Genomic DNA, 144,179 nt, shown 5'->3' on the forward strand with positions numbered 1-144,179 from the left:
GGGGAGCGGGAGACTCAAGCTGAAAGCAACACTGATCCTCTCAGAAAATCTGATGTCTTTTCAGAGCTCCCATTTTTTTTTGGTGTTGCCATTGCATTGGCCTCCTGCTTATTGCAGCTATAGTTAAGGACTCTCATATGAAGTGCGCACAGAACTGCTTGAAATAGGATTCTTTTTTGAGCACCTCTGTTGCAGCCCTTGGTATCTCAGACATCCTGCAATACAAGTCTAGCAACTTACTATCAGGCACTCGGGACTGAGAAGGAATAAGGTACTACAGTTTTGTCACAGAATAGAGAGATGAAAATAGCAATGGGACCATCTGCTTAACACCGCCCCTCAGCATCATGACTGCTTTATCTGTGGTGAAGAAGACTGGCTAACATAGCAATTCATTTCAAAAAATAATCAAATCCAAATATGATCTTCATGCACAGAAGCATTTTCTAGAAAGCTCAGTTAAGCTCAGTGGGCAGATATGCTCCAAGGATGGGAGTAAGGGAGACACTATCATGGTATTTTGAGCTTCTTTTAAGAAGGTAACAAACTCCACATTTAGCTCTAGAAAGCATTGTAAGAGAAAGGCATTAGCATTGAGAAAGAACTGTCCTGTTACCATCACCAACACTCTAAATATAGGGCTACCTCACTCGTCAACCCTCCAGATTGCCAGCTCTTTGAGTGGAAAACCCAACGAATGTGCTTGCAACACGATTCTCAGGTGGGGCCAGTGTCGCCTCTGGTGTCCATTCGGCTTCTCTTAAACTACTAAAATCTTCAATTACCACATTCTTAGCCACTCATTTGATATAAAAGTAACGACTGAATCTATATTTATTTAACTGTTTAAATATCATGAAAAGAAGAGATACACAACAAAATAGCAGCCTTTTTTTGCTTTGAAAGCAAGATACCTGAAGGAATTTGGACACAGCATTTAGAAACAATAACTTTGCAGCTTCCAACTTTTACTGCAAATGAGTATCATAATCATAATTGTAATTTCTTCCCAGTATACTCCAGATTTACACTCTCCCAACCATGGGGATGACAAGGGAAAATTTTTACAAGGAGTAGACTTATGTCTCTACCTTCCTCAGCACAATACTGCTTAATAGCATCATTACTTGGAAAAAATGTACAGTTCTGATTGTCTTATTTTAACATATACTACAATGGGAGGGAAAAAAGTAACCAGTGAGAGGCCCACTGCACAGAAAGTTCTCCTACCTCCTGCAATTAAGTCAGGAAACCAGAGTGAGGAAATTACTTTTTTTATATATATATATATAATTCTTTTGATCATACTATGTCTATGTCTATGTCACGGATAAGGATGCCAAAGGACAAAACAGAAAGTTTTTCTGAGTTCAGAACTCTGTCCATTGTTTTAAGAAGAATTGAAAACTATTTGTTACAAAAAACCTACTTTAAGGTATGCTTGAATAAACAACTGCAAATGAAGATTTTTTGGCAGGGGGGCAGGAGGTTAAAATCCTGATTATTTGACTAAACCAATACATCACTTTTTGCCTGTAACTGATTTAGTTTTTCAGTTGCCTGTTTTGAAAAACGGTACTGAAAGAATCACCAGCCAAAGAAGACCAATATAGTCTTTTTCTCCTTGCTGTATTGTGTTTAAAGCTATTTAATTCAGTCTTTAAATTAAGCGTAAAAAGAAGTAAATGCAACCTGCATTTGCTACAAGGCTAATCCAATGCGATTAAACCCAGCAAATAATTTAATAAAACTCTAAAAGAAAAATGACTTAACCATTAAGGACAACCCAGCACTAATGTGTTTCATAACCAGTGCCTTACCGGCTGTGAGAGGGTCGGCGCACACATCACTTCTGCTCTCCTTCCACGCCAGCAGGTACCTCATGCTGACGAGATCTGCAGCTTCTGTGTGGCTGTTAACTGCCACCATCATTTTATGAGCCCTTGCAATGCCATAGTACGTCTTGGTTTCAGCCACTAAGGGCAAACTACTTAAAGTGTTTGCTGCCTCAAATGCTCGACTGAAATATTCAAAAGCTTCATTATAGCGCCCCTGGTAGAGAGAGGAAAAAAAAGAAAAAGAGAATTGATGCAATTAGTGAGATGACCACAGCAAATCAGGCTAACATACTCAAGAAAAGTGAATTGAGAATTAACAGAGTTTTTCACAGTAACTCAATCAGAGTTTGCATATTAAAATAAGGAACTCGGTTAACAAACTGAGAGAAATTAGAACTATATCTGTGCACAACATGAAAACAGGCATTTTAGGAATCAAGAAGCCTATGGATAGACAGTCATGACTAGAAAGCAGGAACTGTAAACTCTATCATTGTAGGAAGTATAGAGTGGAATAGAAACACCCTACTAATGGCTTAATTTAGGTAATACTGAATATGAATGCTGCACCAAGCAGGCAGTGATCCATATGAGGAAAGGTTAATGTACAGTCAGATTTGGTAAACATGGCTCACCTACCAGAATAATTTTTTTTTCTTTAAAAGAAATAGTTATATATACTTGACTGAGCTATTTTACACAAGTTTCTAGGATTAAGTCACTACATTTCTTCCCTTCTGCACTATCCCAGGTCAAGACAGTAAATTCTGAAGGAAGAAACAATATTCAGAGAACAACCCAAAAGAGGCCAATTCTTAAAATACCACTACTAATGTAACTGATTATCAATACTGGAAGCAAGAAACAGTGAAATATAACAACAGTTAAAAAGAAGAGTGAAGTATTTTCAAAATTGGAATAGGATATTTAAGCACTGTGTCACACCATCCAACTCTATTCTAAGTCCCATATACAGTTTAAGGTTACTTCAGCAAATTTTTGGACTTTCAAACTTAAGTTTTCAGTGGAAAATCCAGAATTTTCTGCTAGGGAATACATAAACTCAAAGATCCCAGGCTAATTTGGAGAATACAGCATCAATGATTTTTCTACTGCTCATGCAACAAAAAAAGGCCAGTAACTTTGGCCCTGGGAGTTCCATGTAGAATGAATTCTGAAGATGAAGAGGTATTTGGACATTGCATAACCAGAAGAGGATGACTTGCCTATTTAATATATTACACACAGAAAATTTGATAAAATGATTTAGATAACAAAATCTAGCACTTAGAAATTAGAAAATGTGATATTCACTGTTGCTTGTTGCCAGTATGCAAAAACAAACATTGATAACTGGCATTTTTCAAATAACATGAAAAATCCAACTTGGAAATACTGATCATGATTTAGAAAATATATTTCTATCTTCTTACTTTTTATTCACAGCTAAGGTATTTCCTAGTTCCCAAATTTTCCAGGCTGAAGTCCTAAATAATTTCATGCAGCATTTAACTCTAAAACAGCTGTTGAAGATAAAGGGCTCAACATATATCTTTTGCATTTGCAGTAATGTTTTTCACACTCCTGATTTGATTCGAGCACCAACTGTAACTGCTGCATGCCTGGACATGCGTGTGAGCAGCATGGAGTACAAGACCTGTTACCCAGCAAGGCAGCCAACAGAACTGTGACCTTTGCACGTTTCTCCCCAGAAGGACAAGTCAGAGAGTGATGCACAGGACAGAAAGTACTTCAAAAGATCTTAGGGACTATGAAAAGGGGAATTTCTTGGGTACTCCTAGCTGTGACTCTCTGTCATTGTCTATCTTCTGATTTAACAGCCCAATTGAAGCCAAGAAGTTGGATGGAGGAGCAAAGGAAAGTAAGCCCTTGTGCTACTGACAGACCTTTGCCAAACTATTTGCTATTTGCATCTACTTATAAATTTGGCTGACTGAATGCAGAGAAGAAAACTATAATTTAGTATGCAGTATAGCATATATCCATTCTAAAAAAAAGCGCTGGTTTCAACATACGCTGTAATACACTATAAATAGTTGTGTTAAACTCTTTATGGGCACAGATGTGAATTGGACCCACATATTTCACAACACTGAAACTTTCATTTATGACCTGAATTTGAGGTTTTCACTTGACCCCTTCTAGAACAAAACCCTTAGGATGAAATCTGGCTTGATATTTTCACCCTATCCAAAAACGTAAGGCACATTTCATAAATTTAATTTAGAAATGTCCGAGTGTTTTCTCCTTTGGTAACTCTTGTAAAATCCGATCCCTATATCAAATTCACCTCATATGCAAACACAGATTTTTACCATGAAGGAAGCCCAATTGCTGGGCATTATTACTGTAACCAGTACTCACTCTTTCATTGCAAAGATTCCCAAGTAACACACACGCATCCACCAGGCTTCGGCTGAGATGAGCATTCTCAGCAACCTTCACAAACTCTTCCAAGTGTGTAACAGTTTCAGCCACTTTTCCTTGACTGAAACAAATGACAAAGGATAAAATTATATATTCAGACGGTTTCTCCGAAATGCCAAAAATCTGACAACTTATTCCATATAGCTTTACTTTGTGATGACTAATCTGTTTTGTGATGAAATTTGGACTACTTCTAATATAGCTGTCTAAGCAGTCCCTCTTCAGTTCAGTGCCTGAAGCCATTGCACAGTTCAATTCCTGAGCCATAATCCCCAAGGGCAGAATTGGATCCTTTGAGTGAAATAAAACAAAACTCTTCTTCAAAATATTGTGCTGTATTTTAGGGCCAAAAAATGAAAATGCAGATGATGAATTTACAGAGTTTTTGGAGTTTCTATTATTTTAGTATTTTTCCTAATGAGTAGCTGTTAACTTTCTCAATACAACTGGACTTTACTTCCTGAGAAAACGAAGAGAAAGAAGCAAGAATGCTAGTCTGGCAGCAAGACTGTCGCTGCACGTATCATTTAGAGGTGTCGTTTCTTGCTCCAGATTCTGGGTGGTGCAGCAACGGCTGTACAATGGTGCTGCCTCTGAAGTCTAAGGATCACAGGCTGCTCCTGGATGCAACACTGCATTTTGGCTGGACAAATCACAGGTTGCTGGAGTCACACTGGCAAACCTATAATCTCTGGTTTGCAAGTGTCACCTCCAAATCCCACTGAGACTGGAGCAACCTCAGGTCACATCTAGTCTAAGTTAAAAATTGGCTAATGTATTTTGACAGTAACATTTGCACATACCCTTTTTTTAATAAAGCTGGTCATTTTAGCAATATGAGGACTCTGCAGTATAGTTGGAAGATACAGGATAGACATTTGGATTTGCTTGTGAGTGAGGCACTACACTTTTTTCTTTTAGGCTGAAGTGTAACTGCAGCTGACCTCGATATTAGCCATGAACTTGAGTCTCTAAGGCAGGAGAGCAGAACGCTACATGTCAAACCATCAAACAAAACAGAAAATCCAGTCTTAATGAAGAAACTCACAGAAATAGAAGTTCACAAGTGATAAAGAGTTGTGATTTATTCTCTTGCTATTTTAAAACACCTTCAAGCAAATGATTGATGTGTTTGTTTAAATTACAGTTCTTACTGTAAACTATATTAGAGGTCCATGTTTTTAAACTTTGGCAAGATTGTCTGCTGTGGTAATTGTCTTGTGGAATCAGAGTAATCATAACAGTAAAGAGCCTGCCACAGAAAAGCAAACACAGTAAAGCATCCCTGCAAATTCACAATACTGCAGTGATTATGTGACTGAAGTGAGCTAGATTACTACAAAAAGGATGCCAAAACACCGGAAAATTAACATGCCTTAAATGTTCAAGTATGTCTTGCTTTAAAGCTTGTTAACAAACAGAGTTGGAGTTAGTAACATTTCCTAATACAAATACTTCAATGTCATGAGAATATGAAATATACTGTATTGTAAACATTGGCCAGCTGTTAAAAGAATTCTACATTTCAAAATTAGAAAACACATTTTTTTTAAACCTGGTTTTTCCTAAGGAGAGAAAATCAAATGTTTCCCCACAGAAATACAGCATATGATTTATATAAGTTAAGGGACAAGGTTAAAGTGTTAGACAAATATTAATTCCAGTTTTTCTAGTTTTCTATATGCAGTGCACAGGTGCAACTTGAAGAGCGTATTATATCGTATAATCATTAAATCCATTCAACCAGACCTCAGAGAGTTAAAAACATATATTCTGAGGAAAAGGACTCCTCGGTCCAAGGAATGAGAATGAAACAGTGCAGAATATTTGTGTATCAAGGTGATTCCAGTTTCCAATTGGGAAAACAGGACTGTTAACACCCACATCCCCTGACAACTGTCCAATTATGTATATCACACTTGGCCTACTGTTTGCAGTAGAAGTAATCAATAAAGGACGTGGTTGAGTGAACATAGATTTTGGTTGAACCAATGCATGAAAACTTAATCATTTACTCAGAGTGGAGAAATCAAATAGAGGAGAGATGAAACAGCCACTAAGGGGTTTGTTGATTGTGCCACCAAGTTTGTGGGCTAGAGGCTGAAAGTAATAAAGCAAATGGAATCAGCGATAGAAGAAAATGTAAAAGGTTTTCCTCATTTCATGAATTAATAGAAATGTTTTGATGTATTTTGGCCATTTTTTATATTTTACATAAAAACCTTACAGAAAACATGAAAATTGCTAGGGCATATAATGTCTCCCAAGCAAAAAGAAACCAATTTGACATGTATTAGAAAGATAATTCTCAGTATTAGAACTTCCCTTATGCCAACTAGAAATCAGCTGCTAAAGTACAATTTTTCAAAAGAAATACTAGAAAGCACTACAGCTTGAGATATTTAAAGTATACTAGAAAGATTACTGGCATACTTTATCCTGCACAAATCCTGATACCTTGAAAACAGGTCTTTCCTACTCAAAGAACTAGTATTGTACAATTCCTCCAAAATCTACATGTTATTTTATGCAGTGAAGCACTTTCTATCGTTAGATAACATCTTCCTAGGTATGTAAAATGAAATTTCCTAAAGATACAGTCATCCATGATCCCACAGACCAGTTATGATGGCTTCTGCAGAAGAGATTTCAAATCTAAAGCAGCTCATTTTCCAGATTCAGGATAAAATGAACTCATTTCCTGTATCTTTAGGAGCTCATTTCCTGTATCTTTAGGAAATTTCATTTTACCCTTATTAGACGCTTATTATATGAAAATATGCACTTTTTATAGGATTGCTCATGTGCTTGAATTGGATGTATAAATCATGTGTCCACAAGAAGTCATTGACATGGCGGACATTGCCAGAATATGTCAAGAACATGGTGTTTCTATGTCAGATTTTTCCCTAGAAAATGATAGGCCTAAATGCATATGATAAGGATTTTCAGGACCATTTCCCATGGTCTGTGGAAGCAAAGACTTCACAAAAAATTGCAAATCTATAGACAGGTTCTGAACCATCATTTAAGGGTTCAACCACTTCCTCAAACATGTTACCAGACAATCAGTACAGATTCTCAAGACATTAGGGTTATAATGTGCTATTTTAGTAACCAGGGAACAAAGTAATCTTTTCTTTTCTTTTTTTTTTTTTCCGTAAAGGCACCAACCATCAAATTTAAAATGATTTGCACTAGTTGAATGATCAAAAAGTGATTAAACTGAGAATGGAGACTGTGTCACAAAAGGTAAACATTCATGCATTCATCCAGTATTTTCTAAATGGGCTTGACAGAAACTGACCTGTTTGCTATACGTCAGCAAGGAGAGCACCCCAAAGTTTGGCATGAGAGTAAATAAAAATTTGCAGTATTCTTTTTTTACATAGACATTTCACACTTTTTCTTTGCTATACCTTTTCTATGCCCTACCTCAGTGCTGAAGAAGAACCAAAGAAAGTGGACCAGCACAGTCTTACTTAAGGAAAAAAAAAAAAAAAAAGAACTTTGAAAAGTAAATCTGTCTGAAATAAATGCCCAGGGGGTTACAGAAAACGTTCTGTTAGGGAGCATTACAGGTCAGAAGGGAATTTATCTGCTTAAGGCAAAGATCACAGAACAGTTAAGGTTGAAAGGGACCTCTGGAGATCATCTGGACACTCCTGCTCAAACAAGGCCAACTAGAGCAGAACCATGAGGTTTTGAATAGCTTTTGAAAGATCAGATTCCACAACCTCTCTAGGCAACCTGTTCCGGTGTTTAGTCAACATCACAACAACAAAAAAAGTTTTCTTATGTTTAAATGGAATTTGCTGTGTTTCAGTTTGTGTCCACTGTAGCTTGTCCTCTCACTGGGCATCTTTTGGAAGAGTCTGGCTCCTTCTTTAGTCTCTTGCAAATGTTTATTTATGTGCATTGCCAACACGTTCCCTGAACTTTCTCTTCTCCACGTTGAACAGTCCCAGCTCTTTCAGCCTTCCCTTACACAGTAAAAGGTCCAGTTTCTCCACCATCTTCATGTCTTTTCGCTGGTCTCACTCCAGTATGTCCATGCCTGTCTTGTGCTGGACAGCCCAGACCTGGATCCAGCTCTCCAGATATGTCTCACCAGGACTGTGTTGAGAGGAAGGATCATCTCCCTCAACCTGCGGGCACCGCTCTGTCTAATGCATTGCTGGAAGCTCTTGGCCTTTGCTACAAGGGCACATTTCTAGGTCATGGTCAACTTCTTGTTCACTGCTGTCATTCTCCAGACTGTTCTAGTGTGTGCAGTTTTTCCTCCCCACCTGCAGGACTTTGCACTTCCCTTTCCTCAACTTCAGGAAATTCCTCTTGGCTCATTACTCCACTCTGTCAAGGTCCATACGAATAGTAGCACAACCATGTGATGTACCAGCCACTCCCCCTGTTTTGTATTGTCTGCAAACTTGCTGAGGGTGCACTCTGCGCAATCATTCAAGTAATGATGAACGATTAAACAGAACTGACCCCAGTATCAATCCATGTGACACACAGTGACTGGCATCAGCTAGACTTCATGTCACTGATCACAAACCTTTGAGTGTGGCAGCTCAATCAGTTTTTGGGCTCCTTTACTGTTTGCTTATCTAGCCTGTACTTCTTCAGTTTTTCTATGAGGATGTTATGAGAGACAGTAACAGAAGCCTTGCTAAAGTGAACATCCGCTGTTCTACCCTCACCCACCAAGCTCATATTTGCACTGTAGAAGGCTATCACGTTGGTGAAGCAGGATATCCCTTTTACAAGTCTTAACATTCTTAATTCTTAATATTTGGAAATTGCTTCTAGGTTTATTTGTTCTATCACCTTCCCAGGACATTAGGTGAGGTTGCCTGGTCTGTAGTTCCCCAGATACTCCTTGTCGAATACTGGAGAGACATTTGCTTCTTTCCAGTCCTCAGGAATCTTCCCTTGCCCTGACTTGTCAAGGGTAACTGAGAGTGGCCTCATTATGACATCGGACAGCTTGATCAGGACCCGTATATGGCCAGATGTAAACCATATTCATGACTATTTTAAATGATGCTCATGAATCCTAAGCTTTTTTTCTGATGTCAAAGATACTTTAAGGCCTACTTAGCTGCTTTTGGTGCTTGGATAGTGAAAACAATTGTCAAATTTACCTTAAAAGAATCAATAGATGGATTTTACAAACTGGCACCTCCCCATCCACGAGACCTCCTTACACAGGAGACCCGTGAAGACAATGGATGAAAGTTTCATGAGTGTCTATGACCACTGATCATACTAAACTTCAAGAAGACATAAAGCTCGCATGCACAAACGTGAGACAGTCATTAACATTTTGGAACATAAATGCAGAATTATGGAAGTTGATCTTTTTGCTTAACTGAATGTAAGAATAAAGACGCCCTAAGGTGCATAGGCTTTTCTACATAAAAGTTTCTCAAATGGTTGAAACATGCTGAAAATCGCCTGATGTTTTATAGGGCTGAGCAATTTATATTTATCTGAAAGTATTTCAAGGCAGACAAATATGTAAGGTTAATAAATATGTAAGGTTAACATTTGGTTAATGTTCTCAGGGCGGTTCTCTACCAGATTAGTTTCACAACCTGCATTTTACAGAGGAAAAGTTTATGGCTGTCTCTTTACCTCTGCGAGAGATCAGTAGGTAAAACCCTCATTCAGGATGTGAGAGACTCTCCTTCACTTGAGTCAGTCAGAATGCCCAACTCCTGGAGAAGGCATTATATACTAAACTAAAGAGTCCCTTACATACTAGACTCCCAACTCCTGCTTTTCCTGTTTTTCAGACTGCAACAAACTGAAAGCAGTGAGCGAGACTGTCTGACCTCAGGGAGCTAGAGAAAGCTCCTAGATGGTGTGACATACAGATTTGATGCAGAAAAAAACTCACCACCCATTCCTTTATAGCTGTGCTTTTAAGGAAAGAATTTGCACTTGCATGATCTTTCAGATAAAGGCATTAGAAATCTGGCTTTAGAAGGTTCTGAGTAGAGGAGAGAATATTACCTCAGAATGCCTAAATCCCATTGTGGGGCAATTAAGATATGCCGTTTTCTAGATTTTCCTTCTGGTTATCTTAAGTCACCCTCTACCCAGAGTGCAGCTTTTGAAAAACTGCAAGGAATCTATTAATGCTACTGAGATTCAGGTACCTTACTTCTAGGGTGTGATTGTATCATGGGAGCCAACTATGAAATTTCAAAAGCTGATGTCCCAGCAACTAAATCTTTCTTAGGACCTTAAACCTAATCCATTTTTGAAAATGGGACCTGGTGTTCTATTTCTCTTTTGTGGCTTTGGAACTTTTTATGCTGTGTGCTTGTTCAGAAAGGACAGAATACGAATAGCAATTAATTACATATCAACCAGCTAAAGAGAACTGTGATTGTTCCTATATGATAGGAGAGGCAACATGACAAGTCACCTGACAAGATTATTTGTGTAAGAAACTGAAGTAATTCACCTGGAATAAGACTTTAAAGTCAATTGGTTAAATGAAAATGAAGACAAACACGTTATTTGACCAAATGATTTACCTGCACAGGCACAAAACACAAACGAATCCCTAGAAGCAGTGAGGTAGAACAATAAATGGAAACTTCTCTTATGGATGAATTCTACAAAGGTTACACTAAGGCACCTACCGAAGCATGCTATAGTTTTCAAAGCTGTTCTCTTTTTATTTATTTATTTATTTATTTATTTATTTATTTATTTATTTAACCTGGAAAATATGACTGGATATCTGTTTTTCAGAAAGGTCCCTTCCAAAGTTTTGGAAAAAAAAAATATATATATATATATATCAACAAAAGGAACATGTTACGGCTTACTGGTAAAGAAAACATTGGATCATACAGTTTTAAAAAATGCTATTTGTTTAAAACAACTTTGGATGAAAGGGTCACTTACTGCAAGAAGGGCACTGCTTAAAATTTAAGCAGTAAGTAATGGGAAGCGACAGACCTCTAACAATTTCAGTCTTTCACAGTTGAATGAATGTGCACTGACAGCAAGACAAGGATGTGCTAACCTACCTTACCAGAATCTTGGTTATAGCTTCATATGCTCTGCCTAGGCCAGTTGAATCACACAGTGCTGTGAAGATTTTCACAGAGGTATTCAAAATCTGAGAGACAGGAAAGAAAATCAGTATATGTATGAAACATTTCGATTTTTGATTTGCGATTTCCGTGTCCATATCAAATACAAAATTAAGGTTTTCCAACCTGCATATTTCTTTCTTAATTAGTAGTAATAGGAGCAAGTTTTTGATCACTACTTATAGTTGTCTGAAACTCCTCAATAATCACAAATTAAAAAGAAAGATAACATGTATTAAAATCCCTATGTTTTGGCAGCTCACAAAAAATAAAGAGATACTACTTGATTCAAAATATAAATTTTGTTAGTGATTATTTAAGATGGATGTGATTTTACAAAAATCTATTAATAGCTTAAGATTTTATCTCTTTTATTCATAGCATTTAGGTATGATACACTGAAATGCACTGTAATGTTGTTTTCTTTGGTCACTAAGAAAACTCTTAGTACAATTTGGATGCACGAATAAGTGAATAAATAAAATAAATAAATAATAAATAAATAAATAAAATAAGTGAATAAGTAAATAAATAAGCCACAGTTGGCTTAAAATATTGTAAATAATGTTGTTGTATGCACTACTAATTATTCATGAACACAAGCAATTTGTTAATACTTGTTTGGAATGTACTCTATTATCATGATCTCTTCCTTAACTGAAAGATTACAATTGCTGCATAAAAACATATCTTAATTTAATTTAACAGTGACATCACCTGTATTGCATAATTTCTCTTCTCATTCATCTTTTTCCAATGGCAGTGAAGGGACAATGCATGTAAAATTAAATCTTATTCTTTCCTCTCTACCTCTTTGTTGCTTGACCCAACCTATTACACACATGAGAACACAGGAAATCTCCAAAGACTATCTATAGAAATCCTTTTTGCACATTTCCAAGAAAGGAGTAGCGAATGTCGCTTACCAGCTTTGAAGGGGGATGGGGAATGCGTAGGGACAGTTGACAGTACCCTGCAGGCCGCAGGACGCCTGCTTATCCTGAGGCAAAGGGTAGGGCATTTTGGATTAAGACTGCATCCCCCGTCACTGGCAAAGCACATGGTTCTAAAGGAGACAAACTGTGCCTGCTAATGCTACCAAGACCACCCTTCCTACTACTGTTCCCACAACTCAGATTTCTCAGCTTCTGAAAGACTCTGACTGCACACATGAGCATCTCTGGACAATGATCTTATTTTTGAGTTATTTTATCTCTGTGAGCATAAAAGCAAGTGATTACTGTACACACAGCAGTGTTTACCTTCTCTCAAGTATTTCCTTGACAGAATTTTGTTTTCATGTACATCGGTATTGAATCCTATATTTGAAGGTCATTGGCAATTGAGTTATCGACGCATGTGATATGACAAAAAGAGAACGCGGACACTACTGTTAAGAACTTGTCACATCAGTTCAGAACTCTCCCTAAACTGAATGCCTATGCAAAGTTGTCAAGGCCTGCAGTATGTCCTTCTAATAATCCAGATTGGTAACAGTCACACACAGGAGACATTTCTGGGTTTTCCATTTAGTTCTTGCTTTTCTGGTTAGCTCAAACCACCTACAGTGCTTTTCGTAGTATTTGTGCCCTTATTAGAAAGCTTGCCATGACAGCATCAAAAGGTTCTAAAAATTATATGCACCAGACTGACAATCACTCCTACTTTAAACCAGCCTCTGCAATATTAAATTAGGAAACAAGGCCTCTAGTGGCTACCGTCTAGCACAGAACAGTTACTTGGATGCCTAAGGCTTAAGCTGCTGTAGTTTTCCTCACAAAGCCTAAAAAGCACAGACGAAAACGAAGCCAGAGAAACTGACTGTTGGTCCCTACATCCCTGCTACAACCACTCATCCATTTTGGTCAACAGCTCTCATTTTGGTCCCACGTTACTACGGTACTACACAAAGTGGGCACTCTGTTCTAAGCAATAGTGAAACCAAAAATAATTAAATCACATATATGAAAAGAAGAAAAGTTTGATAAATTAAAATAGAAATTATACTCTTCATGTCTGCATCTCGAGTTTCAGGTGCCATGTACAGGCCAATGAAAGGGGCAGGTTTGTCATGGAAAGGAGCCATGTACATACTACAACTGCCTAGTACCCCTTTATGTGAAAACGGGTCTCCTCTCCTACTCCTCACCTTCAACATTCAGCATGGCAAAACAGCCAGAGGTAGTGCAGGGTAAAAAGCTAGTTTAACATGTCAGCATTACAGGAATCAACCCACTTCTTCCAATTATAGCACAACTGCGCTTTCCACTTAATATGAAAAATTATATTGCTTTTATGTTTGTAAATCAAGTGAAATTAATGCAGCGATCTCTGCCAGAATCTTCAAGCAGCCTGAAAACGACAGATAGAGATGAAAACAATGCATTTCCATGAGATATTAGCAACCAAGCTATCTTTCTGGGTTTCTGTGAATATCATATAAGAAATGACACGTGTGAGAGAATACAACCTGAGTGGGCATGGCTGGGCCAGTGATCTATAGGACATCTAACAAATGCAAAAGTATTGGGAGCACCCAATCTGGTCAGATCAAATGAATTTGGAAGTTGCTCTCCCTTTAGCACCTCAGAAACAGGTCTTTAATATATTTTCGGAGCAATATATGCAGAGTACAGGGATACACAGTAAAGAGGTGAAATGTCAATCATTAATGGTGAAGACTCCTACACAACAGGCACAGTGAATGTGCAGTTTTTTCTGCATTTATGGTCTTAAAGAATACAGGTATCATAAATAAAAGAGTGGAAAAAATCATTTAGAACACAGGAAGAAACCTACTTATTAGAAGAACGTGTTTCTGTTCCAGCATTTCACAGTAAATATTGTACATTAAAATGTGATCTGGGTGAAAGATCTTCCTCATGTGAAAGAAATCTAAACAGTATTATAAAACATTGTGCAAGGAGATAATGAATAGTAATATATAAGATACTCTGCGCTGGCAATGTTCATTAAAGAGCAGGTTTCAGATTTATATGAATTTAATTAAACTTCATTTTCAAAAAAAACAGAGATTTAAAATTTTTAGAGTTACAGAAAGTTCAACGTGTGTGTGTTTTTTTTTAATTTTATTATATCCCCAAAGTTCTGAGGAGCAAATGGATATATCAAATTTATCCTGTACCAAATTTCCATACTGTCTCAAAGAGAGTTTGATACTCCTAGAAACTAGTGGAAAAAAGATCATAGCACATGCAGTTGAACAAATTAAAATCATGGTCATACTGTTCTATCTCTACAAATAAAATGTGTGGTAAGATTAAAGAAAAACATAAACGCTGCACTGAATTGGGTCACAAATTACTTTTTGGCCCTACATGACCAAATACACTGACTGTCTGAAACTTCTTATTTTTTGCAGGTCCACAGTAGAAATACTAGCTAAAAACCAGTAAATTGATTAGTGGGTTTTGATCACTTGTTCTTATTCCTGTAGGAAGGATGGTGGGGTGAAGATTTCAACTTTGTCTTCCACATTACAGATAATTTTCCTAAACAATAACCAATTTTGTTTTGGTGCATGGGAAAAGAAGTGGAAGCTTTTTATTGATCTGGAATGGGAATACAAAACTTGAAAAGGCATTGTAAAGATTTAAAGACTCCTTCCCCCCCCCGCCCTTTTTTTTTTTAGCACTACAAGCTGGATGCGGTTGCATCTGGAAGAAGGATTGCTACTGTGGGAACACCATACTTGTTTACAAAACATGCTGTATCTCTCCCTGTCCTTGCAAGTCTGCTGTGGCTACAATTTGTTAAAGTGTGAAAAACATAGCAAATAACTACCACTGCCTAAATCCTTAAACTAGAGCATATTTGGTACACAGCTCTTGGAATAATTCTTTAGGTAGGGGTGAATGTCATGTTTACCTTCTTTGCCACGAAAAATGTTAGTCGGATCTCGGTCCTGGATTTGCTTCTCAGTTATCTAAGTATTATGCCATTCCAAACCTCCTGGGTTTATCTTATATTTATATAAAACACATATATTGACCCCCTCCACCATCCCAAAACTCACATTTTGTTTTTTATTGTTATTACATCTGTATTCCTTTTAAACATATACATCTCATTGGCACATACTGAGCACACAAACAAAAGAAAGTAGTCTATGCTAAACCTTTATATGAACATATGGGGATAATGGACAAAAGTGTAAAAATTTATAGTATGAATTTATGAGGAATAAAGAATGTCTGCCCAAGTCAGCAGAAGATTTAGGCTACTACCCATATTTTATCATTTTGCTAAAATATATTACTCTGCCAAAAATGTGACAGGCTGATGCTGGTGTAGAGTACTGTAACTTTAAAAAACACAAAAACATAGTTTTGCTCTCAGCTTGCACTTGATACTGTCATCAAACTTTATTAGAAATATATTTTGATTTCTGAAAATCTAACTGTGTTTACTCATTTCACAGCTGGTGGGCAGTGAAGATGCCTCTGTCTCATTTACAGAACTTGACCATAAATCAGACAATCAACTGCAACATTAGTCAAAGAGATCAGTAGCTAATGATTTCTGACGGGCACTGCAGCAAGAGGCTAAGGGCCCAGGCTGGGTAGCAGCATCTTAGAATATTTTTCTGGAGCCAACAAGAGGTGCTTGTAGATAGAATATGCAATCAAGTGAGATTGTTGCTCTCATATCACTTAGTACCTCTTACGTACTTTCAGAGAAACCACATAGCTCTGATAATAATGGAATAATCTTTTACATGCAATACAGTGGAGAAAAAAAAAGACATTAAAGCTGTCATGCACAGATTTAGCTTGCAGTTTGGAGAACTCTATCTCCTCAAGAAATGTATATTTAAATACACAGTGAAAACTTTTAAACCACTCAGGCTGTACCTGTCTAGCTACATTAGCTTAGATCACTGTAAAGAATAAATAGTCACAGATTCTGTCATAGAGCTGTCTTTCATTCATCTTCCATCTGGTGCTGAGTTTGAATTCACCACAGAAGAAGGGGCCAAGCTGCAAAGCTTTGGAGCCTGAAGACCCGTGTGGCAGAGAGAGGAACTGAGGCACTGCTGCTTTTACTGACCCCTGTGAGAGGGGGCTCCACAAGACGCAGAAGGGCTCCACAGGAAAGCTGTGGCAGCCTGAATTTCTTCCTCACATTCTCTTTGGGGTCACGAGTGCCTATTTTCTCATGAACCTACCAGTGTTCTTTGCCATGCAGGAGACATCCTTTCCACGTGAAGCTACACGGCATTTTATTTACGAAAGAAAACTCCTGTATTTTTCCCCTCAAAATTTACTGCAGCCAAGTAGTTTGATTTTTCGTCAGTGTTTACCCACTCATGGGTGCCATGCTGAGGAGGGAAGTGGTCCCTGTTTTTTTTTTCCCACAACCCAAACTTACCAACTTAGATTAATGTGAAAGCTAACTCCTTGTCCTTAGACACACCCAATTACACTGGACTCCACTGTTCTGATAAAAACAGAAAAAAAAAAAGAGGCAGAATCATACAAACTTTGCTCCTGTTGCTACATCTTAAACAAAACAAAACAAAAAAACCTGTTTGGCCTACTCAGGAGCTGTTACTTCAGGGAGTTTGATATGGGTATTTGGATTTCCCATAGCATAAAAGCATGCATCTGGCAGTAAGGGGCCAGACACCATGGGAAAGGGAGGCACAAACTGCCCAGAACGCTGCCCAGGACAAGACAAACAGCCAAGTGGAGCCCACTTGTTCACGACCTTTAGCTGAGTCTTGCTGGGAAACGCCTATTGTGACCGTGTTGCCTGGAAGACACTCCCCAGGAAAGACAACCACTCCATCTAGTCCCCTTCCAGTCTTCCTTGTTATACTTTGCTATCAGGTGCAATTCTTAGCTTGATGCTCTTTAAATATGCACAGTAGTATGTGCTTCAAGTTACTCAGGTCGATATTCACTTGTAGGATTAGACCACAGGAAGACAAATTTTTCACTCCCTAATAGTCTATCAAGATAAGATTTAGGGCTCTTTGATTGCCTACATCAAGTGTTATTTGTATAACTTTGCATAATATTCACTCTATGCATACTTTACTTTGAATTGAAAGGATACACAAAAACAAGCAACTCAGTAACAAACATCACTGAGGCTTTCCAAACTTTTACTAGTTTCTGTGAGGTCAGTATTTTACACTGCATGCTCCATTTTGCTGGACAGGAAATATGAAATGTAGAGATGATCGAATAAGTCTTAACTTTTGTTCTCACACTTCTTATTTCTTCAGTATTACTATTCTTATCAGTAGCCTCTGTGCTACCAACAACAATATTAATTCTGATACTCTCTAACTATAACTTTGTAGGGATGCAGCTATCATTGTATTATTGTACTTTATCTCATACAGCAGTTTATTAAAATAAAACAAAAAAAAGAGCTAGTTCCTTTAGTGCAGAAAAACATGCAAACCTCAAACCCAGATATTTTAGTACATTATTATTGTGCAATCTAAAATCTTTATTGCAAGAGACATTCCTCTAGCAAAGGTTGTTGCAATCTTTATTTAGAATCAGAATGTAATGTTTTAGAAAACAGCCATTCTGGACATATTTCTTCAAAATAAAGCATGGAATAACAGTCTAGAGTGAAGAAGCTTCATCTGTTACCCTTTAACAGCAATATAAGAGGGAAAAACAGTTTATGTATCCTTTCCATCCTGACAGATGTGACAATAGCTGGAAACACTATGCCTGCCAAGAGCTTTTATCAAGTATGCTATAACAACTAGTAATAAGTGTAAATAATAAATGGCTACGATCTTATGGGAAACGGTGGCAATACTAAACAATTTTTGGTGCTTGCTGATGGGAGTCTGCTAGTCTTGGAATTCCCTGGCTTCCCAGTAGAGTTTTGGCCTGACAATAAACAACAGTTTAATACTTTATCTAATCCCAGCCAGGAGGTAAGTTCAGCAGCAAGCTTTTGCAGATGTTCACATCCAATAATCTATCCATAATTGATGAAACAGGGAGGTCAGATGTAATGGTTGCTACTATTCCAGCAACAAATAAATGGTTATTGACAAAACAAGCCAGTGTGGCGCTGAGTGCTGAGCAGTGACAAGCATGAAACAGTGCCGAGGCAGAAGTAGTGATGTGAATACAGCCCTTCATCTTGAGAACTCCTCAATATGATGTGTGGCATAAGGGCCACTCTGACACATAAGCAGATGGAGGTGACTTGAAAAGGAAAAATGAGATTCCTCGAGTACATAAAAGACAAAGGCAGAGGCGGAGAAAGAAACAATGAGAAAGGGGTGGATGAGCCTGGAAATTTGGGTAAGTACAACTATCTGAATTGTTCAGAAATGTTTTGTACAGCAGCACTGTGATCCAGATGTCTGCACTGCTTTTATCATGCTACGCGAAGGCACCTGACTGTCAGATTGCTAGAGCTGCCTAAGAGCCTGACATCAGATCATATGCATGTGCATGCTTCGGTGTCCCTTCCTTCTTAGACAAAGCGCCTATCAATATTCTCTTTCAAGCTTATTAATATCTTTAGTTTATCCATGAACTGGTGTTTTTACCAGAAAAAAAAAATCTTAGCTAAAAGCAAAAATACAAACCTTTGAATTTGCATAACACAATGGTAAAAAATTCAGAGAGAAACTAGGAAGGTATCCAAAAAAGGGAATAATCTAAAAATATATTTTTTTCTGTATGCATGTATGAAAGCTAAGGAAAAGTTCTCATTTGACTGAAAATCTGACATTTTGCAAGTTGTAGACCATCTTAGAAATGTAGTAGAAGGATTAATAGACTGTTTTTATTGACTGAATAAAACTTGAGTCATTTATATGCAAATAGACATTTGAAATCTCATGCATCCATTCCAATGCTAAAAGATAGTATTTTCACAATGTTTACTATGTAATACTCTAATATGAAAAACAGCAGAATGAAATGGTGGCCATTATTGCTATATGTAGTCATAAAAAGATTTCAGACAGAAATATTTTAAATATTAATATTACTAAAATCATTTAAAGCACCGAGGAATGTTAAATCGATTTATTTAGAAGTACAATTTATTTCACACTTTGCTACCAATTCTTTTGATCAGCTCTGAAATAATACATAAGCTGAAAGCAAAGCAGCAAAACAAATTGCTTCTAGCAACGAAGCCAGCAAGCTCTAGGTTTTATGCTATAGAACTGGTACACTTCAGTATTTTAACTTCTTAGATTATTAATCTATCAAATGAAAAGTTTTAAATTACTTAAGATTCGATGCCTGAATCAAGACCTCTCCCATCTACCTACTGAGGGTTTGGATCCAGCAAAGATGTTAAGCATTTGCTGAATATAAGAGTTATTCTTTTGTAGTCAATGGGAATAACTATAGTGAAATTTAAACACATTAAATAAGTGAATTGCTGTGGCTTGAGCTATACCAATTTGAGAAATCAATCTAATTAAAAAGGAAGTACTTCATTTTTTTTTCTTAAAAGTCTATTCATTTGAACTGAAGTATATAAAGGAAAACAAAACACCTCAAATTATGAGTATACTCGCATTTCAGTACAGAAAGTCCCAAGCTTGTACAGTGTGAGAACAAACACTCCACTTTTTAAAACATGTAAAAAGCTTGACTTCTGTAAGCATATTATTTAAATGAACTTCAAAATTCTTATAAAACCTTGCAGTCCTTTCCTGTAGGTCCGAGTGTAAGTATAACGTATGTGTATAATTTCTTTAACGGACTTAGCACCGATAGTTCTGAAGACTTTTTCACGCTCTTCTCTCAGATAACAGAAGCATTGGTGCTCTGCGTCTTTTGCCTTCCCTTGAATAAATATATACAGCATTTGGCTACAAGGTTTGGTACAGCTACGTTGGAAACCCAAGATAGCCTAAAGCAGGTGAAGTAAATAACCTCTCTAACATATGGTTATACAGCTTTGTCTCTGCTGTTCCTAGTCCACAGGAAAGAAAGAAATTGAAAACTGTATATCAGCAGTTATTTAAAACAATTCTTACTAGCTGCTCTAGAAAAAAGTTTCAACACAAACAGCATAAAATGCCTGTCTAAATCACATCTTTTAACTCACAAAAGACAGCATTTAGATTCCAAAACCTCCACCAGGGCAGAAGAACTGATCATAACCTTGTATTCCATAGAGCTCATTCTCAGCCTGGGGATGCACCGGGCCGATCCATGCCGGCCGCACAGTGAGCACAGCGCCCGGCTCCATGCAGCCTGCTGCCCCGAAAGGGCAAGCCCTGCCCGCTGCCTGCTGCCTGCTCCGCTCCACACCTCGGTGGGAGCGCGTGCGAGTACATCCCTCCCTTACACAGCAGGCTGAGGACTTTCCAACGGCTTTGTCCTCGATTGCTCAACATGCTTAGTGCCAAGCAAACCTCCGAAAAGTTACATTTCTTCTGCTTCTTTTGAGTTCAAAAGTAACAGCTAGCTAAAATTTTGTGGAAATGATTTAGAGCTTTAAAAATACTTCTCTCGATTTTTGCATAATGTCTATTATTCCTATTATTGGTGAAGTATGTAATAATTATTAATGTTGCAGTGTAGCTGCCTCCATACATGGAAACCCATGCATGCTCTGTGTGTGTATGCACATGGTCATGTCTATAAGTTAGTTACACGACTTGTGGTTTCATAACACATTTCCTGGGTCGAAGTCTTATGAAAAGCAAACAGACACAGATTTGGGAAACCCCATTCGATATGTTATATATAATTACATTCTGATCTCCATATTCAGGATGTTTAATATATATTATTGAAATAAAGCTACGTAAACCTTATAAATATACATAAACCCAGCAATTGTCATACTGCTTTGGAATTAAAAGCAAAACCACAAACAAACCCTGTTTTCTACTCCATATGCCCAAATTGGTGTTATAAACTTACTGTCATCAACTCATATACAGATTTCTAAGAAAGCTGTAGTCAGATAGCCCTAAAATCTTGAAAAGGTGTTTTAAAGTTTAATGGAATGTGCAGACAAAATTGCAGTTCACTGACTTTTTACTCTTTTGGGTATATGTATCATTAAATCTGAAATCACAACAGCTGAGATGAATGTTTGCGTGTTTATAGGATTTTGATAACTGGTCTTACAGAACATAAGGCTCCTGGAGAGTAAGGATTGACATCAACAAGTCCTATTACATTTATCTTTATTGTTGTTACAGCAAAACATTGAAATAATTTGAAAATATTCTGATTTGCTCGTTAGCAATAGATATTTTATCTATTTTGTTTCTAATTTCTTATGCTCTATGTTTTCTGCATAAGTTGATTATTCTAATTCTTAAGCAGTGTTTCTTGTAAGAGGGTTTCCTCACACATTTCTAGTACACTACTTCTGACAAAAGAACCAGAGAGGAGGGTTATTCTACTCTGATGCTGTTAACAAAGCAAAATGTGATTTTAACCACAGACTCAAAAGAAAGATAATACCTTGTTCCAAGGCAAATGGACACCAGGGTGCAAAGTTGCAGGGTATATGGAAAAATACTGAAGAAAACCAAGCCCATTACGTCTCAGAGCTATTCTGTACTTTTCATCTGTTTTCATTCAGGTTTTTGTGAAACTGCCAAGACAGAAAAATGACTATCTATCTCTAAAATAAAACAACAGAAGAAATGATTCCTTCACTGAGGGACGGCTAGCTTTTTATATCCAAATTAGCAAACAAACTTTAAGTCTTAAGTGCCAAATTAACAACAGCAAAATTAACCGAATGAACAGACTTTCACCTCTTTCCTGAAGTTAGAGGTCTTCTTTAAGGTTCTCACTCAAATAAGAGTTTCTTAATTCTGTCAGTATTAGAGTTAGTCCATTTTGTCAGGACAAAGGTATATCCAGACGTCATTTGCACAAACATGTCTTTAAGTTCAATCTTCTGTTCAAGAACAGTATGCAAATCTTAAGGCACTAAAGCTCTCTCTGCTTGACTACCTTTCAAAACATATGGGAGAACAGAGCATAAAATTCAGTCTACCTTTTGGAGTTTTTTTAGTTGGTAAGATCCTCTTTGACCTGTCAAACTGATGCATACAAATTGATACATCATCTATGTGATTAGATATAATAAATAAAGCATATTGTATATACTAATGATAGAGTGACAGCATCCCAGATATATCTATTTATATTCTCTTTAGTTGTAGGAACTGAAAGTCAAATTTTCACTTGTTTTGATTTAAACTTTTTTTGGAAATTAACCTTATAGCTATAAATCACCACTGATTATTTAAATAGGGTCATTTGGGATGTGAAAATGTCTCTATAAGTTCATAAATTTTCTTGATAATTTTATGACTGTAGCTTTTATATTGTAATTCTGCCAATTCATGCATGTGGCATTATGTCATAAATTATCACATTTATTTTGGCATGACTTGGAGTATTCAACTCCAAGGAACACTGCCTCTACTGCTTAGATATGTACCCTACTGAAATACAGGATTTAAAATCCAAAATAAAGGAACACTCAGAAATAAATAAATGGTAGGTGATAAGGTCAATAACGAGGGTTGGGATTTTCCAGATGATTTGGGATATAACTCTAACTGAAAGACAAAAAAAACCCTAAATGCTCAGATGTTTGAAGGATTCTTCAAAGTTCAGCTTAGAGGAAAATTCTAGTGACAAGTTCTCCACCTCCCACGAAGACTTCTACTGACACAGATGTATAAAAAGCTAAGTATTAAGTGAAACACAAGCCTGAGAAAAATGAAGCAGTAACTCCTACTGTAATATTAACCTGGATAGATATCTTTCCCTGATAGAATCTACAATGTTTAAGATAAAATCTATAATATGTAAGCTATTAATATTTTGTGTCATATATGGGGGAAAAGTTGTTAGGCTTGATTATAAACCAGATGATATAAAAAATATTATGAACATGCCACACTGATATCGAACATAATTAGTTCTGAGGCTTTCAGACTTGCACATATTTATGTTTTTACATCTGAGCACGTCCACTGAAATCAATCATATGTATCAAATAAAATTAAATCAATTTATACAGATTACACACCAAATCAAATTATGTCAGATTATTCACCAAGTGCCTAGGAAATAAAAACACCTTCTCCAACAAAAATGGTCCATTCAATACGAAATGACTGCGTATTTTTGGTATAATAGTCTGCAGCTTAATCATTTCAACCTTTAATTACTGGATCAGATAATGAATATTTTGCACATATGCTTCTCTGCTTGGCTTGAAGACATGAATGAAAGAGTTATCTGCATGCTCGTGCATGTGCATGTTGGGGGAGGGAGTCACGCGCGAAGCCATAAAAGGAACCAAGTGGCAACAATTGGAGGAAATGGTATCTGTGGCAGCTGCTCTGTTCAGATTCCCCTAGAAGGAGACTGCCTGAGGTGGCCCACAGCACAAAAGGATAAAGAAGATGAAAACTCTGATGCAAAGCAGGAAAATAACCACTGAGACCCCTGAGTCCGCACCCGAATGGGCCCAAGCTGTGTGGCAAGACCTCTTTAGCACGCTGCAGGAGCTGGTGATGAACTGCACATTAGCATGAGGCAAGCGGCTCCTGGCAGCAGCGTCTGCATGGTGTGTGTAATGATAACCAGCAGTCCCCCGGGAGCCGCATGCAATGATTTCATCTCCGTAAGCATCTGAGCTCCCCTTGGATGCAGACACCATTAAACTGAGAACAGAAGGGTAAATTTTACGCAATGATTTCTAATTGGAGAGTGAAGACAACTTGTGCTCAACAGCACTGTCAACCACTGATATTTTACTGCTGTCTATATTGATCACTATTAAGGATAAAAGGAAATGTACAATACATTTTCTGTATGAAAACACTTCACAGGTTTCCTAGGTAATGTTATATGAAATGTCATTATTCTAGGAATCCCTATTTATACTTCAAACTATTACTATTTTCTTTAATAAAATATTTTACACTCTAACATAAAGTAGATCATTTATGTTTTGTACTATAGAGACTTTCTTTCCTTCTTCATAAAAATACTCTTTGCTTTCCAAACCCACCATGTCTTCTTGTAAGATTAAAGAAATAGGCACAAACTCTTACAGATATATTTTAAATTAGTAGAATTACTTTACAAAACTAAAGATTCCAGATTCTTCCTTAAAAAAAAATTCATGTGATAAAAAGCAGATGAACTTCTAAATGATCACTGCTACTTTTTTTTTTCTTTCTGAAGAGGTGGGGGTGCAGAGAGGGGAGGAGAGGAAAAGGAGTAAAAATTAAAATCAAGCAAAATGAACCCTTAAGAAACAACATCAGGACACCTAATATTTTTGGCAGGGGCAAAGCTGGTTTGATCCTTTGTTTATCATACAGACTACACAGTGTTCTTGGTTTACAAATTTCTACTGTGATGCAGAGATCAATGGGCCAGCAGACACTTTATTTAGCTCATTATTTACTTTGCTGCTCTTCATTGTCCACACAGCTTATTGACTCTCAAAAACTTACTAGGAGAGGTTGATACAGTAGTTGAAATGCTTTCAACTTGTCAGTCAAAAAAACAAATGAAGATGTAGATGAATTTCAGCACAGGAAATTCTAGTCTAATCTGTCAAACTATTTTTGGAAGGGAGCAAATATCCTCTCTTTCACTGCTGCTTCAACCATCAGATAGAGTTTTATAAAATTATATGTGGCTTCTCATTTTGAAATACCTTCACATTAAGCTGCAGACTCTGACTGAAACTGATATGAGAGCAGGTTCTTTGGCTTTGCTGATACTAGAAGTACAGTCAAGAACTTCTGGAAAAAACTGCATCACCAATCATTAATAGCATGCAACAGCGTATTTGAGGAGAGATGTGCAGCATCCATCCTATATTACAGAACACAAGTAAGCCATGGCGAAATCTTCATGCTCAATCCACTCTACGACTTCTAGTGTATGCCCAAATATATTCAAACAACTATTTTTCCAAAAACATTTCTAAACTGCTTCTGGAAGATCGTTACCTTTCTGGTGACCAGTACAGACAAATCAAATTGATACTAAGCTTCCCTCTCACACTGACCTATGATGGACTAGAGCAACGCTCTTCTGCACTTATCGCATGTAGAATTCTCACCTTCCTTAACTGTCATCTATGGGAAGCTCAAGGGAAGCGTGACAAGAAGAGCATGAATACAAGCATCCACAAGAGCTTGTTGACACCCATAGCAAATCACATTTCTTCCACATTCCTGATGTTTTGAAAAACATCACATGATAAAAAACAATAGCAAACGCACAACACACAGACTGACATACTTGTAGCTCTTTCTCACAAAGATCTCATATCAAACTAGTTTTCATACTTCCAAAAATTATGCCGTTGTTTACATTATGTATGAATATGTGTACACACTTATATATATTTATATAATGTGTGTTTGTATGTATGTATACAGGAAAAGAATGTTAGCCATGTGTAACTTAAGTTTCTACTTTATTTTATTTCTACAGATTCAAGGCTGGAAGCATGGACTCAGGGGACTTGGGGAAATTTCCCTAAATTCTGGAACTTTTAAAAACCATAATTTCTTAAACCACATGGATCTCTGTCGATGGAACTAGATAGAAGGTCTGTAAGCCAAATCTCTCTATACATTTTCCATTATCCGAAACTTCTAAGTAGAAGACACCAAGGAGCTAGAGGAAGACAAAGGAACTTTAAAATAAACTTACTGGTATTGCTGTCTGTTCTTCTCCAGCAAAATGATATGCTAAACCTAAGCAATAGGCAGCTTCTCCTTCCATCTGCATATCACCCCCTACAGAAAGGATTATAGTTACCAGTGTAGTCTGAACAAAATCACATTACTATGGATGGGTCTAGCAGGTATTTAAATAACATGCAGATATTTAAGTGTTATATAAGTTTTTCCTTTTTCTTATTCCTGCCATTTATTTATTTCCATAAATACTTGTTTTCTAAAAACAGAGGAAACTACAAAAAAGGTTATGAATTTAAAGTTCAACCAGAAAGTTAAACAAAGTTAGAAAAAATGTTTGGCTGTGATGCAGCACAGTCAATTTAATATGCTGTAAGGTTCTCTATTATGAATCGTTTAATAACACTGTCTTCACGTTTAAAAAGTCAAAATTCACATTAGAAAAGTCAGAGTAGAATCTCTTAATATAAGAAAGCTAAAAAGTACAATAATATTCTAATGTATATAAAATGATGATAAAGCACTATAATGTATGAACACAAAATATGTTGACCCAGATACTTTCCTAACCTGGGCAGAATCTTAGCAAGATCCTTACTAAGAGATAAGTACTAGCGGATTGGGCTCGAATAGCTAAGAGCTCAGGTAAATTACACTTGCAAGTAGCCCGTGCAAGTAGTCACAGAAAATTCCACACCAGCAGCTGCTAAGTGATCCTACATTTTTCAATGCAAAACTTTATTTCATTAACAACTGTTTTAACAAATACTGCTTACTGGTCTTTTTATATTGCTCCTTTAATAGAAAAACATCCATTCAATAGTGAAATATATACAAATTAATTTTAGAAATGCTTAATGTATCTCAGTATGTCAAAAATATCCTTGCAGAATGTGAGCATCAATAAAAAAGTAATTTGTAAGTAAAATTAAAGAATTGCAAAAAACCTCATATTTCCATTGCTCAATATCCATATGTTCAAAAACAAAGCAGAAAAGGAACTTGAAACATTACTATCAAGAAACTTTACTGAATATCAAGGTATCAAGTTTTCAAGCTCTTTGAGTAATAAAATCCCTGATGCCACTGAAATTCTCCATGTTGCATAAATCCTCCATGTGTTATATAAACACATGTGACTCAAAACCCTGATGTTTTTTTTCCACTATTTAAAATACCTCAAAAGGCTTAAGGAGGCAAAAGAATAGAGAAATACGGTTTCACTAAAGAAAAATATGAAAAAAGTTGCTGGGGATATATAAAAGCAAAAAATCCTTTTCCCTCCCCCAAGAATGGTCACGGTAAAGACTGAAGAATAGGTAATATCTAATCCTAATGCAGGGAATACTTAGACACAGATGCAGGTCCAGAAGGACATAATAGCTACTAAAGATGGTCAGGCAGAGCCTGTATGGGCTTAAAGATGCTTCTGAGACAGAGGCTGAAGGTCTTAAATTGGGACTATGAAAGGAGATCTGCAAAGCTTAAATGGCAACTGTGCTGTGCTTTGTTGTTTTACCTAACGCCTCAAGAAGCTATAGAAAATGATTTGAAGTAAAGGCACTGGGATATCTGCCTGGTCAAAGTAAGTTTTGGGAAGGCATCAGATTCATTTTGAAAATTTCATAAAATTTTCCCTCACTAGCAATAGGCAGAACTTGAAGGGAAGCTTCATGAGGGACGATGAAGCGGATGAAGGGGCTGGAGCACAGACCTTATGAGGAGTTGCTGAGGGAGCTGGGGTTATTTAGACTGGAGAAGAGGAGGCTCAGGGGAGACCTTATCACTCTCTACAACTACCTGAAAGGAGTTTGTAGTGAGGTGGGGGTCAATCTCTTCTCCAGAATAACTATCAATAGAACAAGAGGAAATGGCCTCAAGTTGTGCCAGGGGAGGTTCAGGTTAGATATTAGGAAGAATTTCTACAAGAAAAGAGTGGTGAAGTGTTGGAACAGGCTCCACCAGGAAAAGGTGGAGTCCCGGTCCCTGGCAGTGTTAAGAAACATGGAGATGAGGCACTTAGGGACATGGTTTAGCAGGCAGGGTGGTGATGGGTTTATGGTTGGACTCAAGGATCTTGAAGGTCTTTTCCAACTATAAGGATTCTATGGGTGGTACATGCTCACAATTCTTCTAGGTATGTAAAGTCTAATAGCAGTAGTTTTACTGTATCCATGATTTAAGCAAGATAGACAGCAGTTGTTGGAATAGCTAGAATAACTTGTATTTGATCAACAGATACAGCAGGAGAAATGGAGAAGCTTTGGGGTACACATGTCCTTCTTCAGATAATTAACTGTATTGGCCTTCTGGGTATTCAGATACATACTCCTAGGAGAAAAGTTCTAAACAGGTAACACTCAAAATAGATCTAATTGCATAAACTGTGGATAGCACTGTAATAGGTTATTTAGTGGTTAAATTAAAAGAATTAGCCACTCAACCAGACAAACTCTAAAATGAATCATTTAGTATGGAAAGAACCAAAACCTTTCCCCCAAAGCATTGTTTGTTTTGCTCCTTAAAATCACCATATAAAGGTATTTAGACTTTAAATCATGGCATTTAATCTTTGAATCATCTTTAAAAACCTAATCCTTCATGGAGTAAGGCAACGTGAATAATGTTCATTTTTTAAAATAAGCATAATCGAAGATACAATATAATCAGAACCTGAAACATAAAATTTCACTATTTTACTATTTCAAGTAATTCAAGTATTACTTGACATTATTTCAAGTAATAAATGACAAAGTTAACATAAGCTTGGATGTCCAAGAGCTTATCTGCTGGTCTAATAGAGTTTTTTTTTTTTTTTTTGTAAGAACTTGCCTGGGATTACACATTTTACACGGTTATATATACTGCTCTGCTATACTCTCTATTTGTACAACCATATATTTGTGTTAAATTTCATTTTAAAAATAAAATATTTTCAAATTTTTGATAGTTCAAATCTATCCCACTTACCACTTGAAAACTGGCTAATTGATTAACATTGGGCATACATCATTAAATTTCATAAATTAATGTATCCATTATTAAATTAATATTATATAGTAATTGTATTTGCAATTTCTATGTCAAATATTCCCCTTTAGGAATATTATGAAAGGATCTTGAATCCTTGATCTAGGAGAAGATGATTATTCAAGATCTTCTATGCTACTTCTCCAAAAAGCTCCAATTATCATTTTACTAGGAAAAGTAAGTTGGTAGAAGCAGACACCTAACAGCATCTTCTGACAAATAAGCAGCACTAAGTTATCTCAAAAATATTGAAAATGATGTATGTTCTGTTAAAATTAACACAATACTCCCAAGCAATACAGTACCGAGAATTTTTTAACAATACAAAATTGTTTTGTTTTCACAATTATTAAACAACTAGCCAATGAAAATTTCAAATTCCACCAGTGATCACACTTTCCTGCTATGGGTTCACTATTTCATATTACTTGCACAAGACTGTGGGGTTTTGTTTGTTTTTCTGTTTTGAGAAAATCTTTGTTGTCAGCAAGAAGACATTTGTGTTTTAGTCAGACTCAGAAGTGCATCGGTAGCATTTGTCTTTGAATTTCATAGAAAATAATCACTTGACAATTTTTGCTTTACCCCTGGGAAAGTCATGGCATGTACATCAAATAAAGGTATGTTAAACTGTTATTTTCAGCCTACCTTCTTTTGCCATTTTAAAAGCTTTTTTTAGCGTTTTGATGACCTGTTGGTGTTGTTTATCTTCTAGCATTTTGTCTGCTAGTACTGTATAAGTTTTCCAGAGATGTTCACACGCCAGCGAATTGTAAGTACGGCCTGTCTCATCTTTCCATGTTGAGCCCAATGTTAGCTCATAAAATGCTTCATAGTGTTCAGCAGCTTTCATGATATCACCTGAAAAGTGACATTCGTAATTACAACTAGGAATCCACAAAACCTTTAAAAAGCTATTAGTGTATAATCATTTTCTCATTAAAGTACGTTGTATTCTAATCATTTCACAAATTTTTCAAGAACCTTCAATAAATAACTTAGAGATCACAGGAAAATAATGTCAAATTTTACAGCTATCACTAATATCCTACTTCAAACTCATGACAAAAAGTACAAATCAATTAGCTTTAAGCATAAGAAGGTTTTGAAATCAGCTTTCTTTTGTAGTTCACACTGTGCTGAGAGATGCAGAGAACAGAGATACCAAAACTGCAAAAAAAAACCCTTTATTGAAATAAAGTTATACATAAAGGAATTTATTCAACAACTACTGCTAGGCAAACTCTGGTGAATTCATATAGTAAATATACTAGAAGAGCATGAACTACTAATGCAGTAAGTAGCTTTGCAGCCCAATTGCAAACACCTCTGAGGCAAAATAAAGTTTGAAAATAAAGTTTAATTCCCTTGAACACGCAAGAAGATCCTTACTTTCCTCTCTCACCCACAGTGAAATTTATCTTTCTATATATGCAGAAGAGGTGAATGGCAGGCTGTCCATCTGGACTGTGGAAATTCAAAGCCAACTTGAAAGAACAGAGAAGGTTTTCCTCACGCATAATGGGTATGGGATAACTGAACGGAAACAGGGAATTTAAGACCATTTACATTGATACAAACACACACACCCTGTTCCAGATGATGTTAAACACACTATAGGAGAATTGCAAAAGTGACACCACTTCTGTTTTTGTCTAGGTGGCAGAGGAATCTGTCATATGGATCATCATTGAAAGACAGCTCAAAGGGCTGGAAAAAAATTCTTTCTGTGACAGTAGCTACCAGATCCTGTAAACAGACAGGACTGCATCTCTAAGGTCTTTCCCAAATATCACGTTCTTGACATAAGAGAGCTGAACCAGAGTACAAGCAGTTTAATGATCCACTGGGAATTAATTTAACCGGAAATAAGACAGAGAAGCAGACTTGCTAACTGGCATCCAAAACTCTTTTCCAGTCTAAAGATTTCTGCCTGTCCATTAACTGCTTATTGACTCAAAAGTCAAGATAATTTCATTTAAACAAGTTGCTAAACAGATTTTAGATATCAGTGAGGAAGCTAGTGTTGGTTTTGTGACAAAGGATGCAAAGCTGAGCTCAAGTTTAACACTAATAACTAGCATTTTATCCACTCCAGCACAGACAGTTTCCCTCTTGGAATTCGCCCCAAATACAGTCATGCATTTATGTGATGCAGCTTCGCTAGAAGTGTAATGAACTCTTCAGAACACAAGAGCTGGATGCTGGATGTGTACTTTGATTCATGAGTAACTCAAAAACTTCTAGTAAAACAGAAAGCAATAAGTGAATGGTACCACTTGGATAAGTAATTTAAAACTAAATACAGTATCTATTTCTATCCATGGCTTTGAAATACAATCTCTTAGAGGGGCAGAACATCCCTGTAAAGAGCATGCACATGCCTGGGAACTCCTGTTTAGATGGGTAGACCTATCTGATATGATAATTCTTACTCATGCTCCCTCACTTGCAGTATCCCCCTGAGAAAGTTTCTGTCAGGCTGGAAATTGAACTCATATATTCCATGTACCCCATAGTTCTTAAGAGTTGACCTAACCATAAGAGCCTTGACCTGACATCCTTTTTGCCAGATCTCTGTGAAACCTCTTTAGAGAACAATCCATCTGCATCGAGCTTCAAAGTACAAAACCAGTTATTCTTTTTGGTAGTATTGAAATGGAACTAAATTGAAACAGGTTTGACCATTGCACTACAAAGAAATAAAGATAGCACAGTGAAAAACAATATAATCTGACAATCTGAACACAGAAAAACAAAGGAGAACATGCTGAGCAAGAAAACAAAAAGTAATTTTAATAATAGCTATTAGTTAAACAAGGGAAAGATGGAATTCCTGACCTGTAAGCCCTTATATGACTGTAAATCTGCTTACTGAAGACTCCTTCAAGTTATACTAACAATTTGCAATCAGCAGACCTCTCAAACTCATGAAAGATAAAACATTTTAGACTTTGGAATTCATTACTCCACCAAAATAAGCTGAAATTCCTCATCCTCATTGGCATCTGATATATCAACCTATTTCCTTAACCCATAATGTTTATATGAAACTCAAATGCTGCTGGGAAAATAATGTCTTCAGGGGGATGGAGAGTTTATTCATGGCGATGAGTTGGCTCAGCTGGAATTGCTTTGGCCAGTGCATTTTAATTTTTAAATATTGAGCTAGAGAGAGAGAGAGATAGGTGGTGCTACCTTGAAAAGCATCGAGGGAAAGTGTAAACCAAATAGAGCACACGTTAGAATAAGAATATTTTTATGTAATTTGAACAGGGCAAGGTAGCGTTTTTAACAGTTTTTATTAACAACTGAAAGATAAAAAGAAAAAAAAAAAGAAAATGCAAAAAAAAAAAAAGAACATTGAGTAGAAGAATCCCTTAGTTTGCAGGAGGGCATCTTTTACACCACTTCAAGAGTTTCAGGAGGAAATCTAGAAGGTGTTCTAGGAAGTCTATATTTGAAAAAAATATTTGGAAAAATACTACACAAGGAATACAGCTATTTTCAGTTAGGCTAAAATATCCTAATCTAAGAGTTTCAGAATCTCTAATAACTCTTTATTATATATAGAATCAAAAATAGAAATGTAATTCTAACAACACATATAGTACCACTACTAAAATGTTAGTTTAATGGCACTCAGGGTATAACAAAAGAAACCCTATCCACAATTGGAATTGCCTTTAAACAATTATGTGAATATACTTGGCCACTAACAACAATAAATTTTAGGAGTTACTCTTATTTTCATAGCCACTGCATATGTGGGTGCACAAGATTTGTGCTATCGTTTTCACTGAACTGAATTAGTGTTGCTTAACGTCACAAAAGTGAGATCTATTCATTCAAGCAAAAGAACTACATGTAATTTTGTAAATTTGGAGCGAAACATTTTCCTATTGTCTATGACTTCCATTATAATTTTCCTCGATTAAAACACACTCCAGAAGTATACATTTTTGTATCACAATACATACCATGGACAAATCTCAAGTAGAAAGGGTATACATGGCGACTACTATTTGCCTCTTTTTCTTTTTTCTTTTTTTTAAGTAGAAAGATTGACTAGATATTAACACAAATGGGTTTAAATGTGAAGCTGCCATAAAAGCAGGCACATAAATGTAATTCTCCCAGCCGCTATTTTGATGCACATTTTTGATTCCATGAATATTTTATGAAATGGCCCAAACTAAAGCCATATAACATTCCTGCATTACTGATGCTTGCGCCCGTAAGCTACAAACATTAGAGGCATGATTGAGTGCATTAAAATGAACTCATTCAGCAGTGCATTGATTACTTGAAGGAGGGGAAGAAAAAAAAAAGAAGAGTTACTCCCACTTAAGAAAACAGCACACAAATCTGAAGTTTTCAATACAGAAATTAAAGATAGCAAATTTGAATAATGTGGTACTTAATAAATAAATGCAGTGTAAATCTGTCAAGAGTTCTCCATATACAGCCCTGACATTAATTAGGTGGGATGTTAATTAGGTCCATAGACTGCTTCTAGTAGTGTACAGGTAATTTAAAATGTCACAATCTGCAAAATGTGGTGCCCGACCTGTTCTCGCTCCATCGCTCCACACCTCAGCAATAGCGAGAGCACCCCGTGATTTCCTATTATACCAGCTTGTACCTTTACCAATGAAAGTAACGCCACAGAAACAACTGCGCCCAAAGGAAAAAAAAAAAAAAAAAAAGAGTTCCAGGTCTGGTAGGCACATTTCTCTGACAGTACCAGTAAAAGTAGAAAGCACATTTAGTTCTAAACTGTGAACGTTTGTTGAAGGCTTGGGAAAATACTTCACCTTAGAACAGCAACCTAAAGGAACAATAAAGCCTTAAGTATTTTATAGTATTTTTTAATCTCAAACAATGATATCTTTTGTAGTAGCTTATTCAGTGTACAATGCGGACATAAAATCAGCTTGAAACAACAGTTAATGGTAGCAAAACAAAGAAAAATGCTATTGCCATTTTAAAAGATACTGGCTTACATTTCAGTTTAACTGCTTGAACTATTTGTATTATTTTCAGTTTCCAGTATTCCATGATCACAATTATGGTCTCACTATTCATGCTGAAATAGTTAAGGATCTGTCATGGTTTCCGATGCCAGCTAGTATTTACAGAGGTTTTTGTAAGTGGTGCTACCTTGAAAAGCAGAGGGATGTGTTAGAAGGTAGAATAAAAATGCCCCAAAAATTCTAAAACAAGGCTCCTTCAGTAAGCAGTTGTATCACCCTGGACTTCTGAGGTAAAATGAATTGTACAGAAGTCATTAGGATTGATCTTGGACCAGAATCCAAGTCAATGAAGCTATCTGCAAGAGCCAGATGAAAATAGGTGAAAAAGATTTAAGATGAAATTTTGCTTTTCTGTAAATCTATAATGTTCCTCTAAAACACAACTGATTATCAGGGAATAATTAAGGTACTAGACAGAGGCTGATTAACACTGTTTTTTAGGAAGATTCTGCAGGGAGTTTTAGTAAAAATGGCATAGTTGTTTCATAACAATATTGCAAGGAACATGCCAGCTCACCAGGGGATATTCTGATGGCTTCTCCACTCTGACAATACACCACCAGATTTCTCCCTAGAGTGTGAGAAGCTCAAGGTCAGCTGAAAGCTTGCCTGAGAAGCAGGAAGCTGGAGGCTTGGAAGGAAGGGAGGAGATAAAAGGAAAGTTGAGCATCATGCAACCTGAGATAGGAGACTGGTATGCAAAGAAAAGAAGTGGGCATAGTAGGAGGAAGCAGATCACTGGCTTGCAAGGATGGTGATAATTTACGCTTTTATGGTTGGCTCAGGAACTACTGGGCTAATCTTTGGTTTTGCAGTTCAGAGAATATTTAATTTCTGCTGATATTAGTTAAGCAAGCATTTGTTTTCATGCATGTATGTATATAAATATACATATAGGAATGTAATGAGACCAAGATCATATATAATCTAGTTCTCTGAGGACCTAAATCGCTTGTCTCAAAGCTCATATACTCAAAATACTCACCTAAAGGGCAGTGCATGTTACGGGATTCATAGTAAGATTGGTCACAATACATTACGATATATCACACCAGTGTATTACGTTATAAAATATGCCCTAAAAGACGTTGCTTAGAGGGTTAAGGGATACCACACAAACATGGATAATTTGTGAAAATAAGGCTGCAATTTTATTTTGTAACTGTACCAATAACGGAGGTTACACGCAGTCTTTGATGGAAAGGTGGGTAGGTTGTGAACAACCCAGGTTGTTCACATGCAAGTCTGTACTGATCCAAAAAGCAAAATGGGACAGAATGGCTAATACACCGCACACATGAATACGAGCACACAGCCTGGACAAGAAAGGACAAATTGCATTCCCATGCACTCCCAAAGAGTACCACAGCTAAGGTAAAAGGTCCATGCAGTATCTGATGAACCACAGTGACACTGTGACTTCCAGGATTCTGGAATTTTTACCTTTCTCTACCGTCTGAATCCAACCACACAAATACTATTCCATTTTGAACAGATTAGTCATATGCCTGAAGTTGCATCTTTAGGTGTAGGAATACAGTTCTGAAAGAAACCTTGTGGCCAACAAAGCAATACTGTGTCTTAGGAACTAGGACTATTACTGCATATCCTGAGAGAAACACACAATTATTTGCCCATTTCCACCACTACATCCATGATCAAGAGAGAATCTCCTTCAGCATTACAGCCACACAGGCAACTACTTATCTCTTAATGTCACAGGGTAATGGCACTTCCCAGCCGAGCTGAACAGCTTTTTAGAATGATCAGGGGTCACTTAAAGACTTAAAGAGTGATTTCAAATATGACCTTTGAACAATTCCTTAAGTTAGAAATATAACTAAAGTTAGAAAAGTTGGATAATAATTACTATCTTAAGGAATTGCTTTAGTCCTCCATAGAAAATATGCTTCCACTTGTCGCATATACAATGGCCAATGTCATCGGAAATATCACCGATTTTTCCCTTTTGCATTAGACTTAATCGTAGAAATAATGTTCATATTTCAGGCATTTTTGTAGGTTAGGTGAAATCTAGAAGCTTTGAAAACTTTAACACATAAGTGCACAACTGACTTGATTATATATAAGCTAACACTATTTGCTACACATAAAATTCAGTCTAGAGAAGCAAATACAGCACTCAACACCAGCTGAATGACAACATACCCATTTTAAAGAGAATTGAATTTTTGCTTTCTGATAACAGCAAAACCTTCTTTCATGAACAAGGCGTTTCCTGTGTGTGGAGGTTACCTAAAACGCCAAATATACTCAGCAAGCCTACAGCCCCCAGCCTCTGGGTGAGAACAAGTCTGTAGTCCGTGAGACTCCTACTCTTAATATTTTACAAACGTCTCAGTGTTTACAGGCAGATATACAAATATAGAGAAAGGAAAGAGATGAAAATGCAGTGATGTATAACGAGGTACAGCGCATGTATTACAGTTCTATTTTTTAGTTTTTTTTTTTAGCTTAACTATGTGAAAACAAGTTAAATTACTATTTAATTTCAAATGATGTATGATCATTATCTTTCAAACATGGGAAATGTCACTGAAGCACATTAGTTTCATTTTTGCTAACTCATATCCAATTCTTGGATCCATTACATCCATTTTTTTGTGGTGATCACTTTTTATTCCAATTTGACCATCATTCCTAGTCCCTTACTTTCCAGAGCTTTCAAGAATTAGCTTAGCATAAGATGCAATGCCCCAGTGCTGGAGCTATTCTGTGGAGCAGATAATCTACTTCAAAAGGATGCTTTGAGCAGGAGACTAGTCTCCTGAGGTCCTGCTAACCTGAATTATCCTATGATCCTCTGCAAAATAAGATACATTTTTATTAATAATTTCATGGTGTTTGCTTTACATTTGACTTCTAAACACTTCTGATAATGGCTCACATCAATATAATCCCACAGACAAAAGCTTTACTCCCACCAGCTTCTCAGACCCACCAAGAAGGCTCCTCTGTTCAACACCAGTAGGGAAAACACTGCCTCCCAGAAAGTTTATCTAAACAGCGACAGCTGCAAGTTCAGCTGCAGTAGCCTAAGTCCTCGTGAAGCTTTGAAGAAAAAAAAAAATCTGTTAGTGAGTGGGCAGCTTCATCTCAGTCCTACTCATTAAGCAGTAAATAATTAAAATACCCTGAAAAAGACAGGTAAAATACAAGCAGCAATGTCAGTAATAGACATGAAAGAGAAGAGAGGGGAAAAGAATTTAAAAAAGCAAAGAAATAATTCATTTGAAGTTTTAATAAAGTTTCATTTGCAGTCTTGTTTAAAGATATATCAGACTTCAGGGATGTAACCTAATTACATTTTTATTCTGAGTTCTATTCAAAGACCTTGGACTTTGAATCTTTAACACAGATCAAACATGGTATAATTTACTCGTGGCTATCAATACTTTAAAAAGATCTCTTCATTAAACACTATAGTCTTAAAAACATACATACAAAGCAAACAGCAATATTTGACACAAAAAATGTCAAAATATAATTCTTATAGAAGTTTATATATAAGCAAATCACTTAAATACCAAGCAAAGTGATTTTTTTTTTCTAAAAAAAATGTAAATGTAAAAAACAGCAATACTTTTTCAGTAACTTTAGGAATTATTTGAAAATGAACTTCACAATCACCATAAGAAGACAGAAGAATAAGACATAAGAACGGAAACTAAATAAAGATGTCTTCAGGATGGGTCATAAAACTTTCATGGAAAATGCAAATTAGAAAGATTAGAATTAACACTATTGTACAGCTGTGAATATTTTGAAGAGCTTTTCATTACAAAGCAGGGATACAGACTTGTCCCTAGGTGTTGTATTAAAACTGAGAGTTTCTCCATTCTTAGTTTAAGGGAGCAATAGTAATGGTGGAAGGATTAAGGAGGCTTTTGGCAAACCTGCTTACTTCTTTCTAGTGTAAAGGATATTATTACTTTCCTGTGTTCAATAATAAAACATGGTTTAAAGCAACTGCAGGAGAAGCATGAAAGAAGTTTCCATCCCCATAGTACTTATTTTCTGAAATGAAAATTAGAACCCTGCAGAACTCTGAGTTTTCCTGTTCAAAACATTTATATTGTCTACCAGAACTTAAAAAAAATATATGGGAATACTCTTTGATAAATTCAACAAGCCCTTTTTGCCTTCCTGGTGCATATTCAGAAGCTTCTCTCAGACGTTGTTAAGAGTATACTAATTTGAGCTGAAAACACATCTAATTTCTTTAGCATCAATTCAACCCAGTACCTGCCAGTTCCATCCCAGCAACACCACTGCAATAATGAGATGTCATTTATCTGTGAATCACATTCTATATGTGAATCCTCAATTATTTAATAAACCTATTAAACCTGTCCTCTGCAAGAATCTGCCTATCCTTCTGTATTTCTGGTTGATTCTGTCTAGTCACTGACTGACAGAGAAGAGCATCACATTTGAAGAACTTGTCTTCTATAAAATTGCTTTTTAATAGTGCTTTGAATAGTGCTCTCTAATCAAGCTTTTCCTAGCTAGCGCAGGTATTTATTTCTTGAGCAACTAGATAAACAATACGACTTCTTTACCAAATAGTGCAAATGCAGAAAAACAAAAAAGAGTTAGCTTCAGTTTGCACAAGGAAAACCAATGACCGGAAGTGTTTTAAAAGGTCATGCAATACTCCATTTCCTATTAAGGAAAGGCTTCTTTCCGTCTCTGAAGTTCACTGGTGTGGAGACTTTCCACACTTGTGCCTCTACATGTACCTAAAGACACAATTTAGCAATAGCACTATGTAAGCAAGCATTTGGAGACACACAGATTAGGTTTAAACTGTTCTTATGCTTTTTCTGGGGAAAAAAAAAAAAAAAAGTGTAAGAATAGTTTGGAGTAAGTAATCACAACCAGGAACAAACCACAGAAGTTTGGGTTACGGAATATGCAACATGAGAAGGGTAGAGGGGAATATCATGCTGAAACAATGGCAGATGAAGCCAAAAACACCTTGAAAATTATTATCTGGTAATCTTTCAAATTTTATTTCTGAAAAGAGAATTCTCAGGAAAGGGCTACATTTAATATTTCCTTCTTCCATTGTCAAACCTACACTAGTGTATACAACAGTATGGAGACCTCTAGATACTGGCTCTACACCTTATGGTGGAAACATAACAACATTAAATATGCAGGTTGGATGGTTTATAAAATACAACAATATTGTTATCAATACTGGGTCTGTACTCCAGATGTAGTAAGGAAGAATTTCATCACTGCTCACAAAGGTTGCCTCACTGCTTTATTGTATTTACCAGCTGTTTCTAATCTGTTTTGCAATCAGATTGTAAAGCAGCACTCTTATTTCTTTGTTATACAACACAATCAGGATTTGCTGTTTAAGCAGGCTTGGCAGACTTGCAACACAGATAACAAGATAACACTTTGTAAATTAGCTTCTTGTGGGCCATCAAGTGAATTTTATTCTGGATATATTTAGAAATCTCCTAGCAATTTTAAGCCTTTTTGGTACTTCACTTTGCAATATTAACATTCTTTTTATAAAAATCTGAATATCAATTTTCTACCTGAAGGCAAACCAATTGGGGAAATCCTGTTTAAACATGTGCATATTTCCTCTGCATAGATACTCATGAATGTATGCCGAGTTTCTCTCAATTATTTATACAACATAAATACAATCAGAATTTTTAATTGAAAAATGCTAGCCCTAAACAATTCAAAATACAAAACCAACAATTTCTTTAGCAGTGGATTAAATGGGACCTGCTAGGAACAAGAAAACAATTATTTTAGATTTCTATGTTCCAAAGCAAAAAGATTATGCTAGGGACTGACTTAGTTATTTCTCAAATAGATCAGAAGTAATTATGATGAACTGGAAGGGCTGGACAAATGTCCGCTAAAGTCAATAGGAATCTTTCCCATTACTTCTATAAAGCTTTGATTTAAACCTTTAAATTCATTTGAATAGTACAGTTAATGATAGGCAGAACTCCTATCCCTTGGTTTTAATTTGGATTGACAAATCCTATATGAACCCTATTTTTCACAATAAATTAACTTAACTTAGAGGTCCCTATGTTCATTCAGTAGGTCTTAGAAAACTTGTTTTATGCCACCATCTCATGAGATTAGTGGCATAATCTCCACACACCTCAGAATCTCCTATCAAGGGATATGACCTGATTTACATTTGGCATGTTGGGGAAGTTTTATTCATTGGACTCCACTGTTATGCAAGTTTCTTCTAAGCTAGTTATTTAAATGCGTCCAGAGATGTTTCCAAGCACTGCAACCATCTGGTATGGAAGATATATCCATTTCGTAAACACTCTTACCCTTCCAAACAGCATAAACACTCTTACACTTCCACGGGGGCTGCAGGCACAGTGCCTATTAGGCTGGTCCCTGCAACCCTCTAACCACCCAACTGTGCCATAAATAACTGCAGGAAAGCAGAGGGAAAATATAAGCTGGCCTGAGCTAAAAGCATACAAGGGGCTGCTCTAACACCCTGCACTGACCTGTACTCACTGGAGTACATCTTTACAAACATCTCTAGGCACTGCTTCATTTACTAACACAGGGAAGGGACCACAGCCTGCGAATGCTCAACTTTCCTGCTCATCTCCACAAGGGAAGTGCAGAGATCCTTGCATCATTTAGGGGAGATGGTGGATATGTGTTAAGGAAGATCACAATGAGGCCAGATGTTCTCCATGTCACTCTTCATACTCAACTTTCCCAAAGCCCATGTACCACAAGCTATCTTTCTACAAGGGTATGCCGTAAAGGAAGACACATACCTATTAGAATTACAACAGGTAAGTTAACTGGCTACTTTGAAGCTTCTTTAAGAAAAGCAGAATCGTTTGATATTAAGATTGAAATCTTAAATACTGCTTAAATACTGCTTTCTGTGACTCCTGTTGGTTTGGCAACTGCTGCCATGCACATACCTATATATGGCTGTACATTTGTGTGTGCATGTGTGTGAGTGCACACATATCCTCTCCTTTAGCCCTTACTATATTTCAGTGGCCTTGATGGCTGCTTTCAGAATAAGCACACTTTCTGATGTCTGTTTTAATTCTTTATGTTTTTGAATAAAATAGATATCAAAATAGAATATAAAATATTCTATCTAATTTTATTTTAACCTCCTGGAAGGAAATAGCTCTTACTCATTTCCCCTGGGCTGCTTTTGTTACTCATGTAAATTATCTGAAACTTTGAGATACATGTAAGACCTGTATCATTTCATGCATGGTGGGTGTTAACCATTTAATCCACAACAGAAGACACTCAAGTACTACGATGATGAGGACTGGCAGCACAGCCATCTGTATAAACTAGCACTAAATCTGAAGTTCCTAATTCAGCAGAATTTACACTAACAGCAGAACTACAGTGGCTGGTCCTCAGACCATAAAAGAACACTACTACTTATTCTCTGATATACAGAAAAATATATGCATTTATAACACTGATTCTGATTATCATTTTATTACTTCTAAAAACCCATCCAAAGCACAGGAATAAAAATACAGTGTGAAAAGATTTTGCCTTAACTGAGGTTCTGTCACAAAGCCTGGGCTTACTTGGAAGATACATAATACTGGACTTAATGTAAGAAAAGATATAAAAGTATGACATTGCTTTTTCAAAGTGACAATAAAGTGACATCATGTTTAATAGTTACATAAGGAAATAAGTAGTAACCAAACGAATAAAAGCATTCAAGATCATCTCCCTGAGGGAAGTCAAACTATGCAGTGAATGCGGCTCATTGACTAGTATCATAATCCAACACTCTATGTGACCCTCATTCCCATGTATGTAATCATCTCATTTGGGTAACTAACTCATAAGCAGAGATTTTATTTTATAAACAGAGATTCTCAAAGAAGTAAAAATGTATTTCTGCAAAGAACTGCCACTGAAATCATGTTTGCTCCAAGCCCCGTGTTTCATTTGTGTCTGTAGCAGGCTACTCTGTTATTAGTTTTCTTTTCCTTATTTACTGACAGCCATTAACTACTGACTACTAACACTAATCATCTGCATCCCAATACCATGACTGAAGTCTATGCTGGCAACGCTTCAAATATTTAGCTTTAAAAATTAATAAACATCAGATCTATTTCCAGTCTCTAGGACAGGGACCAGGCTGAAAGTCAAAAACTTTAAATTTAATTGCACAATTTGATTAACCCAGCAAATGAACAATTTGCTTCTCAGGTAAACAACAATCTTTGCAACAAACAGGTCCTTAACACTCATAAGTAACCTCTCCTAAGCATATATACTCAGCTTCCATTAAAAAATAAGAAAAAATTAAACTGTTGAGCGAAAGATGTGAGAAGACCTGGCATAATATATTTACATCCAAAGGATGCATGTATGATCTTTCATAAGAATAATACCTGCTCTTGTCTTAGTCCTTGCACTATTATTTCCCAGTCCTATTAAAATAAATATTTTGACTGCAGATTAAATAAATAGAATTAATATAGATATGACAATTTATATCAGATGAAAGTATCATGTAAATATCAGGCATCATTGTTCCCCTGATCATCCTTGTTGCCACAAGGATGATCAGGGGCCTGGAACATCTGCCCTACGAGGAGAGGCTGAGGGAGCTGGGCCTGTTCAGCCTGGAGAAGAGAAGGCTGAGAGGGAATCTAATCAGCGTCTATAAGTACCTCAAGGGAGGGAGTGAGGAGGATGGGGCTGGCCTCTTTTCACTGGTGGCCACTGACAGAACTAGAGGAAATGGCCGGAAACTGAAACACCAAAAGTTCCACAGGAACTTAAGGAAAATTTTTTTAACAGTGATGGTGACAGAGCACTGGAACAGGCTGCCCAGAGAGGTTGTGGAGTCTCCTTCTCTGGAGATCTTCAAAACCCGCTTGGACGCAGTCCTGTGCCACGTGCTCTAGGTGACCCTGTGTGTGCAGGAGGGTTGGACTAGATGATCTCTAGAGGTCCCTTCCAACCTTAAGCATTCTATGATTCTATGATCATTCATGTGTGTACCCACACCCTAATATTTATATAGGCATACATATACATACCTAAATATATATGTACATATGTATACACACATACACTTCTCTATATATGTATATGGCAGCAGGTGCCTGAGTCATTCAGTTCACAACAAAATTACACTATTATGAAGTAACTGAACAAAAAAAGTGAGCACTTAATTTAAAAGCCATATCTATCTGTTCTTTCTAAAATTAAAAAGAGGGTTTATAATTTTACTTATAATTCCATTAATGTAATTTCACACCATCCCAACTCAACCTCATTGCTGCTACTTTTTCTACTATCACATTTAAGTTTTTACCAGCTGAAAATAAAAAATAAATGGAATACATGCATTGTCTTTTTCTTGGTGGTATCTGAAAGCAAATCCTAGGCTTACTTTCCAAGTTCCTTTATTTTTTCACCTCTCTCTATGGAAATAAAATATTTGCAAAAGACAAATCCTACAGATTAATGGAGCTTTACCCTGGGCAGTGAAAATGCACCTTGCTTTTTTTCCCTCCTTACTTATGTTAATAAGAAGTTTCTCATATGGAAATTTCAAATATTTTAGGAAAAGGAAAATTCCCCTCCTCCTCCGAGCATCTCAAAGCATACTTACCTTGGCACTTGCACTGTTTTTGTAGAAGATTTAAGGATATTTAAGTATTCGACAAGTTTTGCTTAATGCATCATAAAAAGAAGTGTTAAAAAGGCTTAAGGCGATGGGTAGATAACACTAGTGAGTCACACTCCGTATAAGCCTTTGAAGCTATATATAGAAATACTTTAATGCACCTTCCTATAACAGCTTTATTTTTCAGTATCTGAAGGACCTGGTGAAAGGTTGAAATACCCAGTAACTTATGCTATTTTATTCTATTGAGGATCACACAGATAACCTAATTAAGCATTTTTTTCACTCAAAAATGAAAATGACTTGGTCATGATTTTAAAGCAAGTAACATCTCATCTACGGGGAAATTGGGTTTAGCTTAGCTTCAATTCCTGAAATAATATTGGTATAAATAATCAAACAAGCTATTCCTAAGCATCTGAAGGAAATATGAAAATGTGTTACAACCAACACCAATATGTTGAGAGCACATCTCATGGAGTCAATCTTTTATTTAGCTTACCTATTTTTAGCTATCTATTTTTAATCAGATATCTCTATTAAATAGAAAGAAGTCTGGCCAAAATTAATTTAAAAAAAGAAAGAAAGAAAAAAAACAAAAAGGAGACAGAAAGGACACATACTGAATGTTTTAAAGACTTTCTCATTGCCTAAAATGAACAGTAGAACATCATGGAAGCACAGTACACTTGTCACTATTGCTAGGTGTCTGCAAATCAGCTCTTGCAGGATGTTCTACATATACACTGGCGGTTCACTGACAGATAAGAAAAACACACTCAGTGTAATTCCAAAGGTGCCTGTCCTAGGTCCAGTATGTTACATAGTATTTTCACCAAGGATTTGCATTATGGAAAGGAAAGATTGTTCATTAGGAAGTGAATGCTTACTAGGAGTTCTAATGATACCAATCTATAAACAAGAGGGATAACTTCATAATTCAAAACTATTATCAGAATTATACTATTTCCACAGAATGTTTCAATTTATCTGAATCTCTTCTAAGAAAAGAAATTCCACCTGAGTCACACAGTAGACTAGGTGAGCTCAAAGTTGGAATGTTTTCAATCCATAAAGCAGAACTTAAAAAAAATAGACCCTGTTATAAAACATGAAGTACCAAGTATGACTGTCTGAATACTGATATAATGCAGCATCTTCATCTCAGTGACTTACCTTGTTCCTCACTGATGAGGCCCATATTTGCATGTGCTTGTGCCTCTTTCTTCCCACCATCAATTTTTATTAGTTGAGCAGTGTTAAAGCATTGCTCATAAAAGTAATTCCTTAACCATTTGTCCTCAGAATCATTGAAACAGTAGGCCAAGTTCAGCTGGTTATTGTAGACTTCCTCATAGTTCCCTTTAAAACAAAATACAGTGAAAACATCAGATAACCATCAGCTTTCACAAGTTTTATCCAGTAATAACCATATAATGAAAAAACAAGGGCTACTTATATATCCACAAATCAAATACCACCAAATACTCCTCAATTTTCAACCAAACAAATAAGGAGAAAAACTAATCTCCTGAATTAAAACAAAAGTGAAAACTTACTCTATCAAAACAAGTAAATTGCTATCAGTTCCATAAAAAAGTGTATATATATATGTGTGTATATATTTCAACACAGCATGGGAAACCTGGGTAAGAAACTGACTTATCAAAAGAGAGAGGCTAGTATGAGCAAAAAGCATAGCCAGCTACTACTAGAGAAGGGTGCACCTGGGCCACTGACACCTCAAGAGGCACGGACAGCTTTCCAAACAGGTCTATGGTAGCAACTGTGATGATGGGGCTAACCAAAAACTACGTTGTTATTTTCCTGCCATTTTAAACATTTAAAATAAGATTTTAGTGAAAAGGTGTGCAGTTTTCATCTACAATCTTATTTTTGCTACCTTATCATTGTTACAAATTAAAGGCAAACCATAATTTTATATCTTGAAGATGTGAAGAGTTCATCAAGGTACTGCTCTCAGAACAGATGTGGAAAGCAGAAGAAACTCAAGTCCCAAATTTACTTTATGACCTGAAGAACACATTTACTTCCCAGTTTTTATCATTTCATCTTAATGAACAACTATGATTTACTTTGCACAGAAATTAGCCATCCCACAGAGTATCCTTTCATAGACTCTAGATCCCTAAAATTAAAAATAAATGCTGTAGATCCCAAATATAAGTAGCATTACAAAATGCATTATTCACAATTTAAAATTACAGAATGAGAGCTTCTATGGAATTACAGATACTTCTCTCAGAAGAGTACATTAAAAAAAAAATCTCAGGAGATGACTTGAAAGCTCTACTGATTTGCAGTAGAGACCTAAAACTTAAAGGTACTTGACAAGTCTTATCAAACTGCCTCTCCCCAAAGAATTTGAAGTATTTGTTCCCTACAAGATGATGAAGAATTTAAAAGATAATAAAGTATAACATATATTGATACAATTCATAGCTGAATTTATTGCTGGCAAAACTACATGAATTTGCTTCCCAAAACTCTGCTCATGCTGGATTTCAGTGTGAACAGCTAATTAAATTCCACTGTAATTTTTGTTGTTCATTTACTGTGTTTGTGGCTGTTAAATGACCGTATCCAAAGAGCATGTTCTTAAAATATTTTTTGAGGTAGTTGGTAAGAGAGGAGCTAAGATCCGCAATTCTTGCAACAGGTAAAAGAATGACATGTGGACAGAGTTGCTTTGCTTTCAGGAGACCTGTAATTTGTAAGCTTTGCTCAACAAGGAAAGAAGGAGAGAAAAAGAAAGAAAAACCCCTACCCCTCAGTGTACAGAAATCAATTGGGATAAAAAACAAACAAAACAAAAAACCTTATTTCAATAAAGGCAAGATTTAATTCAAAGTCCAGATATTTTCTAACCATTTTCAAACTATGGTGCTATGTCAAAGATTTTCATCCAAGGATGGTGTTCAGTTCCTTTGGTTTCTTTATGACAGGAATTGTTAAGGAAAAGCCAACATCACCAACAAAAGGGAATAGAATTTGCAATCAAGAAATTATCTCCTCTGTAAGTTACCAATGTTGTTTGAAACAAAGGACATTAATTCCTCAAAGCAGTATTCCGTTTGCATGTTCTCGTATCTCTTTAGTTTAAACCAAATCAGAGAGCATTTCCCTCAGCCTCATCTCTTGTATGTTTTGTCTCAAAGTTAAAAATTGTGTTGTTTTACTAGGAAGCAATTGAAATCTCTCATGCTGTCTGTGGCCACAGTTAACTTCAAAATGTCTCAATAAAGCTCTTCAGCACATGGCACAGCACAGGAAGAACTTTATTCTGACATTTGAAAGAATTCAATTACCTCTTCACCCTTTCCACAGTATTCAACTGTGGATTATCTAATATTGTTATTTCTCTGTCATTTTTGATCTGAACTTGGATATTTTGAACAAGGTCATCTAATTTTTCTGTGCTTGAAGTCTCCTGAAGCCAAGCTGAAATATTATTTTCCCATTCTTGAACACTCACTGTTTTTGTCCTGTGATTTGTAAACTTATTATTCTCCTCCTTAAACAACAAGGAAATATTGTTTATCTAACTTTTGCTTTTCTAAGTAATATTTTACTCTCCTATTTATTTTCTTGACAGTTTTTTCACCAATGAAATGGCATTTCATCTTTTCCACCCTTTTAATGATTTCTTAACCAACTGCCATTAAAATATGTAAAACTTATTTGAAAACTGGCCATGTTATATACATTCAGACTTCTAGTATTTTAAATAACACTCCTTCCAAGACATTGGAGTGCCTAACAACAGAAATATCCCAGAATACAAAGCAGAAATACCCCAGAAATACTTCTATATGATCATCTCATCTTTTACATCTAAAGCTTGAAATGTTAGTACTAAAATATCAGCTGAAGTTAAAAGTTTTTCCTTAAGAAAAAAATAACAACATGTAAGCTTGATGTTTGCTTAAGCACAGCATTCTTCATGACTATGAATGCCATGTCTTTTGTTCCTCTTGAGGCTGTGTACTATGCAAAACTTATTTATACATTAGAAATAAGCATATCTCTGCATATAATACTGGAAGGGCTTAGGGGTATGTGTGGGGGAGGCTGTTGTATATCTACACATGTATAAGAGATTCTTGAGGTTCATCCAATATAACAGATATAGACTCATGTTACCTAGGATACCTTTAATGAGCGAATAAAGGCTGATAATTCTTGGATGTGTTTTATCTCATCCCAAGTTAAATATATATTGCTCCACAAGACAGTGCTAATATAAAGCTTATTTCAAAAGTGCAAGGCAGAGGTTCCCATGAAAATTTGAACTACATAAATAATCCCATGAACATAAAGAAAAAGATGAAATATAATTGTAGTGATCACTAATATATTGTAAGATAACAATGCACATTATATCCTCTTTACACCTAAGTGAAAATGAATTTAGATACCAGAGGATACATACAAGTGGTTACTTTAAGACAGTAAGGGGAAAGAGAATTGGATGGTTGTTGGGAGAACATAAGATACAGATTTGTTGCCTTTAAAATCTTTGCTACAAGATATCAAGGCACTAATATTACATAAAGTTATGCAAATGACTTCAGGTAGTGCCCTACAAATCTCAAGAGATGGAACTGACCCGAGGCTGACTACTGTTGCTGCCACAGCTTTGATTGAATGAACTTCAATGTGACCCTCTGCTGCCTATCCTGCCAGTGAATAACAATGAGAAGTGCACAAAGACAACCATTTCTCCCTAATTGTCTTGGACAGTGGCTACCCAGATACACTGGTGTCACAACAAAACAACCCCCAAAAGATAGACTTTTAAAAGCAAGATTGTCTTCTAGATTCAATATCTCTTTGATTTATAAATCTAGAAACTCATAAAGATTATTCTGACAGTGGTAAAGTCAGACCATTAGATTTTGTGAAAGTGAACTTTAACTCCCAGGAGAAGAAAAATACCAGAATAGGTAAACACTCTTGTCTGTAAAATCTCCCATAGGTAGTTCAGTTATTAAAGCATTGACCTCTCTGATTTTTGGGAAGTAAATTTTCTCCTTCTGATACAGAATACATGTAGTGGGGAAAAAGCATTTTTATCAACAACAACAAATCCACATTTATATCCACTACTTATAAAAGAGGAAAGGAAAGCACTGGCATGTGATACTGAATGAGGAAAGAGAAATCTGAGTCACACAAGCAGTTACAAAATAGCTCCTGCAAGACAAATTCTGTTTTCAAACAAGAAGCAGTTAAGAAAGCACATGGCTAAACGTTCAAATGCTGTTCTTCAAATGAGTTTCCCAAAATTACATTAGCTACACAAAATATTGGAAACTTAATTGAGATGTTCTGGAATATTAAAGACCCAGAACTGAGAGAAGACACTGCAAGCATGAACGGCAGGATGGATATCCAAAATGCAGCTAAGGAGACCTTGTTGGCGCAGACAGTGAGGCTTGATACTTTCTGGGTTTGGAGATAACTGAAGATATGAAACAGGACTGAGAACAGGCCTCATAGGCAATTACCAATGGAACATTTTTTTTCATTCTAAAATACCAAACTGAAAGCAAAGTATTTCACAAAGATTTTCTCCATTTCAACCACATTTTGTTCAACTGGAAACCAAATTAAAATATCATACTCTGCTGTATTCCCTATAAGACAGCAACATCCTATGATCCAAAAATATCTGGTGGGTATTTTCTGGTGGATATTCCCCTAACAAATGGGAAAGTTATTTATTGACATGGTAAGTGAGAGGAATGGTATATGAACATATTCCTCAGTTGGTGCATTTATGTCTCGATCACGTGAGTCAGAGTTGGCTCTGCTTAGCCATGTGTAATTCTTTTGTGCTTTCCCGATTGCAACCAAGTCCGTAACAGAAGAAAACGCTCAAATCAAATATTAATACTGAAAATTTACGAGTCTTACTCAGAGCACACAGGCTGCAACAAGAAGAAATCTCTCAGGCAAATTTCTGGTTCCAGTTAGTATAAGACTCAAACATACCAGGGTGGCTGGGAGAATATGATACTCTTGAACGCAAGGTAAACCTAGGTGGGTTACATGGCACTATAATAGAGACCTCGATTGTGATATTAGTTCAGCAAAAAAAAAAAAAAAAAACCCCATACAGATAAAGTTTATGAGAAGCAGAAGGATAATATAAACTAAAGAACACAGAGTCCAGACTAGGAAGAATTTAAAGCATCCTACAACAGTAATAAAATACTGCTAGCTATGCCAAGCAACTGCTATTAACGGGGTATTCATGAACAAAAGCATAAGTTTTGCCACAAGAAAGGACAGGTTTCTTTAGTCTTTTATATCCACTCACTTCAAAAATAAGATGATAAAAAGTATGTATCCAATGCATATACTATAGTCCTAAACACTGGAGTGAGTATATACAATATCAGATAATGGAGGATTTGTAAATCTTAGCAAAATAAGATTTTCCTTAATCATACCAGCTTTTTCTTTTTTTGCCAAAATTTCTTATCTCTCCTGAGAGCTTAGCAAAAAGATGTTTATTTGGTTGTGGTCATGGATCTTCAAAGGCACAGTAAGTTAAGCCACTGAAGTAGAAAAGACCTCCTTATTCAACCTCTCCAGGTAAAATAAATTTCATATGGCAATGAAGTTTAAGTCAAAATAGTGGTAATCTGTACGTAAACACCACTTAAAAGCCACCACAATGGATTATATTTATTCCTCTCATTAAAAGAAAATGTAAAAAGCGCAGCTTATAAATTGTATTCCACGGTTTTATACTTGAGATATCTTCTTACCATAAGTATTAGGTCAGACAGCACCCCTGTCTACAGGTAGAGTCTCTTTCTGATTAGCAGTAACAACCATACCATAAAATTCTCAGTTCACAGGCCCAGATACTATTTTTAGCTTTCCAAGCCACTTTCAACTTGAACTGTGATGGCTAAGGAGCAAATGCAGGTCACCTGCTGCCAAGTCTGCTACAGGGTGGTAAGTTTGAGCTGAAGGGTGAACTATAGTGCTGAAAAATTCTTAAATGTTGTCAACTAAAGTTGTCAGGAGATCATAAGGCAGAGCCCCAAGCGATTTGATTAAAAATCATAGAGTTACTGGATTACTACTGAAAATTAGTATTTAATGAACTGTATAATTCATACATTATCCTCACAGCATTACTTGTTCTAACATCAGCAACATGACTTAGCAATCGCCCCTTCACATAGCAGCTGGTAAAACTGGTAAAAAAAAAGCAAACTCAAACCATACTCTGAGCAGGCAGTTCAGTGAAGATGCACTGCTCGTACCCTTGCCAACTCTGCTGGCACCGTCTCATTATTTTATTTTGTTTTAACTAACCTAACAGGCAGCATAGGGAGACACGCTCTCCCAGAGGCAAGATACAACTCGCGGCTGACTGGCAGCACCTCCCCTCAGTGAGAGAGGAAGGGCTCTGGGAGCCCAGCCCAGCCCAATGCTGGACTCGGGGGACACAAGGTCTCTGCCTTTCACACAAGCTGGATCCGGACAGAGAGCGGCACCCTGACTCTCCGAGGGCACATCTGCCAACTCTACTGTCGAACAAACACCAGTTAGCAGCATGGAAAAAAACCTCGCCTCTCCAAAGGCCTGCGAGGAGGGTAAAACACTCAGGCAGCTTCCTCAGACAGCTGCAGGAAGCAGGCCCATCAAGCCAGGCTGCATGTACTGCTTTTGCAATGTCAAACAATGGCAGAGATGCTTACGGCAGGGCAGTCCAAAGGCAAAACCACTCTCCTGCACACCTCTAAGTTACAGGGGACCTACTGAGGTATTAGTTGCAGCCCAGAAAAATTCAAAGATTCTTCTCAGCATGGCCTGGATAAACTTTATGTCTAGATTTACAGTGAATTAAAGACAGACAGCTTTTGGCTCTCATAATGAGCATAAAATACATGTTTTAAATGAGTGATGGTAAAGCTTTTTTTTATGCTTTGTTAAAACAAAGTTTTCCGTTTCCAAAGTTCAGACAAAAAGTTCAGGTCCTAAACTCACAAGCTTAGTTTTAGATTTCCCTCCTTGTTATATCTGAAATATAACACAAAACAAGACACCTATAATGAAATAGGCTCTGCTACAAAATAAGATTGTAGTAAGAGCTTTATCTGCCTCCATTCCTACAATTATTCCAAAAGAGAAAGATAGAGTAAGTTAGGTTACTATTTATAGTGAAAGCAGATGATAAACATGAGAGTTTAGCAACGGATACTCAGTAGAAGAAAACACAGTAATTTGGAGTTATGTCTTCACTAATATCTAGTAATTCACAGGTGGCAAGTTACATCTATGTGCTGCATTTCATTTGACATGTTCACAATCCTTTTAAAGTCAGTCACAAATCCAAACATAGTTAGCAGGCAGGGTATTTAATAAAATCAGATTTATAAAACTATTACTGCATGAAACAACATTTCACCTATTAAATTTTTCTACTCCAAATCAATAGAGAAAGAATGATAATAAATAATGAAACTATAAGACAATAATTGAGATGTTACCAGAACTATAAATATATCAAGCATTTCCAATGATATCATAATGCACTCTGGATATTTCCCCCCTTTTACTTCACAGACCCTCTCCCGGTATCTGCAGCTCCTCATCATTTATCCTATAAATACAGCTTAGCTGACTAAGGCTGAAATGCGCTAGGATGCAGTAATGCTTCCAGTTCATACATGAAACAATTTGGAAGCTTCCCCGAGGCACTGGCGGCTGTGGCTCCCGCTGCTGGGCTACCCACAGCCCCCGCATTTACCTGCTCGCTGCGCGGCCTCGGCCCTGGTCAGGAAGTGGTAAAGCTGATCCAGCTTATCAGGCTGCTCCTCCAGGGACGGCTGCTGCCATATGGCTGACCCAGGCCCTGCAGCCTCCCTCAAGGCATTCCACTTCTGTATCAGAGCGAAGAGCTCCGAGAAGGACTTGTGATAACCCTGTCGCAGCATGTCTATGCAGATGTTCTTCTTGTATGAATTCCTGCAACTGGGAATAAGAAAGGGGGATTTCAATCCTTTCAGCCTGTATTCTGTTCTCCACCTTACTAAATAAGTACAGATACTAAAACAGTTTTCAAGAAGAGACCTCTGCAGCTCACCAGTGGAGAAGGGATATTTTCTCCTCTACTCAAAAAACGTTCTGTTAATATATGATTAAGGAGGTCCCACCCTAGGGAAGTAAATATAGCAACAGTGAGTCAATACCCAAATACATATTGCAAACGTTAAAACAACACCGGTATCATTCAGCTGGTACTGGCCAAAGAGGCTGAGCGACTGGGGAGGTGGAGGGAAACAGGGAAGAGATGTTAACATTAGTTTATGGAAACACAATAAACTCTTAGTTTGCTTTAAAACAGTGTACAGGGAAAAATGAAGCACATTCTGCATGCCAAACAATGTATATGTTAAGTAGTTTTGCTGGAGGTTATGATGGCTTGGTTTAAAACGTCAAACAAATGCTATGCCAGAAACACAATCATTACATATTATTTTGCTTCTGTTTAGCATATAACTTCAGCTGGGATTGGTATCCTGATACAGAAGTTTGATGATTCTCCCCCATTTTAAAATCCAATCATATTTCCATAGAGCTACAATGATAAATTTTTATCAAAGTTCATAAACACTGATGAGATATACATATCAAAAAGATGCATGATTAAATATTTTCAAGAGGTAATTGATCTTTTGAGGCAGTATTTCCGGAAATAATCCAAATATTTCTTCCACGTGGCATGAAGAAATCACTGCATCCCATCCTGGAACAAGCTATGAGCCCAGTGGGACTGCTTGCAACGCACATATGTAAAGGTTTGCAGAATTGGGAAACAATCTAGAAGCTGTATTTTTGGATTTAAATGTATTTAACTGCAAATTCTCGAGTCTTTAAAAGAAAAACAATTTTGAAAACTGAGATTTGCAGCGCATATAATAAATTCAGATGAGCCTCATTCTAAGCAATAGACTAATCTCTAATGAGACTAATGTTTCTAGCTTAAGAAGAGCTACTGCAATTCTTTAACATGGAAACGGTGTAAACGTCTTAGCTAAATGTCCACGGAATAACCAATAATATGAGATTTAATATGTGAATAAGCCATGCTGTTTATTTCACATTTCATGCCATTAAAACAAAATCTATTAATTATTACACAGACGCAGATGAATGCTGCACATGTATTTTTCTTACATTTCAATTGCAGAACTGAACAGAAAAATATTACACAATTCTAAAAGATACATGACATGATTTGGGCTAGACAGCATGGAATTTTTTTTTAGAATATAAATACGTGTTTGTCAAGATTGAAAAACACATATTATACATGCACACAAGGGAAAATGTATAAGCATTTTGTATCAGCAAACATTTGCAACATTTCTTTTCTAAAAGTAAATGAGAAATACATTCAAACATTTAAGATTTAATTTGTCACAATATGCTATAATTGGAATATATCGAATTCACGATATACAGCTTCGAAACACTGTGCAGATATTACGTTAAGCTAGTGCAGTGTACTGCAGTGTATTCTCCACTCCTTTTTTTATATTTCTATTCAACTAAAGGGAAGTTAACGAATAAAGGTGAAAAATTCTACCGTCTTACACAGACCTAAGACTGAAATCTACAGGAAGATAACTCAAAGCAGTGGAATCACAGTCTGTATAGTTTACATACACATTTATTTATTCATATAATGCAATATATATATTTACATGTGTGTGTACATGTATTAGAGGAGCAGATATATTAGAAAAAAAGTATGTTAAAACATCATAAAATTACTTATCAAAGTATCATTTAGTTAAACTTTGACGTTGAATACTAGCTGAGAATTAATTTTTATATAAACAGAAAAACCTGTGTCCATGTAACGTATTTGCTGCAGTTCAGTGTATTTTAGCACATTTTCCCCATAAACAGCACAAATTGACATAATTATGTCAATTATTTACATATGCAGACATTTACATGCAGGAAAATCAGTCAGCTTTTAAAAAGTATTTCATCTTTTTTTTTTTTAAAAAAAGCCAATGTCAATTATCAAAGAAACTGAAGTAATACTGAAATAAGCATATCGCACGGGTCACATCTTTTTCTTAGGCAAGCATAACTGCATTTATAAAAGGTAAATAACTGTGTCTGCTGTAGATATTCATATCTACAAGTAAGTATACATGGTAAGTATAAAGAATAAAGATAAAAAGCTATCTTACCAAGTTTTATCTAAAAACAGAAAAATACTTGAAGAGTAAAATAATACACTTGTATTCTTAAGTTACAGTTATATATAAGCTGTCAGTGACTGATCATACATGAAGGATAAAATAGGGATAGGCTTCAATGATATTACAGGGATGAATGATTATTGGCGTTGCCCATGCGCTCCACATTGCAACAAATTCTGAAATTGCTTCAATTATCAAAGTGCTTCTGGCTGAAACCGGTAGCAATATTTTTCCAACAACAATGTTTTTGGAAAGAGGTGCACTGGGTGACAGAAGTAAACTTTTCATTGTATCTTCAAACAAGCTGTAACTGCTCCGAGCAAGTGCTTGTCTTTGCATATTGTGTCTTTATAATACCATGCAATATGTAAATGGAGAGCTGAAATGGAATGACTTATGTTTTATATAAGTGAAGATTATTTTATTCCTAATATCAATATCAAAAACTGATACCTAATTAAATGCACATATTTTATAAAAACCATTAACTTTCACTCGATGCTTCTACTGCCTTTTGAACCTTACCACACAACAGAGTAATTGAGACATATCGTTAAGCCGGTGTGTTTGTTTTTCTACACTATGTCCACGCCAATTTGAGGTTTCCTTTAAGCAACCCGGTTGCTCGAAGGCAGCAAAGGGGCGCGGAGCGGCCGCGTGCTCGCGGAGGGCGGCCCCGTCGCGGAGGTTGCGCGGTCTCTGGGGGCATCTCCTGGCGACGCGCAGAACTGCAGCGCGCGCGGCCGCGGGCAGGCGCCGAGCCGGGGCTCCCCCGGCGCCCGGACACAGCGCGGGGCTCCCCGCCTGCCGCGCGGGCCGAAGGGATCCCAGAAACGCTTTTGAAAAAGAATTATTTGTTTAGTGAAACGCGGGACATAGATATACATTTAACACTACGCTTAAAACAAAGGGACTGATTCATCTGCTCCTACTTTAATCAACGGATTTAAGGGTTTTTGTTGTTGTTTTTGTTTGTTTGTTTTTTAATCCGTTAATTTCAACATCTGAGGGATATAATTAACACCAACATAGGTGATGCTGCGAGTTATCTGTTCATCTGACTACACACTCACCCCGCGCCTGCTTGACCTAACCAGACGTTTGTGCACACAGGGTGCCTGAAGGAGTGACCACGCCGTCGGCATAGCAGCCAGGACGTCAGAGCACAAGGGGCACTAAAATTCTGCTTGAGTGTGAGAAAGAAATCAGAACATTTTTTCAGTACAAAATAAACAATCACCAAAAGCTGAAGCTATCATTTTAGTGGCAGCATAGAGATGATTTTCATGTAGGTTTTAGCAGCCAGAGAACATGGATCTGGAAGCTCGAGAAAGCACTGCTGCTGTTAACATAGCAGGTACTTCAAATACACCTGGATATTGCTACAGGCATTTTACTTTACTTACACTATACAGCTACTTGTATAATTTTCTTACACATATTTCTTTCATTATTATTATTATTCTAACAACACCTCCAGTCATACTGAGGAATCTGCCTCAGCACAGAAATGTGATTCGAATCCTTCTTCACCAGTATAAAGATGATAAATATTGATCTCTGCATTGTATTATGCAGAATCTTAAGCAAAACCTGGTGATCAGGGCAGTACTGTCCCATCTTCCTTTTAACTTCAAATCCCATGCAACGAGGCTACCCTTGCATTCTACCTTTTACTTTGAAAGGGAGGAAACAAATAAATAAAGCTAAAAGACTTGCACTGCTATTTAGAATAATCAAAATATTCAATATATTATAACAGAACTACTTGTCATGAGCTTAATACAGGCAAAAATCAATGAGTGTATGTTGGAAAAATAAGGCTGTCATTTTCAGCTGAGACTATTTTTACCATACCAGGGTTCCTACTGTTAGACTTTCTAAGATTTAGTTAAGTACTACAGGTTAATGCCAGCTGCTGATTTTTCTACAAGTACATGCAACAATCTCATTTGTAAGGCTTAAAATGGCATGGGCTAAGCAGTGATACAATACAAAATACTGCAGTGTACTTGCAGTGTGAAATAATTACTATTTCATTCCTTTGGGCTTTCCTTTCATTGTTTGCAGGTAAATTGCTGGAAATGAATTATCAAAAATTAGGAAAAAAAAAATTGCCTGTATATTTCCTGTTTACAAAACTACAAGAAAATGAAAATTTTAAACGTAGCCTACATGTAGTAAACTACTTTGCACTTAACCTATGTGAAAACAGACACAGTATAAACAAGGAGACACCAGAACTGCCTCACTAAAATTTGAGTATCTATCTGTATTAAGCAAAAACAAACATACAACACAGAACATTGCAAAGCCAGGCATGCTATAAGGGTTAAAACTTTCAGAGTGCTTCTTCTGAGAATCAAAAGAGGAAAATTATTATTTAGTTATAGCTGGACCTTCCAAACAAATGATTTTGTAACACTTTTAATGACTAACATTAAAATAAAGTTTACATTTTTGCAGGGCATTGCTGAACATGAAAAGCACTTAACACTTTTTTTTTTTTAAACTTAGCTGCAAGGTAAGTATGTAACCATAAAGTAGGACTATTATAGCAATATACAGTCTAATTGCCTAAAGACGTATGGATTTATATATGAAAGCTGAAAGATTTCATCTCTTGGACGTTCAGAGATGCAGTGAGGTTACAGTGCTATAAAAACATGTACTTGCACTATTGCAATCCACACCATCACGTGTAAGGCTACAAACAACCAAAATTAGGGGCACACCTAATTTAAAAACATGTCTGAGTAGTCTAAGTATCCAAGCTCAGTGAATAAACATATATACTTTTGCTTAAGTAGTCTGGAGAGTCAAGCCCTCACCAGGCCAGCGTACTCAGCATATTTTCATCACATACTGCAACTGATACAAAGCTACTTAATTTATTCAGGCCACTGTCCCCTTTAATCCTAGTTTAACGACTCTCTGCTTAAATGCTTTTCTTTTAATAAAATATTTACTGGATAGTAATATATTAAATTGTAGAATATAGTAATCTCATTAAATGAAAGATGTGAAAGTACGGTAAACTCTATTAAGTAGTAATAGCTTACACATCAAATTTTTTTTGTTTCTAAAACTGAGAATTAAGTGATCGGGGGAGAGTGCCTGTGTACTGATTGCAAAATATAAACCTGCAGTGCCTAATCTCCCAATACGAAAAGCATACATTTCCTTCAATGAAACCCCTAAATGTTATAAAAAGAATTCCATACCCTAAGTGATAAAGAAAAAATATTGAAGTTGTACACATAATTAGAAGAACATCTCCCTGGAATTACTTTAGTAAAAATGTAGATAATTGTAAGTATGAGACTGTTTATGAATCTATCTATTCAAAACTATTGATGGAAAGCTGAAAATAAAGTGCATCAGAAAATATACAGGCAGTTTATAGAATATACTTTATCAATATATAGGTACAAAAACTGTGAGCATAAGTAATCACAGTGTACAACTGTAGTCAAAAAACACAATTACCTAAATCATGTAATCAAAAGCAGATGCATAACCTGTCAGTAAGATCCTGCACCGAACACGTATTTCGGTCTCTCTTCCGTTTGTTCAAAGCTACACTGCCACCTCAGTACTACATAAAATGAAAAATTAATCAATTATAAACATCAAAGGATGACACTTAAAGTGAATGTAAGTATTGGAATAATTAAGAATATTCATTAATATAGAATTTTTTTCAGACTATCATTTTCAAAAGCAAAGTATTTCTTAACTTTTCCCCTTGATTTCAGAGCTGATCTAGTGGACTAAGAGCCAGGAACTTCACAGCTTGGAACCCTTTTCCTATGCCTTGCGCAATATTGGACAAGTTTTAAAACTTCTCAGCATGTTCCAATGTGTAAAATTATATTAGAAAATAATAACGATAGTTTTGTCTTACTGTGTCTTCTCAAGCTGAAGCTACGGATTAGCACAAAGCACTGTACAAGGCTATGCCTTTATTATCATGCTATTGCTAGGAACAATTCCGACAGTGGTTTTGCATTTGTTTATGTTATCAGATTCAAGTTCCCACTAAAACTTACTCAATAATCTAACGACAAACACTCCACACAGAGATTAATTTAACAGATTAAAGAGAAGAAAAGAGATTTTGCACAGTTCCAAAGCATTCGCTGTGAGAAGTACAAGGAAGTCATCATTATAGCACGGCAAATGAGACTGCCTTTCTCGATTTCAGACTTGTTCTGTGTGTTGCAGATGCTTCACCTCTGCGGTCTCTTTTAGAAAGAGCAGTCAGTTGTGTACAGCCTGTGCATTATCATCAGTATTAAATATTGTTGAACTATAAAGAAAGCACTCAAAAACTGTAAGACCAAACTTAGTAAAAACAACAAGTTACATAAAAAAGAAAAACTTCAGCTCACTGTGTTCTTCTTTATTAAAGTATGTCATGTATTTTATCTTTGCAAGAGTTTGATGAGTTTTTGCAAGTAAAATTCTGTTTCCTCTATACTTGCTAATAGTCATGAGAATCTGTAGTTTGCACCTTCCCATTAAAAATGTATTGTATTTTTTGAAATTATTCACCCCGCCTTTTATCCAGATCATGTCTTTGAAAGGAGGAAGTAGATAATAAATAGAATAATTCATGATTTCCCATTAAATATGAAACTTTCTTTTGCAGAGTTTAGAAAATGAAGTTCTACATAATGTACAGAAGTTGATTAGAACTTTTTTTAACCTTTTCAAGAAAAACCTTTCACATTACACAAATGCACAGAGAAGTTTCTTCGGGAAAGGCAAACCATTCACTTCCCACACAGTTCTGTTCTTTAGATCACTGCCTAATCCTACTAAATCATATGTTTACCATGCCTGAAATTCACACAGATTATTCATTTGACCAAAAATATGTGCCTCTAAGTACTAAAGTCCCTTTCTGAAAGTTTTTTTTTTTTTTTTTTTAATGAATCCTGATCATGACAAGCTAGATTTTTAGGAATTATTCAGATGGAAAAAATACATATTTAAATAATATTGTAAAAGCAATAGCAAAGAAATTTAAAATTTATCAATCTGTTCAATAAGTAACTTGTGCTATTTCCCTCTACACAAGTATCACATCAGCTGGGAGTTTGGGACAGAGAGCCTTAATTTAATATTTCTTTTATTATGAAAGGATACTTTTTTGGATTTGATTTTCCTTTCTCCATATTTTTTGATATTAAAAACTGAAAAAGTATCTTTGTAAAATGTAAATGAGTTGACACAAATTTCTACCAGTTCTAAACCATGGTAATGTAACGAAAGAGGGTCATAAGGTGTTCATGCTATAGATCACATCCAAAGACCGACATCAGCAAGAAAAGAAAGAACAGCAAAATCTTTGTAGGACCCGAATATGGAAGCCAGGAAGCTGCCAACTTTGTGCTCTCTTTTTTCTTCTTTTTTTGAATATGTCCTTCTTTTGCTCCCTGGAGCTCTCCTATCTCTCTCCATTGTGCATAGAAGTGGAAGCAGCCTGAATCTGTGTATCACTAGAGCCAAGTTCTGTGCCATCAAGGGCTGAAATACCACAAGAAAGCAGAACACTCCCTACACCTCAGCTGCTCTGGATCTCAAACCGCCTTGTGCAAGCATTCTTGTAATAGCAGTTGTGTCTCCTTCTTCTTTGCCTTAACCCCACACAAACAACATAATTTTCCCAGCCCTTATCCTCAGTGGCACCCCTACCCTTTGGGATCTTCACTTTATATAGATCTACCTCCTAATGAATTTTGCGGGGGATGCCCCACATGCAAATGGTCAAAACCCATCTTACAACACAAATTCCCAAACCTAAATGGATATTATTATACGTGTCCAAAGTGGTAAGCCTCCTGTGAAGATCTCAGGTAAAGAAAGCTTACCAGTATAGTAAGTTTGCCGATGAACTGAAAGCCCCAACCTATTTGTTGAGGAAAAGATGCCACAGATCATCTATGAAGTTACATTGATTGATTTTATAGAGGTCATGAAAATCATGAAGTTCAAGTTTAATTCTTTCAAAAGCTCATAATATAGGGGTCACGTTTACTACTTTCCTTCCTTTCAAATTATCATAAAGGTATTTCCTAAAATACGAAGGTGCTGAGGAATGATTCCAAAATTTGAAGGTCCCACCCAGCCTTCTGGAGAATTCCAACATCACAATTCACTGGGAAAAGCAAAGCAGAATGTCTATTACCTTTACCTCTTTGAGTCCCTACTTCTTAGAAATAAACCCTAGAATTTGAAGGATGCTGTTTTCTACAGATGGCCACACTCTGGTCAGACAAAAAAGCTGCAGAACATAGAAATCCTTTCACCTTCCTAAATAAAATGCTGCAGAAACTTGTGAGGGGAGCTGAGACCCACCTTTGCACATGCTGCAAAGTAGTTTAATAACTGATCTTGCTGGCATTATTTGAGCTGGCAGACATTGCTCTGGGGGCACGCTGGAGACTGAAAGTTTTTGCCTCTTTGTGTCCAAGACAACCTTTAAATGCACCAGTCTTCTTGTAAATTCTAAGCAGAACAAGCCCCAAATCTCAAAAACATCTGATTATATATATATATATATATATATATATATATATATACACACACACACACACACAAAATGATGATGATGTCTCCTGCCCAGACAACTCTGATCAGGGCATGTCTTTACTGTCCAATTTATCACCAAAAAGCTTTCCATAACACACTGACCCACCTCCTCACAAGAGGGATAACACAGATACAGTGTGAGAGAAACAGATATTTTAAAAGTATTATTCACCTTATTTTAAAGTAGTTGTTTCTGCATATGCATCTCAGTCATACTTTCTTTATATATTATTTAGATGTCAAGATTACATAACTACAAGTGACTACAGAGAGAGGACACTAGGACGATTCTAAGTCCCTTCTTTGATTCACAGGAATACACCTAGTAAGATCAGCAATGAAATATTTTTACATTGCTACTAACTGAAACTGTTCTCATGAGAAAGACTTCCAAGTCTCTCTTTCTAGTCTTTAGGTCTTCTTTGCATGGTTTTGGGTGTATTGAGGAGAACTTTTGCTTGATCATTCTGACCTTGACAAAAGAAGTTTAGGAAGCAAGAATGACATTATTCAGCTCTGGTAATTAAGAATTCTAAGTGGTACCCTAAATAACATTCTAGACTCCAATCTCATGTGAAGATTCAGTTCTTCAATCAAGCTTTTAATGAAAACTACCTTACTTCACACTTCATCACAAACTTTGTGACTCTGAGATCAGCTATAAGGGTAATTTTCAATTTTCACTGTATCTGATTTTGAGCCATTAATAATTTGATGAATCAGATAGACCAAGAACAGAAACCATAATGGAAAACAAACTGAAAGCCAGTGAAGTCAACCAACTTCCCTGCAAGCTTATACAAGCCTAATTCTGTGGCAAGAATGCTGTCACATTCTGCATTAACAGGAATTGCTTCCACTTGCAACTTTGTGTTCCACACTTTCAATTTCAAGTTGCAGTCTTAGAGAAGGAAAAAAAAATCCAGGATAAATGAAGGGAAGAAAAAACGGACAAAAACAAAAAAAGCAACATCGAGTTTCAATATAAAGTAGTATCTTTCTCTAGTAATTGTCTTCCTCTTCTACCATATCTGACTAGGTCAAAAATTTTTATATAGAAATATCTGCTAAAAATCTCTCTGCATTTTCCAGATAGGGGATATTATAACTCAAATCCACTTAAAGGCATTATTCTCATTTGCTTAAATTTGGAACAGGATACAATACTTAGAATGATAACCGCAACATTTCCATCTTAATTTTTCATAATATTTTTTAGCAAATTATTTTAGGAAATAATTTTAAAGAACACTGCAGTTTCCATAAACATGCTACTAACCATAAGATTCTTTAAAAAACATAGTACAATAATATCTCCCTAATACATACTGAAAAAACAAAGGGTGTTCAATTTTAAGCAGGAGTATTACTATGAGAATTTTTCTTGACAAAATAATGAATTAACGCAATGATTAAATTAATCTCCATATGAGCAAACTGCTTGAAAATGTTTTCCTTTTTAAATGGCACCACAATCAATCTAATCCTAGTAGCTACATTATTGGTACACTAGTCAACTTTTCAACCCAGAAATTCCCCAGATCCCTCCCATCAGCATGATGTACCAATTAGAGTACAGAGGATGTAGGACTCATGACACCAGATTTGAGAACCATGCATCAGTACATTCTAACACCAATGAATATATACCTAAAAATATTGTACCACTTACCTGCATGTGCGTAACTGCTGTCAGCAGCAATGGGAATGAATATTATTTACTTTAGTTCAAAAAAGTAAACTTCTATTAAAAATATTGATAACCTGATTTGTTGACTCAATTCTACAACATTATCACACTTTTAAAACTGTTTGCTTTCTACTCCAATTTCAAAACATTTCAAAACAATTATTTGTCCTGAGGGAAAGAAACCTTGATCGTACATTATTTAAAATTTGTGCAAAATTTATATAGAGAACAAGTTATTTTTGCACCACAAGAGAAATATTGCATTCTCTTATACAAAAAGGCAATAATCTACTTTGGGGAAGGAAAAATTATTTTAAAAACACACAGCAGATTGTAAACCATTTCTCTTACTTTTTAATAAAAATCATCTATTGCATGCTGAGCCATTCAAAGCATAACATTGATTTCAGTGAGATCATTTACAGATATATATTAGTCTTATTTTATAAATTAGTTTAAAATTACATTTGATGCATATAGGGTTTTGCATAGCTATATTAGCCTAATACTAACACAACTGTGTAGCTGCTAGTTTGTTATCATTTTTTGCTACAGAAATTTTGCACCTCCAGAGTTATTATTAACAAACATTCAAAGAATAATTAATTACACAGAACATACATATAACCTTTTAAAAGATGTACTTAAAACATCTGATAAACCAGAACACATATGGTATTTCAGTTTTAATTTCTAAAAAGGCTTGGATAACTTTTAAAATATTATGAAATAATATAGTATTTTGAAAATATTATGAAACATGAAGAAAACTGTTACAATGAAACCCCTCTTTGTCTATATACTGTAGATCAGACAATAAAATTCCCTCTTCATTGCAGATTTCTGTGCTATTTTCCCCTTTACCATCAAACTCTGAAAGAGTGTGGAGTTTGAAGAAAACGAAAATCTTACCAGGGTGTTTTTTCTTTTTCCTAATTAAAAATATACAGTAAAAGGTTGACCTGGTCAAAACAGAGCAGTAAAACGTACCTGGAAGCTCTAAGGCTTTCCTAAAATGGCAGTGACTTCCTGTACAATTACAGAGAAAACACATCTGTCCCTGGCATGGTGAGTACACTGTGAAGATCCACTGGGGCTAAGACAGAAAGAGTTTTTCTTCACTGGTAAGGAAAGTCAACTTGCAACGACTGTAGGCTGCTGGCTCCTGTGGTGCTGTATGGCTGGGACAGAACACGGGTAACCATGAAGGAATGCATGATTCCTGCGCCTGCTCACAACGTGAGCTTGCTCACTGCTGTGGTTTAGTGCTCCTCCCCACTTTGCAGGGAAATGTCGCTACCCCTACTGCGCCCAGGACCCTTTGACAAAAAAATGTGCTGGGGACAGATCTATTGCTCACATCATTCCAGTTCATGGAGACTGACGGAGGTGACAACCCAGTTTCAGCTGCCCTCCCTGTAACCGGGGTCCTCTGAAGCAGCTATTGCAGCCAGCATGATTAGCGTGACAACACCATGAGCACGGCTAAGGGTGCCACCAGAGCCAGACCCTGGCCCATTGGCAATGCAGTGCTTCCCGCCTCTCCTCCGACTCACTTTCCCCCCTGCTCTAAGGCTGCTCTCTCCCACACACTGTGGCCACCAAGACAATCTCTCAAAGAGAAACACTGAACAAAATCCATTTGGCAATCTCCAGGAAGACATATAGAGAGAGTCCTATGCAGGCCAATCGTGAAGCAATCCTTAGTTAGGAACCACTGAACCAATCTTTAGTTCACCACCTAACCCTAATTCAACCTAACCCTAATTCAAATAAGAGAAGTGGGCCACAAGTTAGACAGATTGCTCTGATAGGCCATCAGACCAGATACATTACAAGCCTTGTGCTGACAGCCTAAATTCGCGTTATCTTTATCACTTTACCATTGTGAAAATAAAGATAAATCAGATGTATTCCGGTAAAAGAAAGTCGGTCTGCTGGCTGAGTGTTATAGGTTAGGGTTTTAGGATACTATACAAGTAACAGCTTGTATATGGTATTTCTATAGTAATTCCTATGTTACTTGTATGCAACTTGTATAGTAATGTGTATGTTACTATATGAGTAACAACTTAAATTAGAGAATTTTCTATAATTCAGTTAGAGACTGTTTCACAAATGGTTTGAATGTAGACTCTTAGTTTAAGGAAGGTGAAAAGGAAGCATGTTGTGCAAGAGACCGGCTAGTTGAATTCCTGCCTGATTGACAGGAAGTTTTTATGCTGCAAGGGTGATGTTGCAATATTAATTGTTAATGTGCCTAGAGCCCTTGTATATGCATCTTTTTATTATTTAAATATTGAAATAAATAAACCATCTCACTTAAGCTACCAGCAATTCAGATTTGTTAGATTCTTTCATTAATTTTGATGGTGCTGAACCAAGATCTGTTAAAAGAGTACGGGAAAATAAGTCAGTCGGTAGTCTCTTGTAACTTCCCAATGTAAATACCTTAGTTGTAAGAAATCAAAAGTTATCTAGATTGCTTTCACTCATTGAGTTTTTAAATAACTAATGGTGTACTAAACTTCCCTGCAGAAGTCAGCATTTGGGCTTGGCTAAATAATAATTCAAGATTACAAGAACATGCATTTTTGTACACTAAGCTTCAACCCCAGAGGAGATATACTAGAGACTCAAAAAAAAAAAAAAAAAAAAAGAGAGAGAGAGAAAAAGCAAAAAATAAAAAGCACAATTTCAAAAACAATTACTGATATAGTCTTAACAATAATGTTACAAACGTGATATAATATGTTGGTAAATAAAATAATTAATAAAACCAAGGAGTTAAACGCTTTGATATATTTAAGATCAGGAGAAATGAACCATCATTATTTAATATCGACTTTAATTTTTAAATGCAAAATTCCACTAAAAAGGGTAGGGCCTCGGGAACTTTAAATTTAAATGATTACGATGACTAGAAACAAAGGAAACAATAAACTTAGTGGATGTTAAAATGCCTCAAAAAAGCCAACTTACGCAGCAGCTTCTTGTTTTGACAGCCCTTTGATATTCTTCGCCAAATAATCATCTATGCCATCTTTGTCTTTGATCAAATGAACCCTAAATTTAAATGAAAAAAATTAAAAGAAACACTGTGAGGTGCTGATATAGACTTCTGCAGCATGTATAATATATTAACATTGCCAAGTAGAGTTAAACACTGAAATATTGACAAAGTAATGTATCAGACAGATTCTGTAAACACATACAAGTTTTTTTTTTTAATTTTTTGGTCTGTAGCTATTTTAAATTTTTATTTTTGCAAGAAAGCAGAGTTGATATCAGCTTTTAAAGACCTGATTATCCAAGAATTCTACCCAAACTGCAGGAAATTTTGTATTAGCTAAATCAATGTTAATAGACTAAGCTATCCACATTCAACATTTTCTAAATCACAGCCAGTATATTTTTGCATTTACAGTAAGCAATAGGCAGAGTGGTCTGATCTGTTTCTTATTTAACTCTAAAAATTAATTTTAAAAAATCAAAAAAACCCAAACCCGACTCATACATATTTTCCTTTGTGCAATGCAGCTTTGTTCATCTTTTCACAATGAGCAGCATATTCCAAAAAGTGGCTCATTAATGAAGCAATCTGAAGTGTGCTATATTATTATTACAATAATATTCCTAAAAAACTTCAGGGTCTATGGAGCTAATGTTAAAATTTGAACTGTATGACATTTCAGCTTTAATTTCAACTATCATCTCTTTGCATCTCCACTATGATAACCGAATATATGCCCTGCATTTTAAGAAATAGCATACACTTACTGACATAAAGTAAACTTAAAGAGATTTTGATATCCCAACAGTAGAGAATTCTACTTTTGTAAGTAATATAAATTTATTTTAAAAAAGAGAGAGAGAGAGGAAAGGGATTGTCTGGTTAATCACTCGAAGATAAAAGAAATTCAATATTAGTGTTGCACATAAATCTTTACTGCTCAGAGAATACCAAGGACATTTCATGAAATTCATTTAACTGAAAATTAAACAGCAAAGCAACATTTAAATATTTTGACACTTCTGTACCTAAAACAATTTAATGGTGAAAGCTTCCAGCACAAATTGAGCATTTAAATTTGTTCCCAAATTTATCACAGAGCTGTACCAACTAATGTTCACAACGGCACAAAGGGCACAACATACCTCTATGACTTACTGCTGACTATAAAAATAGCCGTAATAAATGTTGCTATAAAATTTAGGATAATCAATATCAAAATTTCTCACCAAAACAGTCACACTCTAGGAAGATCTACAATGTCATAAGGATAATGAAAAGTTAAGGCAACTATGGTATATCTTAAAACAATGCAAAATACATTCCAAGATGCTGTATACTTTTGTCAGGAAACTGAAAAAAAAATGAAAAAAAAATATAGCAAATCACAGAATCACATAAATATGAACTATTCAGTAGACCAAAAATAGCTGACCTTTGCACCTTAAGACTGCAAAAAGACATTTTCCACATATTAAGAAAACAGAGAACATTTCATAAATAGAGGACAAAAGTTCCAAAGTCCCAAACCGAAGTCACAGAGTCAAATGCAATAAGCAAATTTCTAGGAGCACGACATCTATTTGCAATTTAATCTATACTGCATGTAAAAATATTCTCAAACTGGAATACTGAAAAGCCTGCTGCTGTTTCTCTACCTCCACAGAAATATTTCAATTATAACAATCAGAAAAAAATCCTCCAGAATCACACACACTTAAATAAATAAATAAATAAAATACAACTACTTTCAAGAGGAAAAATACCAAAGATCATCAATTTTCAAATCAATTACAGGTTATGTAATATCTAAAATATCCTGTATTGGACTCATGAAACTGCACAGTCAACCAGCATAAAGAATTTAACAGAAATTATTGAATTACTGAAATAGTAAATACTTATTGCAGGCCCTGGCTGATATTATCAGTGATGTTAATGCACAACAAATTAGGCAGGATAGTTACAGTAGCAATTTCTCTCATGTCAATTATTATTTATAATGGCTTGTTATATGCAATAGGAATTAAAAATAAGAAAATTATTTAATGTGAAAAATAGATACCGTGAGTTAGAATGGACAGTGTTTCATAACAGAAAAACAAGGTAAAGACAACACTGTAAGACACACTATTTTTCTTCTCTCCAGAAGTTGTCGCTTGCTTTTCCTAACTTACCTTGGCCTTACTTCCCCAGTGCTCCTATGATGATTCATACTGCACCTCATAAATAGTTTAGCTAAAAATCTTCCTCACCTGTATATTCTATCTAATTTTAAATCACTCTAATTAAAAACAGATATATTTTAATCCAATGGGCAAATATAGTTCCCAGTCAGCATTTTATACTACCTGTTCCTATAACTATTTCTCTTACACAGAAAAAAAGCAAATGATTTTTACTACAGATTGATTTAATGATAAACTATGATACAGAGCATGAAGGACAAAGCCAAACTGATTCTCATAACTTCCTATTCCCACTCCACGCTCCGTTAACTTAGATCCAGGTTTTCTCTACATTCCTTACAAAAGGAAACAGCAGAACTTGTCTTGCTCTAATCAACAGGGATCTACAGCATGGTTCAGGCCCTTACAGAGTCTCACATCTCTTTTTTGCAGAAGTTTTGCAACTTCTCTGAGAATGGTGGAGAATGATCTTCTGGAGCATCAAGCATCACAAATGAAGGGAAAAAAAATGGTTCTGGGACAATTTTTTTCAGCATTACAATTACCAGAAAATAAGGTGACATCACTGCACTTCCTTATTCTACCAGTGTGCGAGATGATGCCTATCAGTATGAGCCCCTTGGAAAGGCTGGGGCCAAGGATACCTTGCTCCTAGATCCATGTGGCTTTTAGGCATGGACAAGCAACTCCTTAATTCTGACATGCTCTAGGCCTTGGAGCACAAGGGCTAAGGAAAATACAAGGATTCAAAACCAAACCAAACCCTGAAATCGAGGCAATTCCAGGAAAAATAGCATACATCCTCAGGGTGACAATGAATATGCTCACTCTATTAAATAGCGAGGCAGAGTAGTTACTGAGGAACTAGTGCTCATCCAAAGAAAGACCAAAGTGTTTGGATACAAATAAATGTGAGGAGAACTAAGTGCAACTGACTGGGTAGCCATGCAGGTGTGTACAGGAGGAAAATGGCCTGAAAACACTCTGCTATATTTCAGCGTAATCCTTGCAGTTACTAAGTACAGTATTTTTTTCCCAAGTCCAGTTTTATTTATCATATTATGAGATATGGTATTGTATTCTGCTCAAGTAAATAAAGAAAAAATCTTAGTTTTCATCTGAAAAAGTGTATTTTCAAGGAACTATACTGATATCTATATAATAATACCTATATAATACCTCTAATAGAAAATAATTTTCTACAACTCCTGAAAGGGTTTTGAAAAATTAGGATGAGTTATCCACTTTGCACGTAATACATTACCCCTTCTCTTTTTTTCTTAACATAATTTTTTAAAGTGAGAATTGCTTTGCCTTGTTTTTTTTTCACTTTTAAATACTGTAACAAACACATTTGTTACCCCCTTGGGACTACTGAAGCTTGGAATAGTTGAAGTAAATATATTACTCATTATATTATATCATGGTAAATACATTTCTCGGCAAGAAAAGAGGCACCTACCTTGCAAATTCCAATGCTGGGCAAACTGTTTGCTCTATGAAGGTGGGATGCCCACGTGGCCTTTGTACGATCAGTGGAGGCAAAATATTCATTTTATCTAAAGGAAACAAACACAACTCACATCATCTGAAATTTTACCTTCACCATGATCCAATTACTTATCCTTCCCAGACGATTCCCAGTAGACTCCTTTTCACTTCTGCTGCATCATGTGTAAAACTGGGCTCCAGTTCCACACAGATCTTTTCAGGCCTCAGCATTACTTTGCCAGGGCATAATGCATGGGAAAGGTTATGATATTCCTTTCAGTAACTTTCTTGATCTCATTTGGATGCTCTTGATTTGCAGGGTGGTAAGAATGAGACTTGCATGTGATTTCGTATGCTTTCCCCAAGCTGTTTAGGTCTCAAGTATGAACAGATTTTTTTTTTTTTTAATTAACTAATAAAGCAGAGAAATGATTGATCATGTGGTATGTGACGCAACAACAGACACTAACATTCAAAATAATGTTATAATTATCTGTAATAGTAACAATGATTTGAAAAAAAAAATCTAAGCAGTGCTATACTTCCAACACAGTATTTTAGTTAGAACAAAATCGGAAAGCCCTGTAGTTGTGCAGAATAGTCTAGCTTGTCATTTTGAGACACATAAATGCTAATAGGACTTTTTTGTCCTATAGAGCTACTGTGTTTTTTCACCAAGTATTCAGTCTACACTTCGCACCATTAGAGTTTTAGCTGCCAGTTCCTTCATTTTGCATGTCTGTGATCTGAGGACGTTAGCAGCAGGAGCACCCTTACTTTTAAATTTGGTTTAATGTAGGTATTGCATGCCCTGCTGGTAGGCCTCAAGGCACAAACTTTTAATAGGGATGGGAAAACAGAACAAAAAAGGGGAGGGGGAGGTTAACTATTTGTTACATTTACGAAAGGAAATTTATTTTGCAGGAACAATTGATACCATTCCATTTGATACCGAATTACATTAAAAAGTAAGCATAGTATTTTATAAGTTAGTACATTTAGTACTAATGATAGTATTTGTTACAGAAGAGAAAATATTACCTATAAATAAACTACTTTACATCTGGAGTTGCATTTTATGCAAGTGTATCATGGAAAAAAATAGAAGACAAAAGAATAGGTAATTAATTGCTATCAAAGATCATACATATTATAGAGAATGGCTGGTTTGTATCCAGAAGTTATACAGAAAAGGAAATATCTTTTTAGGAAGATGCTGTTCAGCAAGAAAAGGTACTACAAGTTAGGAACGAGAGCATCGGACGAGCTGCAAAACCCAGGCTCTTGCAGCTGAAGCTGCCGTGCGGCGCGCACCGCGTTCCTCCGTGCAGAGAGCCAGCGCGCTCGGCCGCGGAGCCGCGCGCAGCCCTCATGCAGGCGCAGGGCACACGTGCAGAATTCCCCTGATCGAGGCTTTACAAAGACCAAAACTATTGCCCGGGCTTCTCTTTCACAGCAGAAGTTGCTTCGGTTGAATAACTACTTCATTTTGATTTTGCAGGTGGAAGGTTGTTCTGCACCGACGTGGATGGTGTTTTACTTGCTTGCTTACAACAGCCTGTGTGCACCACGGGACAGCAGCCCCTCTCAGGCAGCTCACCGACCGCTCACGGGGGCAGGACAGAGCTGCACCGAGCAACCGCCACCCGCCCGCGCCCAACGGCCACTTAACCGGGGCCTAACGGCCAACCCGCCCGCCCAACGGCCATTTAACCGCTGCCCAACGGCCGCCCCGCGCGCGCAACGGCCGTTTAGCGGCCGCCTAACGGCCGTCGCCGCACACACAGTGGCGGGGGGCGGGTGCCCAGCCCCGCCTGGCGCGGCGCACGGCCCGTTTTCCCCTTTTGCCCCTCAGAAGCTAGCGGCGTTGCCCGCCCCGCTCCCAGCTCAGCCCTCGGCCCCGCCGGCCCCAGCCCCTCACCGTGCCGCGCGGCGCCGCGGGGCCCGGCCATGCTCCGCCGCCGCCGCCGGGGCCGCCTCGGCGGGACGCCCGCGGGCGCGCCATGGCAACGGGCGCGCGGCGCCGCCTGCCGCGGGGGCGATGGCGAGGCCGGGCCGCGGCGGAGCGGGGAGCGGGGCGGCAGCGCGCGGCGGGGGGAAGGCGCAGAGGCCACATGGACCCCGCATTCTGGGGGTCTGTAAGAAATAATCGGGGAAAAGGCACAAATGCTAATCCAATGATAAAACATAATAAAGATGCTCAAGAACACAGCGAGCAGAGATTTTTCAGTAGCTGGCATTCTGCTGTTGCAAACTTGACATTGGCAGAAGAGGTCATTTTTTAGCCCGCATTTGACCTGGTTGTTATTGCTGAAACTGGCTGTAAAACTTGGAATGTCAAAATCGATGGTTATACTCTATTTTGGAAGGATCAAGTGGACAGAAAGCTCTTCATCAAGAAGGGCATTACCTGCTCCTGAGTTAATGGCAATGGGAAGCAAATGATCCTGAGCGTTCATGGGTCAGTGGCCTAGCGGATAAGTCTGAAGTTGACAGGGTGCTTATCTGATATCAAATCACACTAGCGAACAGCACGACCTGTGCCTTACCTGTCTGCAACACAGAGGGAAAACACTGCTGTGCCAAGGCACCCTGCATGTGACTGACGTATGCTGGAGGCCCCGTGCTGCCAATGTTAAAATGTCCTTGGAATCTGAAAATATTTTAAAAGCTGATTTCCTCACTCAGAAAGGGTTGCATCAGCACAGGGGAATCCTGTATTAGACCTCTTCTTGGAACTGAGGAATAAAAAGGAATTGATCACGGAACTGAAAATTAGTCACACCTTAGGTATAAGTGATCACAATTTGATGACATTTGTAATGTACAAACAGAATTAAAGCCAGACCAGTATTATATATACTTGGGGCATTGAAAGGAATAATTTTATAAAGGCAAAATCAATTAAAAGGTAAATCAGTTTGGAGAAAGAATTTAAACTGAAATGAGAGAATGATCGTTGCAAAAGCTTTAGGAAGGCAGGCCTAGATAACCCCAAAGCCATAATCCCACAACTAATAAGGAAAACATTTGTGGAAAAGTCAGTGCGGCCTACAAGGAAAACACATATGACATAGATGAGGGCATGTAGTATTGTACATAAAGCGGAGCCCAGGAAGTATCAAAAATTACTCTGTGCAAGATTATTAATTATTATTAATTTAGAATTTAAAAGAGGATAGAGAATCCCAATTAACATGAACTTCTAAAAAAAGGAGACCCTGGCAAATGGATTTTGTTTTGTTAATAAGATTGCATGTTCCACATATTGATGTAATTTAATTATACCAGAGTAAAGCATGTGCCTTTTTATCCTACAGCTTTTTGCATGAAGCACTGCAATTGCATCAGTATTTGTGTACTATACCTGAACTTACCAAGAAAACGTATAAAAACTGAAAAAGTTAAAAAATGGAGATGGAAAGTTAGTGGCAATTTTCTGGAAAAATATCTTGAAAAATTATCTTGAATACTTTATAAGCAGTCACTTTACACAATGGGTACACTTCTGCATTAAGTATATACAATTAATATGACGTGGAAGCAAATTAAACTTTTTTTTTATGGAGACATTTTACATGTTCAAAGGATCTCCCATGCCAACCAATACATAACTTATAAAAGACACTCTTTCACAAAAAATCAAAGGCAGTCTCTATCTGTGCAGTAATATAAAGAGGCAGTAGCCTTTCTGTGGATAAGGATGAAACCAACACTTATCACAAAGCTGGGTTGTAGCACCAATATAACTTATCTAGAAATGTTTGGCCTAAAAATTCTGAAGGGAAAAACTCTCTATTTATGAAGAAAAATACTGTGATTGCTGACATGCTTTGTTGTTAAGTATCAGTTTGGGTTGCCTTCCAATTCTACAAGCACTGATAACATCCATGGGGCATTATTAGGAGATCAGCTTTGCAATAACTGTTTGTGTACCTGAAGAACTCATTTATTTACGCAAAGTTTTGTGCTCAGTTGTTGTCTTATCCAATCATCTAATCTACAGACGCAAAAAGTGCAATATATTGATCGCCAGATGTAGCTGTTGGGCTTACGAAATGCGCCTGTGTAACTTTAATGGTTGATTGAAAATGTGATTGTTAATATACTGCCTACATTTAGATTGTTCTCTTATCTGGTAAAGGCAGGAATTAGCCATTTCACCAAATATTCTGTTTTACTGCAAGGAAGGATCCTTCCTGCCAAACAGGATTGGGCGCTGCTTTTTTTGACAGCAGTAATGTATACTTTGAATATAAAAGTTAACCTTTGCTATAAGATCCACCATTTTTAATTTTAGATGCAGTTGTAATTCATACTTGATTTGCATTTGATTTTTTCTTTACCGCAAATACCTATTTAGATCTGAAAAAGCAGTATCATACTGACTAAAGATTTCTAATGTGGGACTTGCATCCTGTTTAACCAAGCTCTGCAATGTCTCTACCTCATGTATCTCCCTTTTTAGCTTTCTGTTTGAATGATGAGATGAAGACAGCAGTACTGATGAAGATCAAACAACTTACAGAGTGGAAAATAGTAAAGAACCTCTAGTCTTGCTATTCATTATATACTTATTACACATCAATATACCAGATTGTTGTCAAATTCAACTGCTGGCATAATAGGCTCAAGAAAGAGCAAGTATCTGTAAGAAAACTCATCTCCAAAATCCTTATTCTACTGTTCTTGTCATGTTTCATCTCACTGTAGCATGTAGCTGGCATTTAGATGCAGGTGTTCCACAGTAATATAAGAGCGAAAGGATTAGATAAGCTTTCATTTTATCAGGCTTTCCATTTCTCTTTGCTTATGTCAGTTTAAATGATATAATAAGAAACTAAACAAGATGGGATGGTGCTATGCTACTCTAATATGCTGGTGAGCATTTCATAGAATCATAGAATCACAGAATGCTGAAGGGTGGAAGGGACCTCTAGAGATCATCTAGTCCAACCCCCCTGCACACGCAGGGTCACCTAGAGCACGTGGCACAGGACTGCGTCCAAGCGGGTTTTGAAGATCTCCAGAGAAGGAGACTCCACAACCTCCCTTGGCAACCTGTTCCAAGGCTTCCAGTGCTCTGTCACCCTCACTGTTAAGAAATTTATTTATATAAATTGTTCTATTTGCCTCAAATAAAACATCTCATACAAGTAAAAACTTAAACATGTAAGTAAAACTTTCCCAATTTAGCACTAAGCAAATAGTTCTAACTGCTGACACAGTTAAGAAGAAGATAAACATAATTTTGACTTGATAAAATAAGCTATGGTTATTTCAATGGCAATCTAGTATTAGTGTTGTGAAGGTACGGAATGTGCCCTGGAAATAAAGGAGCCTAGGGAACATGCAACATGCAACAAAAGATGAGAGGAGTTTTTTTCTTCCTTTAATTTCGCAAAAATAACATTTCCTCTGCCACTGATACAAGGCTACAAAGAGCAAAAACATCTTCTCTTCCAAGCTCATTGTTCCACGGGCCTAGAGATTTGAGTTTTATGTTATTAGAAAGAAGGCATGAATATTTATTTGTAGACTTTGTAGAAGGTCCAGAGATGCCACACTTCAGTGTTAGGGCTATTACAGATAATTATTCGGACTGCCCTAAACAAACCAAACAAAAAAAGTTGCAAAGTTAATTTTAGGAAATCTAAATATGTGACTGATTTTAGAGAAGTAGCTTTAGGTTTCAAAAATGCCAGTCAATATACAGGTCCTCCCAATTTCTAACAGGGCAACGTTTCTGTCTGCCTCCTCCTGTTTATTCCTCTCCCTTCCTCTGCCTCTGCCTACCTTTCCCATCTCCCTCTCTGTCTCTCTCCTACTTGGTTTTGGAAAATTTTGCTTTTGAAAGTTCCGTTCAGTGGACCTAAGTCAAGCATATCAGTCAATGTCTTGATAAATACAGGAATCTCATAGGCAAACCATTTATTACAATAAGGTTTGATTTATCCTATTTGCCTGAGTGCAGCTATTGTTTCTCACAGACTTAGAGGCATGCATCACCTATTGAAACACTTGTAACTTTACCAACTTACTCGCTTTACCTTGTTTGGAAAACTTGTCTAGGAAGATTCAGTTAAAAAGTTAATTACATATTCTCACTGACTCAGCTCCTAAGTAGAACATTTTCATCCTCATAACCATATCTATGTGACATCTAGCTGAACATCATGAATTATAGGATAAAGGATAAACAACCTATTAAGAAATTAAAGGCCCACAAAGGTGCAGTTTGATAAGGATAAAGAAGCCCCACAGGGTATGTATAATCAGATCTCTGTCCCCTGAAGAGTAATTGCTATCTTTCTTTCATGAGCGTCAAAGACCTGGAGCTTCTCAGTGCCTCAGGCAAGTAAGTTTGAAGGTCTCCTCTATGACTGAATGGAAGAGAGCGATCAGAATTTAGGTTGAGACTATTTATTCTATAGAACATTAAAAAATACGTTTTATGTTGGAGTTGATACCAACAGCTCCTGCAGTCATGGTTAAAAAATTTTACCGTGTTCCGTCTATTCAGTGTGCCACTGTCCCTTTCTTCGGGGTCATGTTGGCACAACATGCCTTGCTGCACAGAGAACTAGACTAAGTAGCTCCGCCTAATACGGTTATCCCCATTTAATTTGTGCAGTCTTCAGTCTGTAACAAATGGAAGCCTGTGTGAAAGAACAGTGACTTTTGGATAAAGATGTCTTTATAATCCCAAGAGAAATAAGTTATTCTTAAATAAGTTTTCATTTTCCGAGACTGATTAATCTCTGCAAGTATAAATAATCTGTAACAGATTGAGACAAATTATGATAAATCTATGCATTGTTACTTAAAACATATACAGCCAATATCCTGACTATGTTGCAACTAATTAAAGATGTCTTTCTTTATACTACTGGAAGGCAGTAATACTTCCAGTCCTTCGGGTTCCTCTGAGTGAAGTTCATGATTCTGTATGTGACATGTGCCTGAATCAGAACCTAAGTAAATCAGAGGAGACACACTGAAAATGAATGACTTAAGTAATGACAATAGAGTTATCCTGCACGTCTCTCTCTCTTTTTTGATGGATTATGCTGAGGTTGGCGAAAAAAACATTTGACATCACTAGAAAGATTAATAGCTAAAAAATGAGATAGCAAAAGGTGCTCATATTAATTTGTGCTGAAGGATACATTTTTTTATGCTCTCCTCGCCCCCGCCCCCCCAGTATGCAGGAGCTCTTTTGGTCCCTGAAGGTTTTTTCTTATTTCTATTAAACTACTCTTATTGATTTCTAGTTCTGGTCACACCTGTGCATCGCATCTCAGCTCGAATTAGGCTGTTACCAGTGGTACAGGCAAGTGACTCCACACTCCTTACAGGTACTGTCAGAATCGAGGTCCTGAGACCTTCGTGTTAAGCCGCATTAAACAACATGCAGTTAAAGCAGTAGTTAACTGCTCAGGACGGACATATTCTGAGCTCTGCAGAGATGCACTGCTCTTTCCAGCTGACTTGTAGAGCACTGGCAGCGACAACCAGCGTTGCTTTTGGCCTGCCTGCTGTTAGACTGTCATTTGTTTAACGTATTCAGGGAGGAGAATGGCACCCAGCAGTGGGTCACCTGCATTTTCAATGTTTACCTATTTAGGTTCAAAACTTAAAAGTACCTGGAATGAAAACAGCACTGAGAGGCAGTTTCTAGGAATATATTAATATGTATCATGCCAGAGTACACAGACATTTAGTGTCTCATTGGGACAGTGTGGCGCTGTCTTTGCATTGTCCTCTTACACCAATCCGCCAAAGACAGACCCAGTAGGTCTGGGGCTTGATGTGTGGTTTTGCTCTACTCTGGAAACTCTTTTTGTACCCATAAGGCTAATTACTTTTCCTCTTTCAGATGTTTTTATATAGCTTTGGAAACTTTGGGAATGAAAAGCACTATTGAAACATATGCTTCCACTTGACCTCATAATGAACTTAATGTATTGTGATAAAACCATTGCATTGTATTGATGTGATTTTGTATTAGTTTCCTAACTAAATTATTCTAGGGAAGTTTCTGAACAATGTGTGGTTGTTGTTCTCAGCCAGCCACAACAATGATCCAGAATTCTAATTGGAGACCATTTTAACATTCCCTATAAGCTATATGAATATTGGCTTCATTTATTAATTGTAACTGATTAGCCACAAGGCAAACATTTAATTAAACCTTAAGAGACAATAATATTGCACATAAATTATCCATTTAAGAGCACATAGGTCTTTACATTTCATTAAACATAGTTTAACGAATCCCATCTTAAACTCAATCAGTATTTGAACAGGTTTGAAGTAAAAAAAAAACCCCAGTGCATTATTTTTTTTCAGTCATTTATTTCTTGATGCATTTTGATTTGTATTTGCTTCCTGCTCGTTCATGCTACTTTCCCCATTAGTGAGACCATCAGTCATGTGGCTGTGGCCATCAATCACATCATCACTCCTACCAAGCTCTTACTTTTTGAATTATTTCAGAATATTCTCAAAGGTATATTAGCTGCTCATGAGCTTACTGAAAGCAATGATCAAAACAAATGCAATGTTAGGTTACTATATTTTGGATGGTTTTGCTTTTCCTTATTGTTTTCTCTACGTAATTACTTCCTATTCACGCAGAACTTAATATTTTTCCTACCAAAATACTGTTTGTTATGTATGTTTTTCTGAATTAAATGCATGTTTGAGTATGCATTCAGGTGTAAGCAGCAAGACAACTGTTTAACAAGATAGTATGAGTCTTAATATCCCAATTATTATAAATTATAAATACTAAAAGCTCCCACACTCACCATGAGTTTTAATAGACTGTATTCTGCTCTGGGAAGTAATTTAAGTGGAAACACCCTCCATGTATTCATGGTCATGCATAAGCTTGTTTCTACAGCATAGGTTGTCTCCTCACTGCATTTTCTGAACAATGTAAAATTAGGCAAAGACATCTGGCAAGTTGGTACGAAAAAATTACCTTATAAAAAAGAAAGTTTTGCTAATATGGAATCACACTCTTTCTTTCTTCAAATGATTTTACAGCCCAATCTCCCTATTAAAAGAATTTGACAAAAAAATACTATATACCATTAAATACTGTTTCACTGTTTCACTTAAGAACACAGGGAAGCATGTTGTGAGGTTTGCTTGATTTTCCTTTAGCATATTTGTATTTATGAGAAATTAGACATGTGTGCAAACGTATTTATTAGACATTGCAAATATTTCTGGAAATAGGACAAAACAAGAGCACAGAAACTAAGGAGGTTCCTGTAAGTGTCACTGGCAGTCCACGTGCCTGCCTTTCTCTCTACCTGGATTCTGTCCAGGGAATACTCTTAAAGCAGGGTCCTTGCCTCTCTGTTTTCAAAGTGTCTTATTTTTATAAGCAGTGGGAAGACAGCTTCTACCTTAATTGCGGGGGGAAAGCACTCCTGAAAATCAGTCTTAGGGGCAAAGCTTTGCAAATAGCTACTGTTACTACTAAGACATTAAAACCAGACAATCTGTCTATTTGTAATAGACATTTTTGAAACAAATTGCCCAGCTCAGGTATGGAAAAGGAGGTGGTGTGAGGACTAAACCTGGTAAATCAGATGGACCCTCTCATATCCCAAGCCACTTATAAAGCACAAAGCAGTGTTCTTTGTATATGCTGCCTCTTCTTCAGGTTTAGGGACAGACTGTGACTTTTTTCCTGTCATTTTTTTTTCCTTCTAGGAAAGAGAGTTTTATTTTAGATTTGCAAAGCAGAGGGGAAAAAAAAAGCAGGTAGAAATCAAATATCAAATAAAAGTAATCAGACAAATAACCTGAAAAGCTGAAATACAATAGATTTGCACAACTGGCTGTGAAGTTAAATGTAGGTTACTCCATTCATGTACAAAGATATTTAGATGGCAAATGGAAACTAGCTGCTGTGATGCACATCACATTCATATATAATTGAAGCACCCAGGAGTAAAATACTCAGGCACAATAGATGACAACTGATAAGAGAAGAAGTATAAAACGGGAAGTACAAAACTCTGGGGAGTACAGAGAATATCTAACATAGGCTGAAGAACCTACAATAGCTGTATTTAAATTACCAGATAATAGAAAAATAACAACTGAGCTGCTGAAGCTAGTGAAAGCCTGACACACTCCTGTGCAAACCAGGAGCAAACCCGGCGCATTTACCCGATTCTCCTCGTTGCTACAAGTGAGTGGGACGAGGCAGAGGTGCCTCGGCCGCAGCGCGTCCCGAGCCGCGTGGCGCCGGCTCCTCCGCGGACACCCTGGTCCCTGGCCGAGCGGCTCCGCTCGTGCCCTGCGGGCCGCCTCGGAGGGAAGCACGCGGAACAGGCTGGTGGAGCTGCCATTTGCTGCTCTTTGCTGTCCAACGATCTTTAGGGAGGTCTCAGTGCCACTCAGGGTACTGCTGGTCCAGTCAAACCTCAGCATTTTTTTCTGCTTGTTTGTCTAGTTAAAGGAACATCTTTTTGAGAGTAGAAATGAAGACAGCAGCTGGCAGTGGCAATTTTGGAGCATAAATTCTGGAAAGGACACATTGCTGTGGAAATAGCCAAACCTGGACGTGTGCAGTTGCAATAGGCTTTGACATAAATGCCTTTGCCTTGTGGTGGCCACATGGCCAAAACTGTTAAGACAAATTCATTTCTAAATGTGAAACAGGAGCTTGTATCAGACAGTTTCTCCTGAATTCAGCTTTTAGGGGAGTATAATATTTATAGAAAAGAAATATTCTTGGCATTGATTCTTCTGGGGACAAACTTCTTTTACTTATTTTGTTCTTTCCAGCAGAGATTCATTCGAAGCCTGTTCCTACCAGATGAATAACTTATGCATGGAAAATGCATGAAAACACCACTTAGAGATGACTTTATCACACGCAGTAGCAGGATAGGACATTGCATAGACATCTGGATAGCTCATCAGGTAAAATGTTACAAAATTCATGAAATACAGATTTCATGAAATAAGAGAAAAATCATGCATATGTTCCTCAGATAACCACCGATTGCTTAATGGAACAATTTTGAATTAAACTATGTAAGACTTTGCAGAGTATCGCCTTTGTTTATAAGTGAAGAAGCTCTAATCAGACCTGCCATTCAATCCTAAAAGATTTTCAGTTAGGTAGTTTCTCACCCAAAAATCTTGTATTTATTATAAAGCTGGTACAATATCTCATTCTTATAAAGCCAGTAAGTAGCCAGTTAGAAAAAAAGGCAGTGAAGTAAGACTTCAGAAAAAAAACACTCACTTTTTGATGTTGTTTGTTATACTTTCATTAACTGATCTGAAGTTATCATAATATAGTTAAGAGAAGAGTTCTCCTTTTGTATTTTTGCACAGTAAAATAGAGGAGATATATAGCTGATAATTCTGATTATCAGCTAATGCTGGCCAGATAATGCTAATATTCCTGTGCACACACACTCAGTTTTTGGTGTGCAAATTGTATTTACCTGAACATATCAAGCATTTTTTTTGCCTTTTTTTTCTAAATTTCTGTTGCAGTGATATGACACACTATAATCAACAGCAGCAATTCTGTAATTTAGGGTGATTACTGTAGAATATTGGTATATTTTGTAAGTGTGACACTTCACATCCTATTTCACTCAGTAAAACTCACTTTTTCATGTTTACAAATTAATGCACTGAAAAGTTAACAAAAGTTAAAAATTCAAGTTCACAGTTACAATTATGCAGATAAGGAAATAAATGTGAAAACTTAGGCTTTCATGCGTATAGATTTATGTATGATATTTATATAACCTATATACAGCTGCAGTTCAGCATGAGCTGTCATATAAAAGGGTGACAAGCCCTCAGTTATTTTGGAGATGCATCTTATTCCTCCAAGGTAGGGAGAAAGAGAGAACATACACAGCTACGAGCACAGCGACCTGAAATGCGATATTCAAAACATCTGGTAGACCACTACAGAAACAGTCTCCTTCTTTGATAAACATCTGTATTACATCATGTAATTAGTGGACATCAGCCTAATTACTTTGGCTGGGTCACAAAGCACACTGGCATGTACAGCTCTATATGCTTCCACTGTTGTTTTTATTTGCTGTTACTATAGTTCTTAGGGTGTTGGAAGGGGATAAGCTACTTAATCTGGGGATAAATTTTTCAACAGCATCTCTAACTAGGATTAACTCTGACTGACCCCACTACATGGTCTTCCACCCTAAATGGTTCAAATTTGTATCTCAAGTGAAAAATACATATTGCTGTTATGAGATGGACTTAATAAGGAAATATTAAAGCAGTTAAATGCTCAGAAGAACATTCTGATTTTCTTTTTCTTATTCTTAAGTTTGAAAGAAAATTCTTATTTTCTTTTTGAGCATTAGCATGATGGGGGATATAAAGAACTGATGGCAGGTATTATTTTGCATATCTTTTTTTCGATTCCAGTCTTGTCTTTTGTTTGAGCCATCGCCATTGCTTTATCCAGTTGCATCTTTAGAATTTGCAGCCATACAGAAAATTGGGTATCCTGCAGAGTAAATGTGACAGTCCTGGGTTACGAGGCAGGATCTCTGGTCATTCTTTTTGGAGCATTTCAGCATGTCTTTCCAGAACGATTATTCTAAGGTTAATTTTCTCAGGCTTGCAATGTTAGGCCACTAACAGCAGTTATCAGCACTAAGAGCAGCCAGCCATGACTAGTAACTTTAAACCTGCAGACAAATCAGCTCTGCTTTAATTCATACTTTTCAAAATGGTGAGAACTAAATGATGTGTAGCCAACATACCTGTCTTTCCCTCCTCTCGCAAGGCATTCTCTAATCCTCTCAGTGACATACAACTTTGCAATTTTTATGGTTTCATTTCTGTGAACTTTCATGGGATTATAGTATTTACAAAGTAGCAGATACGTCTGGAAGATTGGGGTTGATGTAATATGTAACAGCAAGAGAAAAGATCTCCAAACAGGCAACTTTTCCAAAATGTTTGCTAGAAATTTACACGTTGATTAAACATGACACGTTTTTTATTAAACATATTATTTGACAAAGACCTGTGTGTATAATATTTCAAAATGGATTCATCATTATGAGCCAAAATACCATTGCAAATTGACCAGTGTGTGTATTTTCTAATGACATAATTGGTAGTAGTAATGCAAATAATTCCAGTAATTTGGTCATGCAAACCTCTCAATTTGTTTTACTTTTTGCAATTATGTATTATTCATGTTGCATTAGTACATGGAATGTTTATCTATAATTGCAACAAGCACTTAATTAATTACACTATAACCTCTTGAATCAATAGGCCAACTGTTGCATCTTTAGTTAATATTTTAAAGTCTTCTCTTTTACCATTTTCCCTGTGTCTTTGATGTTTCCTACCCTTCTTGTTTGGATTCTCTGTGGAATAGTTTCAGAATAATCCTGCAGTTTTCTTTTATGACTGAAACTTTGCATTTTAACAGTTGTCTGGAGATAGTTTCTTCCTTGTGAAATATCAGTTTTAATAACGAGAAAAGAAAAATGCCATAAATCTGCACTAACCACATAAAGCTGAAGTCTCAGAGAGACTGATTAACATTGAGACTCTACACAGGTTTTTCAATAATTAGAGGCTGTGCTTGCATGGAGCCACGACTGCTCTGGCCTTGATGCCATTTCCCAGGGCAGACAGCAATTATTACAGCCCACAGTGCATTTCCTACATTCCCTGCCTCCAGCCAGTGAAGATCTTTTAGGAGTAAAGGTCTCTTAATTTTGCACACTCTTGTCATCAGCCTAGATTAGCAACTTATTTTCATTATTTTTTTCATTATTTTTCATTATTTTTTTCATTATTTTTTTCATTATTTTTTGGTGTAGAGATAATTGACAGCTGCTTTTCTGCTGCAAGATGTTTTTTCCACCTGAGGTTGAAAAGATCATGATCATCACTTTGATTATATTAACACGGTAGATGACACATTTGGCCTTTCCAGCAGGGCAGCTAGAACCAAACCATTTCCTCCATCTGGGGGCTCAAATGAGTAACCCACACTCAGCACTCATAAGCTTGGTGCTGGAACAAGTTTATATTCATTTATTGTTCACAGATTTCTACCACTTCCATGCTTCAAAAATGAATTATTCATAGAGGTGAAGGCTCTTTCTTCTATGATACACTATCTTTACCTTGTCTATATATACTCTGTGGGCATTTCAACTAGAGTTTCAACGTATCATAGCAGCATAGACTATAACACAGTGACTCACCTAATATTAAACCACCAAAATAGTTTTCTTGAGGCTAGTAAATTAAAAGTTAAGTGCTTAAATTTAAGTGGCTAATATTGCTCTTTAATTACACAGGTGAAAACCTGCTGGAATTGTTAGTAGGGAGAAAATATCCAAAATACTTTTTGTAACAACACATTGGATTGTGTTGTGTAAAATATGGGATGCATATATAAGATACAGTAGCTTTGGACAGTGTATCTGTACGGGTATGGGGTTTCACTCCTAGTCACGTTGTACACCTCGTAATTCTCATCTTCACCTAATGTCTGTTCATGCTAAGCTTTCTGCAGTGTTACAGTTAAATGCAGTAAAATAATTTTTAAACAAGTAGGGACAGAAAAGTCACAAAATCTGCCTCTCAGCCATGAAGACTGGTATAAGTTCAGCGATGTCTCCAGCTGTCACAGGCCAGAAGAGGCAGAAGGTAGGAATTCATGTGGTTGTTTTTATCCCCAGCTGAGCTGCAAACTACGTCACGTGGAGTCACGCACGTATGTCAAATACAGCTCTTGCTTTCTCTCCTCAAGCACACCGGTGAAACTCGGAACGGGAGCCCTGCTTCCCGCTCTGTGCACGCGAAGCTCCAGCTCCAGCAAACGCCCGGATGTTTTAGATGCGGACGCAAGGAGCGCTGTGAGGCTTGGACACGGTGCCACGAGGCCTGTGTGCGTTTACCTGAGGTGGGTTAAGAGCTACCACAGACACGTAGCCGTGGGGCCTGGGGCGAACAGGGGGCAGTGCAGGCTGCGGGAGGAACTGGGTAATGAGGAATCATCTGCAGAAAGAAGAGAGGAAGGAACGTTATGGAATTAGAGACAGAAGTCCTTTAGAAAAGGAAGTGTATGGAAACTGATGACTTTTAAAGATTCAAACAGCAGAAGAGAAAGAAAAAAACCTTGGCAGAAAAAGTGAACATAGAGGGAACTATAACTGAGTATGCAGTGGACTGAGATCAGTGCTGCTACGTACAGCGCATGGCAGTTTTGAACTAACTTTTCATTCTTAGCTATTTTTGCAAGGACAGGTTTGAGTTATGAGATGGGAATCCTGTGCTGAAGTACACCTTGTTATTCCTGCAACATGTTATTCCTGCACACGTTAAAGAGGTTTTCAGTCCAGCACCATTTACAGAGAAACATTTTTTTCTGACATTCTTCTTAAGGGAGAAAAAAATAAAGTAATTTCTTTTAGCAGATCATCTCAGCCACAAAAGCATTAGTAAGAGCAGCTGTGACTGGTTTGGGTACCAGGGAAATTGAGCTGTGCTACAGAACCTGCTGATATTTCTGTTTCATCCTTTTGTAAAAGAAAATGGAGGAAAGAAGCAGACTACGAAATGGAGAAGGGGGCTCTTCCTCAGCCACTTCAGAACAAAATGAAGCTAACACTAGTGCATCCAACAGAGATGAGAAAAGCGATACAGCACTAAGGAAAGGGAAGGCCGCAAAGTAGTAGTGCTTGGAGCTGACCTTTCCGTGCAGCATTGCTGGAGCTGAGATGAAGGAGCTGCTGATGCTGGAGAGCAGAAATGCTGGCTGAGAAGGAAATTCCAGCAGAGCAGGTAAACTTGAAGGAAAGAGGATAATGAGGTTTTTGTTTAAGGACTTCTATGTCCATTGCTGTGACAAATATTTTTATAAAAAGATTGCACACTACTGTACGCTTTAATAGACTATTTGCTATGGAATATGATAGCTACAGGTCTTAGAGAAATAAAGCAGGAAATTTAAGCTATTGGTATTCATAAAGAAGAGCCCAGGGAAGGCTCAAACACAGTATCCACATCTGTAGGCACGAAGCAGTGGTTGCTTAGCCCACTTCAAACCTGCTTTGCCAGAAATAAAGTCAAAGAAACACTACACATCTCTTTTCTTAGCATACTGTCAGCTGCCAGAGCACCCGAGGAAACCTGACAGGCTGGTGAATGCCGAGTCAGCCCATTCCCTCCTGCCAGAGATGGGATTAGCCCCAGAAAAACACCGGTCCTGCGACATCAATGAGGCCCTTTCAGCACGAGACCTTGCGCGAGCTGCCCCTCCGAAGGGCACCCAGGGGAAAGAGCTCCTGCCTCTGCGCCCTGCGCCCTCGCCTCGTGCCTCCAAAGGCATCCTAGATTTAGATTTTCTTAGATTTCTTAGATTTCTTCTTAGACTTTCTCATTTAATCTTTAAATAAATAAAGTCAGAAAAAGAAATGTTTCAGAGTTTGACCATTAAAGAGCATTCTTATGAGCTACAGTGCTTTCAGTATCAGAATGGTTCACTTTGCATTCCCCTTTAGATGTTCTGTAATTGTGGAAGTCCTACTTAATACTGCAGTTCTTAAATAATGAGTGTGCTAAATGGATTAGTCTATGTGCGTGTGTGTGTATATGGATGTGTGTATGGATGTATTATAAAGGCATTTTTACGTATGTACATAATGAATCTGACAGCTCATCACTGTAGTGTATTACTGAGTTCCAGATTTTAACAGAATTTTAAAAGGGAATAAACATATCTATATGGCTCACAACGACTAATAAATTAGCTTATTATTCAACTGGAGAGCTGTATTTTGCTTTGACAAGGGGCACATACTTTATTATAACTGCTCAGAGTATAAGGCAGCAGTTAAGTTGGAATGAGAGAAATGTGTCACATCTCTGCGCTGTGAGGTGCCTTCTGCCCTGTTACTGGTCAGAGGCCGCTTACACGCACACGCACACACACACAGCTGGTTCAGCCTGATCTAGCAGCTCTGGGTTTACGTTTTATGAGGATAAATAAGCAGTAATACAGACGTGTCATGGAAAGTGCTTCAGTCAAAAATGGTAATATTATATTGTGGCATTTTTAGTATAAAAATGATAATTAACGAAGCGCGTGGCCAAACTCCTGCTTTCGTTTCAGGATAGTGGGATTCACAGTAGCAAAGGCAGCACGGGTAGGTATTAAACCTAGTTGCAGAGGAGCCAGTTTTCAGTCTAGAGCACAGGATGGGCTCCCATGCTGGGGCCGGCTGCGCAGTTTGGCAGAGCAGGGGCCACGCTGGCCCCCCAGCCAGAGCGCCCCTTTCTCGGGCGCTGGGGAGGAGCGCGTGGGCGCGAGGGGCCGCGTGTCGGCTGCCCCCTGCTTTGGTGGCCACTGCTTCAAGCCAGGGCTGCCGCCCCGCGCGCGCCCCGGTCCTCCCTTTGCTCGGGAGGCAGCAGCTCCAAAGCGCGAACGTTACGGGATTCCGGGAAGTTTGTTGTTTTAAGGCAAAACAGGTAACGGTAGAGCTTGATGTTAAAGCTGATGAAACAGACTATCTAAATAGACTCTTTCAGAAATAAGGGCAGGAAAGACATCATTAATATACCAGGGTAAAGCAGAACTCAAGACAGATTGATTGGAGGGTTCTGGAAAAGGTATAGATAGAGATGAAGACTGAAGAAATTCTCAAGCTGTTCAGTGTTATTCAGGAAAAAACACGTCTGTCTGACCAGAGTGCTCTGAACACTTGCAGAAAAAGGGGTGATCGAGGTCACATTTGAGACTCTAGAAAAACAGCAGATTGAAAGTAGTTGAGTTGTTGTCAACAGAACCAGAAAAGCAAACAAAAAGCCCCCCAAAAAGGAGAAAGGGGATGAGGGGAGACATTATGTCACAGAAAAAGCCTGGCTCTAATGCACCTTTTTCAAGTATGACATAGAGTTTGAATTAACACCCAAACCTACACAAAGTATTTCAAAATTATCAGCAAAACTTAATGGGAAAATAGGTTAAATTCTTTCTGCACCACCACCTGCAGCCACTCTCTCAACAGTTTCACATCCAACAGTGTATCTTGCACAGACAGGTTTTCTCTACAACTTCCACACTGTGTTTGCTCAGTTTACCAGTCAAAATGGGGTTTTGATCATTTCAGCTCTAGAGATCCTGTCTAACAGATGCAAAACTGTATGCTTTTGGCTTCAGACATCGCTCCCAACAATAGGAAACAAAATTCGGATCCAAGAGAGCCGTTTGTCAGTGCTGCTGCCAGAAGCGCAGCGCACACCGCAGGCTTCCCGGGGCACCAGAGCTGGGGACCACTTCCACTCCCTGCTCTGGGGCGGCTGCTCAGCCCCCTGCGGCACATGCTGCGCCCGAAGAGCCGCCGCGGCCGCCGCCGCCACCGCTGCTCCGTGCTGTGCGCGGGCACCTCCGGGAGCGCCACGCGAGCAGCGCGGGTGCCCTCTGCGTCAGCGGCTTCGGGCTCCGCGCTTCGAGAGCCAGGCTGCCCCTCCGGCGGGAGCGTGCCGCGTCCTGCGCTCACCACCCTGCGTGGGGCGCGCGCAGCCGCCTCGCGTCGTCCGGGCGTCCTGCCTGCCATCAGCGGTGGCGTTCCTCGGAATGCCAACAGCTGGTTTTTTAGGTATAAGCAGGTGCTCTATGTATGCCTGTCAATAATTCCTAGCAGTCTTTAGAGGTTATGAAGAAGACAGTTACAATGCAGTACAACTTCTAAAATGGCTTCTCTACAATCCTTATTCACAGGCTAGAATAAAAATACTCTAAGGTGGTTAAGAGGATGTAACAGGATGTAAAGAGTGGAAAATATAATCCTGCTTCTTTAAAAGAAATAATTTGTCCATATTTGAAGTACTACTGTCAGCTTTGTCAAGCATATCTGGAAAGGATTCATGAAGACGGGACTTTTTCAAAGGTGGAGAAAATTATTAAGTATATTATTACTTAATAATTCCCCACTGTAGCATCTACAACCCTCCAAATTATTTAAAATTATTACTCGTACTCATCATTGATAACATGTTAGAGAAGGAGCTTATTTTTTAATCTTTAAACATATTCTGCATTGCCAATTCCCTTAATTCTATTAATTAATATTTATTAATTAATGTCTTATTAATGTTTACTTGTTATATATACTAAGGATTAAACATGGATGATTTAATGCTTACATTTTATTAAGTTAACTCTAAAATAATATAAAATTTCTTACCTATATGAAGTGTTTTTTTTTCTTCCATGACCCTTTGAGCCCATGTAACTCCACGAGCTTTACAACCTTACTTAACTTCATGCTTTCCAAAACAACAGTCTTGAAAAATTTAGTGGGCAGCTTCCTAAAGGAACAGAGAGACAAACATTAAAAGGCTGTAAGTTTTTGTGTGTGCACTTGTGTATGTATATATATTTGTATATATAATCATAGCTTTAATTGAAGTCTTTACTGCTTACATTTATGATAGTGAGTTTTTGAAAGAGAGGCACTTTTTCCTGAAGGAAAGCTCCACCAGGCAGAGGAGATGCTATTTTTACTGTATTCATAGAAGTTCAGTATTTATTTTTGTTGTTTGTGTGATTTATTTCATAAGATGTGTGTGTACATTGGTTGAGTACTCAACCCTTTCACACAAGTAGCTAGGGCCACCTGACCATACACAGACTTTTCCTAATTTGTTTGAAATTATTAACACTAAATTTCTTGAAAATGTTTTGTCAATAGTTGCTATGCAATTATTTTCTGTACAGTTTTTGATTGTGAGGACTCTCTCCTCTAAATGGCCAACAAGGTCACACCATTCTGTTCCCTGAAAGGATCAGAATAATATTTTCAACTGGTATTTTAGAGTTTCAGACCACTTTAGTATTTGGTATTTATGCAAATGCTCCTGTCATATTTTTTTTCTTTTAGAGTATTCATAGAAGGTTTATGCAAATTTATGTGAATACAGTCAAATTATTGCTTTTAAATTTAATCCGTTTTTGTGGATTTATCTTTGATTCTGTTCTCAGCTTTAAGTTAAATTAGATTGTTTCCAAAGATTTCTAGAGAATGTTTCTTCTTGCCCTCATTTGATTTTGGTATCAGTAACATTCTGACCTGTTAAAATCATAGGTGAAGAAAAATCCTTGTATTAAATTTCAGAAATGCGTCTTGCTCAGGAAATCCTGAGCACAGAGTTTCTGTACTGTGTCACGCTTTGTTTTAGTTCCCTGATGAGCACACTGATGAGACCTTGTGGTTTTGTATTCCTAAGAGAGCAGGAAGGCTAAAATGGGCGCACTGGGAATTCATCCGTCTTTTTTTCCTCAGGAGACTAGCATTGTGTGCGCAGTCGTCCTGTTCTCCGGGGCCTTCCCTGGAAGTCCATCTGTAGGTCTGTGCATAATCACCTAGATGGCTGAGGGGAGGGAACAGCTCCTGTTAGAGGAGGATTGCAAAAATTACAAGTGTTCAGCCTGGGAAAAAGCTAACTAAACCCCTTTCTTCAGAAAGGCTGAAGGTCCGCGGAATCATCACTAGCATGAAGAAGGTGGTCGAGGAGTGACCATGGTGTCACTTCCAGACAAAAAAGCTGGGAAAGATTTTCTAGCAAATGCTAGATGTAATCCCTGCACATTTCACAGAGTTTGGCCCCAAACAGACCACTTTTGCTTTCATGGTGCTTTTTAATAACATTGTTATTCACTGATGTTTTCAAACAGTAAAGCTTTCCTTGAAGCCTTAGCTGATGTGACCATGTGGTAATAGCTCAAGTTTCTTTAAAAAGGGTGTGGGAAAAGCAAAAAAAATTTAGTGTTCTGGTACACTGATAGTGGCTAATTTAGTTTACAAGTTTTACTATGGCTTAAAAAGATTTTTAAAAAATTCAACATAATTAATTTTTAAATTCTCATAAATTTCAGAATATTTTTATATAACTCATTTTTGGCCATACTGCAGTTCCCATTTGGAAATTTATTTTGAAAGGATTAACTTGTAATTATAGACAGACATGAAACACACTCAAATCAAGATGACCTCTGGCAGACTCCACTGTACTCATCACCATATGTTTTTACATAGTAGCAGAGCATTACCCAATTTTTTTTCACATGATTTGTTTGAGTGATAAGAAAATAAAATGTGTATAAAATCAGTACCCCATCCTTCTTACAGAAATCATATGTACATAAATATTTTGTGCAATTTTCCTGTGCTATTTCTGGAACACCCCAACTTCCTATGAGTTTAATTGCCTTGTTTTATTATTTGCATTGTATTTTGTTATTTAGTAAGCTCCTAGTTAGCATGAGAAATAATGAGAGGGCTTTCAGAATGCACATTAATGCGGGAGCTTCTCCTCTCTGGCTGACATTTCCTATAGACCTCCTGTACAAGTGTCATTTGGGAAAATAATATTTGTCACAAATGTATCAGCATGAGGAGCAAAGTAAAAAAAAATCTTAAATAAAAACAAGTTATTATGTATTTTTCTGTTTTTAATGGGAGAGAGACATTTCACACCATCGCTAATATTGCGCAAATCAGGGTACAGACCACTTCATTACTGCCCGCTCCGGCAGTACGCGGCAGTGCCAAGGGTCATCTAATACTCTGCAATTCTGTTTGAGCCCGGAGATGTGAAAGAAAGACTGCCCATGAAATAGAAGGTCTTTTCCCATGCTCCAGCATCTCACTGAAGGGTTTAAATAAAACATTGGGGGAGCAAAACGAGTTGAGAGTTTTTAGGAGAAGGCAGGGAACAAACTCACCAAGGAAGAGCCTCTGCTTTGGCACTGGGGGGGCACGAGTGATGGGCGCAGCTACTGCTGGGCTACACGGGTGCCCTTATGGCAAATATTCTCGGTAGGTGGCTCTAACTAAAATGTTCATTTTTACCTCTGGCAAATCACGTAACTCTGCATATTGTCACAACAGTATTGTACACCAAATCCACCAGCTGCCAGCTCTTCAAATTCCCACTTCAGTCCTCAGCTTTTCCCCTACCATCAGTAGAACAAATGTGCCTAGAAAGCAAGGCAGTATTGCCAGGCCAGCTTTCTCTAGTGAGGCTAGCAGAGATAAGAAGTTGTCCTAAATTGGACAACCCTTCTGGTAAATTTGACAGAATTTGTCAGTCTGCCACAAAATACAAATGTTGCTGCATCTCAAGTCATGGTGGAATCACAATTTTACAAAGATGAAGAAACCACAGCCTTCATAGGGGAAATGACAATTATATGGAATGAACACAGATTATTTTACTTTGAACAGAGATAACCCATTTGTATACAACTAATTCTGCTTTCAAAATACCCCAGTCAGACACTACTGACTTGGTGTTGTTGCCAGGAAAATACCTTTTTCCTCTCTCATGTCTTTCTCTTGGATGAGAAGTCCCTCAGTGGAAAGGACCTGGCCTTCCAAACCCCGCCTGGCCTCAGCATGCAGGTTGGTGCATCGCGACGCCGAGCGGGCTCATGAGCGGTGCCCGGCGCGCCGGGATAACCTGCGAACCTAGAGATGAACCAGTGCCCAGCACAGCCCGGGCTTCCACTAATCCCTTCCCAGCCAAACAGAGCGTTTAACCTGCAGTCACCTGAATGACGAGGCTCTTCATGTTTAGCACCTTCTCTAGATAGTTCAATATGAAGTAATTCCATTAATGTTTCATACTCTTGTTTCATTAATTTTTTGAAGGAAGAATGTATTATTAAATGTTCAGTCCCTTCTCTCTTATCAGCTCAATTAAGGTACAGGAAGTACATTCACAAAGATATCCTCCAGCAAAACCAGAATTAACATCTGATATTCTGAGGATTAAAAAGTCTAGCAGAACTATAAAAATAAAAGGTTTTCAAGCTCCTATTATATACAATACACAGAGCATGCAATCAAGTGAAGGTAATACTTGTCATATCAAAAAGAATTGTTTCTGGTTGTTGTAACTTTTTGTTTGTTTTTCTTTTGACAAAAGGCATTTCATAAATGATGGGAAGCATGTTAAGAACCTGGAAATGTAAACAACAAGTCATTGGAAAAAAGAAGACTGACACAGTTAAAAGATACAAATGTCAGAATTAAGGGTGCAGAGAAACTTTAATGTTGTCCTTTTCTTTGCCCTGCCAGCTTCCATCTACCTCACTGAGCACACATTACGCAATTTTGTTCTTCCATCAGGAATCTTGGATCTTGCATGCCATCACATTAAATATTGAGAGTCACTATTAATTATAAGCAAGCTCTACAATTAGTTTTAATTTCCCTGATGAACTCATCAATCAAGTCCTTGGATTCTTTTATGATAGCTTTGAAACTACCTATAGTCTACAGACTTCCGAATATATCTGAGTATACACAGATAACATCTAAATGGTTTTATTTCATGTGTATAAATAATGCTTGTGTGGACAATAATCTGTGAAGTCTGATATCTTAAATCCAGGTGGTCAAAAAGTGGTAGCACTACTTATTGCTACCTGATAAGCAAAAGGCCTGGAAAAATTCTTTTGACTTTAAATTCTCTTAGAGGTAATAGCAGAGGTTTAAATAGGTATCAGAGCTGAATAACTCATGAAAAAAATGATAACTGGGATTTCAAAATCTTTGCCTTATGCATGTACAGTTCTTGACAAAAAAAAAAAAAAACAGAAAAAAATGGAAGGGAAAGTACTGAAAAGAAAGGGAAAGCACTGAAAGTGCTGAAAGTATTTTCAGTATAAAAACACTTTAAGGGAAAAGTATAAAATATAATGATTTGATGCTGCAATTCATTTTTTTTTCTCATAACAGTGATATCCAAATATTTGTTTATATGCCCCTTTTAGTGGCAAAGAATAAAAGCAGAAGAGTGTCCAAAACATAATTTTCCTTGTGTGCTTACTTTCCTGGGGAATTTGGGAATTTAGTACAGAGTTCTGCTCCCAGAGAAGTAAAAGACCATGCAATCTAAAACAATTTCTGAGTCAGGCTAACTTTGCCTAGTTTGAATGCTAACAAAACAGTGCATCTTTTTGCTTCTGTTTTGGTTGCCCCAAAATTCCTCCTTAGCTTTATTCATGCAAAACCATCCCTCACAGCGCACAATTGTGTAAAAAAGACCTTAACCTTTTTTGTGTACTCAAGATAGGCAATATTCTTTTCACCCACACAACGAATCAGGCTCTTCAAAATCTTTTCTTGAACAAGGGTGAGATTCTAGTAGAGCATTTAGCAGATTTTTTGGGAACATTTTAGATTGTCAAAAGCATGGAAAAAAAAATCTATCAATCAGAAATCTCTTACTGTGAAGTAAGGTTTTTCTGGCAAGCAGAATAGCTGGTTTAACATTTATGATGGAATTGTGACACAAAATACCCTCTTTAAATAGATAGCTTTCTTGATTAGGAGAAAAAGCCACATCAGGTCTGTGTGACAGGGTCTTGTTTTTCAAGGATATTCAGCCTCCTCTGCATCCCATGACTTCTTTTGTGTCTGCTCTCAAAGCATAAGCCCTTCTCTCCACTTCCTGGCAGCTTTCTTTGTCTCCTTCACATTTCGCCCTAATTATATTAAAATTCCTACCTTTTGCTGCCTAATTTTGTTGAATCTCATTTTTAATGCTGCTTTTTGTTACTATTTATTTACGTAAGATGTCATATGACAGACTTCCTTACGACTGCACCAACGCTGTTTTGACCTTACGCCGTTTGTCTATGCTGTTTGTTTAATTGCAAGACACAGTTTGCTCCATCCACCATAATTCAGCCTTCCAGTTACAGGATGTGATCAGAAGGAACAGCCACCTCAGCAAGAGGAAGCAAGTTTAAAACACCGGCAATTCAGCAGACTGATTTTCCTTTGCATGTGGTAGTTGCAGAACTGTGAGGAACGAGGTTCTCGCCGCGGTGAGCAGCAGAGTGGGTTCTCTCCAGTCTCTCCCATTTCGCTGCACATTATGCATGACTCCTTTCCCTCTCAAGCCTTCATCCCACACAGCACAAGTAAAGATGGAGAGTATTTTGTTTTTTCTTTTTTCTTTTTCTTTAATATAGAGTGCCTAATGAGAGCATATATTCCTGTGTGTATGTTACAGAGTGTTCTGTAATGCCAATCATTCCTTTGACTTTATTGCCATGCTCAGGAAAAAGTTTCTGATTAATGAGTCTTTTTAGCCGTGCAGTCAAGCAAAAGACTAAGAGACACCATTTAAATCTAGTGAGCTGCAAAGGCAGGCTGAGGAATCAGCATAGCATAAGTTGCTCATGTGTTTGATTGATTTATGCCTTATAACACAACCAAAATAACCAAGGGATGTTCTTGCTTTACCTTTTAATGGGGCACTGTGTCATGCAGCGTTTTCATGCAATGCTTTCATGTACTGAAAATATTATTTTTATGACTATGGATGAAGTATGTTTATTTCCCCCCAAAACACTTGCACAAGCATATGCCGCAATGACATAATCAGAAGCACTCATAAAACCATCTATAACCTCAGTAAAACACAAAATGAAAACTGTATATTAACAGTTTTAAATGCCCTGATATGCTTATAGTTTATTAACTTCTTAATATTGTCAGGTATCATGCTAACTTGTGATATTCTTCTAAATAACGTATTCTTTTTACTTATATTGCGAAAATACATGAGCATTTCAGATTAGCAGCTTGATTTTGAGGAAAGCACATAATGTTTTTTCTGGTCTTCCCCAATTCTTCCAATGGCATTATCTCATACCGTAAAGCCGATGATCCTGTCAGACACAGGTTACTTTGAACTTTTACATTTATTAATACTATTGCTGCCAAACCCTAACAACATTTGGAATAACAAGACAGCCACTAACCTTTTTTTTTCTGAATGTTTCTGTTAGAAAGTACCTCAATGGCATAACTCTCCTCTGCCTCATTCCTTTCCCTGACTAGAATTTTATCAGAGAACAAATGTTAGGGAACTCAATGAAAATACAGTTTAATGCAGCCAGTTAAATTGCCTGAGAGGAAATAGTGAATACAGCTTCTCTAAAGCCTTTCCCCTGAGGCCATTAACTAAGAAACTGGTCACTAACTGCTGGTAACAAACCATTTTGGAGGGATTATTGCATTACTGCTAGTATGCAGTGGTTTATGGCTACGTTTCGTTAAAGACATTAGGAACTGTAACATGGATGGGTCCCCAATACTGGAAATATCATCCTTCTCCCTTGTGATTAACTACGGTTCGTCTTCCAGCCTTGAGCGTGCAGAGCGGTTTCATTATCAGCCCTGTCTCCCAGCACTGTAAAAGGGGCTTCGCAGGACGGCCGGGACTCAAAGGAAAAGGGTGAAACTGCAGCACAGGCATCTAAGGAAGTGTGATTCATCTAGAAACCACACATTTACCAGATTTTAGCTATTTCCAAGAATTTTAGCTGCCTCTGAGAGCTGCTTGATGGGAAGATACGGAGTTGTGTTCCTTGGGATTAGTGATTAGCTGCTTCTTGGTGAAGGCATCGGTGTGGGTGAAAAAATAAACCCGGCTCTGCTCTTCATCTGATATATCAGTGGACTAGGAGCAAGAAGGAGTTTTTGATCAGGACGCTTCTGGCACACTGCAACTAGTGGGGCTCAGTTGCTAATTATTACATTTTACCTAATCGCTCGTAAACACGAGTAGATCAGCCTTAGTCACGCCAGCAAGAGCAGCAGCCTCGCAAGTTCAGCACTCTAATTAGGAAAAAGTTCGGTGGAGCTCCCAGAGTCTTTTGCTTTTTGGTTCTTTTTTGAAGGAACTCCATCTAAGGAGGTATTTTGACAGCTTTGTTATATAAATGATATCGTTGAGTTAGAATACAGATTACAAACATGTAATTTGCATGGGAAACGTTTTTCACTCTATTCACTCCCATCTTTCTTTTTTTTTCTTTTTTTTTTTTTAAAAAAAAAACACAGATCAGAACATATCATTAGCTATGCTTCTTAGTGAACCTGACTTTTCTCAAGAAATTTACATCTTTCTCTCATTTTCTGTTAAGGTTTCTTACCCTGTTTTCTCACCTAAAGAATTATAATGAGGTAGAGTGAATGAGATCTATGGGGAAAGCAGTGGACCTAGAGACTAAAGGTAAAAGGATGATTGATGGTATGAAATTACCATAAAAGTACAATCAGGATCAGATTTTAAAATGAATTTTTAAGCAGCCTAAGAGATACTCTTTGATTTGTAGTCTGGTGGAATGGATAATGTCTCATTCAGTGGATAAAGTTTCTCACTGTGTGACTTGAGCTTTTTCTGATCTTTCTGACTGGGAGTAAAATGGAACCAAAGCTTAAAGTGGTTTTTAATGCTGAAAATATCAAACACAATATTCTTAATGTCAAAACCTAGGCATAGCAGGTGAGAAAAGAAAAATAAATATAAGAAAATTATAGTGTTGATATTATTATATCAGATAAAGATGCTATCTTTTCTTCTAAGCATCCTCTTGATCTATAAAAATATTTTAAATGTAAGTGAGGAAAGGGTCAGATCCCTATGTTGATATGGAAAAACACAGATCTTTGAATAGTTTCAGATTTAAATACTTGTGAGTTTGTTAAGAACATCAGTAAAGCCCACCAGTATACTAAAATACAAGACAATTACAATAAAATTTTGTCTGAGCAAAATATGATCTAAAATGGTCTTGTGATCCCTGTGTCTCAAAAAAACGGTCTACATTGCTTCTGTGCTCCGTAGGTCAATTAAAACCTCAGTTTTAGTGGGTATTTAAGAGTGTGAACTATTCTGTGGAACTATCTCTGTTTAATTGTATCAAATATTAAAACGAATGTACCCAAGTCTTAAGTTGAAATCGGAACATGTTTATTCTTCCAATTTAGTACATACATATGAGGCAATTAGTTGGGTCTCTATGATTCATGATAGAAATGGCCATGCTTTTTATACACATATAAATGCATAAATATAATATACATATATGTATGCACAGGCTTTTTATTTTAACAAAATGCTTTCAGCTATGAATTCTTATTTTTTCTCCCACCACTTTGTGGTTTTCTTTATTTAATCTAGAGGTTTAAAATATGTTTGAAATAAATTTTAAAATAGTTTGGATTTTTTGTATGCTAATTCATCTTTTCTTTCAAGTCAGAGGAAATTTATAATTAATTTTCTTTTCAGTATATACGCAATAAAGAAGAGTGTGTATACCATTTACGGTATAACCTAAGAGGATTTCATCTATCGTATGGATCTTTATTATGTGGCTGCGTATTGTGATATTAAAATTACAGACAATATTTTAAAATAGTTTAGCATTATAAAAAATCCTAAAATTTCCAACAGTTGCTTCTTATGACAGTTTTCATTTTTTTCGCTCCTCCTGACAGTTCCCATAATGACTTTAATCATATAGTCTGGAAATGGAGCAGGTTACTGAACAGCAACAAACTCACTGGTCAATGTCGGTGTCACTTTTCTGGGAGCAGGACTTTTTGAGCATCAAGGACCTAATTTTAACAGCCTGCTGGAAAAGTGTTAAGTGCATTAACTCCCTGTCAATCACATTTTTAGCATGCTGCCCAAATTATTATTATTTGGCTCGAGACATTCCATTGAAACTTATTTGTATGGTACCCTTCTCTGTGTACCTTATGTGACTAATGATGATTGTTTATGGAGAGGTGCCTGTCCAATTATTTTTGAAGGAACACAAGAATGCAGAATGACTGGAAGCATCAGGTTTTTGCCAGAGAATGCCTCAGGTAAGAGGAGAATGGCTAGAGGCTATAAGGAATCACAAGAGACAAGTCAGAGTCGTAAATTGGGAAACTGACATATCTCATCTAATATACTTGCTAACTAGGCCTTTAAAAACCTTGACATTTAACTAAGTTTGTGGAAAAGTTATAGATTTCATCCTTTTCGATTGGCTATAACTCATTAATATGATGAACCGAGGTGCTTATAATCATTACCAACATTAGCAGGGTAGCATATGGGATCATTTAGAGATGCAGTTAAGCACCCAGCAACTGCTCAGTTGTTTATGGAGGTTGTGCCTTTTTCAAAGTCAAGTCAGACAAAAATGATATTGCAAGTTATTTACCCTTTTGGTACTTCGGTGTGTGAAATGGGATGAAAGAATACTGCTATTCAGCTGAGGCACTGAAATGATGCTTTGGAAGTCGTGGCCTGCTTAGAACAGACTGCAAGCTTTACTGGAAAATGGAAAAATCGCATGTCTCAAGAAAAAAAAGGCAGCGTAAAAACAACCTTTGCAGTGAATAGAGCCTATTTACTCAAATTGATTTAAATACATTAGGGACTTCATGGCAAAATAAACTTTGTCATTATCCATTAACGTTTCAAGGCTGAGATATATTGTGTAATTAAATACTTTCTCTGTCCTGATTCTGACCCTGCGTATATAAATTTTAATATGGGCAACAAATCTAATTCCTGTCTAGAAAAACACAAGCCACAGAAGTTTTTGAAATGAAACAACAAAAGGAACTTCCTGCAATAAGAAAGCGGAGGTGGTTACCAGAAAGGTGAGAGGAGACACTTTAGCACAAGCTGTGTAAGACCGCAAGTTCTAATTTTTGAACAGCTTTCTCATGTGAAGAACTGATTTAAAACAACATAATGTCCAAGCAAGCATTTTTATGCTTGGAATTGCTATAATTATTCCAAAAAGCAATGAAAACATGGAGGGATCTCTTCAGCGAGGGAATAAAAGCTATTAGGGATTGTTTTCCAAGGGTAGGAAACTGAAAATCAGCGGAAAATGGCATTTTGACAACTACTTCGTATTTCTACCTGAAATTAGGTCTTGCTAAATTAGTGAAACTGGAAAACAGTTAATTGAGACAAAAGCCCCTCCTTGATCTTATCCGTGAGCAACTGCATTGAACGATACTGGCATTGAGTTATCTCTTCCAGCACTAAGGACTTACTAGCTTTACCAAATACACTTTCGAACATGAATAAATTATACTGCAACAGATTATAGCAGGAGATAAAATGACCACTACTGTTCAGGTTGAGCAATGTTTTCCATGCTACCCTCATTTTCAGCAACGCATAGTTTTCTGAAAACTTCTGGCTGCCTGGTTGAAGTTTTCTTCGTTTAGATCTCTGTTGATTGCAACTGATTCTGGGGAAGCTTGCAATGTGGAATGGAACTAGAGTTCCGTTATTTCTGGATACACATGAATAAAAACACAATAGTCCATTATTATTCTTTTATCTCTGCACAACCCTGTCATCCAGATGGAGCGCAAAAGAGGGATCTTGAAAATATAAGTTACTTTACAAATAGTACCACTGAGGAAAAATACGTTGGAACGCTTCAGAAAAACACAAAACAAAACAAAACAAAAAACACTGGAGATTTTGGAAGCCCCAATCCAACAATGTACACAACATTCTGGGAGAACTTGTGGGCTGCAAATGAACAATTGCTTCTCAATGTTTGAGCATCTTGACTACTTTTGAAAACAATAAAAGTTTTTAGAAGTGTGCCAGTGTACTGCCACATTCCCCAAGCTCTCTGGCCTTAGAAAAGCACATTTTTCATGTGATGAATGCACAAGCTTGTCCAATGTGGTGTTCTTAAACTGATTACTTATGATCAATTACTTCTCGGCGGCAGCCTGGCTGGTCTGAGATTGCTTGAGATTATAAGACTGTAGTAAGAGGTGAAATAAGTAAGTTAGCAAGACTGCAGACACAGTGAATGAAATCATAGTGTTTAAGTAGGTGCAGACTCCTTGAAATGCTACAGACCTACCTAGTGACCTAGTGATTCTGTCAGGAATCTAATCTTTTGGAGGGCCAAGCTGAGGGGATGTGTTAGTTTTCTTTTGGTTACACTTAGTTACATTACTTACTTAGTTAATTAAAAAAGCAGCATAAACCGCCCTGAAAAGCCATTTGTCCTAGGGAAAATAAAATGACAATCTGGCTTTTCAAATTGCTGCTCCTTCTATTGAGGAATTCAGTTCCGTGGGTATTCTGGCAGGAATGTTTACAGGAAAATAAGATATTCTTAAATGTTCATATTTATATCAGAAACTTCATTACAAATTACTGTGAAGAAAAAGTAAACATATAATATCACTCAATGGCCTTAGAGAAATAGTAAAATACTTTAACAAATTGCTTGCAGGTAATCTGCAGGACAAGAACGACTGGAAAATAACTTAGTATGCAAGCGCTTTAGATAAGAAAGGAAATAATTCCTGTCTCAAGAGATTGCAAGACAGACGGGCAGTCGAGGCAAAAGAACGGCAAAACATGCACCAACATTTGACTATATATAGGCATTTATGCATGTCACTGGTAATTAGTTTTCCCTTTACACTTCTTTTTCTGAACAGAACCATGAGACTTATGTGAAGACAACTGTGAAACCTTTAGGCAATATGTTTTCCCCAATCTACAGATATATTTCCTCTAAAGAACAACAATTTTACTATGAATAGCAATGTATAGCAATAAAAATACAACATCCAGGCCTCTCACTTCTACTATACTAGTCTCTGCCTCTGAATATTCTTAAAGGACCATGGCAGATCTCACAACTTGTCCCCAGCTCTTTCCATCAGAGAATATTTTTCCTATTACTAGTAACTCAGTATGAGGAACCCTTTGTTTTTGTTCAGTATAATCCCTCCACCCTCTCCTCGATCACGCAGGCAGTGGGAAATGACAGATATCCCAGAGATCATTTGCATCCATCATTGTCATAACATCTTCATCCTTTATAGACCTCCTCTAATTCCTGATTAAATCTTTCCACATAGCATTCTCTGCTGAGCTCAAAATCAACACTATTTTTTTATTTTGGTGTCATTCAGTTGGTAGATTTTTCTGTTTCCTTGTCCTGTAAGCCTACAGTACTGTATTTTGGTAGAGGTTCAGAGTCAAAAATTCCCTGAAAACAAAAGGTCTGTGCATTGGCACTGTGGTGCACCTGCGGTGCTCTATCCTTTCTCGCTGCTAAATTAACTTCTTTTGGCCAACAGCAGTTTTGGCCCTGTGAAGCCTCGGGACTGTGAAGCTGGTGCAGGGAAATGTTTGAAGGTAGGAACAGGCACTGCCATAGGTTCAGGGATGGAATAGGGCTGAGATGGGAGATAGAAGAGAAAAGCACTGAGGATGAGAAGGCAAAGCCTTTGGACTTGCCAACAAAATACAAAGAAGTGTCTTGTAGTAAAGAACCTTGTCTAGGCAGAAGGCAACAGAAAACCTAACAAATCTTTCCCCATAGCAAATTTCTGTCATCTAATGTTCTGGATAGTTTGTTCAGATACATTATATGTATCACAGATATTATATGGCTTGATCTTAATCGACTGGAATCAGTGAGTGCTTTTGCTAGAATCAACTGAAGTATGTGAAAATGCAAATGTATTTCTTAATGAGTTAGCTCTTATTATTTCTTACTTTCAGAACTGTTTCAGTCTATATTGGCATAATAGATTGAAAAAAAGTAAATAAACAGTGAAAAGTTGAAGTTAAACTAAAAAGTTCCTTCTCAGTGCTTAGCCATGGAACCTCTCAGAAATTCCAACAAGCTGCAAACTATTACTTTCAAGGGCAGTTTATATTTTTGATATATTCAAAACATAAAATAGTATTTCTGTTAAGCAGACAATAGCATATATTAGACAAATTTGGTATCTGAATTATGTCATAATATGCTGTCCTTAAGTAAGGAATCAATGTGACTCAGTGGCAGTAACATCAAATTTGGCTCTTCTCCTGTCACCAGTGGCAAGACAGCCTTGTGTTAATCACACACCTAATTTTCTCATCTGTTAAGACTGTTTAGCAACTTTCATTTTATTTGCAAAGAAACAAAAACATCTGAGACGAAGAGATGTTATTATTTTTAATGGGATCAACTGTCTGAATCCCAAGATATTCACTAAGGCCTGGAACATATTTTTTGCTGGATGAATGAGTCCATCAAGCTAGAAGGAAATCTTAAGTCCCTCTAAATGGGACCACTAACTTCAATTTTTTTTTTTATGTTCTCTCTTCTGCGCTGGTACTGTTGTGCTTTACAAATTAAGCCCTGTGAATTTTAAGTACTTACGTTATTTATAAATAACACATGGCAATTGTCTTTGCAATGTCCAAAAAAGAGAACTCCCTTTTTTTCTTTTCCAGGTAAATCCTTATCTCAGTGCATTCTTGGTACAAGAATGTTAAGACTTGCACACCTGAGCCCTTCAGTGTGTGCCAGTCAGAGCCAGCAGCAGGGACAGAGGCTGCAGCTCCTCTCCTCCCCGTTCCTTTCTCCTAAACACATCTGTCTCTTGTCTTTGAAGACTCAGGAGATGATTAAGAAGCACCAACAAATGACTAAAAGGCTGCATCAATAATATTTTCATTTCTTTACCCACTAAAATTGAACAATATTCTTTAGCATCAGGTTTAGCATCAACTAGTATCAATTTTCTTACAGTATATTTTACATTTGGAAGGAAAGGCAATAAGTAACGGCTAAAAGCCATATATAATACCATACAGTTTTGTTAACTGTTTTCCTTTTTCTGTATCTATCTCTAACAGGGTATTTAAAAGATTTTACTGGGGTGTTTGTTGTCACGAGACTGACAACACTAGAAATTCTTTTGTGCAGAATCAACACTCAATATCTTTGCATTTTTGTGTTGTACAGCATTGGGGTCAGTTGTACAGGATCAATTTAACACTTCTGGCTAGTGCATGCACAAGCTGTAACACTGCACAAGTGTACAACTCGTCTCATAGGTGTGTATTTTCAGCTCCCTTGCACTGGAATAAATAAAGCCTTTCCATGAAGTATTTGCTAGATGTGTGAGAATTCTCCCATCTCTTTTCTGTGCATGTGGGGTCATTTTGGAAATTGCAAGAAGGCAACTGGAACTGAATATATCTAAACTGCAACCACACTGTTAGACAGGTATTTCAACTGACCTGCTCACTGAAACTCCAGCACATGCTCAAGAGCAGAACCTGGCATGAGCAGGGCATCTACCTGCTGTTGTTTTCCAATGGAGTATGTGGTGGAAACTCGTTGTGGGAGAATATTAAGAACTCAAATGAAACTTTGCTGTGAGAACAAGCCAAATGTATTTGAAGTATATGATTTGAAGACGATTTTGTGTAGGCTGTTGGCACCCTCACACCAGTTTTCATCTTGAAGAGACAAGAAGGTTGAGCACAGAAGGAGACCCCAGCCCAGCACCGTGAGGGTCCTGGCAGCCCGGCAGCCACCCGGCTCCCTGTCCATGGGTGCAGCCGCGAGCCCAGACCACAAGTGTCACTTAAAACCACCAGGCACAGGTGAGCATCACTAGATTCACCTCTGGGATCATCCTGCTGCAGTCAGTGGACAGACAAGAAGATCAGTTCTGATAATTAATGAGAAGTTTACATTAAAATGCAATCACCACTTCTTCAAATGGTAACATTTTTAGTGTGGAAAGGCTATGTGCAATCCCATTTTTATTCCATCCTTATCGCTGTATACTATATGTTTTGTTCTTTAAACTGTTAATATTCTCTCTGACTGTATCATATACAATAGCACATTTCCCTTTTGATTTATAAAATATGCTTATGAGACTAGGAGCACAGTACAGTATTAAAATACATTAGACAAACACTGAGCCATTGTCAATTAAAAGACTCCTCCAAAAATGCAGTTTAAGGGCTCAGCAAAGTCTCCTCCAACAGATCAGCCCTGAGGCTTCTGGGGGAACAGTCTGGGCCTCTCTCGTCAGCGGGGAGCTGAACTCTGAGCTCTCGCTGCGCAGCACAATTCGTAGCTGCCTAAATAGCTTTATAATTCAAGAATTTCATCTGATCTGAAGTGCCAAAGTAGAATACAAATAGAGAAGTGACCTTTAATCAGGAACCCAAACCATAAAATCCTCATATTTGGAAACAATCCTGAAGCCACTGCGGGTTTCCCTGTGCAGTAATCCCACCACAGCAAGCACAGCCTGTACTACACGATGAGACGCAGATTTAGCTCAGCTTGAATGCATTACAGGGCGCAGATGAATCTCTGAGAGGAATATTTGTATTTTTCCTTGCCGAAGATATGAATGAAGAAAGCATCTGGTGGCTCCTGATAATATTCTTTGTCCGTCAACAATACTCAAAGTCATAGTTTAACATATTTCCAACAAAAAATACACTTCAACTATTTTTCTAACATGTATATTTTACCAGAAACCATTTCTTCATAGTTAAAAGCGAAATCTCTAGCAACCATCAGCACATATGCTGCCTCTCTACGCTGTGTTTCTTAGCAGTAGAGGCTTCAACATAGCTTCTATTGATTTTTGTTTAAATAAAAGATCCAATTATCATTTTAAATAAAAATTTTATGAAGAAAAAAGCAAATTCTATTAAAGATTGAAACAGAGATCCCACTCAAGTCAGGCAATGCAAACTATAACTTCACAATTAAAACAATGTAAGAAGAAAAGCTTTCTATTCATTTCTCAGGCACATTGCCTACAAACAAGATATATACTAAATAATCTTTGTTGCTACTGTTTAATGACACGCCTGGCTCCGAAGCTGGCCAAAATCATGCATGCAGTGCCTGCTACCTTTGTTACACAGTTAAACAGCAAAGAAACTATAGAAGCATCTGCAGGAGAGTACGGCTCAGGAGAAAAAAGGGTTTTAGATTTTTTCCTGTGTTTTCTCTGTGAGGCTCTGTTGGCAGTGTTCACATTAATTTAATTTTGTGATTACTTTCCTTTAGTAAATAGTGAGTGCTCCAATATCAGATAATTTGGGATTTTATCAACAGACAAAGCTTCAGCTTTCACTTTTCAGTTCTGCTGGTCACTGGCTCTTACATTCACTGGCCATCTCATCCTGACTGAGGGATCTACCTGGAGGGGTGAGGCATCCCTGGGACACCCCTGTTTACTTTCATCACCGTCATTAGCAGGTGTGAAAATAATTGCTGAACGTGTGAAAGCCCCGGGAAAGGGACAGGGCTGCTCCGGGCAGCGCATTTGGCGGTATCTCCCCGCACAGGGGACCCCGCGGGCAGCCCGGTGCGCGGCTAAGCCGGCAGGTCCGGCAGGAACGCTCCGGCCTGCCCGGCCCCCAGGGCGCTCCCCAAACGGCAGCGGGAGCAGAGAGCATCTCCTGCTGAGGAGACAGGAGCGGCTCCCAGAGATTAATACATCCGGACACAGCAAACTGCAAATGACACAAAAGCCCCAGAAGGCTTGCCGAGAATTTGCCTGGGAATGGTAAACTCTAGGGGCGCAAACAAGGAAAATTACAGCTGAAGAAGTGGTTTGATAAAGTAGCAGTCTCTCTAAAAGTGAGGCCAAAAAAAAAAAAAAAAAAGAGATCTGGGAGTTTTTAATTCTTCAGCTTGAAACCAGAGCCCTATCATATTATCTGGCACATTCTGCAGAGCCAGAGATGGGTTTCCTTGCAAGTCCTTGTGGCAAAATGAGGCACAACCAGGAGAGCAGCCGTAGCCAGCACTGCTTGGTGCACGCACCCGCTGCACAGACTGAGGGAAAGCTGAACGGTAACATTAATTTAGTGCCAATCAAAGGGACAATAAAAAGAGCTGACCTTTAGAACACACTCCTATTTGGCCATATCTAAATGGGCAGTATGTCCATGGAGCCTCGTTTGCGTGGCGAACACCTCTGTTCTGGGGAATGAAGCGCGCAGCCTCTCAGCACCACCACTGCCTGCGGGGCAGGGCCGGGACAGGGATCCGGGCTCCGAAGGGTTTGCTGCCCTGTCCGGGAGACGCAGGGGCACCAAAAGGCGCAATCCACAGCTGCCCCTGTAGACATTGGCTGCCTCAGAAGACAGGGCTCTTGTCCAAGGAAAAAACCTTCCCTTTCAGAGGGAAAAAGATTCTGAGCAACTAAACACAAAATAACAATAGAAGAGCAATCTCCAAAATAAAGTCTTAAGTGAAACAGTCAAAATCTTCTAGTTTACCAAAAAATCCTGAACTTATGCTTATAGTGTTACACTGAAATCAGACAATTAAAATAACCCATTAAAAATTATTTGAAAATAAAATGCATTCCTCCGAAATATTCATTTTGCTCCTTCATTAGCTTTTCTAAGAAGATTGTTTGCTGTCTCTGTATGCTGGACTTGCTGCTGTAAAAATATCTAAAATGTATCTTTTTGTGTATTTATGTAACCCATATTTTAAAAGCTGTTTGTGCACTGTCTAGTACAAAGGGGTTGTGGACTACAACTAGTGCTACTGTGTGATACAGTAATACAAACCATAAATTATAAATTAAAAAAAAAAGCACCAACAATTTGAAAGTAATTATCGGAATGGTGAGAATACTGACATCCAGAATGGCTGTGCAAGGCAGCTCTGAGGAAAGTAAAGTAGAGATGTCATGTCTGATTAACACTCAAAATAATGCCTCATTACTCTTCTCCTTCCTCTAGAAGTAGCAACAAAGTACAACTCTATCTTATCATTGTGATGTTTCCTTTAATTTCAATTAAGTAGAGGAAATTCCAAAAAAATTTCTTACTGAGGCTTCTTCTGCCAAAACACAGACACACACACACACGTATGCATGATCCTCGCAGAAAAGATCTGCATTAAAATATGGGGAATCAATCATGTGAGATCCTTACAAAAATGAGGATGCCCCGCTCCACATTTTATTGCACAGTAAACTGCTGCAAGAGTTTCTCAGGAGGAATAATCAATATAGCCCCGAGAGACCAAATGACATCTTTGTGACTGGCTATTTATCTCTATCTCACTTGTGTCAGGAAAATTTGTACTCAAAGCGTAACAAATGATTCTTGAATTCATTATATCTAATTCATGTGATATAACTAACTGCTCGGTGATATATTAATGTCAATCTGAGTTAAACTGGTCTAATTTTGTTTCAGTTGCTGCCTGAAATGAAAGTCACTCATAAAAACTGCATTCACTTGGAATGCACTGAATAAAATGCAGTACAGCGTTATCTTCCAAAACCAATTTAAGACCGTTTTTAATACACATGCTGTGTTAAATTCTAACCAACCCTTCAGTCAGTGAGGAATTAAACCACCAAAGTTCACAGAAATGCATTTTAAAAGCTTTTTCTTTTAGCTCTGTCAATGTAGGGATAGAGATGTGATCTTTTATTTTATTTTTTAAGTGAGGTATTTGCTAATACAATGCAGCAAAATGCAGCAGTACATTACACTCTGAGTAGGAAAGGAGATGAAAAAATGTCAAAGCAAATTTTATCGAAGAAGAAGCTAAAGATCACATGAAATGGTCAGATTCTGTCTGGCCTTTTTACATCTTTCCGGTTCATACGCTTTACAGAGGTGCGTCAGAAAGTGAATGAAAAACACATATTTGGAAGAGTAAAGTGACTTTATGAGGGAAACATATCCCATTTGGGGTATATTTCCCTCTGCTTTCCCTCATAAAGAAATGTATGTGGGCAAGAAATGACCAACACCTGGGGAGAAGGTTGTGGCTATGACAAAGAACTCAAAAACTTAGAAAGAGACGGCAGGACATGTAGCATCAAAGACAGGAAAAGAAATCTTAGGGGCCAGACCAGGCCAAAGAGTGGGAAGGAAGGACACGGTTTAGAAGAGGAAGGAATGGGCATACTGGGAAGCTATTTTAGTCATACCAAAAAGAGAAAGAAAATAGGTGGCAGGAAGGTGAAATAAACTTTTTAAAATATTAAAATTCAAAGGATGCCATAATAGTATTTTAGCCCAAATTGTTATATATAGCACGGCCCTGGCTGTAAGTGTGGATTATGGGGCATATGAAGGATGACCAGTTGTGTGCAGTCATTTATATAGGCTCCCTTAAGCAGCCTTTTGCATCCTTGTTTAGAATTAAAACTTCTAAATAAGAGAATTTTCCAGTCTTACTGGTTGTTAAGTGAAATTAAAGATGGAACTAAAGCAAACTGTTGTTTTTCTTAAGTGATTTAGAAGCTGTAGGCCCATTTCTAAATGCCTTTGGCATTTAGAGGAGCTCAAAACCAGTTCAAAGTCACAGAGACTGTGAATTGGCTCTGGCTTGCAGACAGATAGAAACTGTTAAACACTGCTGTTAATTCTGAAAGTAGGGCTTAGGCTTTTTTAAAAGCTTTTGAACAACTTGAAATAATAATACTGGGATACTTTCTTTTTTCTTTGCGTATATCTTGGGTAGGTGTTCAGAACCCTTATCTCGTGCTTCAGAACCATACATGATGTTTCAGAATTGATGGTTCAGCTGAAAGATCGAGTTAATACCCATGTGCAGGACTGTGCAGCAGAGTGACAGATTTAGGACTGGGTTCTCTAAGGATTATTGAGCACTGCCAAGGTGTTCTGGTCAGTGTAAAGGAAATTTCAGGTCTTCTTTAAACTTACTGTCTCCATCCCCGCCACAAAACAAGAGAGGTTTCTCAGGAGATTATGTCACAGCTTTCTGGGACTCATGCCATATAATTCCTGGGGACTGCTACTATCTAATAAGCTTACTATAGCTTGCAGGATAAGAGAAACTGGCCACCTGTGAAAAATGTCAGTTCCTGTTCACTATCTGAAAGAAAATAAATTGTTTGCGGTAGAACACTGAGATGAAAATCAAGCTTTAGAACCATTGTCTTAACACGTATATGCCCAATAGCAACACCCAAACCTTGTCAGTGTGATTTCAGGAATTATGATACCTCTTCAGAAATGCTCTTTGCATTCTGCAGACTTAATTTCCCTGCAGTTACCAGCTCTCCTGTTTTATGGAACAACCTCCAAGGCTTTTTTGCAGGCTCATTTGCATGCCTGCTGGTCGAATATGTTACCTATTACCTGTGTATGTTTTCCACAATATTTTTGTTCATGAATGATTACTTGCTGGAAAGGGCTTCACAGATTGTTGAGCTCAATGTGCAAATGTTGTTTGTCAGAGAGGACATACAGATATGAAGAATTGCCATAGTTCATTAAATGATTCTTAATTAAGCATACTTTCCTCGATGAGCAGGATGCAACACTGAGCATCTTCACACACACACCCCTCCACCCAGAGAGAAATTAATTTTATTTTCCACTTTATGCTGATCTCAGGGAGCGCAAATGCCTTCCATGGTTTGGGTGACACGTTTGTCTCGTGCGAGTTACAGGCGGCGACCGCCAGGCAGCTGCGCGGCTGCCCCAGGCAGAGCGGCAGGGCAAGCAGAGGAAACCCCTGAAGCCCTCTCTAACCCTCTAGTCAAAAACGTGTTTTTGCAGGTGTGGACAAGGCAAACCTCTCGGCCTGCAGGTTTGCCACAAACTTTGCATGCCAGTCTTGGTCATTTCCCTTCTCCACTCTCATTCACAAGAAAGAATTATTTAGACAAGCTCAAATTTCCCCAATTTGGGATGGGAGGGAAAAGTGTATGGTGCTGCCAGGCAGAAGATAATATCATCTTTTTGGTGGAGGTTTCAAGCTCTTTAGAGAGCCTGTGGTTGTGGCTGTCACTATGTGCCGCATTCAGAGGCTTTTTTTATTGTCCCTGTCAGTTAGCAGCCCAAGGTTACTGCCAGCTCTCTGTCAGTGCTTTGATTTTTGTCAGCTATGGCCAGGTCCTTTTAGTTATCTGCTATCTTTTCAGCTTTGTTCAGCCTGAGCTCTACTTGTCTACTAATTAGCTCTTTGGAGATTTCCCTTTTAAAACTCACTATCACAGAGGACAGGAACCGTTCAAAAGTTTTGTGCTTCATAGAAATTCCATATTCATCCACATCCCACACAGCCATCTTTTTAAAATTAAAAGTGGCAGGTCAGGCCAATTTAAGGTATATAAGCAGCATAGCCTGTAAAAAGACACCTTTAGGTTCTTGATCAGGTATGTAGATGAATGACAGAAAAAGGAAAAAAGGTTTTCACAGAAACGACGGAGGTGTACAAATAATAAAAAAAAGAAACCATCATTCTGTGTAACATATCCTCATTTTCTTTATCTTCTGGTGTGCAAATATTGTGCTAGCTGAATATAAAAGTAGAACAACTTTAGGGTACAAAAAAAAAACCACACTGTAACAACATCAAGAGTGGTCTTACATCAAGGAGGGCCCTGAGGATGTCTTTGTTGTCAACTTCAGAAGAAAAGAGAGGAACAGAAGAGGAAACTGGCAGAAGGAATAGATGCCAAAGAGAACTCAAAGGATTAGGTCCGGGTGAGGTGATCGGTATTCGAAAACAGTCTGCCTTCTGGCTCTGATCTAAGGGAATAGGCTGGCAGCAAAGCCAGAGGGCATAACAGCACAAACACACCTTCAGCACACTGCTGGAGGCTTGCCTCAGTGCCTTAAAAATTGTGGGAGCAATTAGAAATAAAGGTATATAGGAGCAATAGGCGAAAGTGCTCTATTTGTGAATAAAAGTCCTCTTTTTACATAATACTCCGTCTACTTGTATCTCTTTTTCCTTCTTTTTTTTGTTAGTTAGTACGTTTTTCTGCTGGTAGCTCATCGATGCTGTAAGTTGCGCCTACATTGCACTTACATAGTGTTAATGCCTGGAAGATGAAAGTAAAAACCTTTGAATATATTAATGTTATAACACAGATGTCTTACTTTTTATACTCTTTTTTTAGAAATATGGTGTGGTTAATAATGATGCAGATTGTGCTGGATGGATGAGCAGATGAAACAGGGGAATACAGATTAAATAAAAATTTCTTCAAAGCTTACGTTTGCTTCATAATTTAACTTCTGTACTTGTCATGATAGTAGTAGCTAGGTGCAACCACGCATAATCACATTGTTCTGAAATATCCTGGTGAAAGAGAACAAGCCCGGGCTAAGCAGCACTGCCACACTTGCTCAGGAAACCGGAAAATAAAGCAATTAGGAAATGTCAGCTCAGCTCCGCGGTGGATGATAATTAGAGACCCAAAGTTGCAATAAAAAGTACCCAAAACATTTTGACAGTTGAGGGACAAACATGTCTTGTGGACACGTGGCTGGCTGCAAGGAAGTTGGTGGCTCCTCTCTCCAAACCTCCCTTATTTACCCAGCAGTCGAGCAGCTTGCGCTCGCACTAGCCTCTTCTTGCATTTTTCTTAGACACCAGACTTGAGAAAGAAATACAGATTTGGCAGCTTTTCTTTGCTAAGCTTCTGTTAATGGGAAATCTTTTCCCCCTGCTCCAACGGCGGCTGACCTGGGGGACTTTCGTCCGCCTGCAGTACCTGGGGTTCCTCAGAGCCCGTGGGCTTCTCCTGGTGTGGATCTGCTGGGGCCTCCTGGCACCACGGCGAGTTACTGGTAGATTCTTATTCTGGGAACTCAGCACGTATTTACACTCCTACTATCCTTGGCCAGGATGACAGCATGACAAGCTCATTTAGTTGTCTCTTGTAGCTTACATCCTTGGACGTTTTTCAGTCTCTGTCTTATCACTATCTCACAGCCTGTTGGGTTGATGGGTTATGAGGCTTTACACATTTTTTCTATTTCTTGTTGGTTGCAAATTTCACATCTATTCTATTGCAATATTTCAGTTACATATAGTCGCTCTCAAAGTTGGATATATACTCTCAATTAGGGCATTTTAGTAGCATAAAATAACTATATTGTTTTAGTCATATTCCTTGAAAGCATTTGAGGCCGCTCCTTGTGGCCTTAAAAAAGAGTTCTGGCCAATTGATTTGCAATTTCTGAATTGCAAAACTGAATGGATGAAATTGTCTGTGTGAAAATCCAACCCATTCTTAATTTGCATTCCTGGGGTGACAGCAAGTTTGATATGAAAACTACCTGGAAGCCCTTTTGTAGAAGCAATGGCCCAGACACTTCCTCACCAGCTGTTACTTGCGGAATGTGACATTTGTACATGAAGCAGTTGCTCACTTGCCCCTAGATTTACCTACCTGATGTGTAGAAGGTAAGGGAGATTAGGCTGAAGCAGCCTCTTTGCAACTTGTAGTATTGCATCTTTGTTCTCCTGGCACCTCACATACTCAGAAACAATTCTGCTTGGACAATTTAGAGTTATTAATAGCCTCTTAGTCTCACCTTTCGCCTTCCTTACTGATATATTGCTTTAGCTTTTCCAGGTTCATGCTACATCCATGCTGGGCAGAAGTACCTACTCTATAACATCGTCGTCAGCTATAGCTCCTTTTGTTTTTACCCTGTTCTTATTAAGCTTCCCTAGCTTATTCATAGAAGAAAGAATAAGGAAGAGATTGCAGACATGATCTACCTCAAGTTTCTGCTAACTTCAGATATTGAGCAAGTTGAACATCTAGACATTGATCTTATGGACCACATATTCAGCTGGCAGCATGAAATTTTTTTCACAGAAAATTGAATCAAAATTGTCTATCTCAGCCCTCTGTTTCTAGTCTTTAGTAAGTAATTGCTTGCTAATACAAAATTCTATGGTTGTGAGACAATTTATGCCTTTGCCAACACAGATAGATATTACTTCCTCAGTCGCAGGCCTCTGTTACAGAGCTCGTCTCAGCACCATCCCGCACGAACGAACTGCTCTACGCAAATGCGCTTTGTCAGCCTTCTCGGTAGCCATCATGCCACTTACCCGACTCTTAACTGACTTCTTCCACTTGCTTATACTGAAAGCATTTAATGCCTCATTTGAACCATTTTATCTAGTTCTAGTAATATATGTCTGACAGACATTACAGTCATTGAAGTACTCCTTAGCAATCTTTTAATGTCTTTCTTCCACATTTTGCTTTGGCTGATTTTATTATTTCTCGTGTGTCTATTTTACGGCTTGTTTGTCCCTTCAGAATAACCAAGGCAAAGCGTATCCTGCAGTCAAGTGATTCAACAGCTCAAAAACACTGGCTGAGGATTCATACAATATTATTATTGCCAGGGCATTTGCAGCACGCTTGAGATTTTTCTGAGAAATCTCTCACTGACTGTGCACTACAGCTTGGGGGTACCAGGCAGAAACAGGCAGGGGAAGGGCCCTAAGAGAAGCAGTCACGAGAAGCCCATGATTGTCACCATCAAAGTCACCAATTTCACCTGCTCACGGGATCCTAGGGAAGGAGGCAGCAGCAGTGGGAGAAAGTCTAGAGAGCCCCATGTAACTCTGGGCTCCATAAGCTAATGCTAATTTTAAAAGATACCACCTCCCCCTCTCCCTGAGAAAGGTATGAGCCAGGCCAACCACAAGAGTCTCTTAATGCTACCTTGAGACCACGTAAAGGTCAAGACTGGTAAAACTGGGGTCAACTGTGCGTCTGGGTCAAAAGTGGGGTTGAATTAGTGGACAAAACAATGATGGGCCAGTTATACCACTCCTTACCCACATGCACCCTACACTCTATGAGAGGACCTGTATTTCTGCATAGCAAATAACCACTCCCAGTGCTACACTGGACTTCATGGCTATACAGAAAATTACAGGCCTGCACCTTGCAGGCAGAGTCTGTGATTTCAGCAGGATCTCACCTATTGTTGAAATAAAATGTTTCTAACACTCTTGGCATAACAAAATTCCAGAATATGAGCTAAATTAGATAACGTCATTGATGCCTGCGTGAGCTTGCAGAGAGCTCTGCTAATATTTATGTGGGAGAAAAACAGATTAATTCACCTCAGCACTGTCTGAAATGGTCATCCAGCCCCATCCCACCAGGATGAGGATAGCATTGCCCATAGGAGGAGAGGAGAGAAGAGGAGGCCGAGCAGAGGAAGCTTTGCCAAGGGGACGGTGCTGTCCGGCGTCTGCGCTGCCAGCCCCATGTACCCAGCTAGCTGCTGCTTGCTTCAGTGAAATGGCATCATTTATTTTTCAGAGGCATGAAACCTGCATTTGCAAACAAAGGTGAATTTTAAATCTGAAACAAAACGCATCCCTATTAATGAGGGCCTTTTGCTCTGCAGGCAAACATCTCTGCTGCTGCAAAATGACAGTAAGAGAAACAGCAAAGCTCCCACGGGCTAAATTCACTTCCTTGCTCTGCCTGCCTTAGTGGAAGTGCAATATGGGCCATTTAGTGGGGAGTCACATAGTTCTCTAGGTGCAAGGACAGGCAGACAGAAGCATGTTAGCACTGAGCTTGCTTTCTTCCAAAGAATTTCCTCAGTGGTGACGGTATTTTGTTAAGAGTTTTAACAAATCATGAGTAATCAAATCCTGAAAATCCATTTTTGAGGGATGCAACTATTAACACCCTTACTTTACAGGGAGAGAAAAATGACAACAGAAGGTTGGAATATACATCTGTAATTGGACTTCTGTTTAGACACCTTGGGTTTTAGATGTCCAGGTCCATATTTCCTCCTGCTGTGGTTTTCTTCACCTCAGAAATGCTGGGCTCCCACAGCTACAACTGAGAAATTGTGTCAGTGCTAAATGTCACACAAAATCAAACTCAAATGACTTCAACTAGACATCCAAATGTTAAAGGCTTCAGTGCAAGGAACTGAACTCTCAACATCTTACGCAGGTCACTGAGGTTTTGATTTCCTCTGTCTCAGCACTGCGGCACCAGGAATTCACAGTGCTGCCACCACACATCCACATGAGCGCAAAGAATCTTCTAAGGGAAAGGGCAAAGAGCAAACAGCTGCTGCAGAAATACTTTGAAAGTCACTCCCTGAAGTGATGAAGGTTTATGGGGACATCTAGAGTCTTTCCTTCTTGTCTTTTTCCCCGGACAGATAAAAGCTGGCTTTGCTCATTCTCTGAAGGGCGCAAGCGTGGAGCGCCGCAAGCTGCAGCGCGGCCGGCGCTGCGCCGAAGCCCTGCGGGCAGGGCGAGCGCGGCAGCCTCCCGTCCCTGCGCCCCCGCGGCCCGGCTGCGGGCGCAGCCGCTGCTCGCCCCGCTGCAAAGAGCCCTCAGACAAACCCGAGGCAGCAGCCGCTGACCCAGGCCCTCAGAATCGCGGCGCTGCAGAAGCTTCATCTTCCTCCTCCTGTGGTTGATTTCAAACATTTTTACTCTACGCCAAGTCATATTTATGTCCTTTTCTTCTCTTTCAGAGAGAAGAAATCTGTATATGCAATGATAAGTTAAAATGATGTTTCACCTTGCTTGCACTGAGAAAGAGACATATTTTACTTTTTCTGAGCAGTTCAGAGGAGTTCCTCCATAAATGTAGTCAGTGTACTTGACTCTCTGCTTCCCAAACCAACCAGGCCTCAGTCATGTGGCACTGCAGAGCAGCTAATGTTTTCCAGGCTTTGTCCCTGCTGCTGAGTATACAAGGAAAGGGCTTCTTCCCATTTTTGAGATGGCAGCAAGACATTAAAAGCACGAGCTGGCCCTCTGGTAGACTAAATGTTGCAACACAATCTTAAGCAGAAGTCACTGCTTTTGTCTCCTCCCAGACCTGCCTTAAAACTCATCTGTGATGCAATGTTTACAGAAAGCCAAAAAAAAAGCAACAACGAGGCTAGCAAAGAGTTGCAGATACTTAGCAGCTGTCTACATACTAGGCATAGAAATTCAACTCTGTGAAAGTCAGTGTAGGAATAAGAAATAATGTAATACCCCTAAATTCTGCTGTTAACTCTCCTTGACTGCAGCAATGCAGAAATAATTAAAATATATGCAATTATTAGTGATGAAACTCCTGTGTCCCTGATATTTCAAATGGAACTGAGATTACAGTTTTTAGTCCCAGCTGCAGTTTTTTTTTCTATTTAAAATTTTTAGCTAGTTTTTAGCTAGTTTAGCTAGTTTAACTAATCTCCTTAAGCATCACAGCGCTTGGAAAGAAAGGGATTTTTGAAAGAGAAAAGGGTCATATCATTTTTTCAAATTAGAGGAAAAGAGTTACGCCTTTCAAACTATTCCAGAAAATGACTTGCCTTCCTGGAGGCTGCCAGCAAGGCAGCTTCGTGCCATAGGCAGGTGCCATAGGAGCATCTTCCCGGGCACAGCAGCAAAATGCTGAAGGATGTAAAGGAGTTTCCACTGCCCAGGCTCAAGGAATAGGGACATTTCATCTCCTCTGCGTTCCGTTCAGGCAGATCACAACTTTAAAACCATTTCCGTCTCCCAAACAATGAACGGGAATATAAGAAGGGAGGAGAGTATAATTAATACCAAGCAGGATATGTAAAAACACAACTTCCCTGTGCAAAAGAAGCAATGAGTTTCTACCTGGTCCCTTTTGGGCTAAGCTGTTTGATCAGCTTCCTTCAGTCTCTGTGGATGTCCTTATACTAGCCTAATTGAAGGACCCCTGTTCTCTTTTTATTTTTGCTCTATGAAAAATGCATTGGAGATGTCTTATAATGAACTTTGATATGGTGAAATGATAATAATGTCCTAATTATATATAAAAATGTAATTACACTTGCTACTATTATAGAAAAACTCCCTTTATAATGAAGTGTTATGTTAGAAGAAAAGATTTCATTATAGGCAGATTCCTTTACTTGTTAATTTGGCCTGTGATTCATCGCTTTAATATTAAAAAAAAAATCTCTCTAAGTTACTTTTGATGTTTCTCATTTATGGTTCATTTCTCTGCTCTGGCACCATAAGATGCCAAAATTACAAACTTATTTAAGTTATGCTTAAAAATGCACCAGTTCTTTCTTTAAAAGGAAGATAGAAAAAAGGACTAAGATTCCTCTTAATAAAAATATTTTCTAATAGAACGTGGAACCATGTTAAACATCCATGGCTGTGTTCTCATTGACCAATTACGTTTGCTGTTAACACTTTTTTCTCCTCAATATCTTATTGAAAAAGATATTAATGAATACCTAAAATTGCTAACAAAATTGAGGATATTAAAAATAGCCCATTTAGAAAGAACAGTGCAGTCAGAGAAGCATCTACGCATTTCAGAAAGTTGCAACAAACTGGCATTACTGAACAAGAGAAACTGAACATAATGTCACCTTAGCTCCAATATGTCAAAATTGGTATGAGTTCAAGATGAGAATATATTCCCTCTTGTATCATGAAAGAAATGCTTCAAGTATTTTTATAAGCCACCAAGTTTTCCTCTACATATACGTTATCCTGTAATTCCTCTACATTATACTGCAAGTTGCAGCTAATAGGCTGTTTAAAAGCGTATGGGGAAAATGATAGCAAAGCAATGGTTTCCTAATTACAGAGAAAGAAGACAGTAATTTTGTAGCGGAAAAGAGCATTTCCCAACCCAGTGCAACATACAGACTGAAACGGGTGTAAGAGGACAGAATCCTTCACCAAATCCAACAAAACGAGAGTCACTGTAAAGAGACAGACATCTCCTAAGATTTCATTTTACAACCAAAAGGTATTTTTAATACAGCATACACCAGAGCTTACATCTTCTTTCCGAGCAGAGCGCGTCGGGTTGCTTTCACTTTGAAGTGCCCTGTCCCGTTCTCTCTTTCCTCCTTTCCATCCCGAAGGTGGCCTCCCTGCAGAGATCCATCTCCCTGCAGGCCAGCTGCCCTCCCGGGCTCCAGCCACATTTGCCTGGATCTGCTGCATTAAGGAAGCAAAGTGTGCAGAAAAGGCCTGCGAGTCTGTCTGCATTTTCAAGCTCTATCAGAGGTCTAATAAGAGATACTACCTCTGCCTACAAGCCTTGCTCTAAAACAACAGCAGAAGCTTGTGGGGAACTGGGTTATTCTCTTTATAATTCAAGTTCATATAGGCCTTCAGTCTGTGTCTAAAGATAGACTCTGAAGGTCCATCTCTGTGCAGGCTCAGCAGCACCTCGCACATTCTTCATCCCATTTGACACCACCACCAAAGCGTATGTGGGGCCAGACTGGGCTATTAGAGCATTATGCTGCTAGACAAGATTATGTCTTTTCCAGCTAGCAAATAGACATTTCTAGCTAGAAAATGGACAATAATTCCTGCATGCAACTCAGAAGAATATGAAATTCAGAAAAACAAAGCCATTCGAATAGACACCAAGTATGAGTGGATGGTATCGATCCAGATGCACGACAGTGAACTTGTGTCTACAAGGTGCCACAACTCCTGATCCTCATACAGTAGCTCTTACCACCCCTAGAACATCCTATATTCAAAACATGCATCCAATGACTTCTTGCAGCGCCCTGTGTAATGCAGTTTAGTGATTCACTTCGGCGCAGTCAGCAAGTCAGATTCCGATTCCGATCTTAGGGTGAATTTAAGTTTTTACAATTGATTCCATGGACAAAGCTTAAACTAGGCCCTGCACCGGGGAGTCTGAGAGAGGAAAGGAGGTGGTACCGGATATACACATTCCTAATCTACTGCACTAGCTCTCCTCAGAGAAAAAGATCAAGGAGGGATGTATGGAAGGAAACAACAGATCCTTTCAAAAAACACAGAAACAGGTGCAGTCTGCAACAGAGCAGCAACTGCTGCTGCAGGAGACACAAACTTGTGCTACATAAAACTAACTGTGCTACTACATGGCAAAATTCCTCCCACTTTTTTTTATATTTTGCCGAAGGAGACACATTGATGAAGTGTAAGGTGGCATCACAGTTGGTTTTATAGGGGAAAATTAATTACAATCATAATGACAAAAAAAAAAAAAAAAAAAGGTACCTTATTCTTTGCACCATTCCAACACAAGGAAGTGTGTGCTGGGATTGCTCTGATGGAGATGAGATTTTTGGAGTGGCATTACTGACAATATGAAAGCTAATGGCTTTATTTTCTGTTTAGTTAAAAGCACTGTGAAACATTTTATAAGAAATGCCTGTTGCAACCTTATTTACTTTCCTGCTTCTCTTGGCTATGCAATTGCTGGCTCTGGGCAGCTCTCCAGCTCACTGACAGCTCCATTTACTCCCAGACTCCCGCAAGCTACTCCTAGCAGCTGAGTTGATGAGACCCTCGCAGGTCTGCTGGGCCAGTGGTCACAGAGCTCAGTGGACACTTAAAGCCAACTTACTGGCAGTCTGAGAGGCTAATGTCGATGTACAAGAATTTCTTCTGGTAGCAAAACCGCAGCTAGCAGAGCAACCAGAGTGATTCTTGACAGAAGGCACACGTTTGAAGGCTCTAAGATCCTTGCAGCCTTTAAAAATTTCATTCTAAGCTAGCCAGTTGCAAGATATTTCAAAAGCTTAAGCTTCCCATGATCAAAGGTACTCTTGAATAACACTATTATGTTCTCCTCCTTAAATCCTGTCTACTTGGAAGAGCTGGTGAGGAATTCGGCAAGTTTTTACTTCCACTAGTGATGCATAAAGAAACATGCAAAGCACACGCATGTTACTCCTAGCAAATGTCATATATTCTGGTGACATCTCTGGATCTGACAACACACAGCAATATTTTGAGAAAACTACATTGCCTATTTATTCTGTCATTTCATTTAGAAAGTAGAAAAGTATTTAGTGGTTAGTACTACCACTACATACAGTTACTGCATAGCAGTAATTCATTTTGAAAGTAAGATCTAGTTGAAAATAGCATTGGGGACCAAATATTCAATCCCCTACAGGATATTTTCTTACTAATTTTTCCTTGCTCTCTTGTGTGCAAATGCAGGGTGTATCCAAACAGCTAGGTGACAGGTGGACATCTCTTCTCTTTTGGGTATACAGACACAAATTTTACATTATAGAAAACCAGATGTCCTTCCATGTTGCTCACGTACGCAGTTTTGCCATTAATGAACGCTATTAGTGGTGCATCTGTGGTAAACCGACAGTGCAACTTCTCACCTATGTTTTATCCAAATTGCCTAATTTGGACTCATTTTGACTCAGCTCAAGTAAATCAGTAAACTTTCAAGAGCAAAAGGATTCTAAGCAAGCTTTTCTGTAGCCCTATGTCCTTTACGTCACAGACCAAATACGAAACATAGGAAGATTTTCCAAAGCCCTATGGGTGTCATTCAATCCTGTTCCACAGTTTGTTTTGAATAAGACTTCTTCTTTACATTTTATTGAGAAATAGGACATCATCAGTGAAGGTACCTATGCACTGATAGCAAAGCAAACTATGTGTAGATCATCTAATAGCTTCCAGTCAATCTACACCGGAATCAGCCTTGTTTCCCAGAAAGTCCAGTTTTGACATGTAAGCTCCAAAATATCTTTCCAATTCATTTGTCACATTTCAGAGCATCCATTTCCTACTCAGAAATGAGCTCTTGGGAAAGCAAGCAGACACAGCTTGCTTTCCTTCACAGGTCTGTGACCTAATGCTAGCTAATTATATCTTCTACAGTTTAAACCTTGATCTTGGCTAAAATTCCTTGCCAAGGGATTCCTTGCTAAAATTCCTTGAATATAAAATCAAATAATTGTAAAACTGCCTAGCACTAAGCACACATGGCTAACCCCAAAAGATGTGAATCAGACCCTCATAGTCCTTAGGTAAAACGCACATATAAGAGAACAGGTAGGAGTAAGTATCAACATCGGCCAATATCTCTAAGTTTTACAGTTATCTATGCAGCACAGATACACTGCTGGTGATGTGTTTTATAAGGATTTCTCTGTTCATTAGTAGTTTTGCCACTTCTTATCTTATCTAAAGTCATATTGAGGAAGCTGTACCATTTTTGGAAGTAATCTCAACTGACCAAAGGAGAAAGAAGCCTGCAGGACACTCTGACGGGCTAACGTCCTGGAACTTCAATTATTCCTCAGAACTAATCTGTGGGAAAATGCAATATGAGATAAAATTCTCTTCCTTAACAGTTTGGAAAGCCTCTGAAAGGACAACTTCAAGTGAGATAAGCAGCCAAGCTCAGCCATTAAGGCTCCTCTTCATTTACCAGGAGAAACTTCCTCTTACAACACTGCAGGTACAATCATGTTTATGCTTGAACTCCATCCCGTGGTTTTATGCAAGCCACAAAACTACCCACTAAAGAGTGGGAAAGACTGCATAAACAAGGATCCTCAACCTTGTCCCACTTCCTAGCAAATATCATGAAGAACTGGCCCAAAGTTGTTGTAGTTGTCAAATTAAAAGCTATGAGGAAATGCTGCTGATGAGCTGTCTTCTGGCAGTCAACATGAAGAGACTTCTAAGCTGCAGAAGAAATGATACTACCCTCTAACAATAATATTTTGGCAAATGGTTTACCCTCCCCCCCAAAATAAAAGAAAGAAAAAAAAGAAAAAAAAAGGATGAATAGTAATAGGTAGCTTGAGTAAGAAGGAAAAAAATTGTTAAGGTTGCATCCTGAAAGAGAAACAACAGCAGCAAGCATCAGGATATATGCTACTAATGTAGGAGCTCCTGAAGTTCCTCATAGTGCTGCAGTGTTCGAGCAAGGCAAACTTCTGTTGCTGCTAATGAACCAAGAAGCCAAAGACTTAGTTGCTAAAAAATCAGCAACTTTTGCTAATTTTTGAAAGATTATTCACTTTCAATTGTACCAATACTGATTTAATATGCAGAACGAAGGTAGGATTTGGGTACGCCAGTCAAACACTAATCACAAAACCAAGATTATTTAAGCAAATATTAGCTGAGAATTCCAGCTGCAAGGGATCTTGTACAGATTTTCACTGAGCTCTTTCTCTTTTGCAAAGCAAACTATCGATATACTTGAAACAAATAGGAATGTCAATTATTTTTAACCAGAGCTGCCATCAGACATCCTTTCTACCCTACAAACCATAGACTGAGTCATTAGACAGCAATGCACAGCAAACAGCAGTATTTAACTAAAGGATTTATCGTGCCATTTCTTAAACCCTCTTGACTTTGTGTATTGCCGCCAACTTCTTGCTCAGAATTGTGGCAGCTTGAGTCCTAGTCTCTGGGGAATATCTGCAAGACGTTTCAGTGTCTGATTCTTCAAGTACCTCATTAGGGCGATGAAAAGGCACATGATGAAGGGGCAGTGCCATGCTTGAAGAGCTAGGGGTTCCTGTTGTCCTGAATTATTAACAAGCCAATATTTAGTGGACTGTTCCTGCCTGCCTGCCTACAGCAGGTGGTACCCCACTGCCTTTCACTTGGAAAGCATCTGCTTGCTCGGAGCCTCCCCAGAGCTTGCTACAGTCATTTGTTCGATTTAAGACAGACACTGTCATTATTCTGTGCAGCACTTCACAGAAATATTTCCTACTAAATGCTTGAACCATCTGAGCGGCGCTAGGCAGGCTGCAGGCTTCATTAATAATGCATCCATGCTTATCAATAGATTTAGACAACTGGTATTTAGAAGCTTCTTCAGAAGGAGTGGCGTTTTTTTTTTTTCCTCACACCAGTTAGCTTCATTCTGTCAGTTCCTTGATGTAGACATTACATCCAACTGAGTTCTGAAAGCCAGAGGTGCTAAAACTGTATTTGAGCTGCTCTCTTGCTTTGGAGCCCCATTTGACTGATGTAACTCTTCAGATCAACCCCTCTATTGCATTATACTTCTCTGTTTTTTTCTGTGTTTGTGGGGAAGCGAGATTTGTTTACATAAAACCGGAAATTTGCCTCTATTTTTCTTTAAAATTCATGACAGCATTGGCTTTGTATTGCCAACTAATTCAGCTTCCACGAGAACTTCCCTGGACTCAGCTCACAAATGAGAGATGATTCAGTGTTACTTAAGATTTGCAGAACAGCACTACTACTTTTACCAAAGCACTCAGGACACTAAAAATAGAGTAAAAAACATCAAATGTTGCCCTGTTCAACTTCTGGAGAAACATTAAGAGAAACAGTTGCTTTAGGAGAAACAATTGTGTGCTGCATTTCTGCTTATTCATCTCTAGTGGATGCGAACAGTCACTCAGTAGCTCTGCATTTTTTCTGTAGACCTGGAAAACTTTCCCCTCTCCTCCCTAATGACAGGAACGTAGTAAGCGAGAGAGACTTTTAGCAGGGAGTATAAAGATATTGCTCTACAATAGCAGAGGCTGCTGCCAGGCTGACTGCAGATTGTTTTCACTAAAGATTAGTTTTCAGTATGGAATTGCTGGTTGCTAATAAAGCAATTGCACAGGATTTTTTTTTTGGTGCAGGTGAGGCAGACTTGCTGGGTATGCACAGATTAATCACACGTGAGCGTTAGATTTAACCTGTCTTGGACCTACCATGCTCCTGGGCCCGCTGAGCAGGAGGGCTTGGGAGCAGCTGTCAATTCTCCAAGGCAGACGGTTCATTTAATTGCCCTGTTACTCATAAATTAAAGGTCCAGCCTGATCTCCATTGGATCAACACCTGAAGAACCGGATGTTGTTTATACTTCGTGCCTAAGCAAATCCTCGTTGAAACGCTGATCCTGGCACATGGCCAGGTGCATCTGTGCTCAGCCTCAGCATTTGCAGAAGTTCACAGGAAGTTAAAGTTTGTGCAAAGAAGGGCAGAATTTGGCCTTAGTGAATATGGTGATGTGCACATAAACAAAGAAGCAGAGCTGCAGCTGTGGCTGTGTATACAGCCCAAGCTGCTCTTGGAAATATCTGTCAAGAGTTATACATGAAACCAAATTCTGTAATGTTCCAAGGACAGAATTCTGACACCGGGAATAAAGCTACGATTTTTTTAAATATATTTTGTTCTAATAGTTCTAAGTAAATGCATAAGAAATGAAATTACATTGAGCTCACAACTCCTGCAACCCCTGTGAATTACACAAAGGATGAAGCCTTTCATGAGGACATGGATTAAAGGGGGATGAACATCCATGCCGAACTGACCCCTATGGAAGGATTTTGCATCCTATCCCTGCCCACTGCAACTAGGTCACACAAGATTTCTCCAAAGATCTAAGAGCATATTTCAGAAGGATAACTTTTGGATCAAAAGGCATATCAGTCTCCCCACCTCCTCATTTTTTAGCCTAACTAAGAGGCGTCAGTGCTAACGGACTCTCAGCTCTGTTCACCAGCAACTGCGCTGTTGCCAAAAGCTTGTTTAATAAATCAAGAATAGTTGTTTAAGCAGAAGTACTATAGGGTACAGGAAAAGACGGCATTTATGATGTTCTCTTTTGTTATTTCAAAGTACTTAATTCCCTCACGGTATCATTATGACAGGGGGAAATTCACTTGTTGTATAGAAGGGGACCTGCCTATATACAATTTTGATACATATTTTTATATGCTAAGTGGACAAAGGATGCAAGGCAATGCTCTAGTGCAAGCAGCAAAGAAGCAGGAAAATAAGCATGGGCCCCTAATTCTACAGACTCAGGGACTCTACCGTCAGGTTCCTCTGGGAACAGCGTGGAGCTTCCTAGTTTGGCTCCAAGCTGGAGAACATCACCCCCAAGCCAAGCTGCTCTTCACCAGCACGGTACAATTCTGCTGTCCCACCAAGGAAAACAATCTCACTCCGAGCCTTGCCTCATTTTCTGACTGCCATCAAATCAGGATAAAAATCCTAGCATTTTACAGTCTCTTATTTTTTTGTTTCATGAAGAGTTAAAAGGAAAAAAAAAAGAAAGAAACCAATAACATAAAACCAGTTTAATATTTTTTAAAGAGATTTTAAATGATATTCACTTTATCAAGGCTGATGAAAATGACAGTAGTGTCAAAGGGTAACAGGTTGCTAATAAATACAATAGTTTAGGAAAGTGCTATTCTTTGGCATGGAAAAATATATTCTGAGAAACATAATACTTCTGTAATTCATTTTTGAAAGCTACAGAGACTTCTTGGATGAGGAATGCAGTTATTAAAGGTAAAAGTACACAATATGTTGTAATGAAATGGTTGTGCTACATCCTTCATTAAATGTTTTGTGAGCCCTCTGGGAAACGCCCCAGAAGCAAACGTTTGTACATGGCTGGCTCACTAGAGGGAGCGCACGGAGCGATGCTGACAAATAAAAACAGCCTGCCCGCGTGACGGCAGCCTGCAAGCAAAGCCTTCGGCGGCTACCAGAATACGGATTTACTCCTCCAGTGCAAGAGGCTTGGTTATGGGATTCAGTGAGAAAGACTTGACCATCTCCAGCTGTCAGAAATATGTTAAGGCAGGAACGTTCAAGCTCTTCTGGTGAAAGCTGGCAGGCTGCATGCTGCACGTGTCCACTGGAAGGAAACTTGCTGTCACATGAGATGCTCAAAAGCTTAAGAATTCAGAGAGCACAGCAGGGAGTCTTCCTGGAGGATTCAAAGAACTGATGTGTTTTGGATGTGTTGACTGTTTGATTTACAATACTTAAAGGCATAAATACATAAAGGGGGGAAAAACAAGCACATTTCACAAGCCACAGAGGAATGAGAGGTAAGAAAGGCCCGGACTGCAGATGTATTGAAATATCTCTGATATTTGCATGATATTTCATAAGGTCATAATACATGTAAAAAACCAAAAACAAACAGCCTCCCCCCCCTAAACCCTATGCTTTAACGTTATGAGTTATATTGCTCAAAAAATATTGCTTACAACACATGTTTCCCAGGTTTAGTTCACTGTAATCCCTTATTTTTTGCCATGCAGCAAAAGGTCCATTACAGACAGCAGCACCAATGCAGAGGAACGTGCACTCGCACTTTTGTGGTGACAAAAGCAAGCTAGCGAGCGGCCGAAGCTCTGCATCTTCTCTATAAGAAGATACTGTGGAGCTGCAAGCTCTAAAACACCCAGCAGAGTTTATATATAAGGCAAACAAGAATGTACCACTGCAGAACTTTACCAAAATAGTATTTTATACAAACAGTGGAAACCTCTCATTTTATCAGAGCGTTTATCAGCCCTTTCCCCACAACCAGAATTACAACAAGCTTATTTGAATATTGTAGAATAAAATACAGATTAAAATCCTTAGTCCTTCATGGAAGGAGTTGTACTGCCACATGCTGGCACATGGGACTGTCAGCAAAGCCAAAGTTCACATAAAACAGAGGGCATTTCAGTCCTAAACGCCTCCTCTCCTTGACATGGCGATGGGGAGTGTTGGAGGTGCAAGGCCAGCGGCGGTCAGCAAGGGGGGCCCGCTGGGCTCCGCACAGCGCGGGACGGCTCCCTCCCCGCTCAGCACAAGGGCAGCGGCCTGGGACGTCTGACACAGAATGGCCTTCCTTTGGGCAGGAGGCTGAGCTCCATGTCTCGCACTGCTCATTGCTATGATGATTTCCCCAGCACTTTGCTGAACCTGTTTGGCTAATGGGCTGTAACACAAGGCTATGGCTGTCTGCATGACAGTATAGTGCAACCTTAAATGTTATTATCACTTCCCATTGTTTTCCTAGAAAATCAGTGCCTTACTCTGCAAATATTTATCCATTAAATGATACTCATTCAGCGGATCATTCCAAATCTTATTCTCATATAATCCTCATTATTGCTCTGAGAACAATGTTATTGCTTTCTGTGTCATCAGCTGTAGGGTGCTCTACAGCAAGAAGTCATATTCTTGTCACACGCAACCATCACCAGCAGAAAAATCTATTATTTTTCTCATTTTATAGCCAGTGAACCAAATACCAGAAATATTAAAGCCGAATGTCAAATGACCACTAATCTTTTTAACAACACTAAGGGCGACTGAAATTAAATCTCTAGAAGCATTAGAACCTTTCTGGGAGCCTTTCCAAATGGCACTATAGAAGAGGTAGGATTCCTATATACAAGAATCCTGACTATTTATTGGAATATGTTTTCCAATTGTTTTTTCAGTATTCAAATGTCCATTTTTTTCAACAGACATTTATTTTTCAGACCTATTCCAGGAGATCAAGTCTCCTGTGAGCATACATATTTCACTATTCCTCCTCACCACACAAACTGACAAAACTGGGTAACCTCATACAACTACAATCCTTTCCTTCTTTTTTTTCTGATTAAGTATATATGACTTTTTTTCCAACATTCTTCCCCAGCTCCCTGGTTTAGAGCTTGTTTTGTCAGACATGACAGTGCTGAACCTACAAAGCTATCCCAATTTAAATTGAGTCCATGCTTTGAGGAAAACCCCTGATTCACGAGTGCATCACAGAGAGCAAACACTGTCACATCTTCTTAGCAGCATCGCATCCTGCCTTGCTTGTCTTAGTAGCAGAAATAAAAGAAGGTTTAGGCAGACACACCACACAGGGGTCAAAAGGCTGGATTCCACCTTTGCCAACATCTCTCATATTCTCATGAGCTTCAAATGAGGGATGATTTAAAGGAATAGTACATAAAAGCAAGCAGTATTTACAGACTTCATGATTTATCAGAGAGACAACACAGGCAGCAGAGATATCATTAGAGGAAAAAGAGAAAACAAACACAAGCCTCGCAATGGGCCTTTCTATGCTGTGGCTCTGCTCTTCTGCACACCTGTTTGCCACTGCAGTCCCACTGGCCTCTTTTCGTTACCAATTACTATTAGGAGACTTTAGGATCAGAGGAGATACAAAAGCGAGACAAGTGCCCAGGGAGAAACTGTTCTCAGCCCACGCAGAAGCTTTGGGTGTCCTGACAGCAATTAAATTGCAGATAATACCATCACTGCCTGATGGCACAGCACATTAAGAAAGTGATATCTCAGCCAGCGTAACACCAAACCTCTGGCTCCCATGTGTGTCTTCAGCGTTCCGCTCTTCTCAGGAATACCTTTTCTTTTTCACAGGGTTAAGAAATAATACAAATTAATTCAATGCATAAGGATTTGAAGATCAAATTCAAATGTAACAAAAATGTTGCCTGAATCTGAAGAGCAGTAACACACCAAAGTCCGAAGTATTTTTTAACATGAATAAATAGGCCCGACCCTACACGGCAAAGCCTCTTGCCACATGAAATCCATACTGAACCGCTCAGATGAGAAAACGTCCGTAGCTCCACAGAAGCCTAAAGCTCTCTGTGGTATTTCCATCGTTGCTGCGCTTGTCCTAAAAGCACTTGCCTTGACATCCCTTGCTGCTGGTGCCACCGCACACTCCCAGGCAAGAGGGCACAGTCTGGGTCTTCACATGCTGGGATGTGAAAAATCAATTGAAACCCCAGCAGACAGAGTAACTGGTGCAGAAAGTGAGTACACACTAACAGTTATTCTGTGCTACAAAAGTCTGGAAAGAGGATACTGCAAACATACATTCCAGGCAAAAAGGTGATTTCCTGTAAGGTAACACCGCACCACGTTGTTTTCTGCAGCTCTGCATCCACCTACAGAAACGTTACTAAGCATGGGTAAATGAAGAGTTTCTCTCCAAATATTTTATACCAGTAACTTTTAAACGTAATTTATGTAATTTGACACAATTTTACAGCATCTTCACTTAGTAAAATGAAACACACATTTAACTTAACTGAGAAGTACCCCAGAGCTTTACCATAAGAGGATGAACAAAAAGATTTCTTCAGCTAAGAGGGCAAAGCAGCTTCTCATGAGAGAAGCCTGGCCATTGGTTTGCAGTGCAAAACAACATTTGCTTTGAGAAGACTGTAGCAGCACAAGGATATATTTGAAAAAATTCTTGACTCCTTGCCTTATTTGTCAGGTTGCATATTAACTTTTATACAAAATACCAGTCAAACAGCTGTTACTAAAAATTCTGTTTAGCTGTTACTAAAATTCACCGGCTTACATCTGCAGGTGAGTGAGCTGCCTGATTGGAAAAATCACATACATACAGAAATGACCAAAAGAGTGTATGTTAGATTGAAGGATATTCTTGAGTTTATAGCTGGACCAGGAATCTTCTAAGGTACCTGGCTGTTTACATATGAACATCCTTGAGCCTTGCTGTGATCTTTCTAAAATATCTGTTCTAGCTCAACCACAAGATCATTGGGTGAGTTCTGATGCTGAAATACTGGACAAAATCACTGTTTGTATAGCTAAGACAATTCCAACAGCTTCTTATGGATTTAAATTGTGTGAATATCTGTTTTAAAGAGATTTGACTAATTTCTTCAGGAATGGGTCTTAGATTCTGAAACAAAAGCTACTATATAACATGGATATAATTATATATAATTGTACAGCAGAATGTTACATAATTATATACAATTATACACCAGAATTGTTTTAAGATATCCTATTTACACTTTAAATAATCAATATTAAAAATCATCAAGATGTACTATTCCTGCTAGAAAATACTTCAGTGTAGAGACGCATAAATCCAGCCTGTCTCCTCTCTCTTCCCAGTCTTTCCCTATTCTGATTTTCTGTCATTCTCTGTATTTTCTGCTGATTTTATCAGGATCTTCTCACTTCTCTCTCCAATTCTTTGTTTCTCTCATTCGCTTCACACATCACCTTATATATCTGTGCTAACATCCTGCTGAGCTGCACTGTGGATTTTGTTTTTAGTGTACTCTCAGTGTCAACCCTATTATAACATGCTCAGGATGATATATTACACTTGAAAGCTTCTAGCACAAAAATAAAGAAGTCATATTAGCTATTCCCAAAAGAATGTTAATCATACTCCCTTTAATCATAATTGTATACATATTTGGAAAAGAAAACAAACAAACAAAAATCACTGAATGGGTAGGCATAGGAATAGATGTCAGAGGATATACGTTCTTTTCTCGGCTTTCACACACACACACGCCTGTGGTCGTAAGGCAACTGTCTGATTTTGCTTTTTTAATTGACCTATCTGTCAAAAAATAAGAATAATAGTGGCCTGTTTGATTGGGTGATGCTTGACTCAGCTGATGCTTCTAAAAGCTTAGAAAAACTCCATCAGGCCAAGTTAAAAAGGTGCAAAGTATTATTAGCTGTCGATTTTCCTGAGAATGCTGTGGCTAACCGTTTATCAAACTAGTAACTTCATAGGAAGGAGAAAAATAGAAAAAGGAGCAAAAAGAGGGAATAGAGTAAGCCTTGATTTGACAGAAGATACCAGTGTCTGAGTGTGATCCGAAGAGGAGTTTTGTACGAAAGCTTCAGAACCTGCCCAGCTCCTTCTCACCTGGAGCGGGAAAGCACAACGCACACACAGCCACACTGGTCAGATGGAGACTTTCCAGCTTCCTGCATGAACTATACGGATACGAATAGCATGAGGTCAATTAAGGTTGATCTACAGCGACAAGAGCGCTAGCTCCCTAATTTACTGGGAAGAATAAACTTTGGGCAACCCTGAGCATTCCCAATGCACAACTTTGTATGTTTCCTATCAGACTTAAGCTGGAGCACACTCCAGCGGTCTGTAGCACGTCAGGAAAATTGTACACAACAGTATAACCAAACAGAACAAACAGGTTTGTACATTTAATTGCATGATACGACGCGTTAGTTCAACTCACCATGGCCTTCCAGTGGTTTGAGAACCACTTGAACGAAGACTGATTTTGCTTTCTGCAGACTGTTTCCCAAAGATTATATAATGCTTTACACACCAGCTAAGGCAATTTATGGAAAAAATGCACATTGCTAGATTAACTACTTTGAGATTATAATTTATCTCTAATGACCTTTCTTTGACAACAAGAAAACAACAGAAAATTATAGCTGATAGGGCTGTTCTAGTAATGTCAAAAGTTGGCATTCTTTATCAGTCTTTAACTTAAAAGCAGTCCTTGTCAGAATAATAATAAAGGCGTCATAGAAATAGTGCTTTTCATGTGTCTGACATTTAAATCAATGATCCAGAAAACAAATCATTATATATGTATTTAAAAAAAAAATGAATACCAAACAAGGCAGCTTGCCTACAATTCATATGACAGAGTTAGTTACCCGGTTTCTGAGAGCGCTCGCTGATGGTTGATGCTGCTCTCTCCTCGCTGTTATAACACTGACCCCGATTAGAGGGCACAAGAGAAGATGCTGCTCAGACAGAAGCGCTGAAATCCGCAGTCTTTTCCAGGGTGTGAGCTGACATAATGGGCGGCTTGCCCATCCCCAGGGAGCAAGCACTCTCTTTAGCACTAGGACAAGTGACCTGGAGCAGAGGCAGCCAGGGCTAGACACTCTATTTCCTTATAAATGCCAGCTCAGATCACAGCGTGTTACTGTGACTCGCTGTGCTAACGACCAAGCGCTTCGATTTGCACGAAAAGCCCGAAGATGCAGCAGACTGCGGCCCAGCCCAGCGTATGTGACGGGGCACACCACTTGGAAAACTTCAGCCTGCCTTTTCCGTACAGCTCTGAAAGTCATATTTATACACAGACCAAGCCACTTGCATTATCAACAAATGAGGCTTACCTTACAGTAATAGTAATCTTTTTAGAGAGATGTAAATTACATTTTTTTGTACCTGGAAAGGCAGTTTTGAACTCAGCAGGGTCTCCTCTAGGATTCTTCATTTAGAGTTTTTTTTTTTTTTTTGAGTGCAGATGCTTTTGTTCATCACACTGGACAAATGACAGCAACTACGTATCCTTTTCTCAGAAGTACAGGGCTCCACCTCATGCCTTTGCAGTCCTAACAGCAGAGCAGAATTACTGAGGCTGAAAAGGTAAAAGAAAAACAATTCTTTTTCAGGCTTCAACGAATCAGAAAAAGTGAGATAGTACTATTCGTTACTTCAGAGAAAAAAAAAGGTATTGTGCAGGCAAAGAAAAAAAGAGGAGAAGCAGGGAAGGAAAATAAAGACGAGATGATAAAATATGGGATGGAAAGAGGGTGGATTCAAAAATAAAAAATTAATAACAAGAAAGAGAAGGGTTTAATAACCAAAGAGGAAAAACACATTTTACAAAATATTACTAGCAAAGAGGAAATACTAGAAATGAAAATGTTTACTTTCCCTTTGATGCACCTTTTAAGTGTGACAGAGGCTTTGAGGAAAAAAAAGGAAGAAAATATTAACAATCCATTTCTCTCCATAGAAAAGCTTTCTGAAGAAAAAAATGAAGAACACTGGAAGGTCTGAATGAGATGCGGAAGAAAAGGGAAGTATAAAGACAATTGCTTAGCAAGGAGGAATGCAGAGTTTCACATTAGTTTCACACATGCACAGTTTCAGTGTTCGCTGCCCTACCACCCTAGGCAGGCATGTTATGGGAGTTTGCATCAGAATTATCTGCCAGCTATCCACATCACTCTGTCACCCCATAAAACATTAACAGAACACTAAAGTAAACAAAACATTTGCTGTATTAAAATCCAAATAACAGAATGTGTCAGAAGTGATGTCAAAAAAGAGCGTGGTATCTTAGGCGCTTCCTTCCCTGCGCTTCCACGGCACACGGGCCGCGTGTGGAGCCCACGCTGGTTCCTGCGGAAGTGCCGGGGAGGATCGCGGCCGCGGAGCGCGGATGCTCCTCGCAAGGCAGGTTTCCCTGCTTTACTCTTCAGCCGCCCACGCCTCAGATTCCGCAGCACAGAAATCAGAAACTAAATGAATCGTTTCCACGAGTTACTTTTTTCAAACAAAAGAAAACCAAAATGCTTAGTTTTGCATTAACAAGTAATCACAATGATTTCTCCATATACATGCCACTCTGTTAAAGAAAAAGCAAGATTAAGTCTGAGCCAGTATCTCCATTTGATGTATAGAACCTTTTGTAGAAGTCTTTAAAAAGGGGTCCAAAATGATATATCTCACTACCAGTCAATCGGTTACCAAAGCCTTGCGGGTTAGTCTTGTGTTTTTTTTTTTTTTTTCCTTTTTGTCATAGCTATAAAAAAATACGCTCTCTTTTCTTCCTGCTACCTTCGTATGTCTGTATGGAACTCCTCTTAACTGTATTTATACAGAGCAACAAGTTATCTTTTATTTGAAATATCCTCTCCATAAAGCTAGTGATAAAAAAGCAGTCACAGGAAGGTTTTGAAACAGAAAAAAAAATAAAGCTGAAGTAAATGTAATGTAAAAAAGGAAAATATTTGGAAATGTTGATTCTGCTTCATTATTTACTATTGCTCACAGATGAAAGTTCATTTATTTCATTAAAACGTTCTCTGTTAAGAGAGGTGCCCATGATAGAAATCAGATTGTGCCTCAGAGAAGGATGCTGGCATTTATACACCTGTGTGCCTGTCTGAATGTTCAGGAAGTATATAGGGGTTTTACATAGAGACCTATACATACATAAACATACGCCTATACTTAAATAAGAATGGGCTTGGTGCTACCAAGAAAACTTATTTCCTTGTTCTACCCAATACAAACCACTCGCCTGGCTTTGAGCAACACCATTTATCTTCTCTGGAATGTGGAGAAAATAGATTCAATGGCAACAGCGGAAGAGCACAGCGTCTAGATCAATCCTCGTTAAGTTTCCATTTGATAGGAGTGTCATGCTAGAGAAAACGTGCAACCACAAACTCTCCAAACGCTGGACTGTCCTTCCTACCTTTTTCCCAAGCAATCCCGCGATACCTTTTTGCAGGCAACATTGTGAATCGGAAGGACTTTCAAGCACATTAAAGAGCGAGGCAGGAGTGCGCGGGTCAAAGGAAGCAGCAGATCGATGGGTGGGATCTGTCATGCTTACTAACCGAAAAAACCCTCCCCGAACTCTTCTCCTTTGGAAGGTAGGAGGCTTTGCCTGGTTTTGCAAGGGTCGTTTCATTCTGCATTGCTGCATTTATTGTGGTTCTCGACACCTCTCTGTACAGGTTCTTGCCCTATACCATCTTCCATGTTTCAACTATTGAACATAATGTCTGTCATTTGTATTGGTAATAATTTCCTATTTTACAAGAAAGTTTCAGCTTAAAATGTTTATTACATATGATTTTTTTTAAATAAAAGGTAAATGCAAGTGCTTTGTTCCAACATCAGATACAGGTGCTTTGGTAGTATTTTACCAGAAATACAAAAATTAGCTAAATTATAAAATACAGTAGTTCAAATAGGATTTTTTCAAAGCCAAAAAGATTTCTTTGCTAAGCTCATTGCATAGATATTTAAAATATCCATGTTAATCTAGCCAGTCTCTTTAAAAAAAAAAAGTCTTTGACTTTTGTGGAAGGAATATTTATGCAGAGTAGCTGTGATAAATAAGTAAGTGCTAGAATTTCAATCCTCTGATTTGCTGATGCAAACTGAGTACAAATGGATTTAATCACATTTCTTCTACTGTTCCTGTACACATTTGAGAGTGTGCAAAACTGCGTCTTAGTGATTTGCACCCGTGAGGCTGCGCACGCGCACGCGGCCCCCGCTCGCGCGACACGCCAAGCTGCCTCCTCAGTCGCGCCGGAGGGCACGCTGCCTTCCATGGCCTGCGGACCCAGTAGGCTCCGCTGTACCTAGCAAGACAATTTCTCAGCTAATGAAACCATCTGTCTTTTGGTCACTCTACCACAAGACATAAAGGGGATCCTTTGAATTAAATGTATATGAAGCAGTAGTGATAGCGGCCAAACCGATTGAGGCTAAATATGCCCCTGCACCTCCGGAAATGCTCATTTCCCAGCTGTGGACAAAGATAATGGCATGCAAGGCACTGCTATCGCAGAAAATGATGTAGCCTTTCATCCCTAATAACCAAATAAAAAATGGGAAGTCGGTACTTGGGAGCTGCTCTAGCAAGCAGATCTCCAGGAAACAAGGTTCCCCACAGACTCTTCCTTGATCTTAAAGCTTAACGTGAAACATTTATATGCACGTAGCACCTGGCCAGAAGACGTGGGAAGGCACTTTTATCACACTGGCTGTATTTCTTTCTTAAATAATAGATTCCCTCTTTTCTTCCTCTCTTGGAAACGGAATCCGTGCTCAATAATGTTTTTGTGCCTTTTTTTAAAAAAGAGTTTAAGAACAACCAGACAATCTTGAAAACCTCCCATTAATACCCCTCCTGCTGTCTGGTGCTGAATAGCATCGTAATTTTGAGAAAGCAAAAATATGCAGTCTGAGTAAGTTAAGTGCTACTTGGATGAAGAAATCTTTGTTTTGTAAAAAAAGTCTTAAGGTTAATTGAATGCTAACTTACTACACACATTTCTTTGACCTACAGGCATGTGCATAAATGATACACAGACTGACCACGTCCAACGGAAACTACACAATGGAGTTGGTATTTTCCCAAAGGCATTCCATAGGAATGCAGGACAACAGCTCATGAACCTTACATCACTGCTCTGAGCAACTCTCAGCTTTGCTTGACTCATTTGTGTCTGAAGCACGAATTAATGTCCATCTATTTCTTTACGGGTTTTCACATTATTCTGTTTTTGCCTACATCCTCAAGTATCAGTATAGTATTGTTATATACTGTATACATGCAAGTTTCATGATAACATCAGCATAAGGCAACCTCGAGATATCTGTTTCCATTGAAGTCAGTGCCAAAAAATGCCACATCAAATGATAAATAGCCGAGTGCAATGTCCTTGACTGCCTTCTCTTCTCATTCCACAGCTACATCAGTAGCTTCTCTGAGAGCCCTTCAGAGAAAAGAACAGTCTGAAGAAAGGACTAGAAAGTCCATCCAAAGATAAAAACCTAGCTAGTTTAAATACAGGCAGGATAAGAACAAGATTTGAAGGGGATTAGATTTAGGAAAAGTCTCCAGAGTCCAGGACTCCAGTACTGAGAATGTACCCTGTTGTACCTGATGGGATAAGCAAAACGAGAACTGGAAGTGGAGGAAATGAAGACTGGGAGTACAGGAGCAGAGTGGTATTATTCAAACTGAGAGTCTCATGTCAAGAGTAATGAGGAGGTAAGAGGAAACTTGCAGATTTTTAAGTGGTATCAGCTCATCTAATGTAACCCTGGAAAATTCCAGGATCAGAACAGAGCAAAAAAGGAAGAACTGAACCAAAAATAAGCTAGGAAACTGGAAAGATTGCTGAGACAAATAGCTTCAAAAATGGCAGGAGACAAGATGAAGGAATCCAGGAAGAATACTGGGATAGGGCAGATGCGAAGACTGAGACAGACAACTAAAACAGGGAAATGAAAAGTAATCAGATATGGACAAAAGGTTCGGTCTTTAAGAACCTGGTCAGCTGGCCAAGGCTCCTTTCCCAGGGTCTGAATTGAAAGAACCTGGGTAAAATGGGAACATTTCTCCATTCCCAGCAAGGAGTTATGGAATCCAGTGAGTGCCTATCTCTTCCTCCTGTCTACTGTTAGCCAGCATAAAAGACAGCTCTCTGCTACTGCTGTCAAGTAGGCACTTAGCTCAAGTAGCAGATGGTTGTCAGATGGATCCAAAGATTGCCATCTTGCTGATGACCCCTGTGGGTGCTGTTATGACTCCACCAAATAGAAGTTGGTGTTTCCGGTTTGCTTTTCTCAAAACCTAGGGAATTATTAAAAAGAGTACTGCATTTTCAAGTCAAAGAAAGTCATAAGATGTAATCATAATTACAAATGCCTGTGCCTTCTTAACTTACTACATTTTGTGTATACTCCTTATGATGTACACTGATCTACAGTGATAAGAGTTGCACAGTTGTGTCTCAAGAACAAGACTCTGTGTCTGCCTCTGTCTTTCTGCAATACAAGGCAGGACTGAACAGAAAACTGTCTTAACTAATGAGGTGATTGCTGATTGTTCGTCCCTCACCTTTTAGATGGCCAGTGTGAAACATTCAGCCACTTTTACGCAACATTCACAGCTAAACAGAAATGTAACCCCTTTTGGGTCTGTTTCAGAGATGAGGTAACCTGACACGTTACTTTAGAGCCAGCGGCAGCACAAAGTTTTTCTTTCAAAGATTTGGACTGGACTAAAACGAAATGTAGGATTGTAAATTATAGGGGCTAAACTTTTTGGCACATCATATTTCAGTTCAATAAGAAGAAGATCAAGCATATTCATGATTTCCATTCACGATTCTCAGGCCCGCTGATCCCAGTGGCACACAGGAATTTTAGCAGTTTTATCCATAGGCAGAACACTGCCTCCGGACAAAATGATTTGCAGGGCTGATGCTTGGATTTTTGAAGAGCTTATTTCATTATAGATCCAGACAAAAACAACTGTAATAGCACTTCTGGGAACCTGCCACCTCGATACTAATCCGCAAGCACGCGCAGGTTTGCTGGCAGACCTGGAAGTAGCATGCACGGGAGCTTTCCTCCTTCGCTATTGATTAAAATACCTTGTTCCCTCAAAATTCCCTGTGTGGAAGCGTCCATGCCCCGAAACCTTTTGTGACCGCGTGGCTCCTTTCTTGTGTTCCACAGGATGCAGGTTCCCCGCCCTCGGCCTGCTCGGCCGCGGCAGACGGCGCGCGCAGCTGGAGACGAAGAGCAACGCTGACATCTAGCGGGCACGCTGGGCGCCCCGGAAACAGGTATATGTGTGTGTATACATATCGTGCGTGTGCGTGTATGTGTATACGTATATATGTATATATCTCAGGGCTGCACTGGAGATTCTTCATGAAGTGACTATAAGACCCTTTCTTGACCTACTGGCAGAACATACTTTTCCTTTCCTATCTTAGAAAAAGCTGAATCATTTTTTTCTGTTTCTGGAAAGTTTCATTCAACCTAATTCTGACACTCACCATGGCAAAATGCCATGGAAATGGCAAGGGTGAGTGGTTAAACCCTGGTAAGCAACAGATAGCTGAAAAGAGAGCCTTGTAAGTGGGAGTGTGGAGCAAACATGCACAGGCAGTGCTGCCACTTCTCACTGGTGCTTTCCAGAACTTACACAGGCTCCACAGGAACCCAAATTAAGTATGCTCTGCTTTGCAGTCCTGACATTTTATCACACGTGTGTAAGTTCCCCCAAACTTGTAAAAAGAAAGGATTCTTCTCTAAAATGTAGTCCTATTTAAACCACCTTTGACTGAAAAATGAAAATATGAAATAGCCTGTGTTTGCCAAGAACTTCTTGAGCACTCCAGTTCAGCACAGCCATTGGTACCAGCAACCAAGTCTCCCAGAGGTGCTGCACAGGAAGCTCACTTAGCTCAAGCAAACCTCTCACAGCAGCACTGTGCTTAGCTCCCATCCCGATGGCCAAGGAGGCTTCTGTTCCTTTTCTTGACCAGAACAAAGTTTAGGAGGTTTATAGTAGTTCAGGCTTTAGCAAAAATCTGGCAGTGGTGGTATAAGCCATAAGCACACACTGCAGCTAGCTCTGTTCTCCATCCTTCCAAGGTACTGGACCCAAACCTGATTTATGGGCAAGGAACACACATTTTTTTCCTTCGTGTTTAAAGCTGAAGTGCTGTGCTTCGCATTGCAACGGCCGGGGCTCAAGCCCTTCCTCTGCTCCGCTCCAGACGCAGTAACCTCCAGCAGAGACACACTGCAGGCTCATGAAGGAGCTTAAGGAGACAGCCTAAGGCACCACATCAAGGTACACCAGAAGGTGTCTGTTAAAGCGCTAAATAAAGAAAAAAAAAAAAAGGATTTTTATGGACATTCCTCTCACTGCTTCATTTCAGAAGGTGCTGGAGAGGGAAGTTTTAAAAAGCTACTACATGTCTTTGAACCCCCTCCCCCAACCTACTGGAGAATGTGCTGCAAGGCCTGTCTACAGCTAACACCACTTGATCAGATTTAGCATCTACATCACTCACAGCAAGCAGTACAGTTTTCTGACCACACAAGCATTTTCTATTTTTTTAAGTAACATACATGCTCTTGACAGACTGCCAAAAGCATTTGCACTCAAGGAGGCTCAAACAAAAGATTTTCAAATATTTGCAGAGTCCCTCTAACTGAAGAGATTCTTACTTGACTCAAGTAGAGGGTTTCTTATACAGGGAGCTGTCTTGCATACACAGCATCACAGAGCTGTGCATATGTGGGGATTGATGCTGTGAGAAGGACACAGCAGCATGAAAACCAGGAAGAGCCAGAAGAGCGAAACCTTCCCCTCGCCTCTTAATGAAAAAGCATGTGCAGGGTAGCAGCAGTTTGTCCACGTGCCAGAGGAATATAATTTTTTTTTTCTGTTCAAAATGTCCAGAGTATTACGCAAGCCAAGTCTTCAAGACAAAAAAAAAAAAAAAAAAAACACATCCCTTTTGAGTAACTGAACACTGGGTCCTGGCATCAGCTTTTGGAGTTGTTATTCCTCTCCCGTATGACTACTTACCCTTCTGAGGTTCACGCAATAATTTATTTATAACTGTGGGAGCCCGGTGCTGGGGTGCTGTGACACACCGCTTCTGTTACTGGAAATGTTCTTGGCTGATTTACTAGCAACAGAACGAGCAGCTGACAAATCTGGGGAGAACAAGTACAGTCTGTGGAGCGGAAGTGGGGAAAAGCGAGGCCTTAAGATATAAATATATGGATATAAAAATATTCAACACTAAAACAAGAAGAAAAGAATCTCAAGTCTGAACGCAGTTATAGTCATGTACACATAAGAAATGGAGGCAAGAACAAGCCAAAGGTCAAGATGTTTATCTAGTCTGGTGCATCAGCTCCTGGATTCCCTACTTAAGCTAATAAGGCTGTAAGTTTGCAAAGGTGAAAGCATCTGCAACTGTAAAAATCAAAACTAAGGCACCTAAACCTAGTAGGTGTTTTACTCAGCTTTACTCTCAAGAATGCACAAACTCTTAGAAGAAACTCCGAAAACTGTGATTTTGCTAAAAGTCAGAGCTTGTCTTTCCTGCAATCCTTGAGAAGGAAATCTTCACAGAAACCTGGTATCAGCTGACAGATTTTTGTGTCTTCCATAATTTTGTTTCTTTCATTCCCCCGAGTGCCGTAACAGTCAACACTTCTCAAAGCCTGTAGTCCCTTATCAGCCATCAGATGCTAGTGTACACGCAACCCTTGCCAATGGATAGGCAAGCTAGAAACGCCTTATTTATCTTGGAGAGCTGATAAACTGTGATTCTTGGCTCTCTGTAGTTCTAAGTTTGGGAACAGCTTTATTTATCAGCAGCTCAGAATTCAAGGCAAGAAAACTTCTATGAAAATGTGTAAATGGTCCCTCAGCAGAGAGCTGAAGAAGACCACTAATGAAACGGCTAAGGACAACATCTGTTTAATATTAAAAGCGAGTTGAGCTGGCACACACAGGAGTAGGGCACACCAGCACTGATATGACTGGAGTGTTTGCAATGCTCTGCGATAGCAAAAACCTATTTATATGCTCTGGCATCCAGACCAGCCCCACTCTGCTGAGCACAGGTGAGAGAGAATAAAATGACAGCTATAAGTAGTCTTACCCTTTCTAAACTACAGTCTCGGGTCACACAAATTAATCACTTTCAAGGTCTTTTTCCTTGAGTTTAGGTGAGTCAAGGGAGACCCACAATACTCCTGCAGCTGCAAATGCTTCTGGGAATCCAAATAGCACCTCTTGGGGAAGCTATTTTGTGCTGGACTTCAGGAGGAAACTCTTCCTAGGTTTCTAGTTCACAAGAACTCCACAAGACAGATGTGAAATACCAAAACTGCCAAATTAAAGGCCAAATGCATTAACTACAACACAGTAAAATCAGTAACAAATTTCTTCGGGTCTTCAATTCTAATGCAAAGTCTGCATTTCCCTACTTAGGGTGCAAGATATTGATCTGGACAGTTCACCTTCCAAGACTCAACAACAATATGGAAGTGTCTTGTTTGAAGATGACGTGTGACACATTCACCAGACAGGCATTTCTTCAAGAAAACTTAAACTTCCATTCTGCTTTCCCAATATCTTTTAGTGAGAATGTAGATTCAGATAGGAATGGAAAGACTAATGGCAGGAAAAGTTTCAGAATGATGTAATTTTGGGGACATGGTAAAGGATTCAGGATAGCTGATGCACCCAATGATTAGAACTCTCTAGTCATCTACAAGTTGGAGGCTGGTGGACTTTATAGGGAAAATGGGCCAGAAATTAATAATGATCATTCACTGGGGATTCCTGCTTCCCTCCTCAGATTGGAATGCTGGAGTCTTGGCACCTCCTGCCTATGGGTCCTTTATATACATCCATACACATTCCCTTGATAAATATAATCATGCCCTCTCCTCTAATACATACTTTCTTATGTTATCAGGTACTTCACAGATGGCTGTCTGGGTAGCAGGCACTATTTCCCTGTCAACAAAGCTTACTTCATTCTTTTTTTTTTTTTTTAATACTGACATGATAATTCATTACAGTCTGACCTTGGGCCACATAGCCCTTTCCAGGCAGCTTCTTCCTGTGAGGAGAAGGTGAAGCGCAGGCCGGTGCCTGCAGAGCTACTGCTCGCTCAGGAATTACCTCAGGACTGCCCTGCCTGGCGCCACACGCAGCCTGAACCACCTGTAAACATGCAGAGCCCAACACAGGACACAGTTTCCCCATTCGCCTCTTAAGCCCTCGCGCAATCTGTACAGACACCGCAGGCCAGACCAGACCGCAGACCAGTCTCCCAGCCAGCACCCCGCTCCCACCTGGACACTCAGCTCCAAGTGACTCGCTGGCTTCCCAGTAGATGCTGCTCCCCAGCGCATATGTTGGGAGGGGAGAAGCTTTTCTACACACTCTCATCCTTTTTGGCTCTAAATCACCCAATTTCCCAGCCCCTGTGAAAACCATGACATCCTAACAGTTTTTCACAGCTGCTGTAACCTTTGCCAAACATTTTTGGCACTCTACAAGGTGCCTCTTGATGAGCTCAAGCCAATTCTCCTCTAGGCTGCTAGGAACCTCCTGAAACCTCCACCCACACATCCCTTCCTTTGCTCCGAGGACGTACTGTCAACTTTATTAGAAGAACCATTTAATTCCTTGTTTTTCACACAAGTATCTTGCTGCCTTCTTCCTAGTTCTATAATGCCTAAGTTGCTCTGACATAAATTATTTAATGAATCATCACCCTAACAACATTCATACAAGACTCCGTAGAGCCCAGAAAAACCTGGCATCTATTAAAAGAGAGGTATAAGGCATGACATTGCACCGCATATCAATAAAAAGCATTACAAAACTCACTGTACTTCCTTAAATCAGCTTGGGAAGCTGAAAATTGCCAATTTAAGCACCTAAATAGAATACAGGAATCTCTGTGAACTACCCACATGGTATCCTCTGTTTAAGCCATACTCCTCATCCATTCTTCCCATTCTCAGATCCATCCGTGCTATAGCAGGGCCTAAAAATTACCAGTAAAAGGAATCATTCTCAAACCTTCTCATGGGGTTTCCTCTGTCCAGGCAAAGAGCTTTTAGGAACCCCACAATGTTCTCTCATCTGGTTTAAAGAGATACAGCTTCTGTGGCTTTATTTTTTGAATGTTCACAGGTTAACCATCATGTGTTATGTACAAATTTTAAATTTCACTATTGCTGTTAACTGCTTTGGTGTGCTCTTGTTTCTTCAGAAACAGGACAGACAACTAAGTCAACAGATTTCAGAATGGATGATAGCATCTGATTTTTCCCCACAGTGACCCCAAGAACACTCTAAACCTCTGTCCTGACAGTTTTAAACTGTCCTGTCATGACTTTGGCTTTCTCTCTCTGTTATTCTTTTTTTGACTCAGAACAAGTTTTTCCAGTCATCCAAAGGGATGTCCAATACAAACAGAGAAGTCACGGGTTGATGTTCTTGATATTTTTGAGGTTAAACAAGCATTTTTATTTTTATTTATTACAAATTAAGGGCCAGTTCCTAAGCTAGTGTAAATCAACATAGTTCCTACTGATTTCAGTAGAGATTGCTGAACAAAGCAAACTGAAGATTTGCCCCACATGCTTCATGAGGCTGTTATCTACATCTCTATAAAGAGGAAGAGTGCATATAACTTTTTTTCTTTAAGTTTCCTGCAGTTTATACAGAAATAATTTAATTTTAAGTAGCAGCAAGCAGCAAGCTTCTTTTGCTTCTTTGCTTTTGCAATACTCCTTCCGCATCACAGTTTACCCTACGATTTACACCCTCATATGAAACGATCCCACAGTTTTGCAGATAAATAGAGATTTTCATGTTCTAAAATATACACATGTGAACTGCCACAATGCCAGTGAACACGGATGTCACCAAGAAAGGGTTCGTGTATGAAGAGGTAATAGTTAATTGAATGGCTTAATGGACGAGTAAACACAGTCAATGGAACTAAATTCCCAGCAAGAATTCCTTCTCCAGCTGGGCTGGCTTGTTATTGAAGTGAGATAGATTGAATGTTTTCAACTATGAGAATATCATTAACTTGTTTTTCATTTCCCAGTTTCTTTTAGCATTTTCTTATTGAAGACTTCCTCTTCCAGTGGCCTAATCTATTATGACTCCCATATAACATAATTTCCAAAGATAAAATTAGATTTTTAAAATTCAAACTACATTGAAAGCATTGAATTTGATTTGCTCTGGAAACTTCTGCTGATCATTTCCAAGAGGAAAGTATGATGGAGAAATTCCTGGAAACAATAGTTTTCTCCAATAAGCATAAGAATCTAAGCAGAAGGAAGAGGCATTTAAATGAGAAATATC

At 38.3% G+C, this 144,179-nt stretch overlaps 1 protein-coding gene across 1 annotated transcript; it reads right to left on the reverse strand.

Annotated features, from left to right (window-relative positions):
• Window positions 1-1,643: 1,643 nt before the first annotated feature.
• TTC29 (tetratricopeptide repeat domain 29) lies at window positions 1,644-72,073 on the reverse strand. Its single transcript, XM_088526620.1, has 10 exons — window positions 72,022-72,073; window positions 70,072-70,168; window positions 66,390-66,473; window positions 52,645-52,868; window positions 45,024-45,209; window positions 29,772-29,984; window positions 26,107-26,192; window positions 11,339-11,430; window positions 4,224-4,347; window positions 1,644-2,052 (listed from the first exon to the last, which is right to left on the reverse strand). The coding sequence occupies exons 1-10, from the start codon at window positions 72,050-72,052 to the stop codon at window positions 1,753-1,755; spliced, it is 1,437 nt and encodes a 478-aa protein (XP_088382746.1). The 5' UTR covers window positions 72,053-72,073; the 3' UTR covers window positions 1,644-1,752.
• Between the last annotated feature and the right edge of the window lie 72,106 nt (window positions 72,074-144,179).

The sequence above is a fragment of the Tinamus guttatus genome, unplaced genomic scaffold (assembly GCF_059628265.1).
Source record: "Tinamus guttatus ecotype Peru unplaced genomic scaffold, ASM5962826v1 Tinamus_guttatus_pri_ptg000247l, whole genome shotgun sequence".
Classification (NCBI taxonomy): domain Eukaryota; kingdom Metazoa; phylum Chordata; class Aves; order Tinamiformes; family Tinamidae; genus Tinamus; species Tinamus guttatus.

Bases quoted from the DNA above. Each gene is read 5' to 3' on its own strand.
- TTC29 (XM_088526620.1), bottom strand. From the start codon at position 72,052: ATGGCCGGGCCCCGCGGCGCCGCGCGGCACG. The intron at 52,869-66,389 runs GTAAGTTGGCTT...TCTTATTCCCAG, and splicing joins TCAAAACAAGAAGCTGCTGC to TTGCAGGAATTCATACAAGA. The intron at 45,210-52,644 runs GTAAATGCGGGG...TTTGTTTTAAAG, and splicing joins CGAGGCCGCGCAGCGAGCAG to GGAACTATGAGGAAGTCTAC.